This window comes from Prinia subflava, chromosome 7 (assembly GCF_021018805.1).
Source record: "Prinia subflava isolate CZ2003 ecotype Zambia chromosome 7, Cam_Psub_1.2, whole genome shotgun sequence".
NCBI classification, from domain to species: domain Eukaryota; kingdom Metazoa; phylum Chordata; class Aves; order Passeriformes; family Cisticolidae; genus Prinia; species Prinia subflava.
This window is the reverse complement of record NC_086253.1, coordinates 23714219-23858397: the sequence shown is the minus strand read 5'-3', so window position 1 is coordinate 23858397 and position 144179 is coordinate 23714219. Positions and strand designations below refer to the sequence as shown.

Here is a 144179-nt window from a genome sequence, read left to right as displayed (position 1 = left end):
TCAAGAAAACATTAATGTATCCTAAACATTTACAGGAGTTTACCACAATGTTTGTAGTCTGAAAAAGTTAAAACCACTGAGTTTTTCTTAATATTATTTTCTTTTCAGATAGCCAGGTTAGTACTTTGGCAGGTTTGACTTCACCATTAAGACAGGAGCATCCATATCTATTTGAAGCTAATTCTATATTCTGTTAGCTAAATGACAGGCAACTTTTCAGTAAGACCCATCTCAAAGGTATTGATGCAATTAAAAAGTATTGGAACTGGAAAGTACAGCATACCCTACCTATAAATCCAAGACCCCAAATTATCTGGCATAGAGAATCATGAAATAAAAATTGTATCTGAAGTCTATGTTCTTATTCAATGTATTAGTTCAAAACATTGTACTTTTCACAAGATTTCATGAAGTGCTGAATCGTTTTTGAGGCTTTATTTCACCCACAGCTTCTTTTATTTGAAGTAAAGGTGAGCACATTTGTGGGCCTGACATTGGTCTGAATTTAGGCTTCAGGCTCTGCCACTGTCTGTGTGAAAGGCAAGCGAGCAACTTTCTCATGTTAGCCTGAGAAATCTTAAAGAGGAATTCAAACAAACCTTGGGAAGTGAGAAACTATCTGCAGGTGGTGTTTTTCCAACATGTTTACTGGAAAGAAATATTTACAAAAGAGTGTAGACGCTGAATAACCAATCATGTTCTTTGTACCGAACTACTCTATAAAAGTAGAATTTAGAAGAATAAAGTTTGCTCTCATCTTTACCATCATGGAGAGTCATGTTGCTATTTCTGTGCCGTCCGAAAACCATAGCAACATCTGGTGACCCGACGTTTTCGAAGAAGTTCAGCGCAGCCAGGACTGATTCATGCAGCAAAGCTTGAAAATTCTACCTGCCTCCTCAGAGAGGTAAGCGAAATATCTCCACGTTTTTTCTAAAGAATGCTGGTCCTGCTGACCATGGAAAAAGATCAATCCTGCCAAAAGACAGCAGGCCGGACGGCACCCAGCACAGCTGGACTTTAATTTCTAGAAAAGACAGCCGGGCAGAGGTTCCAGAAAAACCTGGGGAACCTCTCTCCTGAGAGAGGACAGCTTGTGCCTTTCCTGACAAGAGCAGCTGGAATTCTTCGCTGCCGACAGCTTGCCCAGCGCTCCCCCGACCTCTTTCGGTTCTGTCTGGCCGAGATCAAAGCGAGCGTCTGTAAGCCTCTCCCGGCCGGCAGAGACGGCGCTTCCTTGGCTTTTCCTTCTCCTTTCTTCATACCACGGATGGCTGGCAGTGGTTCCTGCGCTATCATCCACTGCGACTAGTCTGTACCGTGACTTTAAAAGATGCTAGCCCGTCCAAGATACATCTGGTCAGATTCCGACCCGGAGTGTGACACAACGATCCTTTCCTCCTCGGCGTGGCCCAGCATCTGGCCTGCGGACGGGACCGGGATCGAAAACCTTTGATCCCTCTGTATCCTTCTGTGTGTTCAGGGCGAAAAGTTCACTTTACGAGTGTTTTATGCTTTTAACGTTACCTGTGCTTGTTTTTATGATTGCCTGTGTGAGTTTAGGGCTTGTCTTTCTTTGTGTCTCTGTGTTTTAACTTTGTTCTTTCCCTTGTGCGGGGTGGGGGGTGTGGTGAGACAGGCATGGCAGCACGGATGCGATCTCCCTGCCTTCTCTCTCTCTCGCTCGGGTTTTCTCCCGCCCTGCTCCAGGGCGCTGCAGCGGCTGCAAAATCTCTCTCTCTCTCGTTTTTCCGTACTCGGTTTTCCCCCCCTCCCCACAGGCGCGCGGGTCGGGCGGGCGCGCAGATCCCTTCCCCGCGCGGTGCCGCTGAGACGGGCGGCTTGGAGCAGCTTTGCCTCTTCGTCCCCCCCCCCCTTCCCCCCAGGGCAGTGAGGGGGGCCACCGGCTCTCCGCTTGAGACAGGCGGCGGCAGGGCGGCGGCGGGCTGAGCTCCGCCGAGCACCGCTCCGTTGTCCCCTCCCCGTTTTCCCCCCGGTGGAGGTTTTCTCCCGCCGTGTGCAGTGGCGATGAGAGCAGGGGCCAGCGGCCACTGCCCCGCCGGCACACACTTCATCGCTGTTTTCATTTCCTTCCCGCATGAATTTGCACAGCAAGTCGTCATAGGAACCGAGGAGCGGTCTCCTCGCTCCTTTTCCCCCTTCCCCCCGCCATGAGCGGCGGGGTTCGCTCCCCCACTCCTTCCCTGCGGGCCGAGCGGCTGACTGCGAATAGGGCACGAGGAACTTGCCGTTCCTCTAGACAGCGGATAATGCTGTAGGAGTTGCTTCGCTTGAATTTTTTTTTTTTTTACATAGAAATGGGGGCCACGTTTGTTTGGATTTCCCCCAGCTCTGCGGAGCGGCCCTGGGGCCATTGAGCCCCCAAAGCCCCACTTAGGGCAGGGCCAAATAGCTTCACCGCCTTTAAGGCAAGCAGAAGCTTTTTCTTTTACAGAGAAATGGGGGCCACATTTGTTTGGATTTCCCCCAGCTCCGCGGGGCGGCCCTGGGCCCTTGAGCCCCCAAAGCCCCACTCAGGGAGGGTCAAATAGCTTCGCCGCTTTTGAGGTGAGCAGAAGCTTTTCCTTTTAGAGGGACAGTTGATTTTGTTTGGGTTTTTCCCTCCCCCCCTCCCTCAAAACATTTCTTCTTCTCAAGGCGTCTCTGTGAACAGAATTGGAGCCTTAAATGCCTGTTCATAATAGAAGAAAAATGACAAGAAATACAAAAAACAAATAAGCAACCTTTGTTGCCTTTCGCAGATAACACAAGTATTATTAATAATTCTACAGTATAACCATCAGTTATGTTTTAAGTGTTATCTCAGTTTTTAAGATATTTGATGTGAATTCACAGATATGATAAAGTTATCACAGTTCTACAGCCGGCTGCTGCTACTGCTGCTTCTGCTTCTTCTTCTCATGTACTTTGCTATTTGTCTATAATTGCCTGTAAGACACGTGTCAGCCAAGAATTTTTCCTTGTTTTCTAGCTGTCTATGCTAGTTTTGCATTCATGATTTTCTAAATATTTTCAGATTTCCAGACAAGGTTATCTGAGTTTGTAAGAATGCCTCCTCTGTCCTGACGGTTTGGGATGCAGTTCCAATCCTGGTCACAGACCATCTCAGGAGCCTGCTGAGCTCAGAGCATCTCTACCCTGACAAATTTAGGAGGTGTCAATTACCATATTAGTTTCTTATTATAAGATTTTTAAGAAGTTTGTTTTTAAAATTGGTGTAAGGGATTCCTCTGCAGTTAGAGCTGGGCACTGGCCATGCCTTGGCTCTCTCTGGATGGGAATTGCCTATTTGCCCAGATGTTTTAGTAAAAATTACATATGAGTTATTTGACTCAACAATTTGACCTTTAAATATAATAGCTGAATTGATCTTTGAGGTGAACCTGGAATTCCTGCCCGGGAAGGATGAACAGGATCTCACTGGTAAAGAAGCACTTCAGCTTTTGCAGTTCCTGGGCTGATCTAAATTATTATCAAAAAGATAACAGGCAACAATGTAACATTTATGTTATGAACCTGAAGAAAGAGTAAATATGAAACCTGGATGTTGAATTTAGACAATGGAGCCTGACAAGTTTGTTAACTTAAGGAGAAGATGTGCCTGTGTTTTATCATTAGCAGGTTCAGCAGTCGTGGTACCCATCACCTTTGAGGAGTGAAAAGGGACATTGCATAGCCTTAGTGGCTGTCATATAGACTGCAAAGATGACCATGCGGTTGGAAGTTATGGAGACAACAGAAGTCCTGTGTCAGCAGCATGGTCCTGTTTTCATCGATCATCCTCGAGTCACTCCCTGCTCCAGGCTTCAAGAAGACATCCAGTGATGCTAAGGATCAACATCTTGTCTCAATGGACATTTTCTTTTCATGTGTTTTAATTTTATAGTAGATGTTGTTTCATTTAAGTTTCCTACATAGATGTAGTTGTATTTTAGGTAATATTTCACGTGCCTTCGGTGTATGTTTTGTAGTTATTAAGGGCTGCTATTTCACTTTGTGGTTTTTGCCTTTCTGGTCTTTGGGATCATGTAGATTTTTTTTGGAGTCAGATATCTTTTTATTGATATTTTTATTAATTTTATTATTCTTATTCTTTTTTTCTAGGTGACATCCTACAGATATCATGGGCCAATTGAGTGACCAGTGGTCCAGTCCTGCACATCCTGCAATGGGTCTTTGCCCTTTCAAACATCACATGCATTTTTGCATTTAAAAAAAAAAAAAAAAAAAAAAAAAAGGGTCAACTCAGGTTGTCCAAATAATTGGAAAATTAAATCAGTTTGCGGTTGCAGGTGTAATGCAAGGACCACTGTCCTTTGCTAAAAGGCAGGAAAAGCCCTTGTTATCTGAAAGGATGATTCCTAGAGTGATGGATCTTGACAAATTAGACTGCCATTTTTGAGCAGGCTAATGATGTTTTGTTTTTTTCTGTATTAGAATTAGTAAATAGCTAAGCTTGACGCTGGTGCATGGACATGGTTATGAAGGGTCAACACCAAATGCCACAGAACTTCCCTGACCATTTAAGTTGGTGCCCAATGAAAGTTCTGTTTAGTAATTGGTTGATTACTAATGGGACTTCTGGTGTCATGTTTGTCTTTTTTCTCTTGCAAGGGCCCTGCAGGAGAGGACACAGACACAGACGCCGCCCTCAGCAAAAACTAAAAGGGGGAGATGTGGGCCTGACATTGGTCTGAATTTAGGCTTCAGGCTCTGCCACTGTCTGTGTGAAAGGCAAGCGAGCAACTTTCTCATGTTAGCCTGAGAAATCTTAAAGAGGAATTCAAACAAACCTTGGGAAGTGAGAAACTATCTGCAGGTGGTGTTTTTCCAACATGTTTACTGGAAAGAAATATTTACAAAAGAGTGTAGACGCTGAATAACCAATCATGTTCTTTGTACCGAACTACTCTATAAAAGTAGAATTTAGAAGAATAAAGTTTGCTCTCATCTTTACCATCATGGAGAGTCATGTTGTTATTTCTGTGCCGTCCGAAAACCATAGCAACACACATTCGCCATCTGCATTTTCAGCCACTATAAAAACTATTCCAAGTACAGGAAAGTTTTTTCAACTAGTTCTAGTTCAAGCACCAGGGAGAGAGGAGAGCAGGAGGAAGCATGTCAAATGCATTCCACCCACAGGCATCCCACAAGAGACTCAGACCATCTCTTCTTCCTTTGTTGCTAGTTACTTCTTAAAATGACGAGCTTATGGAAAAACACAGAAACCACTTTTCCCTGGGCACCGTATTTGCAGTAGTGACCCTACAACTATTTCAAAAGCTTTGTGTATTCACCGGGTGGTTTAACCCCGGCCCGAAGCTCAGCCCCACGCAGCCTCTCACTCAGTCTCTTTGGTCGAGAGAATCGGAAGGGTAAAACCCCGGTACTAACCACTGTGAGGAAAACTAACTGTACCCCAGCCAAAACCAGCACAATTTATCAAAACAATGGAATGTCATGAAGGGAGAAAAAAAAAAAAAAAAAGGCAAATACCCTTTTCTGTACACGCTGCTGGTTTTTTCTGGCCGGTCTGTTGCCTGTGTTAATGCCTTCCATGGGGCAGCCCGCTGGAGCGGGGATCGCCCGCTCCTGGAGGTGCTCCCGGGGCCGGCAGGCGGGGCCGGGCGGGAGCGCCTCCGAACGGGGGCCGGGAGCGCCCTCTGCAGGCACTGCCGGAGACTGCGGGCCGTCCTAAACCTGAACCTGAACCTGAACCTGAACCTAAACCTGAACCTGAACCTGAACCTGAACCTAAACCTGAACCTAAACCTGAACCTAAGCCTGAACCTGAACCTGAACCTGAACCTGAACCTGAACCTGAACCTGAACCTGAACCTGAACCTAAACCTAAACCTGAACCTGAACCTGAACCTGAATCTGAACCTGAACCTGAACCTGAACCTAAACCTGAACCTAAACCTGAACCTAAACCTGAACCTAAGCCTGAACCTGAACCTGAACCTGAACCTGAACCTAAACCTGAACCTGAACCTGAACCTGAACCTGAACCTGAACCTGAACCTAAACCTGAACCTGAACCTAAACCTGAACCTAAACGTGAACCTAAACCTAAGCCTAAACCTGAACCTAAACGTGAACCTAAACCTGAACCTAAACCTAAGCCTGAACCTGAACCTGAACCTGAACCTGAACCTGAACCTGAACCTGAACCTGAACCTGAACCTGAACCTGAACCTAAACCTGAACCTAAGCCTGAACCTGAACCTGAACCTGAACCTGAACCTAAACCTGAACCTGAACCTGAACCTGAACCTGAATCTGAACCTAAACCTGAACCTGAACCTAAACCTGAACCTAAACGTGAACCTAAACCTAAGCCTAAACCTGAACCTAAACGTGAACCTAAACCTGAACCTAAACCTAAACCTGAACCTGAACCTAAACCTGAACCTGAACCTGAACCTAAACCTGAACCTGAACCTGAACCTGAACCTGAACCTGAACCTGAACCTGAACCTGAACCTAAACCTGAACCTGAACCCTAACCCGAACCTGAACCTGAACCTGAACCTGAACCTGAACCTGAATCTAAACCTAAACCTGAACCTGAACCTAAACCTGAACCTGAACCTGAACCTGAACCTAAACCTAAACCTAAGCCTAAACCTAAACCTAAACCTAAACCTGAACCTAAACCTGAACCTAAACCCTACCCTGCCCCTGCCCTGGGCACTCCTGGGCTCGTCTCCCCGTGTCCCGGGTGCCATCCTGAGCAGATGCTCACCTGCTCCCTCTCTGCCTGCGCTGCGCTGTCTTGGGCACCCTCACAGGTGACACTCCCGGGACTCAGGATGCCGTCCGGAGGGACCTGCACAAGCTCAACAAGCGGGCAGATGGGAACCTCAGGAGGTTCAAGGAAGCCAAATGCAAAGCCCCTCAGCTGGGTCGGGACAAGCCCAGTATCGGCACAGGCTGGGGGATGAATGGCTGCAGAGCAGCCCTGCCGAGAGCCACTTGGGAATGCTGGTGGATGAGAGGCTGGTGTGACCTGGCAAGGTGCTGTTACACATGGAGAAAAGGTTTTAGGGAGACCTTATTGCAGCCTTTCAGTACCTGAAGGGGGCTCACAAGCAAGATGGGGACAAACTTTTTAGCAGGGTCTATTGCAATAGGACAAGGGGTAATGGTTATAGCAGTTATACAAGTAGGATTTAAAAGAAACCTGGATTCTGCTTGCCAAAGACATTTTCCTGTGACGTCTCCAGTTCTCAGAGACATGAAACAACACAGTACCTTGGTACAAATGAATCTTGGACAGCTGTCTACATTATCAGTAACACTATGCACCAGACACCTCTTGAGGAAAACTGTGTGAAAGGGAAGGTGGTGGCATTGTGTCCATTTCTAACATTCCTATTTCTCTATCACTCTGAAGTGTAGGACACAGGACATGATTCTGTGTAAAGCAGGATCTCAAAACATGCCCAAAAATCAGAAGAACAACTGTCTGGCTACACATCCTGGCTTCAGATCCCTCAGAGTTTCCTTCAAAAGGCGTGAAGACATATCCTCTCACACATAGCAACCTTTCCCTTCTCGGCAATTCTGTCTCACTTTTGGCAAGCTTCAGTATGTCAGTCCCTCCAAGCCCATAGTTGTAATTTGGAAGGACTAATTTTTTTAATTAGACCAAAACACAAGTTTGAGCAAGGAACATGGCATTTCTTTTCATCACTGTAGCACTTCAGTGTTTTCAGTGGCTTGGTCATAACCTGGACCCCTCTGAACAAGCCACAGAGCAGTAGGCTGGCTCCTACTCTGGCTCATTGACCTTCCAGGGACACAGTTTTAAAAGAATCTAAGTTCACAAACCTTGGGGGTTCATTTGTAAACAAGCATATTTGATTTGAGTAGGAGGATATCTTCTAGGTTTGATCTTAGCAGTGTCTCAAACACATCTAGTAGCATTTCTAAATTGTTTCTCTAGGCAAGGTGAAGCCTGAGGAGACTGTCCTTATTCTTTGTAGTGCCAGGTTTCACATTTTACTTCATGCTAGTTGAACACCTAAAGACTCCATCCTTCTCATCATAAACAAGAAAGTCTTCCTAGAACAGACTGAAACAAAATAAAAATTCTTCCACTGAAGGGAATCTCCCTCAACTTACAAATCCAAACCCAAAAAGAATATAAAAACATATCCAAGCAACTTATCTTTTCAAGATAATCATAGTATTGAAAACACAATATACATTGCTCTGCATATATTTTGGGGAGAAAACAATATGTGCTAAATGTATTTTCTCCATCTTTAGATACAATCTTTTATTGTTGGAGACATGCCAGTCAGCTGGCATTCCCTGCTCACCATAATGGACTGAACATATCCCCAGAGTCATTCCTCTCAAGTTATACCCTGCATGTATTTATCCCTTTGTGCCCTTTCATCAGGTTTCACCAGACAGCTGCTAACAGGAGACCAGAAGGAAACACTGGCAAGTGTGTCAAAAAGTGGTCATAGCTATTTGACCATTCTGAGTCTGAATATAATAAGTATTGATTTTTTTTCCTCTTTCTTTTGTATTTGGTACCATTAGTTTAGCATTTTGTTACCATATAATTATTAGCAAAAACCCAGAATCAATATAAATACAGCCTTTCAGTTCCTTATTTTCTGAGTTATCTACACTCATTTGCACTTGGATTTGGATGCATTTTTGTTAAAAATGCTCTATTATCATTAAAAAACAAACAAAAAAAAAAAGCGGTGGGGGGGGGTGGAAGTCCAATCCTATGATTCCAGAAATTTCTGTTAAGTTCAGTAGGGGGGGTACTAAGCATTTACAGCGAAAATCAGACTTGTGCTTCAGGAGCTTCCTTCCCAGTCTGGAAATAACAAACTACTGAAACTACTGCCTATTCTATGGATTTGTACAAGATATATCCACACTGATGAGATTCTGATGCACTAGTCATTCAGGAGGTACTTAAAAAACAATTATTTCACAGCAGAAGGATCTTTGTTTAGAAACCTATGTAGAAATAAGTGAAAATTTTATGTGGTTTTTGTTGTCATGGTTGTCTCTGTCCAAATCACAAAACTTTTAGATAAGTTCCAGCAGCAGATACTGTGTTATCTCTGTCACATAGAAGCACAGAAAAGTCCTCGGGACACAGAAAAGATGGACCACTCCCTCTCAGAGAGAAATCATGGAAGATACCATGAACTTAAGTCACAAACTTCTTCACATTACTTTATTCAATTTTGTGTTTGCCTTGAAACACGGATGATCAAAAAGAGCCTTTGAGCTCTTGGTTTTCCCAAACTGATCCAAATTTGTCGTTTTGACAACATATGGTCTTATATACCATGAGCCTCCTAAAATCCACCCAGTACCCAGCTAGCCTAGTGCAACGTAGTCCTTGGGGAAGCTCTGACGAACCTCCAGTTCAGCACACACTGGCCTCTCTGTAAGGACAATGAATCACCAAAATCTGGTCACTTTTCTCCCTACAACTCAGAGATCTCCTGCCCACGAGTTTCTGAACCTGCCTACACCACACCATCAGAATTAGCACCTCGGTTCTGTCAGTAGTGGGGGTCCTGTACTGTTACATTCCCCTGGGGAAATGGTTTCTTCTCCCTCAGGGACCCCTGGAACTCCTGTCATGTAGTCTGACCCTTCCTTCCCCTTCTGACCCCATTGGCTGTGTGCCAGCTTGCCCCTCCCTCAGGAATCCTGAGAAAAGACCCCTGTCCCCCGGGATCGCTCTCTCTCCTGGGACACCAACCTGGAATAAAGATCGCTGCAGCAAAAAGGGTGAGAGCCTCTTTTGAATCCTTTTCCTGTCTCTCTTGATATAATCCTCCTAGGCCTGAGAAGGACTGAGCTAGCTTAGACCCTTGAGGGGAATAAGGAGGGTTATTTATCACTGTACCATGGTCAGAAAGTCCTTCACACCCACTGGCCTCACAGGACAGCCTTGCCGGGCTGGAGCTGCGGGTTTTACCTGAAGGGGGCTCTTGCCCCAGACCCCCCACTTCTCATGTTCCCTCTCCAACCACAGAGCTCAATAGCAAGCCCTCTGACTGCATTTCATGCTCTGTGGGACAGGAAATTCACAATGAGAAACAGTGGTCTCTGCTCTACTTTTTCAAGGAACTGGTGCAAATTGTTAGCAAAAGGAAAGACTCTGATGTGGAAGTAATAACCAACAGCCCCGAATGGATGAGCTGGTGGTCTGGCAGAAGGGGGCATCATATTTTGAGCTACCATTAAATGGCATTTGGATTCATCCTGTTGGTCAATATATTCCTGTCACCCTGGTTTTGAAGACTTTTTTAAGCCTTCTGTTATGTTCTTCATATTGGAGTCAGAAGTTTCACCTTATCACACTTTCTACTATAAACACTGGCCATGTTTTGCTAACTGTCTTTTATTGTTTACATATTTCTAGGTAGGAGGAGAAATGTGATTGACAGTTAGCTCGACCAACGTGGATTGAGAGGTGGAATTCCATCCTCCAATCCACGGGCACCATGGGAAATGTATAAAACTGGGTTTTGTAAATAAACTCGCTCTCTTTTCCTGCTTCGCTCACCAGCGTGTCCTCGTGTGGTTCTTCCCGTGTCCACTGTGACATCTGGTGACCCTGACGTGTGTGGTAGGACTGTCTGGGTGAGCTCTGTCGGGCCCTTCACTCTTTGCCTAGGCTCTGTGGCTCTGTAGTGCCTTTCACTCCTTCCCTAGGCTCTGTGGCTCTGTTTGGCGGGTTTACCCCCCTTTTCTGCTGCACAATGCCTTTCGATACGGTCTTGAAAGAGGACTCCATAGCTTTGGATGTCTGGAAGTCTATTGTGGAACGAAAGCACGTTCCTGTTTCCTGGGCAGAACTTCAGGGTTTGTTGGAATGGGCCCAGGGGCGTGGCTTCTTTAGCGATCCGGCGGACGCATTTTCTGGGGAGGTGTGGGGCAGTTTGGGGGAGTGCCTCATGGACCTTCTCTCTTCCCCCCCCCTCGTGCTGGAGGCAGCCAGGTTGTTGGTTGTGTGGCGAAAGATTGATCTCTTTTTCCGGGAAATGGATCCCGCTAGCTCGGAGATCTCGGCAGATTCTCTGAGCGACCCTCCCTCTCCGGTGGTAGGTGGGGGGCCGCAAAGGGACGCGGCCGCGGTGTCGGACGTGAGATCTCCGTCCGAGCTCGATCCCCTGTCTCCGAGGTCGGAGGATTCTTTTCCTCCCCCTCCGGCTGATGCGCTGGAAGATTTGTTCCTCTCCGATTCGGATTTCGAATTTTTGGGGAACAAGGGAAGCCTGAACCCGCCCCGGCCGTTCGAACAGCGAGAGGGCGGGGGCCCGCAGTCGTCACAGCCGGCCCCGCCCACTCATGCCCCACAGCGCCGGAGAGTGGGGATGGAAGAGCCTTCCATTCAGGCCTTCCCAGCACTGACGGGCGGGGAGGAGACCGCGGCGCGGGCCCCGCCCCTTGTAGAGCATGATTCTATTACCACGCTCTGCCCGAAATGCGGAACTTCCACGACGTATCCTCTGGATACGTCAAGGGTGGAGCCGCCCCCCGCGCAGCCCCACTTGAGCGCCGAGGGTGGCTCCTTGGGCGCCTCTGCGCCTGCGCCGCCTCTGCAGAGCGTGCAGGGGGCGGGCGCCGCTGGAGGCGGGGCCTGTACCGGCTCTTTGCCGGCCCCTGTCCTGTTGGGTGGGCAGTCCGTGCATTCCCTGTCGGGGGGGCTGCCGCCTGCTATTGGCCGGCGGAGCCTCGGTGAAACCTTACTCGGCGGGATCCCGGACCGAGCGGTGGCTGGCTCGGGCAAGGGCGGAGCGGCGCCGATCCCTGCTCCCTTCCTGGGTCCCCCCCCCCACTGCACCGGCCGCGCCTGCGGTGCTGAGCACGGCGCGTGGAGAGGGTGCAGTCCCGCGAACCGCGCCTGCGCCGTTGATCGCGGCGCGAGACGGGGACGCAGCCCCGCGGGCAGCGCCGGTGCCCGCCCCCCGTCCCCCCCCCGCGCTGAGTGCGCAGGCGCCCTTGACCACGGCGCACAGTGGAGCGAAAGCTCCGCCAGCCGCACCCGTCCCAGCACATTGTAATCTGCCTGCATGGGACTCGGGGGTTCTATCGGAACCTACACCTACTGAAGAGCCCTGTACCCGTGCTGCGGCGGACGCAGGCACCGCCGGGGCTGCGGAAGCGCCAGCGGGCCCGCCCCCGCAGCCTCCCACCGGCGCTGCGCCTGCGATGGGAGCAGGCGCTACAGTTTTTAATTTCAGCGCTGGTGGGGACGCAGCTGGGGTCCGGCCGGCCCTTCCCAGGGCCAAGAGACCCCGCGCTCTGGGATCCTCCACCTGGACACTCCCTCCTTGTAATGTCACAGTGCGGCCAAAGGACAAGCAGCGATTTTGGGGGAAAGTTAGAGTCAAGATGGAGGAAGTGGCGGACTGCATGTGTACACATCGTCCTCCGGAGTCTGAAAAGATTAGCTCTACTGCTGTTGTTTCTGACGCCGCTGGACCTCCGGTGTCTGGCATTCAGCTGGCCCCCAGCCAAGTGTCTGCCTCTGTCCCTGTGGACCCCACGGGACGGGAGGTGGCAGGTCCTGCCACCCTACCAGGAGGTCTCCAGGCTTTCCCTGTCATAACAGGTGTTACCCATAACACCCACCAGCCTTTGCATTGGAAAGCCTTGATGGAGCTTCGTGGTAAGGTGGGGAAATATGGCTTGGGGTCTAGTGAAGTAATGCAGATGCTCAGGTTTTTCAACGGTCATCTTTTAACACCTTATGACATCCGGAGTCTAGCTCGCGCTCTGTTTCCACCTGTCGAATATGAAATTTTCGAATCAAAATGGAGTCAGTTAGCAAACAGCACAGTGGAGCAAAATGCCACATTAGGCCCAACTGATGTCAGGCGCACGGTTGATACCGATAAGCTGCTGGGCATTGGAAATTATGCCGATGCCAATGGACAAGTTGGGTTTGCGCCCTTGGTGCTTGAGCAGTGCCAACAGGTAGGCATGGCAGCTCTGGTTCAGACCATAGCAATGGCTGCTCCAGAGGAACCGTTTGCCACAATTGTTCAAGGAGCTGATGAGCCATTCCTGCATTTTGCAGGAAGGCTGACTGCTGCAGTGGAAAAGCAGGTCGGTGATCCTGAGCATAGGAAGGTATTACTTAAGCACCTGGGCCGAGGCAACTGCAATACTGATTGCAGGAGGATCATCGACACACTTCCTGGTGATCCGTCCATCGCTCAGATGGCAGAGGCCTGTGCAAAGATAAGCACACGTAGCCGCAAGTTTGTTGCCTTGGCTGATGCTGTGCAGTCACCTGTGGCTATGGCTGTACAACCAGCCATGGCCCCTGTGATGCAGCCTGCTTGGATGGGCCCTCAGGGCAGGCTGCAACAGCAGGGCAGTCCCAAAACCAGGAAAAAACAGGGGAAGAAAGTGCAAAAAACCACGGCCCCCTTGTTTCTGTGCGCTCGATGTGGAAAACCAAATCACTATGCAAATAATTGCAGGGCGACGGTGCATGCTAATGGCCATCCCCTTCTGGTGTCGGGAAACACGAAACGCAGCGCGAAGCAGAGACGCGCTCAGACACAAGTGTCTCTGCCCCCACCCGAACCGATGGAGGTCTGCTTAGCAGGCTTGCAGCCAGCACCCGCGGCTCAGCGGGTGTTGACGTCTGCACAGCAGAATCTGTCCTCATAAATTCGGACAAGATACACAGGGTCCCCTTGGATGCCTTTGGTCCTTTGGGTGATGGCATGAGTGCTTTCCTCATGGGGAGGTCTAGTGCCATCATTCAGGGTATCATTGTGCACACAGGACTCATCGATGCCGACTTTTCAGGGCAGATTCACGCGATGGCCTCCACACCTACCCCCCCTCTGACTATCCCAAAAGGCACACGAATTGCTCAACTTGTTCCTTTTAAGTCTTCTGTTTCTAGGACGGAGGACCGGTCACGAGGTGACGGCGGCTTCGGCTCTACTGGGCCACCTCAAGTGCACTGGACTGTTGCCCTGACCAAAGACCGTCCTGAGATGGTGTGTACTGTGTCCATGGCTGGTGCAACGCCGCTAGAGATTCAACTTCGCGGCCTCCTGGACCCCGGGGCCGATGTTACGATTTTCTCCCTGGCGGCTTGGCCCCCTCAGTGGCCTTTGAGCCTGGTGCAGACACCTGTGACGGGCATAGGAGGAACGAAGCAGTGCTATGTGAGCCAGAATCCTGTGATCATCACCAACCCGGAGGGACAGACGGCCACGATTTGGCCTTATGTTACGGACACTGCTAAGAACCTCTGGGGGAGGGATGTCTTGGCCACGTGGGGGGTGCGACTCAGCACGGATTTTTAATGGGGGCCACTGTGATGAAGGGCGCAGAGTGTCCCACGCCTCCTTTACGGTGGCTAGTGGACAAACCCATCTGGGAGAATCAGTGGCCCCTCTCTCATGACAAGCTAGTCGCCCTTCGTGAACTTGTTCAGGAGCAGTTGGACCAGGGGCATCTAGAACCATCTACCAGTCCCTGGAACACTCCTGTGTTTTGTATCAAAAAGAAGTCTGGGAAATGGAGGTTGCTACAAGACCTCCGAAAAATCAATGCCGTGATGGAAGGCATGGGGACATTACAGGCGGGCATGCCGTCGCCTACCATGCTTCCCGCGGACTGGCCGGTCCTCATCGTGGATCTGAAGGATTGTTTTTTTACGATCCCTCTGCATCCCGATGACAGACCAAAATTTGCCTTCATGGTACCAACAATAAACAATGCTGAACCGGCACAGAGATATCAATGGAAATTTTTGCCTCAAGGAATGCGAAATTCCCCGGTACTATGCCAATGGTATGTGGCCCGTGCCTTATCTGGAGTCCGCAAGCAGTTTCCTGACGCTCACGTCTATCATTATATGGACGACATTTTGGTGGCTGCGCCCACCCAGGATGAGCTGCTGAGGATACAGCCTCAGTTGTTGAATGCTCTGCATTCACATGGACTGCAGGTGGCTCCAGAAAAGGTACAACAGCAACCTCCCTGGAAATATTTAGGTGTCAAAATTCTGGAACGGACTATCTGTCACCAGGAGGTGCAATTTGTGCAACCTGTGAAGACACTGAATGATGCTCAGAAGCTGGTAGGTGTCATCACTTGGTTACGTCCTTACTTAGGACTAACCACCGCACAACTGTCTCCCTTGTTTGAATTATTAAAAGGGGACACTGATTTAAAGTCACCTCGTCAATTGACCCCTGAGGCACAAAAAGTGCTGGAGGAGGTGCAACAAGCTGTTTCAGCCCGCCAGGTGTACCGTATTGAACCTTCCATTGATGTCACTGTGTTCATCACCACTCCTGATCTACATCCTACAGGTATCATTGGCCAATGGAACGATGATTGGACTGATCCTCTGCACGTCTTGGAATGGGTCTTCCTGCCTCATCAGCCGCACAAGACGGCAACTGCGTTGTTTGAATTGATTGCGCACTTGATAATCAAGTGTCGACAACGCTGCTTACAATTGATGGGTGCAGATCCCTCAAAGATCATACTCCCAGTTCAGAGGGAGGAATTTGATTGGAGCTATGCGAACAACGTTTCGCTACAAAGTGCTCTAGAGGGTTTTTCAGGGCAGATCACTTATCATCTGCCCAGCCACAAGCTATTGCAAGTGGCAAAAGATACTCGATTTTCATTACGACCCAAAAATAGCCAAGAGCCAGTGCAAGGACCCACCGTCTTCACTGACGGTTCAGGCAAAACAGGAAAAGCCATTGTTACCTGGAAGGATGGATCTGAATGGCAGATTTTGGAAGGCCATGAGGACGGGTCAGCCCAACTGGTTGAACTAAGGGCTGCCGTCATGGCATTCGAAAAATTCTCTCAGACACCCTTCAATCTGGTCACGGACTCAGCTTATGTGGCCGACATTGCACAGCGATTAGGGTATTCAGTTTTGAAGGAAGTCAGTAACCCTGCCTTGTTTCATCTGCTGAAGACCTTGTGGTGTGCAATTCAGTCCAGGGTTCATCCCTATTACGTTCTGCACGTTCGAAGTCACACAAATTTGCCAGGCTTCGTAGCGGAAGGTAATGCAAGGGCTGACAAGCTGGCTAACCCAGCATGGGTTGCTCCTCAGCCTGACACACTCGCACAGGCCAAGGCATCGCATGGGTTCTTCCACCAAAATGCGCATACGCTGCAGAAGCAGTTTCACCTGACGGCCACTGAGGCTCGTGACATTGTTGACTCTTGTGACGACTGTCATGCCCTTGGTGCGCCGTTGCTGGCAGGGGTTAACCCCAGGGGCCTTAAGGCCTTGGAGCTTTGGCAGACTGATGTCACCCAGGTCGCCGAGTTTGGCCGGCTCAAGTATGTGCATGTCACGGTGGACACATTCTCCTCTGCGATGTGGGCTTCGGCTCACACTGGAGAGAAAGCCCGCGATGTCATTGCCCACTGGAGGCAGGCCTTTGCTGTACTAGGCATACCTTCTGTCGTGAAAACTGACAATGGTCCTGCTTATGCCTCTCAACAGGTACGGCAGTTCCTACAGGCATGGGGTGTGACTCACAACTTTGGCATCCCTTATTCTCCAACAGGACAAGCAATTGTAGAGCGTGCTCATGGTACTCTCAAGCATGTCCTCCAGAAGCAAAAACGGGGAATGCAGGGTGAAACACCACACAGTCGCTTGGCCAAAGCATTGTACACCATCAATTACCTTACAGTTCCGCAGAACTCAAGTAACCCTGTGATTGTAAACCACCTCCTCTCGTTGCAGGCTTCAGAAGACACGCATCAGCCTCGAGCGAAGGTTCGGGTCCGGAATTTAGTTACCAAACAATGGGAAGGACCCTATGACCTGATCGTTATGGGGCGTGGGTATGCGTGCGTGTCCACAGATACTGGGGCACGCTGGGTACCTTCAAAGTGTGTCCGTCCTGACCTGAGACAGCAGAGGCAGAATCCGGCCGATAGGCGAGATGGAGGCCGTGACCAGACGGAAGGTCATCAAATGGATGAATCCTTGGGCGATGACTCGGACGCAGATGACGCGAGTGATCGCTCTGATGATTCCTCCATGGATAATCATTGAACTCTGTACAGTTTTTTCCATTGTAAAAATTGTTCATTTTTCTTTTTCTCCTTTTTCTTTTTTTAAAGATAAAAAGGGTGAGATGTCACCCTGGTTTTGAAGACTTTTTTAAGCCTTCTGTTATGTTCTTCATATTGGAGTCAGAAGTTTCACCTTATCACACTTTCTACTATAAACACTGGCCATGTTTTGCTAACTGTCTTTTATTGTTTACATATTTCTAGGTAGGAGGAGAAATGTGATTGACAGTTAGCTCGACCAACGTGGATTGAGAGGTGGAATTCCATCCTCCAATCCACGGGCACCATGGGAAATGTATAAAACTGGGTTTTGTAAATAAACTCGCTCTCTTTTCCTGCTTCGCTCACCAGCGTGTCCTCGTGTGGTTCTTCCCGTGTCCACTGTGACATATTCCCTCTGAATAATCAGGGGTTTTTAAAAATATATTCACTTTATTTAGTTACTGAACAGTTAGTGTCTGAATTTCCAACATCTGCAACAAATCTACCAAGCCTAACAAGTAATTACAAGTTTCCCAAAGCCCTGAAAACCTTGCCCCTCTGTCAGCAACAGCTGTTCCATTAGTTTAATAGTCTGCATAGTGCCCTCAAGATCCTCAAATTGCAGCTTTAAATTTCTGCCTTGGTAACATTGATGTATTCTGATAGCATTTTTGTCACCAACCCACTCTACTCCTTCTGAAGAGAAATATATGAAAATAGGAAACTCTGTTCTATGGTTCCAAGCAAATGGTACCAATGGTCCATGAGATGTGAAACATTCCCAGGAAATTTGCCCCTCCTGTGTACATCTGGAGGGGTGATTTACAATGTTGTCAGCATAAATTAATGAAAGCACTGTAACATCTGAGCATTATATAAAAGAAAGGTGGTAGCTTTCAAAAGCAATTACTCTTCAGACTGAAACAGTAGGAAGATACAGACCATTTAAAAATACTCTCTGGGTTTTTGATGCTCACTATTGCTAAACATTCCAAATCCCCGAAAGAGTTTATTATTCTTTTTTCATTATCTTTGAAATTATAAAAGTACATTAAAACCACTTAAAGAGTGCATTCAAGACAAATACAGAATGTGCTTAAAGCATTGTCAGAATATGTTTCAACTAGAAAAATTCCCCAACTCGATACTGAAATGTCTTGCAGGAAGATTTTCTATAATATTTTGCTTCAGTTAGTAAAACATTTTCAAAAAATTACAACATCTGTTGCAACATATTTGATGTAGATTAACTTGATTTCATCCTCAAGTTACTTAGTTCAGAAATTTTAAATCTAAAATAAAGATGTAACTATAATTCTTGCCAATCAGAACATTCAACTGTCTTTCTCCACAGGATTTTTTTTTCTGTGTCCTCCACAGAATGGAAATTCTACTAGAATTTCCCACAGAAGCAGGACTCTGTGCACAGCTCTCACTAAAAACACTTCTACTCTGTGGGAACTTGCTGTCCCTAGCTCCTTAGCATCACTTCTCTGCTCCCTTCAGCAGCAGTATTAATGAAGATGTGGTGTCTCAAAGATTGACAATTTGAAGTTACAGCAGCAATTTATCAAAAGGTTCCCAGGTTTCAGAGCTTCAGGACAGGGTTGGTTCCAAGGCTGGCTCCAGCCCTCCACACAGAGACACCTGAAAGAAGATATCTTTGGGTGCCAGCTCAGCTGAGTCCACCAGCTCAGCCGGGCATTGCCCGTGAGCAAAGGCAGGAGGGCTCCAGAGTCCATTCCAGCCGAGTCAGTGTGGATGGAGATGAGGAAGCTTTTAGATCAACCCTCAGGAAGCCTGTCAGAAGGGTGCTCTGCCTCTCCTCTGGATTAAGATCCACAAGCTCTTTCCCAAAACAGAATAGTGAAAATAAGGCTTTTCCATGTAATCAAATTTGCTGTGGGCCCATTCACCTCTCTCCACATGAGTGCTGTGAGGTAGAATCTGCCTATCTAAAGTGCTCGGAGAGGTGGGATCCATGGCTTGGCCAGAGGCAGAGCGAGGGTGGCCAGCCCCTGGGTCCTCCCCAGCCTCTGTCACCAAGTGGAGACCCTCCCTCTGTGAGACTGGTGCCACTCCTGCAAGACACCAAGCCAGGAGAAAGGGAGTCTAGGAAATGAACAGTCTTTAGACACTCACAGGTTGTTTTAACAAAACAAGGCTAAGAATCAAACAAGGTGACAAGGGAAATGCCAGGCCTAAGCAGGAGCCCCCTGGCATTTGCTCAGGGGAGGCTGCAGGATTGCTGCTCTCCTGCATGAATGTGCCAACATGTTTTGATCACCAGGTTACAATAAGCATCACCAGGTCTGTCCACTGGTGATCTCCTTCAGGGATGAGCTGCCTTGATGTACCTACAGCTCTGCAGCTCACCTATGCATAAAAACTGTGCTGTTTTAAGTCATTGTGGTTAAATCTGTATTTCTCTATTAATATATCAATTAAAAGCTGGCCTAGGTTTAAATTGACACTCTTCAAAAATAAAGCTCTGTAGTTGTCTTAAGAATGTAGTGTGTAAAAAGAAATTATGACAAAGGGCTGAGAATAAACAGGAACATATTCTACCACAGTACAGTGGTACAAACCCATGATGTACACAAATTCTGAAGACTGTTCAGTTCAAGTCTTAGTAATGAGATGAATGGAAAGGTAATATGATAAAACCATCTTCATTTACAGGCAATCATCATACACAGTTACCTGCACGATGACCCAAAACTTCATTCATAATGAACATCACGTAATAAATCATTGTTCTGACGTTCTCATACTGTCCTATAATTAATCTGTTTCTTGTAAGTGCAAATCCTGCAGGAACTGGGGAATTACTGCTGTTCCATTTTGGCAGTCATAACCTTCAGTAGCTCAGGCCTTTGGCATTGCACAACATTTCAGTGTTCACCCTCATACGTCTGATCTGTGTGAGCAGCTTCATGACTTCCTTTCTCCATTTTAAAAGCCTTCTTAATTGCCATCTATGCTCATTTACAACCAAGAGGCCCAGATCTAACAAAGAAAGTCTAATTAAATTGTGGTATTCAAAGCCAGAGGATGTTACTAAAGCCAAGCAAAAATGAGTTCAGAAGAGATTAGACACATTCATGGACAGTGGTTCTACTGCCACCTTCTAAACTTGGGTTCAGAGACAACCTCTAGCTTAGAAAGTCCTTCAGTGTCTAAAAGGAAGGCTCGTGCTACATGTGCACTGTTATTTGTGTTCCTTGGGCATCCACTTCTGGCACTTTCAGAGAGCAAATACTGGACCAAATGCAGGTGCTCTCTTCCCAGCCTGGTGTCTGTGATATCATTAATTTCCACAGCAGGATGGACACACTGTTCATGAGCCACCAGACAAGAAAGGTGCAGCTCCTCCTCCTTGAGCTGAAGAGAGACATGGTTCAAATTTGGAAGAGAGTTGCCTTAAACAGGACTTGAGGTGTCTGCAGTGCCCACTCTCAAAGCCCACAAGGCTGCACAGAGTTAGAACTCAACAAGTTTCTCTGCTTTGTTTCTCTACTCAAGGAAAATAGAGTGTGTGGCAGGAGCTGGAATTGCAAAACACACATCAGTGGAAGAAAATCCAACCAAACTACACATACAGACAGCACTGTGTGACCAATGCAGACTAGATCCCCAATTTACAGACTCCTGTGTAGATAACTGAAGATAACTGGTATCAAGAAAGGATCAGAGCTCCAGACACATGCAGGATCAGGGCCTAGAGGGGTTCCTGCCTCAGGACCAAGATACTCATCCTGGTGACACCTTGTCCCACTTCACCTGCTTGGAAAAAGTCCTACAGCACAACTGAGTCCCCCAGCACAGAGGAGATCCAGCCCAGCAATTTTTTTTTCTAGCCACCTATTTGTATTCTGACATCATTAATCATTGCTCTACAAAAATATCCTATCTTCTCAGGAATACATCACTGTGTGGCCATTTCACCTTTAACTTTTTCTACATTAGCAAAAGCTATGCATTTTAGGCTTAAAATCTTGGTATGTCATAAGCTCAGCCTTCCTATACAGAAAGTATGTCACCATATTTTGATCTCAAGTGTCTCTAGCTGCAACCCTAAACCCTTACTTATAGTAATGAATAATAATAATCAATATATACTGTATGCTTTCTTTCATATTTTCATGTATAAATTGCCCATATCCCTTAAGAATTGGTGTGGGAAAATGCATTCTGTAGCATTCTTAGTAACAAAATAGTTACAGCCTGTGCTACATACTAGAAATTCAGCGAGACACAGCAAGAAATCAATAAAAACACAAATTGCTCCATCAATACATACATTCATTTATACTCTTCAAGGTTATCTTTGCTATGCCAGCACAGAGACACATTTTCTCCATATATAGCCTTGCATATTAAACCAGGCAAGAGAGAAGGGAATGGAAACAAAAGCTATCAGTACAAATCTAATCTAGCTAGCGTGCACATTCACAGACTTTAGAGCTGGTTTTCCTCTCTGTTCAGGAAGCAGTCTGTAATCTGGGCACACCAGCAGACACTGACTCTCCATTCCCTGTAAAATTATCTTCTCCCAAGGCAGATATATTTAGTCATAGAAAATAACCCCAAATTCATCTTGTGTACATATCACTCTATCCACTAGTATAATATCCATGAACAGGATTTTTTTTGCATCAGTGAAACATGAATGTGTTATGACCAAAGAATTGATGGGTTAAATTCTGGTTGGTGGTCATCACTGTCAAAAGAGCACAGAGATCCCACCTCAGTGTCTTTCGGCCACTTCATGTACATGGACTTGAGCTGCAGCCCACTGCTCCAGGAGGACCACTCAATGCTGACATTCTTACTCACCTTCCCTTTCATGGATCATGATGGGGGTATTTTCAAGGCAGAACCAGGTCTGTTGTGCAGAAAAACACATTCTGCAACATTGGAGCTTAGGGACAGAAGAGGCTGTGTTCCTAGTAAGAAAGTGGAAAAACGCTAGGAAAGATGTGAGGTAGGATCTGTCTGAGGTCTCTGTTTAATAGAATCAAAACAAGCAGAGCAGTGACAGGGAAAGGCTTTTTTCCATGAGGTGTCTGATGCAGACTAGCTGCACTGGGAGATGCCTTTCTGCCTGTAGCAGTCAGTCATTGCAGAAAACAGCATTTCAAGAGAACACCCTAGTGAATACATGCACTGCTATTTTAGCATGTTATTAATACTGCACACCATAATACATTGCTTAGTTGCAGAATTCTAATTGCACCATTTATTATTTGTACTAACCAATCACAGCCTGACTTGCCATGCCTGTGTCATTGGTATTTGCCCATTCTGTCCAGTCCTGATGCAGTCTCTTGCCTTTATTTCTATTGTGTTTACTATTAAACACAATAATTCTGCAAGGTTAAGCTGAACATGCACTTCCTACTAGGAACTGACCATTAGATTGCTTATGTTGGATATCCATTATATTTGCAGGCAGATCATCATGGTGTTCCCAAGAAGGGAAAGTGTGCCTTGAAAAAGCACAGAAAGAGCTGCTTCCTTCATACCACCTTCCTGATGCTGAGTGTATGGACTTCTTATTCTTTTTACTCTTATCCACCACTACTGAGAACATCAAGGTGTAGATGTGAATTATTTTGATATATTCTGGGCATCTCAAACCTTAATGTAGGATGAGCCATGTGTTACTGCAGAGTATGTCATGGATTAATTCTTTTGTTTGTTTGTTGGCTATAACAACACCATGCAAGAAAGTAAGATGGAAGTCTTTATTCTTGCAAGGTATCTTGCTGCTCTGGAGACAACTGAATGCATCTCTTTGCCCATGCAACACTTAACATGACGCCATTCCTCTGTATGTGGGGTGCATTTTTATTACTCCTTACTTCAAGCACAGGTACAGGGAAACCTTTCTCTGAGCTTTCCCTGATGAAACCTCAGTGAATCATACAGGCTCTAGCAGAAGTCTGTACCAAAGAACCCAAACATTCATACGCCACAGGAGTTGCACAGCAGCACAACCTTAAAACTGCAGAAACTTTGTTGTTATTGGAAAAGTTAAGCAGAACAGTTAGCAAACTTGTTTGTTTCCCTCTCTGGAGGTGGCTGCAAGCAAGCTTTCTGAGTGTTTTCCCCTGCATGTGGTGTCTCAGCAATACAGGTGTCATGAGTTTTGCCTAGTCCGTGTTCAATATGGAAATGACAATCTTGCAATTTTTGTAATCATCTCACAATCTGTCTCTGGATTTCAGCATTTAGGCAGACAGGGGCATTGCAATGCCCTATGATTAGCTCTGATTGTGAAACTCCTTCCATAACCAAAATGATAAAAGTGATCAATCACCTTAACAATAGTTAATAGCTTTTATCCAAAGCCATAATAATCCTGTGCTGCAGTCTGACTATAGCAAGCTATTACCCTATGAGCCCAGCCTTGTGGCTGAAACAGCAGTGTTCTCTCTCATCTAACAGCCTGAAAGGACACCATATATCATGGTCCTACAGGCTTCTTTCCACCTTCCTCCATCCCTGCACGGTAACTCCTGCTTGTCTCTGACTCTCAGTCTCTCGGGTTCTTATCCCCGAGATTCGGTGGTAAAGTGTCTTTTGCCCTCTGAAACACCTCACGTCAGAAGCAGAGAAGAGTCAGGAGTCGCCATTTCAGGTTTTCCAAGGTTGTTTATTTTTTCTTATCTCACCGTTCTTTCTGTGCTCTGCCAAGGTTCCTGCTGTGGCAGAGAACTCGTGGTGACTCCCCCTGGTCAGGCGGTCTCAACCTTTTTGTACCATTCTTCCGGCCCAACCTTGGTCCATAACGTATTCTCTATTTACAATTAATTGCCAATACCTATCACTTATGCTAACCATGTCACCTCTACTCTAAACCAATCTCTTGTGTCCCAGCACTGCAGAAGATGGAGGGCAAGAACAAGAAGGAAGAAGAACAGGTCCATGCCCTGATTCCTCTATCTTGGCTCTTCAGCCTCCATTCTAAAAAACCCCCAAATTCTACTTTTTCACCCTGTGATAAACAAACTACTACTCATTTCACACTCTTGAGACTTGCAATTCCTCGTTGGCTCTGTGCCAAGGTTTCCAAACCCCCTGTACAGACTACAAACCCCCCTGTACAGATTCCAAACCTCCTGCTTGGGTCCCAGGCCCCTCTGCTGGGGTCCCAGACCCTCCAGGACAATGCAAAAGATGCCCTGGACTCCGACATCAATCAACATCATAAAATCTCAGTTAGCTCTCTGGGAGGCTCTTATAGGAAGTCTCCAGTCCCTGAAGCCAGTTCTTGCTGTCTGGCTGTCCAGACCTTACCATGTCATGTCAGTACCAGAGCATTTCTTTTCACAGCCATCCTTTTTCCTAGAAAAATGGAAAAATGTTGTGAATTTTTAGGCACCTTAGTGCTTGGCATTTGAATGCTAGCAAAGAGCAGGAAAATGAGCTTGTATCATGACAAGTGTGATCCTTCTGGTCTCCATGCCAGACCTGAAGGCCTACAGTGGGGCTTACACAATCTGTAGCATCTCTCTGAACGGTGGTGCAGGGATGCAGTTAATCTACCTTTTCCAGTTCAGCTACTGCCTCTCTCCAGAAGTAATCAATACCAAAGAGGTCATAACTTTAGGGACATTCTGAAGCGTAGAATAAGGACTTTAAAATAAAAAATTATAAAGCAGATATGTTGTATTTCCAGCTGGGACACACAGAGGATATCTCCTCCAAACCCTGTGTACCTGGCCAGAACAAGGTCCAGGTTTAAATACACATGGATCCCACAAACCCACACCTCCCAGGTTTAAATACACATGGATCCCACAAACCCACACCTGCCAGGTTTAAATATCATTGATCCCACAAACCCACACCTCCCCACCCGCCCATTCCCTGCCTTCTCTCTCTTCCTATTCTGATCAGCTGTGACACCTCCTGGTGGTGTGAGTTGGGCTCTTGGGAGGAAGGCTGACGTCTTCCTCAGGTTGATCTTCACTTCTGGGCAGGTGCAGTGGAGGTTTGGCTGTTTTTCAGGTCACTTTGCTCTTGCCAAAGACTAGGAGCTTGATTTTGCTGGGTTCAAGCCACAAAGTTCTGTTTTATCGATTTTTGACAAATACCTAGGTCCTGCTTTGCTGAGTTTCAACATTCTATATCTTACCTATATGACTTCTACCTAGTAACTCCCTAACAACCAACCTTGATAGATAATCTTCTGTGTTCTCAGTACAAGCTGTTTCTCTACTACAAAATCACAAAAAGCTGCTTCTGAAGTCTTGTATTTTTATATTTATAAACATCCTCCATATCAATTCCACTGATCTGTCTCTGCCTCTCTAGTTTGCCTCAAACCCATTTTTTCTAATTTCTAATTAAACCAAGTATATTGAATGTTAAAGGATTTTCACTTTTATAGGTTATGAGAGAAAAACTTCTGAGAAAGTCAAGATGAAATTTGTAAGACTGGTGGAATATGAACATGACAAGTTTTCATGCCAAATCAAAGTCAGCTGGGCATCACACAGGAGAGATCATAGAAAAGTTTGGGTTGGAAAGAACCTTTAAATGTCATCAAGTCCTATGACCTCTCCAATGGATGGTCATCACCATTTGCGTTTCAGGAAACAATCATGTCCCTTCTGCTGGACTCAGAAAACATCAGGATCTTCAGCATCCTGTAACTGAGTGTTTGTTATTGCCATCTGCATATGTACTGCCTGATACTTGCTGCTGCTTTTCACACCAGTCTGTTATAGGAGCACCCACAGCCTCCCAAATTTGAAGAGTAGCACAGCTTTGAAGTATTTTTTCATTAATTACCTTTTCACTAGATAAGTTATTAAATAGTGGACTGAAAGAGAAAAAAATCAACTCATCAGTACTGTAAGATAGGTGGTATCATAAAGAAGGTAGAGATAGGATGAAATACTTAAGAAAGTGGAGACAAATTAGTCAACCAAGACAGGGGAAAATCTGGGTGCAGGATGGTGAGGGTTTTGCTGAACTCTCCCCAGGAGCACGACTTGAATCTTGGGCACTTGTAATAATCTAGTACAGTTACAGTTCCTCAGGAAGGCACAATGTGGGGTGAGCAAACACATTTTCACAAAGGCCAGACAGCACTGGCACATCACAGTATTTTTGGCAAGGTCTGTGTTTCTCTCTCTGAGTAGCAGATTTCAGCTCCCACATCCTTATTTAATACATCAATAAATAACCAGAGGTTCTCTTTTCCCCTGCAATGACCAGAAGTTGCATTCACTCTTGAGGGACACTTCACTTATACTCTGTGATTCAGTAGCAATAATTTCACAAGTTGAGCTTTTGCCTTCTGGTTTAGGATGAGAGGAAAACTTGATTTGGAAGTGTTAGATGGAAGATAAAAGGTTTATTCAGATTTAGTCTGGAGTTTTTTCCTCCTTGTCCATCCTCTGAAAGATCCCTTCAAGTTCATATCAAATATATTTAGTACTTTTTTCACTGTAATAACCATAGTTTCTTTATTACATTGGAGTTTAAAGTCAAAAATAGATCCCCTCATCTTTGGCACATCTGCAGGTTCTTTTTTGTTAATTTATTGTTTGCTTATACATTTAGTTCACACACTCTCTTAGTAGAGATATGTTTCCCTCTGTAAGCTCCAACATTCTCAATTCTCCATTATCTGCATCTGTTATATCCATGAGAATATCTGTGTTTCTGGCTTCACACCAGCTTGTCTACCTGTGTCCAACTTATAATTCATAAAAGTTCTATTTGATTTCAAGATAATATTCCATTTATCTTCTGCAACAGTGTCCTTTGGTCAGAGGGAATTTTTCTGAGTAATGTTGTTGTCATCTTCTCTGTCCATGTTTTGTCCATGCACACTCTGCTGGCATATGCACTCTTGCAAAGTAACATAATCCATTTCAACTTTGCATTTCTTCCCAAATATCAGGCATTATCATTGCTGACATTGGTTTTCACTGTATATCTATACATTATTTTTTTGCTGACCAGGACTTTCTGTCACTCTCTTTTCCTCTAACATTCTGTACTTCCCTTAGCAGCCATACTGTCACCTCATGTAGACTCCAAAAGAAAAAATGCAGCTTCAGTTGCCACTTTCAGAAATATAATTTTTTGTCACAGATTAATTCTAACTTCTCAAACACTCCTGTGAGTGTTTTGCCCCAGATTCTTGTCATGATCTTGTCCCTTATTAAAGACTTTGGACCTCAGGTTGTTTGTCTTAAATGAGTCACAGACTACGTTTCTGTTTTGAGTCTTGGATTGCTAGATATAGATATAGATAGGTATACATACACATATGCTTGCATTTATAAACATATATGGACATACATATACCACATATGTTCATATATATCATGCAATGTTAGCAACATGTTTTTCTTCTGTGATATTTTTCATCTCTTCCCAGTCATATCTTCAAAAGAGAGTTTCATGAAAACCATTAATGAAATGAAAACATGACCTGATTCTGATCAAATTGTTGCCAAAACTGAAATTGTATTCTGATTATTTTCTCATTTGCCAGCACCCATATCTTGTCAATTGTGAAGTGAGTTTTAAACAGTCTTCAATCATCAACAAATTTTCAGAGACTTGTGATGCTCAATTCCCAGCCTTTTTCTCAGGATACTTTCTTAGCTGCTTCTTCCCCTCCTACCTTGTGTCATTCAATAGCCCTGCACAGCCAAAAAGTGTAAGACACCTGTTTTGTTCAGTACCCCAGATTACCTGAGGAGCAGCAGACACCATTCTTGCCTCACAGCTGCTCTGAAGTGGCTCCCACAAAAAGGTGAAGTTCCCTGCAGCTCCCATGGGGTTTGCCCCATGGAGCTTCTTGCTTGAGCTAAACAACTGTAATATGACATGAGACCTGGTGAGGCAGAATTGATTTTCTAAACCTCAGAGCCCAGAAGAACTGGACAAAGTGAGGAATTAGCAGCCACCCTTCTCCAAGGCCAAAGCATTGTTGGAGGAGGGTTAAAAAATATAATTTCTGGGTTGAGGTATGTGTGGGGGGAGGAAGGTAGAGAATGTACAACTGGAACATGATGCAGCTCAGCTCGGAACAAGCGTCAGCTTCGGCAAACAGCTCCATGCTATTGTAATGACCGAATCAAGTGTGACTGCAACTCAGGGGATAATTGAGAAGCATTGTTTTAACCAAATCAAGTGTAGATCAGGGTAGAAGCGTAGGTATGATTTAAGATAGTAACTAAGGAATAGGATAATCAGTATCTAGGGGTGGGGGTTAGTTAACATGTGTATAATTTAAACTATAAAAATCACGAATCGACTCTGTGTTCTTTGGACATCAGATTTGGGTGTATTATCACCCCTGTGTCCCGCGCGCTTGAATAAAGAACCGCATATGATCGCCTTCGTGTGGTTATATGTTTTCCTACGCTAACATTTTTGGCGACCCAGGACGGGACCTTGTCCAGCCAGGACCCCACGACCCGATCACGCTCCAGCCGGCACCGGGTGATTTCTCGGGGAGCCCATCGGAGCCGCGACCCTCGCCGCTCACAACGACCCCTGGTGAGAGGTAAGGTTCTTTATTCTCTGGTCTGGGGGCCTGCCATTAAGACGCAGCGAAAGCTATGCTTGGTTGGGCAAAAGGAATTCCTGGTGGTATTGCCTAGGCAGCCGTCCGTCAGACATCGCGAAAGCGTTGCAGGTTCGGCATCTGTGGTTTTTATGTATCTGTAATATGGAGAAACTAAAAGGGTTAAAAGAGGTTTTGGGCAGCAATAATGCCTCTATACCAAGTTCTTCTCCGTTGGGTTGTTTGTTGGCACATTGGAAAGAGGGGAACTTCGGTCAGGAATTACGAAAAGATAAGTTGATTGAATATTGTAATGTTCACTGGCCAAAATACGCTTTGCCTGAAAATCAGAGGTGGCCGAAAAACGGGTCTTTTGATGTGAAGGTTATTATGCAACTTAGATCGCTTTGTACACAAGATGGAAGGGTAGAACAATTACCATATATTGACTTATTTCTGTGCTTGCTTGAGAAACCGGTTTTGTGGCTTGACAAAATGAAAGCAATGAAGCTTGAGAATAATAAGTGTCTGGCTTGCGTCCAAAATAAGCATTGTATGGAACATGCAGTTTTAAGTGAAATTTTAGGGGAAAAAAGAGATGAACTGGAATCGGAATTATTGGTATCTCCCATGGCTCCCGGAACCACCACGGCCCCCTCAACACCAAGTTCTACCCCGCTCACCCTGACCCCACCTGATTCTCTTACACCCTCCTCGCTCGCGCCAGCACAATATGTTTCACCCCCACCTTTGTCTGCTGAAGGTAATTATCCTCCTCTGCCTGTGCCAGCCGCTCCTCCGCCTGCTGGGGTGCTTGCCCCTCCTCTGCCTGCCCAAGTGCCTGTCCCTCCTCCGCCTGCTCAGAGAACCCCCCCTTCTCCACATACACCTGCTCAAAGCTATCCTGCTCCCCTGCCCACACCCGCTGAAAGATTTATCCCCCCTCTAACACCAGCTCAAGGGTACCCTCCGCTCCCACTTACACCTCCTTCACCAGCTTCTGTCCCGTCTGCCCCCCTGTACCCCCCCCGCCAGATTCACCTGTCCAGGATGTGATTGTGAGGCGGAAGCAAAGGGGGAATGTGAAGAAGACAGATAGAATGGAAAGTAGTGACAGTGAAGCAAATGAACTAGACGCCCCAGTAGCTCACCGAACACGAGGAAAACTGGCCCTGGAGTGGCCTCAGGCAGGAAAGGGTATATTAAAATCAGGCAAACAAAAGAGGACGATTATTGCACCACTAAGGCAAGGGGTGGGAACTAATGGACCCGTCTTTGTAAAGGTACCCTTTTCACCTGCTGATTTAGTTATATGGAAACAATCAGCCGGAACGTATAGAGAAAACCCAGATAAGGTAGCTCGTGTGGTTAAGATGATAATGAAAACTCAGAACCCTGATTGGGAAGATATTCATGTCATATTAGACACTCTGATGGATGAGACAGAGAGAGATATGGTTCTTCGAGCAGCAAGAGAAAGAGCTAGAGAAGACATACGAAATGGTTTGGTGACAGGGACACTGGATTATAATTTTCCCACTGCAGACCCAGAGTGGGATGCTAATGACCCCTCTGGAGTGGATATGTTAAGGCTAAAGAGATATCAGGAGTGGATTTCAGTTGGTGTTCAACAGGCAATACCTAAGAGTATGAACTGGTCTAAGTTGTATGAAATTCGACCGGAAAAGAAAGAATCTCCCATTGCCTTTCTAGAAAGACTTAAGGAAGCAGCTAGAAGATATACTGATCTTCAAGTAGACAGTGAGCAAGGAAGAACTCAGCTTGCCTTTATTTTTCTGGGTCAGGCACAGGAAGATATTAGGAAAAAGCTACAGAAACTGGAAGGTGAAGAGTTAAGAAACTTGGATAAACTCCTAGAGGTTGCCTGGAAAGTTTATAATAACAGGGACAGAGAAATTGTCAAGAAACAGGGGCAAAGCCTTTTGGCAGTCTTACAGAGACAGGGGCGGGGACGTGCTAGAGGTGGTCATGGCGTTAATAGAGGTGGCTTTGGCAGAGGTTCTGGTCATGGTAGATTAGGTCTGAATCAGTGTGCATATTGTCGGATGGAGGGACACTGGAAAAGGGAGTGTCCAAACCGGTTTAGCCAGAATGGTCAGCCTCAGTTAGACAGTATGTTTAATCAAAGTAGTGAGCATCAGCTGGATGGTGTAGCCAGGGTCATGGTTTTACATGAGAGAGAGCCAGGATCAAGGGAGCCCATGGTGACTTTGCATTTAGAAGGAAAAGACGTAGATTTTCTCATTGACACGGGGGCCACACATTCTGTACTAAATTATCTTGAGGGGAAAATCGGGAACAAGTCAGAAGCAGTCATTGGAGCCACAGGGAAGGAGGAGGTACGGCCATTCTTGCGACCCCTAGAATTGAGCTTTGAAGATAAGATCTTGACCCATGAATTCTTATACATGCCAGACTGCCCAACTCCGCTCTTAGGGCGCGATCTACTGGCAGCACTGGAGGCAGTAATTACTTTTGAGAATGGTGAACTCGTAATGAAAATTCCGGAGTCTAAGACAGGAAAGATTTTGATGATAAAAGAAAAACCAATTTCTAATATTCCTAAAGAAGTAGAAGATGCAGTAATTCCCTCTGTCTGGGAAACAGATGTACCTGGAAAATCTAAATTGGCACAACCGGTACATGTAGAGTTAAAAGAAGGAGCAAAGGCTGTACGAATCAAACAATACCCTATAAAACCAGAAGCACGACAGGGAATAGCAAAGACCATTGATAAATTTTTAAAATATCGAATTCTAGAGGAATGTAAATCGGAATACAACACCCCGATTTTCCCAGTGAAGAAACCCAATGGTGAGTATAGACTTGTACAGGATTTAAGAGGTATAAATGAAATAACAAAAGACATTCATCCAGTGGTTGCCAATCCCTATACATTGTTAGCATCCGTAAAAGAGATATATAAATGGTTTACTGTAATTGACTTAAAAGATGCTTTCTTCTGTATACCCCTTGACCAAGAAAGTAGGAAACTATTTGCCTTTGAGTGGGAACACCCAGAAAGTGGAAGAAAAACTCAGCTCACCTGGACTCGATTACCGATGGGGTACAAGGGGTCCCCCACTCTCTTTGGAAGTCAACTGGCAAAAGAACTGGAAATCTGGACCAGAGAAGGGCAAGTACCAAGAGACCAATATTTATTACTCCAGTATGTAGATGACATTTTGATTGCAACAGAGGAAGAAATGACCTGCATAAAGGTAACCACTGAGATCTTAAATTCATTAGGAATGGGAGGGTATAAGGTATCCAGAGAAAAAGCACAAATTGCCCAACAGACTGTGATTTACCTGGGATGTGAAATCTCACAAGGGCAGAGAAAACTGGGTACTAATCGTATTCAAGCTATCTGTGCTATTCCAGAGCCCCAGAATCTACACGAGCTGCGGATCTTCCTCGGAATGACAGGGTGGTGTCGCCTGTGGATCATGGACTATGGACTGATTGCAAAACCCTTGTACGAGGCTCAGAAGACGCAGCCATTCACCTGGGGCAAACCACAGAAAGAGGCCTTCCAGAAGTTAAAGGAAGCACTGACAACTGCTCCTGCTTTGGGGTTACCTGATCTGTCTAAAGACTTTCAGCTGTACGTGCATGAAAGGCAGCGACTGGCACTGGGAGTCCTGACCCAATGACTGGGAAGCTGGAAAAGGCCGGTGGGTTACTTTTCCAAACAACTCGACAACGTGAGTGCCGGATGGCCTTCATGTCTGCGGGCAGTGGCAGCTACCGTGCTGCTGATACAGGAAGCCAGGAAGCTCACAATGGGAAGACACATAGATGTCTATGTGCCACACATGGTAACTACAGTCCTGGAACAAAAGGGGGGCCATTGGCTCTCTCCAAGCCGGATGATGAAGTTTCAGGTAACCCTGACCGAGCAGGATGACGTTGCACTAAAAACAACTAACCTCTTGAATCCAGCTCTATTTCTAGGTGCCACAGCTGAGGAAGGTCCATTAGAGCATGACTGTCTAGAAGTCATCGAGCACACTTATTCAGCAAGAACAGATCTGAAGGATGTCCCCCTGGAGCAACCAGAGTGGGAACTCTTTACAGATGGAAGCAGCTTCATGGAGAACGGAGCCAGATACGCGGGATATGCGGTAACTACAACTGATGTAGTAATAGAGGCAAAATCACTACCACCTAACACATCTGCACAAAGGGCAGAACTAATCGCATTAACCAGAGCACTCGAGCTGAGTGAAGGGAAGACAGTGAATATTTGGACTGACTCCAAATATGCCTTCGGAGTAGTGCATGTACACGGAGCTTTATGGAAAGAAAGAGGACTGCTGTCCTCCCAAGGGACAAATATTAAACATCAAGATGCAGTCCTACAATTGATAGATGCAGTACAAAAACCTGAACAAGTAGCAATCATGCACTGCAAGGCACATCAATCAGGCAACTCCAAAATTTGTGAAGGAAATCGAAAAGCAGATTGGGCAGCCCGTCAGGTAGCGCGAGAGGTGCAGAAAACAATGGCGTTGATACCATCAAGACTTAATATCTCTCAATTTAATTTGCCTCCGAAGCCAAACTATACAATCGAAGATGACAGACTAGCACAACTGCTGAAGGCACAGAAGAACGCAGAAGGGTGGTATGTAACCGCACAAGGGCAAATAGTGGTACCTCCTTTGGTAATGAGAGAAATTTTACAGGTAAAACATAATGAGTGTCACTGAGGTGCAGAGGCGTTGGTAAAGTGGTTAAGACAATACCTAATCTCAGTACGGATGCAAACAATGGCCAAGTCAGTAATGTCTAAATGTAAAATCTGTCTGAAAAACAATCCCGTAGCTAGACGACAGGCACAGTTAGGCAGAATTCGGATAGGAATAGAACCAGGAGACTATTGGCAAGTGGATTTTGCAGAACTGCCAAAAACTCGGGGATACAAATACCTGTTAGTAGGGGTTGACACGTTTTCTGGATGGCCAGAAGCCCTTCCCTGTCGCACAAACCAAGCAAAGGAAACAGTTAAGTGGTTATTACAGGAGATCATTCCCAGGTTTGGGGTGCCCCTAGGGATATCATCAGACAGAGGCCCACACTTCATAGCCACGGTGGTACAAGAGGTAAGCAAGTTATTGGGAATATCTTGGGACCTCCACACACCATGGAGACCCCAGTCAAGTGGGCAAGTAGAAAGAATGAACCAGACACTGAAGAGGCAGATCAGTAAAATATGCCAGGAAGCCAAACTGCAGTGGCCACAGGCTTTGCCGATCACATTGCTGAGGGTTCGGATAAAGCCTAGGAGTGGGATGTCAGTTAGTCCTTATGAAATATTGTATGGGAAACCATATGAATCTCCTAACCCCAATCCAAATGTTCATGTCACAGGGAAACAAGATGTGTATAATTATGTTCTGTCCCTCGGGAAAACTCTAGCTCGGCTTCGAAGTGTTCTCGTGTGGAACAGACCGCTGGCCCTGGAGAATCCAGTCCACAATATCGAACCAGGAGATGAGGTATACATCAAAACCTGGAACGAAGAACCACTAAAAGAGAAGTGGACTGGTCCCCATCAGGTACTGCTAACCACCTTTACAGCAGTCAAAGTGGCTGGAGTGGAACCCTGGATACACTACACGCGTGTGAAGAAGGTCCCTCGTGGAGTCCAATCGTGGGCTGTAGAAACTTTTGGACCAACAAAGCTGAGGCTGAAACGTCTGTAACTGTTCAAATGATATTGGTAACTGTGCTCATGCTCTTCCTGTGGTAATGTTAATTTCATGGATACTAATGTCACCAGTAGGGATTGCTGTTACTTTGGGATATGGGATACAGAAGGGTCAACTAACAACTCTTCATTCTAGAATGAAGAGAGAGATACAGGCAAAAACACAAGTAATAGAAATTTCTAATGAAATTCAGGCTGAGAATGTAATGATTGGATTGGTCAGAGACTTTGCCAAAATGCATAATACCAGCAGAATAATGGCCTGTCTGCCAATACCAAAGGCAGCAGGGGACCCAGTAAGCTGGGGAATAATAACGTCAAAATTACCTGAAATAGGAGGGAACAAAACAATTAACTGTAAACAAGTACCAGAGTCAAGGGTGGTGGTCAGAGAATACTGGAAGATAACAGAGAATTCCTATATGCAACCCATGAGAAAGTCAGAGTGCATTCTTAGTAATGGCAAATTGGGACAAATCATAGAGTGGTGGGTTAAGGACCAAGACCTTGCAAAATGGCAATGTTGGTTTCTACACTATCAAAAGATCAGGGACAACGCTACAGAAAGTGTTGTAGTGTAGAAATGTGAAGAGAAGGATTGGAAAGGACTGGAACCTTGGGACAGTGCATGGTCTGTGAGCATCCTCCAGAAATTCCAATATATGGAAAGCACACCCTGGTGCATTAAATGGAAAGGCTCTTAAAATGAGACAGATCCCACAGTGACAAATACTGATACTAGCAGTCAGAAAGAGGCAAATAAGGTAAGTTGGTGGGTATGTAAGAAAATTTATGATTGCACCTCTGATAATCTGGAAATGAAACAGTGGTCACCATTGGCAATAGCCTTACGAATTGGTTGTGCCTGCAGGAAAATTAAACACAAACAAGGCAAAATAGACTCTAAGATTATAGTAGGATGTAGCAGGAGTACAATTCGAAGTCCAGGACCATTTGTATGGGCAATGAGTGATGGCACATGGACAACACACTTGCCTATGGACGGGGAGGTAAGAGAAATCACCCTGGGCCTTCCCACTTTATGTCCAATTTGGAAGAAATCCCCATTTAACAGGAGCAGTGAAGCCTTGCAAATAAAAGCAAAGCGAGACGTCTCAGAAGACAAGAACCCAGATGACACTTGGAAGGAACCCTCTAGTGGAGTAAAGATTGGGTGGGCCCTAGAATCCTTGTTTGGTCCCATTGCAAATTATCGAAATAGAGAAATGCTATATAGACTCACAGGTCAGGTAGACAGATTAGCAAGAATCACACGAGAGGGATTTAGGGAACTCAATGTGCAATTACAGGCCACCACCAAAATGACCCTGCAAAATCGTTTGGCTTTAGATATGTTACTTTTGAAAGAACACGGAGTGTGTGGATATTTAAAGGGACAAATCGACCATTGCTGCATCCACATCCCAAATGTAACTGCAGATGTAGAACATGACATCAGTCAGTTAAAACAAATAGAGCATGAGGCACAAAAGGAACAAAAGGATTTAGCTACTAGCTGGTTGGGTAAAATCTTTGAAGGATTAGGATGGAATGTGAGTTCATGGATAAAGTCTATCCTTGAAAATCTGATAATTTTACTGATTATATTTTTAGTGATTTGGTTAGTTTACAGAATCCTGAAGAGAGAGATACTGAAAAAGGCATCTTGGAACAGGACCATAATGAAGGCATTGGCACGGAACCCAGCACCTTCAATCCGCAACAACATCCCGGACAAAGCCTATGACAACAGAGGATTTCAAGATGAACATCCAGTATGAACTCTGAAGCCTAATGGACTGTATTAAGTGAAAGCATTTACACTTAGTATATTAGAGTGAAAATACTTTCAAAGGGGGGAATGTTGGTGGAGGGTTAAAAAAATATAATTTCTGGGTTGAGGTATGTGTGGGGGGAGGAAGGTAGAGAATGTACAACTGGAACATGATGCAGCTCAGCTCGGAACAAGCGTCAGCTTCGGCAAACAGCTCCATGCTATTGTAATGACCGAATCAAGTGTGACTGCAACTCAGGGGATAATTGAGAAGCATTGTTTTAACCAAATCAAGTGTAGATCAGGGTAGAAGCGTAGGTATGATTTAAGATAGTAACTAAGGAATAGGATAATCAGTATCTAGGGGTGGGGGTTAGTTAACATGTGTATAATTTAAACTATAAAAATCACGAATCAACTCTGTGTTCTTTGGACATCAGATTTGGGTGTATTATCACCCCTGTGTCCCGCGCGCTTGAATAAAGAACCGCATATGATCGCCTTCGTGTGGTTATATGTTTTCCTACGCTAACAGCATGATTCCAGGGCCAACAAATGCCTAGTGACTAGTGACTTCAGACTAGTGAGCTCCTTCAGTGCTCAGGATTTTGGAAGATCACTATATCATGCACTGTGTAACTTTTCTGTTTCCTCAGATCATGTGAATTTGCAGTCATATCTGCCAGGAACATGAAATGACAGAGCAAATTTGGGTTTGGCTAGAAAAAGCAGGAACTTGTAGCTATGGCCCAGCCTGATCAGACCCAGTCCAGGTGCCAGGGAGTGTGTGGGGGACACCAACATTGCAAAGTGCTGATGATGAAGGGGTTTCCCCAAGGTTTCAGGCAGCCTGGGAGCAGGGATGAGGAGCCAAGGGCAGACCAGCTGCAGGCAGCAGGGAGCAGCCAAGGCCCAGACCCTCACTGAGGGCTGACAGCAAGGCGTAGGGCACCAGGCTTGGGTTCACAGCACATCCCTTCCTCACTTCAGTGTCAGCTTGCTTTCATCTGGGCTAACTTCCTCTCTTGACTGGCTGGCAAGACGAAATGATTGTGAAGGCCAGTGAAGCCCTGCTTATGTTTGTCCTGCTTTTATCCCAAATGCTGATTTAATGAATAGATCATAAAAGATTGCTCAAGCTTAGCCAAATGCTTTCAGAACCAAGTGATTCATGGAAATACTAGTCTTTCAATACACAGCCAAAACCATCAGAGAAGTCACTGTTTCCGAGCTAATTAGGGAAGACAATGGGCACATCTGGCCCCTGCATGAAGACTGCAGCCAAAGGAATTCCTCCAGTGAAAATTTAAGAGATGTAACAACACTGGAGGCATAAAGACAGTGGATAAGTTAGTGTTAGTGCAGGGAGTTATACACTAAGTAGTTTGTGAAAGACTCAGAAATACTTGAATACCAATCCTCAGAATACTTCAAATACTTGAATACCTCTCCTCCATAGAGATCTTGTCTTAAACAACCTTGACTATAAACCTGCTCTGGGCAAGAGCTGCTCTGATGTCTGTCTAGAACTTCCTAAAAGATGTGCCACAAGAGCTACTATAAGAATTCACTGTCTCCAGAGGATTTACCATTATTGCAGTGACCATAAAGGCTTTGAATTGGAATGGGATTGGAATGGATCTTAAGGATCATCTAGACCCAGCTGCCCCCCTTCCCTCCCTGCAATGGGCAGGGACACCTCCCACTTGACCAGGTTGCTCAAGGCCTTATCCAACCTGTCTGAGCACTGACAGGATTGGGGTATCCACAATCTCCCTGAGCAGCCTGCTTCCATGCTTCACCACTCTCACAGTAAAGAATTCCTTCCTAATAGCCAAGCAGAATTTCCTCTCTTTCAATTTTGACTCATTGCTCCTTATCCTATCACTATATTTCCTGATGAAAAGTTCCTCTCCAGTTTCCCTGTAGGTCCCTTTCAGATACTGGAAGGTTGTTATGAGGTCTCCACACAACCTTCTCTTCTCCAGGATGTACAGCCCCAACTTTCTCAGCCTGTCTTCATAGGGGAGGTGCTCCAGTCCTCTTATCAACTTTGTGGCCCCCTCTGGACTTGCTCCAATGGTTCCATGTCCTCCTTATGTTGGGGACACCAGAACTGTACCCAGAACTCCAAGTGGGGTCTCATAAGGCAGAGTAGAGGGATAGAATCACCTCCTTCCACCTGCTGGCCACGCTGCTTTTGGTGCAGTCCAGGATCCATGGGCTTTCTGACACTGCCAGCTCATTTTGAGTTGAGTTTTTCATCAACCATCACCCCCAAACCCTTCCCCACAGGGCTGCTCTCATCCTTCCACTTTTTTAAAAAAACGCTATTTTATCCCTCAATAAGAAAGGCCATGTGAGACAATGGGCCTTGAATGATTGTGCTGGGACTAATTCTTTTCCTCCCCTGTGTTTATTTTAAACATATCTGAGGTAATATGGGTTTTAGCCTGAGCAGATCTTATTTAATCAGACTTCTCAACAATGTCATTCATAATGATGACAGTCCAGTGGGAACCTGCAGCATCCCGAATTAAATCAAGTAGAATATAAATATAACCAAAGTATTCTCAAAGTAAATACAACTAACTAGTTTACAAATGGCAACTGGCTTTTGCTTTCTTAATTGGGGTGACATTTTCCAAGGCCATTTCTGGGTGAGTTTCATATCCTTTTATTTTCTTCCACTTTTCTCATTTGTGTAATATTACCAAGGCATATATGAAATACATTTCAAAGTACAGATATCAGCTCATTTACAGCTAATTATAATAGGCAAGTGGTGCAGTAAATGGAACACCCAATTTTCTCCCCTCTTTTTTTTTTTTTTCTTTTGGTTGAAGCTTTTGTGATGTTCTCCAGGTGACTCCCATGCATAATGTAACACTAGCAATGCTGTTTGCATAATAAGCTATTTTCTACCACAGAAGCAGAAACATTTTATCACTATAGAGAAGGCTTGGATTATGAATACATTTTCATATAAGTTGATTTATGTGAAAATTACCAATAAATGCATTCTAGCCATAAGTAAAATGTTTGTTCCTATTTTAAGGAGTAGTATTATTTGAAACTTACAGGAGAGGGAATGCACATTCCACCAAGGGGACCTACTTTATTAGTGTGATTCAAATGTCAGAGCTTGCAGTCACCTTCGGAGGTGTGGAGCTCCCTGAGTTTCCTCCAGTGAAGTCAAATGAGAGTGGAAAATGCTCAGCACTAGATAGAAGTATTCTGCATCTCACTACACTGAATTACAGGCTCTATGGCATTTAATGCAGTATAAACACTAAACCAAACCTGGCTCTAACCCATTGGCACTTTCCTCATAACAGTTGTTTGTTGCCCTCTTGTTTCAAAGGCAGCTATGTTTTAATATTTTGAGGTTTCTTTATTAGTCTTTATTTAAACATTTTTATTTAAGTTAGAGCAACACTGCCAGTAAGAGCAGCTCTGGAGCCTCATGCCCCTGCCAGTGCTCTAGGAACAGAAATGTGAAGGCTCAGTCCAGCCCAGCAGAGGCAGACAGGCAGCAGCACCTCCGTGTGCTCAGGTGGACCCTCAGCACTCTCACACCCACACTGCAGCAAGCAGAGCAGCAGCTTTACAAAAACCCCACAGGACCCTACACCCATTTCGAGAGCAGCACAGGATCACTGCTCTCCTGCTTGGTCACAGATGAAGTCTGACCTAGATGCATATAAAGCACCAGTCTCAAACTGACACCCTTGAGACTGAGCTGGTGCCCTTTGAAGGCAGCAAAATAGAGGCCTTTGGATGTGGCCATTTGCATTGGAGGGTATCCCAGAACCAATTAATTGCCATTGCAAGTGCGTTTTTGATGGGCTAGGGAAAGAGGCATTCCTCAGGAAGTGCTGGACTTGCTCCTACTCAGTGAGGAGCTGTTCCTGCAAAGCACAGCCTGGGAGCAAACCCTGGTCCTCCTGAGCCTGTGGAGGCCTCAGCACAGCAGTCTGGCATAGCAAGGTTATGTCTCAGCAGAGCAGATCAAGCCTCTACCTTTGAAATAATGAATAAACGTACACCTCAATTTTTCAAAGCTATACACTGCTCAGATCTCCAGCTACTGTAAATCAAGGTGGTTTTATTGACACCAGAGGAGTTCTGCTGGATTACATAAGCTGAATGCCTGACCCAATGCTGGCAATCAAGATTGTTTCTGCTTAGTAGATAATTCACAGAAGAAAATTTTGCATACAATATATCAATTGTTTTTAACTCTCCAAAATCAAAAGGCTAACTCTGTATTTGGAGGAGGGCTGACTACTGCAAATGAACAACATATAACATTTTTTGCCTGAAACATTACTCTGTAGTTGTAAACATTGCTAATATCATAATTTCCCTGTAGACTTTGTAAACTTCTGCAAAGCCACTCTTTGTAGAAATCCATTGATTTCACCTGCATTATACCAAATAGGTTGGTGTGAATTTTCTTCCAAATACATACCTATTTTTCTAAATGCCTTCCAGTTTTACTAATTAACTCCTCTCCCTTTCCCCTGCAGGTTTGCCTGTGAGGAAAAACACTGTTCAGCAAGCAGCCTTGAGCACTACACACCACTTCAGTTCAGCAGCTGAGAAAATGCTGTGACTCTTTAGCAGGTATCACTGAACCTCGGTGGGAGACTGGGCCCTCCACAGCAGGCTCACTGCCTGTGGTCCAGCCCTTGTTGATGGCAGGATGCACAGTGCATTGTCTTTGTTCCGGATCTGACAAGGCTTCTGCCCTGAGTTGCCTCCAGGCAATCCTGCATCATTTGTTCCCACACTCTGCTGCTGAGAAGTGTCTGTACCTACCTCTACTTCTCATTTACATTTGCTATTAGGGTCACATTATAGAGCTCAGCTCACTGTATTTCTCACCAGAGAGAAGAATGTTTTGAATAAAAAGGTAAATGAAACCCTTTTCCTAAGAGGAATATTCCCTGGACACACACAGATTTCCTACATGACCCAGGCAGCACTCCTGTGCCCTGAATTCTGCTGCTTAGGCGTCCAGCTGCACACCATTAGCCCAGAGGCAAAAGTCAGCCAGAGTCTGAAACTTTCAACCCCTCTCAAGTGAGGACTGCAAGTGACACATTTTGGCTCAGGATCTCTTTTTATGGATACCACAAATCCTTGCAAGCCTCTCTTGCGTGATGTCCCCTTTGTGCTGTGCCTGCCCTGTAGCCTTTTTAGTAGGTAACCCTCCCCTCACACCAAGGAGACTGGCTAACAGCTGTAAAGATGCCTTCACAAAGTTTCTTTGCCTATGAGATTCCTGTCTGTTCTCTGTGCTCTGACACTTGCTGCTGGCACTGGTGCTGTGGCAGCTCCACTGGCCCCAGCTGTGGGTCACTGAGCCAAAATCCCTGACATGATGAAGGAGAGGCCCAGGTTACCCTACTGTGGACATGCTCTGCTAAGCAGAAGGTACCACAAAGAAATCCTGGATACCTTCCCTCACTTATCACTGAATCTTGGGTTCCCAGCATGAGGAGCCTGGTTCAGCTCCCCTTGTCCTGCTCCTGTTTATAACAAAACTGATGCTAATTCACTAAGTAGCAATGGCCCCTATGTTTTCATATTTTCAATGTAAAAACATTTTAAACTTTATCTGTTTTGCTACCATTAAATACATTGGTTTCTCTTAAGATAGTAACTAGTGTAACTGCTAGAGCATGGATTCAAGAAATTAAACTAATTCATGTTCAGATGAGATGATGTGGAGACTAAAGGTGGAAAGCAAGCTACAGAATAGGGGTATTAGATCATACATTCTTAGTTACACATTTACTATATCTATAACAGCTCACTTTTCCATTTTAAACCCTACTAAGTGTAGACTATTTAAATGTACTGCTGTCGTAATAAAGAAAAGGTCAACTCAATGTCTGTCTTGGCCATTAATCAATCTTCCCCATACTTTCTAATTATCTTGATTGCCTGATTGAATGAAACATGGGACACTGATCATCTATATGTTCCTTGGTTATATCTGCTCTTGGCTTTTTTCCTTTTTTTTGAGACAAGAGAGAGGTTTTTTCATGTAATGACTATTTTTCAAAAAAAACCCCGCCAACTTCTTGCTCTGATAACCATCTCTTTTGCTGCCTTATCTCCCACCATTTTCTGTAGCAGTTTTTCAGGCTATTCCCTATAAAATGTTGAAGTGTCTTTAATCATCTCAGGCAACGATTTTGTGTTGGCTTTTTCCTCTCCTTTTCAGCAATCTGGGATTCCCAGCATTACTCTTTGTCTCTCTCTCTCTTTTTCTCTGTCTCTCTCCCCTCTCTGATTATGAATTGAAGTTTTTTGTTTTTAGAGAGAGCTTAATGCAATGCAATAACACACAAACACAGGAACGAATTACAGACATGAAAAGATCAGGGTTTTTTATAGTGATAATTCTCTTTTACTCCTGGGTGTCACACATCCATGAGGGACCCCAGAACTTCACCAAGAGCAGGCAGATAGCTTGTTACCAAGACACTGGGGACTGCACAGCACATCTCCATCCCCAGGTGACAGTGAGGGCCTTGTGGAAAGAGTGTGGCAGGGGACAGGCAGCAGGTCACATGCAGCCTGCAGAGATCTAGCCCAGGGACTGAAAATGCATGTGGCTAATGGCATTCAGAAAGGGACAACTGTGCTGCTCCCACATGAGCTCTGGGAAATAGTTTGGTCTCAGTTCAGCCACACAGGGTGACAGGAGACCTGCAAGGATGTAAGCCTCATCTTAATTTTTCTGTACTGAATTCACTGGGAGTTTGAGCGAATGTTTGAAGAATGCAAACAGGGATCCTTTGGAAGCATTTCTCACCCCTTTGATTATCTCTACAGCTTGACTGAATGCACCATACAACCCAGCTCCTTCAGACACCCATTAATGCCAGGCAAACAAAGCATATTCAACACATCACTGTCTTACTGTGAGATTTGGGTTTTCTCCTGTTCATAAATAGTTTGAGAACAAACGTATTCATTGTTTGAAATCTCTGGCCGGTAATTTGTGCAACTTACACAGAGCCTACAATTTTCTCAAGTAGCTTATGGTGAGCCCTGTCTTCCTTCAAAGCTGCATCAGCAGGCAGGCAGCCTCCACAAGCTTTCAGTGGCAGGCACCAGCAACCTCTCCAAACCTCTGCACGACTTGGCCCTTGCTAGAACCAGTGTGCACTGCAGGTGTGATGCTTAGGTGTTCCAGCCACATGCCAGGAGCCTGGATCAGGTTGAACTTCTCCATCATGATATAAAAATGGAACTGAAACATCGCTGGGCAAGTGTTTTCCTGTTTTTCCTGGTGTGAATGCTGTTACTGAAAGACAACTCAAATTCTTACCATCCCCATTCTTTACACACTGACACCCCCCCAAATCAGGGACATTTCCTCAGCAGCTCTGGGGAATGCAGAGGGCTGACACAGGGGGAACATCAGCCACTGCATTCCCCAGTGCAGCACCAGGACCCCCAAGGCTAGGTTGAGCCAGCTGGCATTTTTCCAAAGCAGATACCCCTGGGTTGCTGAAAGAGGTCAGCTGAGATTGCTGGAGGGTCACACTCCTTTCTCCTCCACTTGTCTGTGTTTTAATGGCAGACACAGCTCACAACGATGCCTGAGCAGTTCCTGCTGCCCAGCACATCCTAAGTCTTGGTGCTTCCCTGCTCTGCACGTTAACCACACAGCAGATGTGCATATCTCTGCCCTGAAGATCTAGAGAACCTGGAAATATGATTTTCTTTTTCTTCTTCCTTTCTTTTGGGAGCATTTTGTTGGAGCCAGCTGCTGATTTTACACATTGCAGAGGCACACTGGCAGCACTTGCAGTGTGGTAGATGCACCTTGGTAGATGTCACTCCTGGCAAATGGTGTTCTCTGCTAGAAATAAACAGTACAGCCAGGTTAGCACGGGTTAAGGGAGATTATTGTTGTATGACTGTCTTGTTTCCTAGCCTTTCAAAGACAACCCAGCAGTGATAAATGAAACAGTACCCCTAATGGAGAATTACTGGCTGAAAAATTACAAACTTTAGATTCAGTAATAGTACATTCAGGCAATATTTACATGACAAATAAGAAAAACCTCTGACAGAAGAATCTTTCATGTACTTGTCTGGTTTTATCACTCAGTTCACAGTTTTATCTTGCATTTAATCATATTGTCCTTCATGTGCCATCCAGTAACCAAAGTACTAAAATATCTTTAATCTCTCTGTATCTCATTACAGTGTGAGACAATGGTTTTGGAAAACTTTCTGTTAAGTATGATATATCTCAGCTGCATAAAGTATGTGCTCAAAATTCATATAGTACATGGAACAGCACTAAAAATTCTAGGACCATCTTAAAAGCAGAAGAACGGGATAAAATTATACAGAAAATACAGAGTGAAGGGTAGGTAAAGTGCTATTAATAGATCATAAAGACAAATGAAAAATATCAAATGCAATTTCATTTAATAAAGAATGCAGACCTACGTATCAGTAGGTCTGATGGCATAAGAGTTTCTTTGAAGGTTGTATCCTTCCATCTTCAGAGGAGGGCTCCATGACATCTGTTTAGGGCAAGTACAATTGAACAGAAATCACTTTGTTTGGTTTTTAATATCTAAATTTGTAGTCAGTATGACATATTTTCAGGCAGGAAGAACATGATACAATAAGTCAACAATATTTATAAAGATTGCTATTTACTCAAATAAATCCTTATCAGCTTTAGATCATAGATATTCAGCACTGCATAGCACTGGGTCCTTAATTGCTTGTGATTGTTGTCACACTGTTGTTAAAATTACTCATCATCTACCTGTATTTACTAGTGGAAATCCCTTTAGAGAAAGTAAATGTGAATAACATTGTTGGTGGTTGTTGTTGTTATTACCATGATTATTATTATTGCTCTTATTTTAGCCTCATCTTCATGGAGTTTTGCATTCTGAAGAGTATCAAGTGGCATTGTGGAAGTCAAAGTCTCTAGAATGACTGAATTTGGGATGCTGTATTATACTGCAAATAGCTGGCAATTTATTAATTACACATTCCATTTAATAAACCAGTTTCTGTGTATTTTAACATCTTTGCTTTTAAGTCTCTCTAAGACCCCTGTTGTTTCAATTACTTATCACTGTGGCCTGAGGTATCATTACTGTGCTGAGGATAATAAACAACTCCTCCTATTTCTGCTGCTGGAGCTGTGACTAACTTAGCATGATCAAGAAGCAGCATAGGATGGAGAGCTAAGTGCCATATGGCAGGTGGTTGATCCCAAATCATATTCTGCTCTGTCAGCCTTATTATGTGGTCCAGGGCAAACCTCTAAACCTCACTTTTTGGAAGAGCTGAGCACCATATGAGCCCACAGCATTTATTGACTACACAAGATCACATAGTAATTTTGAAATCATATATCCTCTGCTGTTTCTTTGCTGTAACAGGGCTGGGATCTGTTGTTAGGAATAGCAGAATTCTATTTAACACAGCGAATTTAGAAAGGCAACATTGAAAGTCTAAGCATCGGAGCCATTCCATTTCCATTCAAGCATGGAGCTGGATGTCAGTGCATGTTCTGATGGGGACCTTTAGCACTTAGGATCTGAGATGTTTGTCTTCTCACATGAAGTCACAATGCTTTACTGAGTATCAGTTTTGACAACTATCCCACAACCCTAATGTTCCTGTTAAAGTTTGGATACAGTTTCACCGGGTTCTTCCTGGGAATGTCATCTTAATATTCTCTCCATAACACATTTTTATATTCTCTTACCCAGTACCAACATTTGACCAATTTAAATCAGAATTTAGGTCATGTAACCTCTGCTAACTTGTTACAGCCAGGTTCATTCTGTTGATTTAAAGAGTCTTAGTTCACAAGAATTTTGTCAGCCCTGAAGAATGTTGTAGTTCAGAGTTATCTCATTTATGTCTGTGCATCATCTAACTTAAGGCAGTTTTAAGGGCAAAGAATTATGTCAACTTTGATTTGCTTACAATGCCTCAGAAGTTATATATTAAGAGCTTTCTCCTTTATGGAAGAGTAGAAAAAACACTCTCTAATCTCAAAGTTCATACAGAATCCTGCTGTTACCATTCTTGCAATCATGTTTTTCAGCTAATTTATTCCCATTAAGTCTACTGTTACAAAGATAAACTCCTTTGCAAATATTTAATGGCTTCTATGAGTCTGAAAAAAATAAATCCATAAGTTAGTGCCTCTAAATATCTTTTTTTTTCCCCCAGATATTCAAAAAAAGCAATCTCTGGTTGCTTTTTCCTGCAGGTGGCAGACTGTGAAGTCTCAGGCATTCCAACATCTTCTTTTTCAGGGTTTTTTTGGACAGACTAACTTGCAGACTTGCTGACTTAAAAGTGGATTTACCACCCAAAAAAGCCTTGACACTTCAATAAGAAGGTTCAAAACACGTCTCCAGTGCTCTTCTATCTGTGCCCAAGTATGGCCAAGTTTTGATCATATTGCCTGTACTCCATCTTCCACCAACAACTCTGAGAAGAGGCTGCCTTGCCCCATCACTGCTGGCTCGGGTGTGTAGACTCTTCAGAGTGCTGAGAAGTCACACAGCTGTGAAGGATTCCCTCTGCAGATGCCTTCAAACTTGCCCCACCCGTGGATTTGCCATCACAGCAACTCTTCTAGCCCAAATGCCTTTGTGTTGTATTCCTGTGATATTGTCATCTGCGAGGCAGATGCAAAATCCTGCACATGGCAAGGCACAAGTGTAATGGAACAGGGTAGGGGACAGGCACTGGAGACACATCTTGGAAAACAGAGCTGCCTCCAACCATGTCAGCCCTTCAGGACACCTGTCCTCCACAAATCTGGCTCTGGATGGAATAGCAGCCAGCAGAGATGAGTTTTTAATACCTCCAGGGTTATTTTGGAAAGAAATTCTCTTTACAAGATGGGAAGAGTCCGCAGAGAACTCATACAGGTCCCCATGGATGGACGGTGAGCAGAGCAAGGCTGCCATGCTCTCCAGAGACAGTAGCTGCTGGTAGCTGGGTCTCTTGCAGAGATAGAAAGATTGGTGGCTTCTTCTCTATCCATTAGTGGAATGCTCAGTCCCCAGTTTGAAAGAAAAAAAGAGAAATATTGTAATAAATTAAACAGAGAGACCAGGGTTGTTTACAATCTCTGCATTAAATATGTGCAATGGGGTCGAGACACCTTCCCCAGTGCTGAGGGTGTTGTGCAGTGATTTGTCCCAGTGCAGTGTTTATACAATGCCTGTATTTGATACCTCCACACATAACTGGCAAAACAACCCCCTCCCCAAATTAGTAATGACCTTTATTTCAGCATACAGGTAAGTAACAGGACAGCTGTATATGGTCAGCACTTTAGTTTATGTCCTTACTACGAGGTTGTAATTCCTCTCACACTTAATTTTCCCCTCTCTGCCTGAAAATCCTATTGTATGAGTCACTGTCGCATGGCAGATGTAAACATCAAGCTTGGTTTTCTCCACATACAGAAAGCTCCTACCTCAACAAAAACTGAACAGGTTTTTTTTATTATTTTGCCTCACCCAGATATAATCTTGAAGTGTTTCATAACAGAAAGTTACAGACATTTTACAAAATACAAAATTAAGAATTCAAGTCCTTTAAACTTGTCAATGTTTTTATCTGCAAAGGCATGGAAAACCTTAGACTTCAGAGGGTGTAAAAATCATCACTCACATATTTTGTAAAGTATCATTAGTTTCCTAAAAATAACATTTTTATGTGCTAAATCTTCTAATTCTAAATTATTTGTTGTTAATTATACATAATACCTTGCTATTTGTCAAGATTTTCTCAAAATCTAATTCCCAGAACTAATATTTTATGATCTTCAATTATGTAAAATACTGACTTCTAGACCCAACGAAGAGTGAAATAACAGACCTTAAACCTTCAGTGGAGCAACACTGTCATTTCAGACCTGTCAGGGAGTAAAGGAAGGACTGTTCTGCACTTTGGGAAAAGACCATTTCTTTTGTAACCCAGTGAGGTTTTAGCAACAATTGTTTAAAGAATCTCATTAGTGTAAGAAAAAAGCTCTTGGTAAAAATGAATCAGCAGTCACAGTGCAGGTGAAGAAGGCAGATAATATATGCAAGGTAAATGGAATAGACTGTGAATATGGCCGATCACATGGCTCTCATCTCCACCTGATTTCTGTCTGACATACACTCCTATGTCATAGGAAAACAGCCCCATTTCAGTTTTGTGCTCCCTGTGGGAACACCGCCTGTACCTGGAGAGTGTGTCAGCTCCTGTGAGCTCCCAGGACTGCTCACTATCACTGGCTGGCCCAAGGGCACTCCATCCCAGCCAGCAGAGGACTGAACAATCCAACAATCAGTACCTGTCACTAGAGTCAGGGAGAGAAGACTCTGAGGTGCAGATAGATATTCCTCAAAATGCTGAGAAACATCAAGGAGGATTCAGCTGTCCTACACTCAGTGCTTAAAACACCCATTTCTGCAGTTCTAAGGCAAGATCCTGCTTGAGTGTGGAGCAGTGAACAGGAATGGAGTCTTAAAGGGAGCGTCCTGCAGAAATTTTAGGCTGGGTTATTGCTGTGCACAGAAGCATCTCCAGTAAAGAGCAGCTCTGAGGATGGGGTTTGCAGCTAGTAAACCGACCAAGGAGACACATTCACCTCTCCTTTCCCTGTGGTAGGGATCCCAAATGTTGGATATTACTGTCATCATCGGCATCATTACTTTGTAGGGAAACACTGGTAACTGCTTTGAAAGCGTGGTTGGCAGTGGTTGTTTGGAGAAAGAACAGATGAAAAATTAGATGAGCCCTTCACAGGTAGATCCTCCCAGCCCCTAGTCACCAACAACTAATGACTTCTTTGCATGGGCAGTGTACCTCTAGCTCACCTGTAGCACTCAGCAACAGCTCTGTGGTCTATACTCTGATGTCTTTTGGATGCATTATAGTTTGGATCTTCTCAGAGTCTACAGTGGAGTCCACATGTGTGGCATGTAAAATAAGTGTTTTAAACTTGCTAGTTGAATGAATGTTCCCCAGCTTTTACAGCTGAATGAGTACTGAATCATTGTTCTTCATTCACCTTTCCTACACCACTCATTCTTTTGTAACCCCTTGTTACAACCCTTTCCAGGTATCCCTTCTCCAGACTGACAAGTCCATGTTTATTTGAAGTCTTTTTCGATGAAGGTGAAGCTGAAGCCTACCTAATGCACCTCACACTTTGCAAAATGAAAAAAATGTAGATATTATACTGTATAATCTGAGAAATAATATTTGATCATGTAATTAGACTGTATCATAGGCAAATGCTCTAGGGAACAGAGTTAATGTTGCATGTACAACCTTAATTTTATTTCCTGACTTTTAAATGCCGAACTAGGCAACTTCAACATTTTCTTAATGCAATTTTTGTATGGAATATTATATACGCTATTAGATATGCATGCATCTTGAAATCTGGAATACATTAGGCTGTAGCACACAGATTGTGGCACACACATCTGAGCACTAGTCTTGACTGGCACCAGCTAAAAATTACACAGGTCATTTCAGAGTGGTGGTTTCAATGTTTTTGAGTGGCACTGCCCTGTTGTTTATTTGGTATTTCTGTAAGTCTTACACAGCAGTGTTACAGAGAATTGAGAAGCCATTTTTTTAAATGGATTGATGATACTTTTTATAATCTCCATTTTACAAAGCTAGCCTTATTTGAATATTTAGGCTTCAGCACCTTAAAAGAAAAAGTGTGTCCTCAGAAGCTTTAAAAATTATGAAAATGTCAGAGAATACTATAAAAATGTAAAATAATTTTCTAAACAGAATGACACCATGGCTTTACTTCCTGATCTCTGCAGACCTCCCTGGATATGAAGACAGTACAATCGAAAGCGAAGAATTTCCCCTTTCAAGCAGTAAGTGTAAGAAGTCCTTTTCTAGCTACAAAGGGCTATAAGATGACTGACTTCAAGGCTGACTTGTAAAGGATTAGACACGGTCCTTTCTCCATCTTGTTCCACACTGTAATGTCAGGGTATCTCTGAAGTTATATGGCAATTTTAGAGGTTAGAAGAAAACCTTTGCAAAGACAGAGTACTGAAAAAACTGCAGGGTAGACACTTGGATAAACCTGAATATAGGAATGATTGATGTAGCTCATCTAAATAATTCAGTATTCAATCATCAAATGAAAAATAAAACACACCATACATGTATTGTCATGAATTTGTGACACAAAAGTGTATTGTTGGACACAGGGTTTCATTTCCCTGGTCAAAGACACCAAATAGGTGTCAGGATTGCCGAAGTTTAATATCATATGACAACAGCAAGATATCTACTGTCTTTGGAGGTTACTCTTGAAGAATGTCACCATGGACTGGATGGAATACACCACTAATAAATCACAGCAATGTTCTTCCAATAGACTAAGTGATTTTTGAAAAGGGCAAAAAAAATCAAATAACATATTCAGCTAACAGGATTTGATCAGCCGATCATCTAGTGAATATTAAAAGAGCTGATCTGATGAATAAATTATTCAGTGGGAGCAGGCAAAATTAACAAATTATGTATTTGCTGAACAACAGCTAAACCATTCAGCACATATATAATTAAATATTTATTCATGCATATTTATAAATAGTTCTTTCACTCTTTTTTTTCTTTGTTTGTTTCATCCAGGTGAATAAAACCTCTCAACTCTTTTTTTCTTTCTTTCTTCTGAAGAAAGTGGAAAGAGCCTGTCTTCAGAAAGCTTGATCTCAGGTCAGCATCTCATTGAAGCCATCTTCATTTGCATTTTTAATCTATGTAATTGAACATGTGAAATCTTAAATGTGTGTCAGGTTTCAACATTTAGTTTTCCAGTTTTCTGGAGGCAAGTGTGTCAGTCTGCAAGTCTGCATTTGTGAAGAAAGAAAGGCTATGTCTGTGACCATGCTTTGGTTAGATGTAGTGGGGCAGTGGATTTTCTTTCAAACCTGGACAGCTGTCTTTTTTTGATACTTGGGTTTTCCAGGAGCCACAGTACCTTGCTTTCATACATATGTATGGTTAGAAAACAAAAATTTCTTTGGAAATCATCGTCTACTCCTTCATTTATATAGTTGACCAGCGAGGATTTTTTCCCAGCAAAAGAAAATGACAGTAACCATAGTATTAAAAAATAGAAGTGGTTGAAGAAGTACAGAGGCAAAAAAGAAACAAAACCCCATCAGCTTTTTTTTTTTCCTAACAAGCTAAATTCTGCATAAGTGAAATGGTTGTTTGTAGAGGGATAGCAAGAAATACTTCCTTGAAGAGACACTCCTCTACCAGCAGGGAAGATTTTCATAAAATTTTAAATGTTAGTCCAGATTAAAAAAATGTAAATTATCTAAATTCTGATCTCATCCAGTCTACCTAAGGATGGCAGAACCACCATCAAACCCAGTAAATACCTTCAAGGACAGTGGCCAATATAAGACTTTCTCTATTTTAAATTAGAATTCAGAGATAGACCATTAGCCAAAATTAACTCTCACCTCTTTGTCTGTATCAAGGGGTAAGTTCTTCTGTAGTAGGTCACAAACTCACTGTCATATAGCAAAGAAACAAGAATATAATAATGAGGATCCTCAGGATATAAAGAGATTCTCATGACAGAGTAATCACAAAAGTATAGCTCAAGGTTTTCTCATGTTATTATCTGAGATGCCACACACATCTCATCATTTTTTTCCCCCAGATCCTTCACAATTAAAAGCATACATTTCTATAGAATGTCACTTATTTGAAGTGCTGTTCTGAGATCAGCTCTGGATGTCTTTTGGTAGCAACTCCTCTACCTTTGGATAGCCAGAGGTGGGTGATGCATCAGGTGAAATCCAGCCTCTGCAAATACAGCATCTGTGCATTTACTCTTGAGCAAATGTGGTTTCACCTATATTTTTTTCCCTAAGCAAACTTAGCTTTTGGTAGAAACATTCCCAAGCATAAAGACTTGCAGGGTGATGGAATTCCTTCTCACATGAAACTGCAGCAGTCTCCTGGCCGTACTTCCACAAAATTTTTCCTGTATGTGCTGTGGCCTTTTTCTCCCCATTTCTGTTAATGTGGCATTCAGTCCAGTTTGTGTTTCAAAGTTTTTGGAACCTCTCAGAACTGAGCCATTTTGTGGTGCATCAGTCAGTGTGCAATTGGTGTCTCAGGAAGCTCCAGGTTTTGCCCATCACTTTCTTCTTTTCTGGACCTCTAAGGAATTATTTTGCCCACAGCTCTTTAGGATCTCCCTCAGGATTACTAGTGCTGCTTCTATACGATTACTAATGTAGAGGAACTCCTTCATTTCAGTTCCATGAAGTGGTTGAACTCTGCATATAAGGATGCAGAGAAGCTGTTGTCATTACTTCATGTAAGTTTTAGGGCCTGCCTGAGATTGGGCTAGTGACAAAGGGAAATGCAGAGAAGAATTTGCACCTTTCTGCTCCTGGGCTTTCTTTAAAGCTGGGAAAGACATCTAATACAGGCTGAAGCCTTACTTCAGCAAAGAATCATGTGTCATTCCCATGCCTCCATCACTGTTGGTATCTTCAGGTACCTTTCAGGACCATGTTTCTTGTCAGATTAAGCTGAGTTGACTCTCTGCTCAGTAGATACCACAAGGCTGATCATGTATATCCTCTTGTGCTTAACCCAGAGCCAGGTTCCCCATCCAGATCAGTTTAAGGAAGATTCTGATTCCAGCTGTTTTCCTCTGTCCATCCCATCTGTGTGTTTCATTGTAACTGGTGTGCACAGCTTGCTTGACAAAATTTGACCGTACTTTTGAACAGCAGCCAAGCTCTGTGAGTACTGAGCCCAAGTGTAACACTTCAGCGCAAAATACCAGTGAAGTCTCTGCTTGGGGAAATCAACATTTTCTGCTCTGAGTTCCAGCTCAGGGTGACTTCTGACATGCAAGGATCACCTTTTTGCAAGCCTGGACAACAGAGACTGGAAAGTACCTGAAGGGCAGGACCCAGCAGGAGCAGCCAGAGGCGCTCAGGTTTAGTCAGGAACTGGGTCCCAGCTTGTGGAGCACCAGCTCTGCCTTTAGGTGCACAGCCAGCAGGCCTCTCAAGATGCTGGTCTAAAGTCCCAAGAGTGCAAAATGAGGGCTAAGAGTTGAAAAGAGCAGCTATGCAATACAGAGCAACTCTACGTTGTGTGGTGATGGCCAAGACCAAGAGAAAGCACCAAGCTTGGGCAAGGGCTAGGGCAAGAGCTAATGCTCCACAGAGGTGAAGCTATTCTAAAATGCTCCAACACAGACAGTGAAGATATTTTAGGGCAGATGGAAATTTGGACTATGTTATGGATTGGATTCATTTTATCTATGATGTATTTCTAAAAACTGTCAGCAACAAGTATCCTGTTTCTCCCTGCTTGAAACTACTTTATGCAAGCTATCTTTAATTAAAACAAGCTTTTTCATGTGTCCACAATTGATTCCTTAAAATATTAATAATTTTCCCAACATTGGGTATCAGAGCCATTACTTTTTCCTGTGTATCCTTTAACTATATTTAAATAATTCATTTATCCATTTTCCAGCCCTCGGGGAGACTTGGGGTTTCTTTTACACTATGTGATCCCATTTAAAACAGAGGATATTTCCTCCTCCTAAAGTTATAGGATATTTCCTATCTTTCCAGGCTTTACTTGGCATAAGAAACCATTTAGCAACCATTTTATTAAGACACAAATGTAGCATGGAAATATGTGTCTGCCTGTGTATAAATGCCCTTTCCACTGCTCATCAATCTTTCACTAATTAGAAAGACAAAAATATTTTAAAACCAATTAATGTCACCGAGAAACATTCTAGTAATTCTCAAAATACAATGTAACCATGATAGATACATTTCAATTATTCCAAAGCATGTTCGCAGACTACTGAGTAAGCATAAGGGGCTAAAAGCTGCACTGCTTGGCTGATGAATCTCTGACATAGGATGTGGATTAAGGTTTAAGTGAGACCAGCAGTTCACATTCTGTCTCAAAAAGCTCCTGAGTCACCTGATTATGGTGCAACCTTGACAAATATGCACAGGGTTGTCTCTCACAGTTTGAATCACCAAAGAGGCTAAAAACAGCACCGTGCACTGCATAATCTCTAACCTCAGGGGACAACAAAAACAGAGAATTGCTGTATCAATCTCATTTCCTTGTTAGGCTCATTATCATAAATGTGGGCCTTTGGTTTTGAATGCCACACTTCAATAAGATTTACCTATCAACAGCTGCTGAAATATTGAATTCCACAGTCATCTTTTCCTTTTGATGCTTTCTCTTTTGTTTCTTTATCCATAAACATGAGCAACTGAGCTAAGCTTAAATTAACTAGCCGGGGTTAAATGTTTAGGGCAGCAAATTATGGCTAGCCTGCTTGCAGAGTGGTTTAGATTACAGAGGAGAGTTGCCAATCTCAGCTCTCATCATGCACTCCAAATGTGCAGAGCAATATTGGCAGTTCATGGCCAAATCCTGCATGCTTTAGTTATCACAGGAGCACTGCTCACATGAATAAGTGGAGCAAGATTTAGCCCCTGCTCAGAAGATAGAGATGAATCACACTTTTATTCTTTGAGTACCTCACAGTACCTTCAACACAGACATGTTCAGTGATTGATAGCCTGTGTCTAGATTGGGTATTTTTCTATATACTGACAAATATTCTCTTTGCGATGATTTCTAGGAGCAGAGGAGTATATACTGCAGCAATGTTGGCTTTCTTATTTTTTCATTGTGCCCATTGTCTTTGTTTTGATTAGGTTTTTTTCTGAGGGTCAGTTACTTCCCATCATTTTTCTGCTTAGAGTGCTCTGCAATAATCCTGTTACAGATCTGCAGCCCTTAGTGTCAGTGAAACAGTGAAAACTTGAATCAGTAAACAGATAGGGAAAGACACAACATTCTCTTCAGGGTCAAATCCCAAGTCATGGCACAGTGTAAGTGAAATGAAGGTCTTTGGCTTTCTAAAAATCAGCTGAGGCTTTTTTTTTTTTTTTTAGTTGACCAAGGTAAATGCTATGTGTTAACTGTTTTCATCCAGTGTGCAGCCAAACTGGGTTTGGAATTCCGAGTTAAATGTTTGGTTAGTAATAATTTCATGACTACATGCTGAGACTACAAGGAGCAGCCATGGAAAAGGGCAGCTCAAAACTGCTCACAGCAGATATAGCAGCATCTTCCCATACTTGGAGAGCAACACTTCACCCAGCCTGCCTCTTTGCCAGTCCATGGCCACACTCCTCCACTCCAAAGGCATGTACCCCTCCTGCAAGAGTGGCTGCACACCTGTACAGAGCTCAGGAGCCAAATGGTGTTTCCTAAAAAAAGGGCATTCCACAAAGGAAAAGGTGGGACCACCAGGGTTAAACACTTTCATATCACAGGACTGACGTGGAGGATCCCATTGGATGAGGCACAAAACAGTCTTTTGGCCACAACACCAGAGTCCCTTATCTGAAACTCAGGGGAAAACATAAAAGAAAAGGTGGGGAGACATCAACAAAATTTTTAGGTATACATATCTAAAAGAATCATTGAGATCAAACTAGAGGAAAAGCCAAGCTTTCCTAAAAGCAACTGAACTGATATTTTGGTGGTGATGGGCACTGTCAAAGACCTCAGCAGAAAGAAATTCAGTGCATATTCCATTTTCCTCACAGATGAGGTCCTTACCTCATTTCAGTGGCTTTGAGCCCCACTAACTCCAAACCTGCTTCTCTGCTCCTATCCCTGGTGAGCCAGCATCTGCCCAGTGCTCTGCTTGGACCCTGGTACAGAGGGCAGCTTGGAGGACTGACCTGCCACCCCTGGTTTTCTCTGTCCGTACGAGGCTCATGTAAGGCAAGGATTGTTTCTTCCACAAGAAGCTCAGGGGTAGGCATCTACACCAAAGAGTAGTGAGCTCTATGAATGTAGCTGACACCTGAGAAAGTAATTTGGGGTTGTTTATTTGAATTCAACTTTTAAGAGCCTAATACTAACTTTAGACAATTTTAGTACTGACTTCCGATAGCTGCTGTGGCAGAGGCCAGTCAGAGTAGACAAGGTAGAGGACATATTTAATTTCTGAGTAGAAATGGTTTCTATCCCACATATTTCCAGCCTTTATTTTGCATAACAGTACATATTTTTTTTAAGCACTAGTGATCAGACTCAAGCAGGAAACAAAGAGACTTACGACTGATTTTGCTTAGGTAAAACAGCGATTTCTGTTACACTAGCCTTTACTTAGATGCTTTGGGCCGCTACAAGGAATCGATTTATTCTACTTGTCAAAAAAATCAAAAACAAACCCAGCCCAGCTCCTAGTACACCCTGCATGAAAATGCTTGTAGAACTTAACTCCACTTTTCTGCAGTAGATGGGCTGAAGACTGCAGGAGTTAATTACCATTAGCAGAGAAGGGTTGCATTTCATTACCAGAGAGCCCGACTGACTAAATAAAAAAAAAGCTGAAATGGGAGAGCGATGACCACAATAAGTGGGCAAAACTCAACGGAGGAATGACAGAGGAATGATTTCCCACTGCCGCCACTTAAATACAACTAAGGTGTTCTGCAATTGTACTTCCACAAGCCAGAGGGTTTATTGTAATCCTGATAAATTATAGCAAGGGAAGCAGGCGAGAAGTGGGACAGAAGAAGGGAAATGGTAATGCAAAATATAAAATTGCATTCAGAAAAGAATGGAGAGAGCAAGCGAGCCGTTTGTTATCGTTTATTTTTCTCCAACATATCATTCGGTTTCAACTGTCTCCCATCTCATCCAGATCTCCACCATTTCTCAGAAACGTCTCTCGATGGCATCTCATTCTCCTCCTGTCTTTCACCATCGCTTCATTATTTCTTAACTGTCCCTGAAAGGGCCCGGGCAGGCGACAGGGGAAACGTGAGCGGGGGACGCGGACCAGCCTGCGCCCCACGCGACCGCCGCATTTAAGCAGTTTGCAAAAAGCGGGCGGGGGGCGTTGCAAATAATGTTAAACGTGATTAATCTCCCGGATTCCTGGAAATCTGATATGCATGAGTTACAGCGAAACCTCTTCTATTTCGCCATGAAACGCTTTTGCATAATGAGAAAGAAAATGTCCTCTGTGCCCTAATCAACTCTGACAGGTCCTGAACTCCCAAATACTTTTATTTATGGCATTATTTATTTCACCCCTAATAAGCGGGGAGGCGGGCCGGCGACTCGCTCCGTGCGGGGAGAGGGAGAGCGGGAGGGAGGGCTGGCCGGCGGCCGGCGGGGCTGCGCGCCCGCCCGAGGGGACACAAAGTTTTCGCGGCGGCCGCCGCTGGCCGGGGCGGGGCGGTCTCGTAGCCCGCGGCCCCCTCGGGCCCGGCGGGGCCGGGCGGAGGCGGGGGCGCCCCGGGCCGCTCGCCCCCCGCCCCGCAGCTCACCTGGCCCGCGGGGGGGAGCCGGGGGCGGTGGCGGCCCCGCCAGCGCCCGCCTCCCCGCCCCGCTGCCATTAGCAGAGATTACCCCAAACACTCGCCGGTCGCCGCCCGTCTCCCTCCAGGCATTGGCGCGGCCGCCTGTCAATCAGGCCGGCGCCCCGCCGCGCCGGGGCTCCGCCGTGCCACAGAGACGAGCCGCGGCGGCGGCAGACACAGCCCCGGAGCGGGGCTGCGCCGCGGGTAGGCGGCGGAGCATGGAGGAGGAGATGCAGCCGGCGGAGGAGGGGCCCAGCACCCCCAAAATCTACAAGCAGCGGGGTCCCTACAGCGTCCTAAAGACCTTCCCCGGGAAGCGGGCGGCGCTGGCCAAGCGCTACGAGAGACCCACCATGGTGGAGGTGCCCCGCGGGCGCGGAGCGGGGCAGCCCTTCCCGCACGCCGCCGAGCCGCTGCCCTACGCGCCGCACGGCCCCTTCCCCAACGGGCCCGCCCACCCCGCCGCTGCCCCCGGCGCTGCCCAGGGCCACCCCCGCCCGCCGCCGCCGGCCCCGAGCTCCTCGGGCCGCTACGGCCCCTGCCCGGCGGCGGCGGGGGGCGGCGGCGCGGAGATGAGCGCAGGTACCGCAACTCCTCTCTCTCCTCCGCGCAACTTCGCGGGGCACTTTGCGGCGGGCGGGAGCGGGATGGGGGCTGCGGGCTCCCCCGCCCACAGGCGCTCCCCTCTCCGGGCGGCCGGCGAGGGGCGCGGGGTCCCGGGGCCGCCGGCGGGCGGGCGGCGCTGAAGTTCCCGCGGCGGGCGCGGCCCCGGCGGTGGGCAGGGGTCGCGGCGGCGGGGGCCGCGCCGGCAGCGTGCAGCACTTGGCGGGGCAGGCGGCCGCCGGCCGGTGCGCACCTGCGGGAGAGAACCGCTGCTGCTGCTGCCGGCGGGGCGGGGGCGGGCGGGGGGAGCCCCGCTCCGCTCAGCCCCGCTCCGCTCCGCCGGGGAGGGCGGCAGGCTGGGGCCGGCTACCGGAGGAGCTGCTGGTAATGGAGAGGCTGCTGATAGAGAGGTGGTGATTTCAACAGAAAGAAAATAGATCGGCTGCTTGCCTGCACCGTTTTCGTAAGATGCAGTGACAAACAGGAGATCGAATTATTTTTTTATTTTTTTTTCTTTAAAGGTGTAAGATACCGAGATGCTGAACGCATATCTTTCCTCTAGTGATGGCCTGGAGTTAAAAACCACGTAGATCTTGATATGCAACCTAAATTTGGCACCAGGAAATGGGAAATTGCATCTTTAAGCAGAGTACAATCAAAAATGAATTACAATAAATCCTATATAATTGCATAGGTCATTCTCTTTAATGAGATTTTATTAACCTGACTGTCAAGCTTTTGAGTCAGGCAGATATTTTATCTTCTTCAACTGATAAAAGTGTCAGCTATAAACCACCATATAAATATTCATAAATCTACACATCTGTGGCAGCCTATCAGCATCATTCTTTTGGACATTAAAAGCATTCTAATTACTTTCTGTCTAGCAGAGCTGAAATGCTGCCTCTTATAGTATGTGCTTGGCAGGCATGATTGCTTTTGTTTGCCATCACAAATAGCAGCATCCTATTTTATATACTGATGGTCCAGAATATATTCAGGGTTTGACTGAACAGGATGAATATTATGAAGCACCATCTGGTTTTGATAACATCGGGTATATTAACTCATCTGTTAATTTTTGACACATCATTGATTTATTTATTTAGAAAAATTGGATCCTGTTTTGGTATGTTGCTGTTTGCCTTTGTAACAAATATAATGACATTTCCTTACTAAACAGGGAGATATGCTAGTTAATAGGATATATGGCTATGTTTTAATGTCTGTTTTTGCTTAGAAGTAGCCTTGTACTAGATGAATTTAGCATGTCTTGTTACAAATAATTCAAGTACTTTACCAAAAAAGTTTAACACTTGAATAGATTAGCCAGAGAATTCACATTTTTGGGGCATAGTTCTGTGATCAGTGGCAGAAGGTCATCTTTCTTCATGAAATTGCTTCTTACATGAAATGCCCAAATGGTGGTATTTAAGTATTCTTTGTGGCCCACAATCAAAACAGTGATGATAAATGTGACACCTACATTTCTTTACAGAAGCAGATGACGCCATGGAAAACATTCAGCTGTCTGGTAGATGATATATGAGGCCACATTCACAGCAAAGCCCTCTGGGCTTTGATGAGCAGAAGTTTGGACTTTCCTTTTCCTGAGTCCATTGTGCTAACCAGGCACTAGAGCAGGCTTCAGAGCTTGTCTTTGATTTAGCTCTATGCCAAAGAGATAGTGAAGGAACTGCCACTCGTGCACCAAAGTTCTTTGAAGTCCCTGTCCCTTCAGCTGCACATTTAGGCTTTATTTTAGGTTCCTATATGGGTCCCAACTTACCCTTTGCTCAGGTTTAAGTGCCAAGAGAAACAGAACAGGGGAAAACGAACCAGACACTTGCTACAGTGTGTACAAGTGGTATTTTGCACAAGTTGTTACCAGAGGCTGGGAGTTGTTACCAGCAGTGGCCCATGAGGTTGGTGAGGGGACTGGAGCACCTCTCTGTGAAGAGAGGCTGAGAAAGTGGGGGCTGTTCAGATAAGATAAGGCTGCATGGGGACCTCATAGCAGCCTTCCAAAAGCTTAGGATATCCTTCCACAAGGAAGCTGTAGAGGGACTCTTCAAGAGGAACTGAAGCGACAGGACAAGGAGTAATGGGTTCAAACTGAAAGATGGGAAATTTAGATTAGATACGCAGAAAAAAAATTTTACTGTGAGGCTGATGAGGCACTGGAATAGGTTGCCCAGAGAAGCTGTGGATGCCTCATCCCTGTCAGTGTTTAAGGCCAGGCTGGATGGATCTTTGGGGAACCTGGTCTAGTGGAAGATATCTCTGCCCACAGCAGGGGTTTAGAACTAGATGAACTTTAGGGTCCCTTCCAACCCAAAACATTCTGTGATTCTGTAAAGCCATAGGCAAGGTTTAGATCTTCTGGGTATCTTAATCCCAGAGGCAGGGATGTTTTGCTGAGCTATGTGCCCATCCTTCCTGCTTGGTGATGGAGTAACACTGTGCACCTTGTTCTTGGGAGCTGTAGCATGAAGCTAGTTGGGACCACAGCACTGTATGTATGTGAAGAAGTCCCATTGTCCAGAGCCTCTAAATTCTCTTAATTAATGTGTGAGCCAATTTAATAGCACAGGCTGCCTCTGGGGAAGCAGAGTTGGGGTTTCACCCTGGAGAATGAGAGCATTTGCATGTTCTCCATGCCCAGTCGCCCTGTGCTTTGGCCAGCACCTGTGGGGGCTCTGGGCTCCCCACAGCAGCAAGGGGAACAGACCCAGGGCACCTCTTAGCCAGAGGTTCCTCTCAAGTGGTGGGTGTTGTAGGGAGGGACAGATCATCCCCTTAGTAGTGTCCAGCTGCATGTGCATTCTTCACAAGGCAGGCACCATCCATGATGTGTACAGTTTTCCCACTTAGTTCATCCTCAGCACCTGACAGGTGCTTACTTGAATAAGGGGTGGAGTGCTGTCGGGCAGTTTTGTAGGAACACTCACTTCCTAAATTCAGTTTCAGAGATACCCCTCTTTTTGCTATACCTTTTCACTTGTGCAGGCAACAGTGAGCAAATAGCTAGTAAAACACCACTCCTGGGATGCCTAACTCTGTGCCAGCAACTTAAACACTTAATGCAGTTGATTCTTAAACTTCAGGTATGACATTTCTGGCCCCTTGGGATTCACAGCTCCAAGTTTGCTTTTGAAAGTGGGCACCTCAAACACAGTCACGACTAAAGATGCTTTCATATTTTTGTAGCTTTTTCCAATGGTTAGAACTCTTTCCAAGAGTAGCCAGATTTTCCCCCAGTTGCTCTCTAAGAGACCACTCTCTCCTCCAGACTCCAGCAGAATTGTAGGAAGAGGGGCTAGGGAAAGGAGGAAAAGCAGGAATTCTCCACCCAGTGCCATGGTGAAGAAAAATCTAGCTCGAGATCCCATCATGCAGGGAAAGATCCTGTATGAGAAATGTGAAGCTGCACTGCAACACAATCCTTCTGTCTCCTCTAGAGGTTACTCTGGCTGCTGTTGCTGCTGTGAGCCACATAGATAAATTCATTCAAAGCGCCAGCAGATACCCATTTTCTTCTGTAAAACATCAATTCTCTAATTATCTATCCAGATTATTTTTCTGGTATGAAAACAGTGTGTATCTCTGTCTTTGGTAGTATGTGCATTGAACAGTACCATAATCCACCAAAGAAAGTCCTTTCCCTTATGAGGGATGATGTAGACCTTACAGTGAAGCTTACAATTTAGGGTGGGCTTTCATGGAAAGCAGAGGAAGAAGAGCAGGGCTGGTAACACCTGTTAGCAGTGCCAAAAAGTGGCATATTTAAAATGACCAGGTAATAAAGCACTGTTATGCCCAGACAGAAATGTAGTTTGCTCCATGAACAGCGACGGGGAAGGTCGGTGTTTTGACCTTACCTTAGAAATTGCGAGCCCTCATCTGGAAGTAGATCTCTCAGATGAGTACTGAAATGGCCAGACACTTGTAGTCTTAATGCACTGGAGTATCTCAATGATCTTCATGCAAAATGCCCTAGAAAACAATGCACAGTCATAGAAGGTGTCAGATGATCTCAATTTTGTGACCTAAGCACAGATATTTACAGCAGTGGTCATATCTAAAAATATAACGACAAAGTCTCTATGCCTGGATAAAGGCCAGTTTGAGGGGTACAAGGCTGCTGCCCCAGGATCTCAATTAGTAGAAATATTATACTAAACAAATCAAGAAATACAAATAATCAGGTGAGAGGGCTGAGTCACTGCAAGGTGAAGAGTGAGATGATTGAAATTGCTAAGGAACCTGAACGTCACAATCTTGCTGAAAATTAAATACCAATGAATACATTCCCTGCAGGGGAGAATGTATGGTATTCAGACCCACTCAATACTTGTAAAGATGACTTTTTAAACCAGCTGCCCAAGAATACAAAGGAAACTATGGAAGAGCCACAACCTGAATCTGGATTCACTGAGACCCAACACAATGCTTGTTAATAAAGCTGTCTGATCTAAGTATTGAAAAGATCCTTAGGTGGGGGAAAAGCTGAAGTTACACCTGCCAAATTTTCCAGACATCTTTTCTGATGCATTAGTGTAGTTATCAGATTCAGTTTCAGACATTCGCTCATACTAAGCCCTGTCTTCAGTCTGGCAGTTGAATAGCTAAGAACCTCCCCTAGTCCAGCATCAATGAGAAAAAGATGTAAAGATGAAATCTGGGAGTTGGTACCTGATCTACCATATGATAGTATCTTCTGGTTGCTTGTAGTCTCAAACAGTCTAGTTAGGAATACTTATGTTTTAAGCAATTTAATCCTTTTCCCTTAGTACTTTGTGGGTCTTATCCAGCAAGTCCAGCTCCAGGCAAATGTCTAGTTAAAGTCGATAGAAGTTCTGTAAGACTAAAGACTCTGGGGTCTGAGATATTAGAATTACATGGTTGGTGAGCAAGGTAATAAGGAAAAGGAATATCACAATAAGACTTTAATAAACTGCTTATACTGTTTTAGTCTAGTGCAGTGATTTCAATAGAATCCTACTTTCATAGAAAATACATACATTATATTAAATCAATTAAGAATCATAGATTGGTGTTTATTCAGTAGTATTCACATAAAAACAACTTTTTGTCATTTCTTAAGTGATTAGACATTGCACAGTGCTTGCATTTCTAATTATAGTCAGTCTGTAAAAGCTGAAATCCCAATTTCTACAATATATGCTAAATGGGCGACATTTGTTTTTATTTTTTCTCCATCATAAGAAATAACTGTAGTTATCATTCTCATTTAGGGTTGTTCAGACTGTGGGTATGTGCACCATTACTGGTGTAGGAGTCTCTTCAAAGCAAAACCTACTTCAGTACACAGACAGATTTCCAGAATATGTGCTGAGAGCATCCCTCACTATTGCTGCCCAGCAGTACCCAGAAAAAAAAGCATTTATGCATCTCTGGGTTAGCGTTTCAAACGAGCCCTGCTTTGTCATGGCTCACTTTTATGTCTTTGAGTATGGGTTGAAGTTAAGAAAAGAAACAGTAATTGCTGTTATTGTGTCTTTGTAGTAGATCTGATACTGAAGATTAAATCAATAATGTAATTTCTGTATAAAATTTCAGTTAAATTTTAAACCATTATCCCAGTGAATGTGCCTAATGCATTAAATTTTGAAACAAAACTAATAATTAATTTAATCTTTGCTGATGTTAATGTGTGTTTTGGTATTCTTCAAAACTAGTAATTTGAATGTCAGGTTACTTTTTGCTGTTTTTAGAATAAACCATAATATTAGAGTAATATCTCCTATAATAGTCTAATCTCTTTTCAGTTGTTTCATTCATATCTTGTCCCCATGCAACAAGGATATGCAAAGAATACGTAACTGTTTTCTGAGCAGGGACAATAATGATTAAAATACAAACAGTATAGATGACTTCAGGTCTGGAATCAGATTATAGGATTAAAATGAATGAAAAAACCACTCTGTAGTAGGATTGCAAAGTTACGGTCAATATCATCCTGTAATAATTTTAAAGGGGAAATGTGGAAAGAAATAAGGCAAAGAAAGCACATCTTAGGGTTGTTAGTGATGCTTGAATTTCCTGATTTCCTTTTGGTTTATCAGGTCTCAGCTGGAAAGCTGCCACATCACCAGGATTCTCTTCTTTTAATTCATATTATATCTGCTGTGGTTTTTTGCAGTTGCATAGATTGTGGGGGTTAAAGACAGCTGGCCTCAGGTTAGTGTGGAAGAGGAGGAGGAGAGGCAGTGGGTAATGCATGCTAGAGCACCTGGCACCTCACGGCACCCGCCTGCAAGGGGGCACGGTGCCCCTGCATTCCTGCCCCTTGGAGTTCATAGTGTGGGCAGAGAGCATCGGATCAATGCTTTGGATCACAGATGTGTTGGAGAAATCTGCCCTCATTAGTCTGAACTCGTCTGCAGGAGTGTGCTATGGCTCATAAACACAGGAGGCTGATGGCAAGGATGCTTGAAGTGGTCTTAGGGCCACCCCAGTCCCTCCCATGGAGTCCCTGGGCAATCCCTGCATGGCCCCAGGCAGCCTCATGACCCAGCACTGGGCTCTGGCTTGCTCTGCCCACCTCAGGTTCCTGTTTTTTCCAGTTAAGTCCTCAGGAGATCACATCCTTGGATTTTGTGCTGGGGAGGTTTCCTTGGCTGCATTCAAGACTGAAAGTATTTGTATGCTGCTTCAGCCCTGCCCTCTTTGCAGAGATCTGGAGGATGATACAAATGCAAATTAGTGTTGTTTCAAATATTCTCCAAGCCAGCTGTACTGACCTCAGTGTAAAGTAGATTTTCCACCAGTGTATCTTCTGGATCTTGAAGAAGTGCTGTGAAAAGTGCCACCAGTTAAAGGCCTGAATTCTAAATATTTCTGTTCTTTATGCATTATGAGGGTGACAAGGCTACTGATGAAGTTACAGTAAATGAAGTTCTGGGGTTCTTAGTCTCATGTATCTGTAGCAGGTTGCCTTTTCAAAAGTAAATGCGTTTGTCACTTGCTAAAAGTCAAGCCTGCCTGAGAAGTGCTCTCCAAATTTGGCAGCGCTTTAACCCATCAGTCTTTTTTTATTATGCAAAATGTTAGTTACATCTGTTTAGATACCTAGAGGAACTTGGCTTTGAATAAAGTAAAAAAAAAATATAGACACGATTTTGCAGGGGAGCTTAACAGGTTGTATCATAAATATCTTGGTCATTTTCTGTCTGGATCCGGGAAGTATATAGCAGCTTGAGCTATACATGTAGACACTGTAGAAATGAGCCATCCTACTCTGTAGGTTTAGCTTGTAGCTGCTATTGCTCCCTGAGACATGACACCTCCTGTCAGGAGAGGCAGAGCTGACTAAGTGCAGCACGGCCTCTCTATCCTACTTCCAGAGCTGAGCTGCTGTCTCCAGAAACTGCTGCACAACCCTGTGTAGAGTTTCCTGATTTTAGACAGAGCACCTTGAAGAACTCCATCTCCACTGTGCCACACTGGCCTGCCTGCAAACCTGTAGGATGCCTTTGCTTGATTTAACAAGAGGGGTTTGTGCTTATCACTCTGAGTAGCTCCTGGACATATCTGGAACCTAGCACAAAAGGAACAGAAGCAAAGTCCATACAAATGAGGGTCAGTTGTGTGGAGTGTCCTGTGCCCAATGTCAAAAAGTGCATCAAAGACAAAAATGAGAAAAAATAAAGCTTGGAAGCCTTGTTGGAGAGGAATTGCACATAGGACAAAGGTATGGTGCAAAGTCCTACAAATATGTACAGATTCATACAGCAGCTTGAAATAGGCTTTCAGAGCAGAACTTACTTGAACTCGTAGCAAATTGAATCTAATTTATGTTTTCTTCCCCATTTTCCTGACTTAATCCCTCTGAAAGAAGATGTCAGTAAGCAGTGTCTATCATCACAATGCATTTCTGATTAACAGCAAGGGCACAAGGGCACTCTCAAAATAGAAACAGAGTCAGGATTGTTTTAAATCACAGTGTTGCAGAAGTATTAAAGCAGAAGCCATCATTTTAATATGTTCAGAAATAAAGTGCATGCTACTGTAAACGGTTGTGTACATTCATCTAGCTGCTACTGCCTGGCATAACCTTTTGCATTAGTTTCCTGTGATTCATCTTTTCTTTTGTTGCAGAGAGTCGAATGATTCTGGATGCCTTTGCTCAACAATGCAGCCGGGTTCTAAGTCTCTTAAATTGTGGTGGAAAACTACTGGACAACAATCACTCTCAGTCCATGATTTCTTGTATAAAGCAGGAAAACCCAAATTATAGTGAAAGACAAGAGCAATGTCAGCTCGGGAAAATGGTCCATAGTCAGACGTCAGACATTTTAGATATAGAGATGCAGTATATGCAAAAGAAACAACAAACCTCAGCCTTTCTGAGAGTTTTTACTGATTCCCTTCAGAACTATTTGCTTCAAGGGAGCTTCCCTTCTCAGAACACCTCATCAATAAATGATTTTAGCCATTTGGCAGATGTGGATCCACTTTCAGCCTCTCCAGTACACACTTTAGGTGGATGGACATCTCCAGCAACATCGGAATCTCATGGTCACCCATCATCTTCTACACTTCCAGAGGAGGAAGAGGAGGAAGAGGAAGAAGGTTACTGCCCTCGGTGTCAAGAGCTGGAGCAGGAGGTAATTTCATTGCAACAAGAAAATGAAGAGCTTCGTAGAAAGCTGGAGAGTATTCCAGGTAAATAGTCTCCTGTCATGTAATGTTGCCATTCAGTGATAAAAATAGTGTGGGTAATAGTTTATTTCAAGTTCTAGTAATTTTTAAAGCTTGCAGGTGTAGTAATCAAACACTGGAATTTGTCTCTAGCCAAAATTCCTACAGCTGTGCCCAGTGGAAAATTGCCTGCAGATACTCATCTCCATGAATATTGAGTCCTACACTAGTAAGGTGTGTTCAGGTGGGGGTGTACTTGTAATCCCAGATTCCAAATATCATGTGGTTTGTCCTAGTAATTTCAAACATATGCTTTCATAACTCTTTATCTGTCTTGTTCTTTAAGTGACATTGCAGCTTATAAACCTAATTCCCTTTTGGGGCTCCTTTTTTTGATTACTTAAGAAAACTATTCAGTTACATCCATAGTTTTACCTGAAATGGTTTGGGCTTTTAACTTGAACAATTTCTCTTAAATTGTTGCTAGCTTAGTAAGAAGCATTAATATGTCTCCTCCCATTCATCTTCAAATAAATCTGGAAAAAAAAAAAAGCCTAACAACAACTTTTCCAGTTCAGCAATACCTAGAAGCCACTGGGAGAGAGAAGGAAATGAAATAGAAACTCCTGTGAAAAGCTTCTCTTGCTCTTTAAGCCTAGGACTTCTCACTGTTCAGGCGAGCCAAGATACTTGAAGCGTGCTATGGGATAAGAACAAAGTATCTTGGACCCCTGTTTTCTAAACTTGCAGCACAGGCAAAATACACCTCAAATTGTAATACAAAAGGCAAATTGGAATTTAGCAAAGAAAGAAGCATACAACATGCTTTTTGACATGTGTAAACTCTAGGGAACTGCACGTTTTTTACCTGAATTTGAAGTGCTTAGGGTAGGTCCATGAAAAGTTGATTAATTGATCCTGAATGGCAGAAGAGCATGTATAGTACAGCATGAGCTGCAAGAGAGAAAATACTTCAAAGATGCTAACTATGCAGAAAGGGAGAAGGCAATAACCAGCTACTGCCCCAACATTGCAAAATCTGAGCAAAATGCGAGCAGTAGTCTTCATAATTCTTCCCCCCAGCCATGAGTGATGTACTATGCATTATTTATATCACATCCTGGTTTTCTTTTGTGCATTGGTCCATGGGTATACTAGCAAATCCTGGAAGCAGTATTGTTCAGTGCAAAGAGGACCCAAAATTTGGAGTAACTCCCTCACCCCTCCCAAAAGTATAGAGGTATCACAACTCATGCACTCTCACTGGTTTCAGCAGGGGTTAGTACATCGACTGGTACTGCATGACAAAGGGAATTGTGTGTACTTCGGCTCCTGTTCAGTCCTACCCTCAGGTGTGTAAGACCAGAAGTGTAGGGTCTGTAATCTGACTGACAGCTTTCATTCAATCACCTGTACTGAACACAGTCATTTTTTTAACTTTGACTAGTGCATAAATTGTATTTGACCCAAGTAGCATCTCAGAAGGCCTTCAGAAGGTCTCTGATGAGCAGTGGCTGTATCTCTTACCTGACACTTGGTTCCAGTGCTTAATTACACTGGTGAAAATGCATGCTTTGTTCCCTGCCTGACTACCTAAAATCAGCTTTTAGCCATTGGTTTTTATGCTTTGCTCCACTGTGCTCTATAGGTCTTGGTACTTTTTCTGATTGAAAGTACTTACGGACTGAAATCTGACTTAATTTCCATTTTAAATAAATGAAGCAAACAGTACTGTTTGAAACTCCTCAAATTACTTGAGTCCTTCTTTGCAATTTTCTTTCTCCCCTTCTGCTAATTTCTTTAAAATCTGGGCACTGGAAATGCATGCAATATGTTCCTATGAGCCTGATCAAAGGTGAAGAGATTCTTCTCTTGAATCCATGGTTTCCCTGGTGGATTGTGCAGCTGAGCTTCTCATTCTGTGCACATTTCTTCCTAGAAGCACACACTTTGTATTTGTGTTCATGTACTGAGTGGGTCCAGATTGTTCTGACTGTCCCACTTGCCCACAGTTTGCTGATTTGTCAATTTCCATAGCATCCAGAATTTTTCTAATTGTTTTAAATTAACTTTGTGAACTGGTTAGAAATGTTGAATAGTGTTGAAGGTGTTGTTAGTCCTTGTTGGACCTTTCTAGAAACATGTCTATTAATGATGATTCCTGCAATGACAGATATTTGAGATGTCAGTAGCAGGTTCCTAATATATATATGGTCTAGTCTGCTGGTGTTGAGTGTTGCTACTTTTGCAGTCAACTAGCTCATGGTAGTAAGTTAAGTGTCCTTCAGGTGTCTAGGTATCTTATATTGCTCGGCCCAACTATTTGAAGCAAATCTATACAGTTATCAAAGAATAACAGGTTAGTCTGGCAGTCAGGTTAGCCTGGCAAGATGTACTTTCCATAAGACCATTTTCACTGGAATTAATTATATTCATATTCTCTAGTTTTTTGTCATTCGAATCCTGTTGTATTTTGCCTGTATTTTGCTAGGATTAATTCTGGGTTAAGCAGCAAGTATTTACCTGGGTCATCATACTTACCCTTCATCTCCCTTTAAAAGTGATAAACGTGCATGATCGTAGTCCTTTTACAGCCCCCAGGAGTCATGAAACTCCTTGTTAACAGTGTTAACAGGGAAGCAGACAAACATAAAAAATGTGCAAGGAGGTGGGACTTCATCTGGCACCATAAAATCATCGTCAGATACATCTGCTGCTTTCTGGTGACATATCCAAATAGATCTGAAGTGACCAATGTGTTTGCAAAAAAAAGAGCCGCAGAAGCTCACTCAGATTTTGCTACATGGTAGGACAGAGATCCTCAGGCAGTTACACAGCCACAACTGAGCAAAGTAAATCAAAAATCAGCTATAGGCAATGTCTAATTATTTTTGTCTCTAGTGTTCATTTTCCTCCTGTGAGTTTCCACTACCTAAAAAGCTGGCAGAAATTTTTCTGTGACTTGAAATGCCCAGCTCTGTATGTAAACAGGAGCTTGTTCTCTGAGCTCTTGTTTTTTTGGGTTTTTGCCCATCAAAATATTGCATGCCTCAGGAGGGAGACAGAAAGCCCTCTGCAGAGGTGTTGTCTGACACCATCTATCACATCAGTAATTTCAGAGCACAGATTTTCTTCCCTGCACGCTCATCCACCTCGTGCGGGCCGTCCGATGGGGATGGAGATGAGCGTGGTGGAGAGGCAACCACAGCGGCAGCTGGATGAGCGTGGAGGCTGCCATACTGTCCCCATCGAGCCACTGTAAGAGCAGGACGTTTTTCCATAGTGGTTTCTCTTCTCATCCTTGGGGGGCTGGTGCAGAGCTGCGGGGTGAGGCTGGCAGGGGACCCTGCAGGGTGGTGGCAGTGCGCACCCTGCCCTCCCTGCAGTCGCTGTGCTTCCCACTAGCAGCTCCACCAGCAGAATATAAATGCACCAACCCCTCCCTTCTGCTGTACCGTATGAATCATTTTATCCTTCTCCTGAAATACTTTGCATTTCTTTTTTTTACTTTCCATATGCAAAAGCCCTTTTAAAATCCATGAGAGTTTGCCATCTAAAAATAGTTGCCTCTATACATCTCTGCCTGTAGCTTTGCAAAGCAAGACTCACAAAGGGACTACCACAGAAAAGAGTGTTTTCTCAGCAGATGTAAAGGCAATGGCACTTTCTTCTTTTTTAACAAATATTGCAGAAGACATATCCTCCTGTAGCTTTTGGACACAGAAAATAAGATTTTTCAGTTTTGAAGACTCTGCCCTGTTGCTGTGGAAGCCCTTCAGTTCTGTAGGATCGTTTTGCCTGTAGCCTAGCATCACTCTTTGGCAGATCACCACTGGAGAGAAACGATTACATGGATAAAATACCCCATAGATTTTGGTTGCTGGATGGGTAGATTTTTTTGTCAAAAAAAATTTGATTTTACTGAAACAATACTTAAATTTGCGTGAAATTTTAATTGTTCCAGCTGCAGAATAAATGAAGAAGAATTCATATATCAGTGCTTGGGGTTTAAAGCAGTGCAACTTCTTTCAACTTGTCCACCATCCCAAATATTTTTTTTTCTTAGGGCAAAATATTAACTAAGCATTTTCAGTTTTCAATTCAACTGGACAAAAGAGAAACATTTTCATTCAGTGTGTTATCTGGTCTTCTTTTGAAAAATAATTAAAGTTTAGGTAATTTCTGGAAGGAGTTTGGCAAATTTATCATTGGCTCTTTAAGGTTTTGAGATCATAAAGAACAAAACAAAGTAATCCATCCACACAAGGAGAAAAGTGTCTCCTAGTTTCTTTCCTCTGTATAGAAATTACTGTGGCTGTGATACTTTCCCAGTAGTGAATTTAAAGAAATATTTGTGGAGCTGCATACAAGACATGGATTTTAATCATGAGGATATTAAACAGTTCTTCAGTATTATCATTATTCTCACACTTTTTTACCTGAAAGGGGGAAAATTTCCAGGTGATTAAAGACAAGGTTCATAATCATGAGTTAGGATTTGCCTCCTGGTGCTCCCAACTTTGCTGCGTGGTTTGGGATAAATCAGTCTGAAAGTAGTGAAAAAGTATAAATTAGTAAGTAAATGAAGCAGTGTGTGATAAATACAATGATTATTCTTACTTTGTTAGCCCAGCAGCAAAAAATACTCCAACAAATAGCAGAGGGATGGGGAAGAAAAACCCCCTCAAATGTTGAGTCCTGGTCACCTATAGAGACTGCATTCATGGTGGCTGGAAGTAGCCAAAGCAAAGTGGGATTTGCAGGTAGAGTTAATATCAACATAATTGAAAAAGTCAGACAAGTTTTCTATGCCCAAAGCTTGACTCTTCTTCCTGACTATTGGATGATCTAATAAAAGATATTACTTTTCCCTACAAATCCTGTCTCCTTTATACTTTCAGAGCCTCATGTTTCCAAAGAGCCTACCACAGCCACAGTAGAGATAAAGCAGCCATCAAGGGTTATGATGAACACTTTTTCATGTCCTTTTTTTTGTCCTTTTTCTTGATGTTCACATTTAACCACTTCTTTCGTTTCCCTTGATGTTCTGGATGTTTTGGTCTGATCCGTGGCCTCGTTCTGCTGTTCAGCTTCAAAGTGTGAAGTTACTGTGAGAAGAGAGAGCCTCGAGCATGGTCACCCAGTGTTTGGCACAAACCCTTTGAATCTGTAGCACGGCTTTGCTTGCTGCTGGGGGTGACAGCTTACTTTGCTAAACCAACCTGAGTACAAAAACTTGTTGAAATATGTAATTGCAGCAGACCATTGCTTTATCTGTTTTCTCTGCGCTTCTAGATACAAACCCACAAGAATTTGGGAGATCAGGTTTCTCAGCCCCCTTGGGAAACCGGAGCTAGTGGGATTTTTGTGAGGAGCTGCAGTTCAGCCTGTCAAGGATGAACTCCCTTGGCCTTTGCAAGTAAACATTTGGTTTTTAGCGACACAAACTGCTTTCCCTTCTCACAGGGGACTTCTTGGTTTCCCTGCTACTTAACAGCAGTAGAAATGTGTAGTAGAGGGGTTTACAGATGATGTCCCTTCCAAACAGAAGGCTTCACTGCTGAATGGAATCACAAGAAAGGCTCCTTCTAATGAGTAGAAGGAAAGAGAGAGCACAGACAAAAATAAAAGCCACAGGAGCATGTGGCAGCATCACTTAAATGAGATGCACAGCTGCCTTGTTTTATCTCTTTTAATCTCTTGTTTATGCAGAGGTGTACATCCCAGGGGCGTATGGGAGGGGAACATTCTTTTTTCTTGAAGAAATCTATTGCAAAAGAAAATTAGAAGTGCAATGGCTTTTCAGATGCAGATTTATAGAAATTAAATTATTTGCCTGGAAAACACAGCTGAGAGGCATTTTTAAAGATTTTTAAAGTAAATGGGATATTTCCTTCAATTTTTCTCCCTTCCCTGTTTTTGGCTGGCATGTAGGTCAGTTTAGAAAATCTTTACCACCCTCTTACATATAATGTCAATTCTTTTGAGTTCTGCTGTATCCTTTCACTACAAATGGGTGCTGGTTTTATTTTACCATCCAGTCACACATCTCCATAGTTGTAGGCTCTTGAGCACTGAGATCAGTTCCTCCACAGATCCTAACCCCCACCTCTCCTTGCCCCTTGCTGTTTTTCCAGCTCATCACACCCCAAACAACTTGCCTTCAAGGACCATCCATGCAGCTTTTGCTGGCTTTCAGCTGACTATTGAAATAAATGAACATATGAGCTAAAATAATCCAAGCTGTGCACACTTGTGCAGATCTCAGGCAGCAAAGGCATCTCCATTAATGTTATAAGAAATTCACACAGCCCTGTGGTTCGTCAGCACGTTCCCTATCATTTGTTACATCTTTTTGACAGCCGAGCATCAATTTAGAAATGCCCTGCAATGAACTCTGAGAGGAGCCTCGCTCAAGGTCAAGTGAAGGAGGACACAGAGCAGTGCTGAGCCAGTCTGAGCTAGCAGCTGCTGGCCTGAGCAGGGTGGGTGGAGGTGTACACCCTTCCCAATTCTCCTCCTCACTGGTGAGTCAGAGGTAAAGGGTCCTGAGTGCTAAGGGATTCATCTTCCAAGGAGCACCAGCAGGAATACTAGCCAGTGGCAGCTACAGAGCACAAACTCTTATTAATGAACAGAATAACCAGATTTTTCATTGTCTGCTTATGGGGCTGAGGCCACTGCAGAGAGACATGCAGCCAAGCTGGGGGTGAGCCATCCCTCCTCACTGGGACTGTCTGATGCTGCAGGAAAGGTTGGAGATACACTTTATTTACCTTGGAGATGTGCCTTATTTACAGCAAGCCCAAGCATCTCTTCACAGTGCTGTGCTTTGGCAGTATAAACAGCCCTGGAATGTGTTACACTGGAGGCTGCATTTTTGGGAGGATAAATGAGAGTTCTCATTCTGACAAATACCAATGTAAGTGATTGTGTCCCAGTAACATTTATAATGAGCAAAACCCAGGCTCAAACCAATAATAGAGATGCTCTTGGCTCTTCATAAAAGTCTGGAAACAATTATTAGAGGCAAAGGTTTAAAAAGAAAAAAGACTAGAGTTGGTGATAATTGGGAAACATTAAAAACATGTTATTGAAGCCCCCAAAAGACTATCTAGGAGGCAAAGTTTAATGTTGGTTACAAAACCAACCAGTTTAGAGGGAAAGTAAAAGAACAGTTAGAAACATAACAGATTAGAGGGGAAGTTAATGGTGATGCGTAAAAGCAGAAGTTCGGATCAGTGGCAAATTAATAATTAAAATTAAGTCTAGGGCATTGTCTAGAGAAGTTTCCTTTCTCTGGCAAAATAAAGGAAAAATATGACATCCTAGTAACAGTACTGAACCATTATGAGATGGAAATATATTTTATCAGTAATATGGAACTGCTCATTGAGTATTTCTATTCTGGTACTTGTGAAGGGTAACATAATGCAGTCACACCAGTATAATGACAATGGTAAACCAGTAGAAATATTTCCCATTTCCATTGTCACTCTGGGTATTATCTCATGTTCATCAGCAGCTTCATGTGGGACTGCAGCCTCAGCTGCCTGTCCCAGCTGCCTCCCGGTGCTGGGACAGCTGAAGAGCAGTAGCTGCTTGGGCACCCCAGCTTTTCATCCCTACGTGCACATCAACTTTTTACCAAAGGCACTAGGCAGCTGCTACCAAACCATCATGGTTTCAAAACCATGAGGTTTGGATAGCTCACTTCAGGAGCTAAACAAAACATGGAAAAGACAACTCTGACCATAATTTTTCTTTATGATTTGTAGTATTTTGGATGCTTCAGAAGACTGAAAGATGGAAATAGTATCTGGTTGAGTTTTTTTAAAGGATGTGAGGTGTCCTGGATGATGATGGTTTCATTAGCCTGATACGGAGCCCAGACAAACTAATTGCACAGCTGATGCCAACTTCAATTAATAAAGTGCTAAACCAGAATAATGGCATTAATACCAGGCAACATCTTGCTAAATTATGGTTTTGATGAGATGAAAAGTTTGGTTGATGAGTATTGTAGATATTCAGGGTGTCACATAACACTATTACAAAACATGATTTAAAAATACAACTATATTTGCATTTGGGAAATTTGGCAAAAGTGCCATGATGCAGTTGAATTTCTGGAGAGATTTTTCTGTTCACAGCCCATGTTTTTAATACTTTAATCCATGAGGGAAAGCATACAGTCATTGCTTACAGCTTGCAGGCAATGCAGAGGTAGCTGTGAGAGAGGAAGATGAGAGGCAGCAGACCTGGCTGATCTCTGTGTGTTGGGGCACAGAGAGCAGGGCTCTGCTTGCTTTCAGCCCCTGGGAAATGTGTCCTGAGAGAGGATTTTGGAAGACATGGTGATTTTCTGCCTGGGTGTTGATGCACAGCGTGGCCAAAAGACTCATGGCCTTCAGCTGTACAGACATGTAACTAGGTGTGGGGGTTCTGCTTTCAGCAGGAGCCCAGCACCTCTGAAAGGTCAGTGTTGGGCTTAGCAAAGAGAAGAGGAAGAAATTACTTTACTGCTAAGTATGTAACAAGTAACAGGCATTTTCCGTTTCTTTTCCAAAAATTTTGTAAACCCCAATTTGAAGGAAAACAACATGCAGACTTGAAATAATGTTTATGTTCTTGTGGTTAGAAGCTGCATAACTTGGAGATGACTACTTGAGTTCTACTGTGTTTTACCACTGATGCTGTCTGTTGCAAGGAGGATTTAGTCCAGGGAGTCACTGTGCTGTGGCAGCTCAGGCTGAGATCATAGCCTGGATTTCGTCACTGGCACAGTGCATGACCACCACAGTCACTGTTCAACTATTTATTAGAAATTAGGATTCTCTGCAGAGAAAGCTGTGGCAAGCTGTGCTGAATAAGCACTTGTTGCAACATACAGATGCCTAGAATAACAACAAAGTCTTAAAGTTGGATGGGTAACAGCAAATACCTGCCACCTCCTACATGTGTCCTGGTTAACATCTTAGCCAGACCAGCCTTCCCTGGCACTCCAGGTTCCCTGTAGACCCTCCTTCTCTTGCCCTTTTATTCTCTGCAGGCCAGGCTATTTTGCCATCTCCAGTGTCTGTTCTGAGATGCTGGCACTTTCAGAAAGTAAAGGCCATGGAAACTTCTACCCTATGGGCAGGAAAATTACTGCCTCCCCACAGGCTTTCTTGTAAATCATAAAAAGTGTTATCTCAATGATGTTGGTATCTCTCCCACTACTTACAGTAAGAACAAATCTCTGCTGATGATGAGCTGATAGTGGATACCTGCATAAGCATGCAGAATATCAGCTCTTGCGGCTATGATCTTGTTAACCCTGTAGAGACCACATCAAAGATAAACAAAATAAATAAACTAGCAGACCTAAATAATTATTCATCTTCCCAGCTGGGACCCCCAGGCTCTTACAAAGTTACATTTCCTGAAGGGTTTGGAGGGAAGAATTCTCAGCTAAGAAAATATCTGTAGAGCTGACAGCGAAACCAAAGCTTTGACTCTCCACCTTGTGCTGCCTGCTCTGTGGTTTCTTCAAGGCTTCAGTTAATATGGCAGCCCAAGAAGTCTGGATTTGCAAATAGCACCTGGTGTTTGAAAGGCTGAGGTTATTTGTACCAACAGCAAACTGTGTCATGGCTTTAAAGTCAGAAGCGATCAGCATCCTCCAGTCACTACAATGATAAAAAAATCATATGGTGTTGTACTCAAAACATTACTGCTTTTATGAAAATAGAAGTTTTTTGGCCAGCTTTTAGGACTTTCATGTTTCTCACTGGTCATGAGAAGGCATTTTATCAACCGCACAAAGTAGAGCTGTGCTTCACCTGCTGGGGACACAACAGGTTAAGTAATATCCTGTTGTCTGCTGCTTGAGCCCCATCCCCTTGAAATAACATAGGTAAACACATCCTTGGATAGCCTGCAGTGAGATTACTTACTGTGTGAAAAAACAGAAGCAGGAGTAAATACAATGATGGGTTGTCTTTATAGAGAAGTCAATGTGGGGTGCAATAACACAGGACTATTCATCATATCAGGCACTTTGCATGGCTTCTGTATGCAGACTGCTGGATGTAACTCCTCTTATCCCACAGTAAAGGGTCTGTTCTGCACAGAGTAATTCTGTTCTGCACCCTGGCTGCCTAGACAGGGCCATAGTAGTTGTGTGCCAAGGAAAGAGGGCAAAATACTCATAAATCCTACCTTCAGACATTCTCAGATATTTCAGTGCTTGCTTTCAGATTGCCAGCTTAAGATAAATCCCAAAACACCACATTTTTTCAGGTGTAAAGAAATAATAGGATGCCAAGAAATAGTAATAAAAAATGAATGCAAATATTTCTTCTGGGCTTTGAGCTGAAGCTATGATTAAATCTGAATACTTTACAAAAACAACCCATACAAGTTGTGAGTCATAAGGTACCTTAAAAACTATGCTTATTTAGTCTTGCACAAGTCAGTTGTGGCATTGGATTAATATTTGCTTAATTCTCCAATGGTGTTTCAGGCTCAGGAGAAAAGAGCTGTATTTCAAAAATACTCCAGAGTTAATCAGGGATGTGGCAGCATCTGCTTAAGAGAGACCCATAATTGAATCATCCCTAATTAACCTATCACCTCAACAGAAGGGAATGGGATGTTGGTACCACTACTGAAATGGATCAGAGTGATGGGAATGGAAAGGGGGAGGATGAGGGCAAAGAGAAATAAAGCAATTTGCCTAACACCTGGTTTTATAACAAATTTGGGAGGAGGGAGGGAGTAGAAATTAAAGTATACGAGTGATTGAATCTCTTTAGTATATTTAATCAGACTGTGGTTTGAAAACCATTTGAGCATATTTACATGTTAATCAATGCATTATTTAGGTCCAATAAATGTTTTCTCCTTTGTATGGTTTGGGATATTTACAGATTTTTTTCTTATTATCATTACTGCTGACCTAATTTGTATTTGTAGTAATTTCAAACGTGGGAAAAAAACCCTTGAAAACCAATGGACAGAAAATAAAACTCATTTCAGAGATCTCAGTATAGGGAATACAATACTTGTACATTTATTAATTGAAATATCTGCACAAATCAAAATGAGGAGTATTTCCTATGTGAAATAAATCTCACAGACATAGAAAACAGATCCTGAGGAACACCACTTGATTTAATATTGTTGTTCTATTTTGTGCTTTATAGCTAATATACAGTAATTGCAATTTGTTTCATGCAGTGCCCTGCCAGACGGTTTTAGATTATTTGAAGACTGTACTTCAGCATCACAACCAGCTCATGGTACCACAGCCAACAGACCATCCAACCGAGGTAGTGTACAGTGAAAACAAGCTGCATCTCTTTATGCCTGATAATTCATTACAAACATGGAGGCAAATAAATCAGTAGGTGTTTAGTAGTAAAAAATAGATTAAAAACTATCATTCTTAAGTACAGTAATCCCCTAAATGGAGGAAACACATCATTAGTATAATCTAGAATGACTTTACTGAGAGTGCTTGCCTTGCTTTGGGTAGTTTTTCTCTCCTCTTTCTTCAGAAACACCATGTTTGTGGGTACAATTTAGGCTAGGGCTAGCCTGGTGACAGCTGTATCTGGGTGCAGCAGTTCAAGGTGTGTATCACTTTGCTCCTCCATTCAGTTTTATCCTGTGCAAATTGATATGTACATATTAATATTTATCACTAGCTGTTATCATTCAAGTATATTCCGAGGATTAATTTTCCTGTTTTTTAATGCGCTTTTGCTTAACTAAAATTTTCAAAACTGAGGCTGTTCTGTAATGTCTCACAAGGAATAGCTTGTCATAGTGAGGTAGAATTTTTTATTCAATTAAACACATAGATATTAATCTTTTATTCATAAATTTCATCATGTACAAATACAGGCAGAGATTGTTTGTATTTTGGTTGTTCCTTCAGAGTCTGCTTATTCATTTCTGGGAGGTTTTATGTTTGTTTTCATTTAATGACTGCTGGACACACCAAACCACATCATATATTTACCAGGAATGTTTTGCCCAGAAGTGCTTCACTTTCCGAGGAAGCAATGAAAGTGTATCTGCAGCAGGAATCCAGTAATTGTTTAACAGAGTAACATAACACTATATCATGCCTTGGAGAAGAATGAGGAAAAATATCCTATGTTTCAGGGGGAACAAGAGAGAAGTGTTATAAAATTGAGGCTGAGGAGTTACACAAAATTTATTACCCTCTGCTCAGTTAATAGCAATGCGAGCGCTCATGAAATCTAGATGTTGGACCTTTCTGCACCCTATTTTCATCAGTGCTATATATATAAACACAGAATAGCTTCTAGGATAGCTTAGCCACACATGAGCATCTGTCCTTAAGGCACATGAACGAGGCTGGAGCCTTACCCTGTGCTGTTATGGGCTTGCATTGCATAAGCCAGGTCTGACAGGGCTTGAAAGCAAGGCAATACCTACAGTTACCTGCAGCTCATCAGTAAGAATGGTCATTGCTCCACTAAAGGGTTTTTTTAATAGGAAAAAAATAGGTTTCAGAAATCTAAGGTAGGATAACAACTTATTTGATATAAAAGGGATGTGAAGCTAGCTGCTGAAAAAAATTCAGTACCAGCATGAGGATCTCGTGGCCCTTTGTACTGATGTAGTGGAACAAGCCAAGGGAGTACTCATGTCAGCTCTCTCTGACACAGAGTGGTCACAATTACTTCAACATTAAGAGTATATTACCTCCAAAGAGCTTTCCATGCTGCCCCTCTGCTCTTCTTCCTTCCCCAGCTCCTTCACTGTGTTGGAAGAGGACAAGGATGGATTGTAATGTTCTTCCAGGGCAGGGCTCCTCAGACTTATTACTGGCTTCCCAGGGGTTCATGTACTGGGCAAAAACTAAAGCCTGTGTCCTGAATGGAGGGGCAGGAATTGACTCTGACCTGTTTCAGTGCCATGAGGAGATGATGAAGTGCAAAGAGAAAGCCCCAAATTATAACAGGGCTAGATTATAGGTGAAGGGTTTTTCTCTTAGGGGTTACAAGCTTGAATTTCCAGCCACAGGAAAGTGAGTGAAGTGTTGAGGTGTTTGGGGGGGGAGTGGCCCCTCAGACAGACAAAGCCCAACTCTTCCCTTAATTTTGGTTTCCTTTGCAGCGTTTTGGGTTTGTCCACAGCCATCTTAGCCAGCAGCTTGCAGCAAGGCAAACAAGTATCAGTCACACAGGCTGAGCTCCCAGTGATGCTAACTCCACTGAGAGGTGGTGTGACTCTGGATCATACAGATTATCTAAGGATAATCTCAGCACAGTCTTCACTAAATTCAATCTTCCGTATATTGATCAAACTTGCAAAAAAATTAAAAGCAAATACCTGAGGAAAAACTTCAAAGATGCTCTCAAGCTGTCTCCCAATATGCTATAATAAATATATGAAAGAAGGCAAGGGTAGTCCTTAAAACAGTTTTCAGATGTCAAAGGCCTGGAAATGAGAACTTTGCAGCAGTTGCCCTCAGCTGTGGCACGTGGCTGAGTGCCTCGCTGAGCATCAGACCTGTGCTTCTCTATCTTACTGCATGCTCCTGTGGAACCTGAGGGCTACACAAAGAGTTCACTGATTAAGCTTCTAGACATACGTGTTTTCATAAAGAGGTGCAGCTGTAATAGTGAATGAGTCTCTAGGAGGGTGTGGTTTGGGGTTTTATTGTGTACTTCAATTATTTCAAGTATGTTAACAGTACCATCTTACGTTAATTGGGTAATCCTGAACTATAGCATTTTATGGGCAACAAGAATTAAATACAATTTAGGTACAATTGACTTAAGAGGGCTTATAATGTGTGTGGATTACAGGAATCCCCATAATTAGTCCCACAGCATTCATTTAATGTTGGAATATTGAAGCACACAAATTATGAAGGTTAAAAGCAAAATTTCTTTCCAGTTGACACAGTGGCATTTCTTTAAAGCTATAATTTGAGTTAATACAGCATTCATTAATAATAATGAAGCTTTTAGTTTTCATAGTTCCTTTATTTATTTTCTTTACATTTTTCACAGTAACATAATTGCTGTCAAGTTCCAGGTATGTTCTATAGAAGTAATAAATTTATTATAAAAATAGACCAGAAGAGTCACCTCTGAAGGAAACTATCAGCTGTGATGAAGTGATCTATTTGATCACGCTCTTCAAAGACCCTTTTTATGCATTTTACCATATTAAGAAGAAACATCACACTTAAATAGTATGCCCAGTTGCTGATTCTTAACTCTTTTTAACCTGCTTGTGAAAGTGAAAATTATCAATAGCTTCACCTCTCAAAATGTATTTATTGTACCTCACCCAATCTGAGCTCTAGAAAATGGAAATGTAATTTTAGAAGTACTCATTCTCTGTGAGCAATTACGTGTTCACTTTGGGTTGCGTTTCACTGTCAGTATCCTGGATAGTTTAAAACATATCTTTCTTTTATTGCAACCGACATCTTCACTTATTTGCCTTGTAAGATAAGCAACAGAAATATTTCACTTTTTCAGGGAAGTAAGCAGTTGCTGCACAACTACCCTGTCTACATCACTAGTAAACAGTGGGATGAGGCTGTAAATTCTTCCAAGAAAGACGGACGACGGCTCCTTCGCTATCTCATCAGATTTGTTTTCACAACCGATGAGCTTAAGTACTCATGCGGCCTTGGAAAAAGGAAAAGGTCAGTGCAGTCAGGAGAGACAGGTCCTGAAAGACGTCCTCTGGATCCAGTTAAAGTAACATGTCTCAGAGGTACTGCATCTTTTCGCTCAGTGTCCACCATATGTGATCTCATTTCACCACATTGGCTCTGGCTCAGTAGAAGCATTTGGCTGACAGCTGCAGAACTAGAAGGGGTTCCACAGGCAGGTGACAAGCACCCAGAAACACTCCACTTTCTTCTCATACATACATACAAGTATGTATGTATGTATAATACATGTGTTTTGGGTGTTTTTGGTGGGAAAAAACAACCCTCCTATTTAAGAGAGGAGACAAATGCAAGGGCACATGACACTAATACACTTCAAAAAGCAATGAAGCAAACCCAGACAATGCTGATTAAATCTTTTATAATGAACTCAGGTCATTTGTTAACATGAATACACAACAAAACTAACCAAAGGAATAGTTACAGCCTGATGTCTAGTAAGGACATGATGCACAAGAACACAGTGCATCACTGGGGTTAGAAACTGAGTTTCAGAGCAGGTTTGAAGACATCTTCTAGGGTCAAGAACATCTGCAGACTAATTACCTCCACAGTGTACACAAGTGCATTGTCAAGAATTTAACTTATTTTTGGCATACTGATGCAACATTGCCTGAAAATATTAGGGAACAACTTTCCCCCGTGTTTAGCCTGGAAAGGGAGTGGAATTTTGCAAGCATTTCAGCATGTCAGAGGATATTGCACAGAAAGGGTAGAGATTGAAAAGAATGTTGTGCGCTTTGGTTTCCCAAAATTGTTTGAAAAGGCTGGTACCAAGCTTTGTAATAAAACATACAAACAAGACTTTTTAAAGCTGAAGTAAAAATATGCTTTTAGTATCAACATTTGCATTGTGTAAATACATATGCTTATTATTTCTTTAATTAACTCATAGTTAACTTTATAGTATTTTTTGAGCAGATCCATGAAATTTTGGTTGAATTAACCTCAAGGATGTTTTACTAATCAATGCAATGTAAAAGCTGTATTATGGTCAGGCAGTGATAAAAGTATCTTTAATCATTCAACTGGACTCAGAAGTGGCTACACACATTAGATATATGGGCCTCTTCCCATTTAGGGTAAAAGAATCCAACAAGGCTAAGTAGGTAAGACTTGTGGTTAGGTACATTGATGTAACCAGATAATGAACTCAGATTTTACATACAGACAAATTAGGCAAACAAGCTCTTTTTGTACTACAAAAGAATCTTTTGACTTGCTGTATGAGACTCTGCCAGAACTCCATCAGAGCTAAATTGAAGGGCAATTCCATCGCACACCATGCTAGAGAGAGATTCAGGGTCACAGGGGTTTCTCCTGGAAAATGAAGGCTGGATACAAGTACTTTAGAATTTACTAAGTTAAGTATCACCTAATAATGTACACACAAGCTCAGTGCTGATACCCTTTTCTTCCCCTTTCTCTCACCTGCCTCCCAAGACTAATAGTAAATTCACCTGTACATGGAATTTTGCATGTGGCCACTCTCTTTTCTGAGGTCCCACACAGAACGTGGGGAGCACTCTTTGGGAGAAAGAGAAAGGGTAGATTCTTTAATTTTCTGAAGCTTGAAGAGGAAGCCAAAGCATGCAGTATGTAATGACCAGCTAAGAAAGCAGAGCAGACAGATCTTCCTTTGGGCCTTTGTGCACAGGTGGGAACGTGGCAGCTTTCTCCAGTGCTGAGAGCTGGCCACTGCCTCCTGCTCATTTACAACCCAAGGTAACAAGTGTCTGGCTAATTCTCAAGCCAGCTAATTATGCCTTTCCACCATAGCAGGGAGTGCAAATTGGTTCTCTGTCTGCACCCAGAGTTTAAACATATATAAACATTTTTAATATATTCCTACAACCGACTGATTTCTGGAACCAGTTTTAAAACATCTTGGCATGCTTAAATTATAGCATTACTTCTTTACGTGGTAACCATTTCTCTGAGAAAAAGGCGAGTCTGTGGGGGCACATGTGAACATAACTAGGTAGGAATTACTGTTGCCTGTGTGGATTTCCAGGGAAATGAATTTGAAACAGAAATTGCTATCACTTTTGCAGACACACTGCTGGAGGAGCTATGCAAAAATCCCTTCCTAATTGTCCAACAGATGAGATACCTTGCAGGCACGGGAACTCGTGTAAAAGCACAGCATTCCCTGTCTGGAAATGTGGTGACAGTAATGAAGTTACCTTACACCACTTATTGTGCTGTTGGCTTGTCAACAGTAGAAAATAGAATTTAAAAATATCCTGGGACACAATGCTGCATGAGGGAATAACTAATGTTACAGAATAAATAAGCAGCTCACTTTCTATATGAGGTACAGTGTGTCTAATATCTCTAATAAGATGCCCTCACATTTAAAATCATATTTGGATGTTTCAAAGTTCAAATACACCTATTTGAGCTATGTTTAGCAGTTACAGCTCCATAATTGGCAGGGCACCTTCTGCAAATCTAGCATATAGCACGTCAAAGAATCTGAAAAATAGATTATAAAAAATGTAATCATCACATACAAATAGCTGTATGTGGCAGCAGCTATTTAAATAGCTAAAATACATGCAGTGCAATTCATTTTCTCCTGCATTGAAAACTATTGCAAGGGTCCCCAAATTAGCCTTCTGATGTCATTTAGCTATTTCTAAGGCCAAATTAGTCTCTGAAAAAATAGGTGTAAAATACAGGGAGATGAAAATAGCAGAACTTGAAAGTAAGATATCCCAGACAGACAGGAGCACCGAACTGAAATCACAGCAGTGACATTTTCCAGCAGGCTGGAGGCTCCTGCAGGTTGCAGGTGCTGAAGGAGCCAGCAGAGGGAGGTCAGAAAGATCCAGCAGCAATCACCTTGAGGTTGTAGCTACCAACAGGTTTCTAGTGAAATACGTCCTGGCTCACTTAAGCTTCCACGCGTATTGCACATGCTGAATCACAGCCTTCACTTCAAGTTAGCTCTTTGTATTTCCTCAAGAAGGGATTTTATATCCAGGTGTCATGAGTCACCTAGGTAGCTCAGGTATAACAACATACACTGCATGTGGAAAAACACACTTGTGCAGAAATAAAATAGGTCCAAGTGGCATTATCATGGCATCCCCCATAAGACTTTACTTCTGCTTAAGTAGAGCAGCAATACCTCCTTTCTTATTTCCCATGAGCTTTTGCCACCCGGGCAGTCCCAGCTGCTGCAAAGACAAGTTGCTTTTCATCCTTGCGTGTTTTCCCGCAGAGTTCATTAGGATGCACTGCACGTCCAACCCCGACTGGTGGATGCCGTCGGAGGAGCAGATCAACAAGGTGTTCAGCGACGCGGTGGGACACGCGCGCCAGGGCCGCGCCGTCGGCACCTTCCTGCACAACGGCGCCTCCTACTATGAGGGGACGGAGCACCCGGGCTCGCAGGACGACATCTTCAACAGGGGCATGCAGGATGGCTCTGGAGACTGATGGCAGCGAGCACCGCATCGTACAGCAGCAGCAACCACTTAACTTAGGGGAGACTGTTTGTCAAACATACTTAACCCTGCTGTCATTTAGGAGTCCAAAGCATGTTTGAACATTTTCAAATTTCAGCTTCCCCATCCTACCATATCCCAGTTAACAGAAAGAAATCCATTTCAAGACCTGCTTTATGGGACTTCTCAGTGCCTATTATTTCCAAACCTTTCATAGCACACTCAAAGGGAACGTGCAATTCATTTCATCCAGTTGTAGAAGAAAGGTCATTTAAAAACTATAAAAATGTCAAAAGAAACAGCAGCTACTATCTCTTCAGCCTATTGATAACATTCCCAGGCCTGGACTCAGAGCAGCTAGGTGCTATTTGCTTTCCCTGACTAGAAGATTTAACTGCAAGTCTGCACACTTACAACAAAAAAAAAAGAAGTGGTTTCCCATTTGTTAACAGAAAAGAACATAATTATGAATGCTACCTTAAAATACCACACAAGATAGAAAATCCAGGGACTTTCTTAGCCAACTCTGTCAGGAAATTAAGCTTCCCGAGTAAAACAGCAGTACTCATCAACAGCAGAATCCTTCAAAGGCCCAGAACAATAACAGGCACTTCTAACAGATAAAAATTGCATTGTATATCAGATAGACAGTATATTTATCTAGATTTCTGGAGGATTAGAGTTGATCATGACAGTTTTCATTAAAATAAGATTGCTAAAAACAAATTGCCATTTCAGAAGACAGATTTTCCTTTGTCTGCTCCTATTCCACAGCCATATTATGTAGCTTTAGAGGTTTTAAATTGCCTTTGCTTGTTTTCACTTTAATTTGTGTTTTACATCCATCCCTTGGAAGAGGCGAGGCAACGTGCTGGTTTTGCTCAGCATTGCATTCAGGGAGGGGTTGGGCAAGAAGAGCCTGGTTCAGTGTTCTGTAGTATGTAGACATGGGATCCAGACTGAGAGCTGTAAGAAAAGAGCTGTTGGAGCGGAATTCACAATTCACTCAACACTGGAAGCAGATATTAGCTTTAAAAACAAAAGTCAATCCACACAAAAAGTTCAATTTTAAATGTTTAGGAGTCCATTGTCCCTCTAAATTGATCCACTCCAGAAATACGCAATGCCAAAGAAATGGTGCCCTTTCCTTTCCACATCAGGGTGTTTCCATCTCCTTACCTTTATGTTCTCACTCAGGCCAGTGTTGGCATCCTCCACAGCCTGAACCAGCTCTTCCTGAGGCAACATTTCCCCACTGGCAGGTACAGGGAACTGTTTTTTGGAAAGAAAGCTCGCTTCACTTTTGACCATCCTTAGTGCTACCTCATCAGCATTGACTCTCCTGAGCACGTCTCTCCTATTCCCCAGCTTTCCTCACCGCCTTGTGCTCGCCACAAGCGTAGCTACTAATGGCTCCTTTTACCCTTCTCCTCCCCTTCCCCACCTTCTCCCCGTGCACTGGGCAAGGCAGGAGGCACCTGGACCCTTCCTCAGAGGCAGCCTCTCTGCATTCAGCTCACCCACCCAGGAGCTCCCTCCTGCCCTCTGCCTCCCCTTGCCCGTGGCTGTGCCTGGGCTCTCCTGGCCCTTGGGGCATCTCGGGCCACGGGCTCCTCATGCACTGCCACAGAGAGGACCTTGCTCAGTCCCTGTGTGCTGTAAGCCCTCAAACGTCCAATACCTCTTGGTTCACTTTGATTTTGGTGGTTTCTTTGAAAGGGGGTTGAAAGGTACTCATTGGCCCCAAAAATAATTAATTTATTTTCTGAAAGTCAACTAGCAGTTTAGTCACACGGGACCTCACTAGACCAAGGGGTTTAGAACAGCATTCCTTCATTACAGGCAGGAGGTGACTTTTCTGGAGTGGTCACACCACACGGTGGCCTCTGGAGGAGAAATTCAGTGTATAGAAATGTCACAGTACAGATATCCTATAGTAGCTTTTCGGTGTTGAACTTACACTTTTTTAAAAAGAACTATAATAGAAGATGTTACATTGCTCAGATGGTGTAAGTCTTGCTGGTCTATGTTTAATGTGGTGACACATGCCAGAACTATTTGGTAAAACATGTCAGAACATGTGAGTCAACATTATACTGTAAATTTGTCCACAGCGATATGTATCATGCTGTATTTTTGTAAACATTGTGATGGTTTCCTTTCAGATGCTTAATTGTATGATGTTTATGATATAAACACTTTTTAACAGTCACAGAACAGAATTACTGAACTGGACAGACCTTTCACTTAATAACTGAAAGACTTGCTGAAATAACTAGTAAGCCTAGCTTTATTGTTAGTGTAAAAAGCATAGCCAGCATCCTGAAACCACTCACAATCCTCTACTCTCATTGTGCAAAATAACCAAAAGTATCATTTCATCCTGAAAGCCACTTCAGCAGTAAAAGTGGCTTTGCAGGTTTGGACCTTTCTTTATGAAAAAAATTTTGTCCTCAATTGTTTATGTGCACTGGCCAGTGACATAAATCATGGTCACAGACAGGCATTAACAGACACCACCAGCTCATATTTTTGTTCATGTTTGCTTTTAAAATAACAGAGTATAAAAATTTTTGTCAGTTGTCTGTTTTTAATTGCCATCATGGCCACCTGACCCAGACATTTCATTTTAAAAATCCCAAACATCGCAAAACAACTTATTCTAGTTAATTTGTTCATTAGGTGTTATAAATTCATAGACGTTGAAACATCTAAATAGCTGCACTATGTTAGATATGGGACCTGAAATAATAGATAGCACATAAGCCTTTGCAGATATCCATATTTAGGCAGTGTGCTTTATAAGCCAGCACATCCCTTCCCAGCGACAGAAGGAAACTGCTATCTATCATGTCACTCCAGAAAGTCCCAGGAGGATGGAGATTCTTGTCTTATCCTTCCACATGCTTTAATCTTACTGTCATTTATGTATCTGCCTTCTCTCAAACTTTGTGTAGCAGCACCGCACGCCCATCTGTGCCAACATGCCTTCGCTATATTTTCTATGACAAATATTTGTGGAGAAACTGTGATTAAAAAAAAAAAAACATTAATCCTGATATTTTTATTGTTATGGTGTAGTTAATTCTATGAATACTTTCTTATGATGATTGTACTGTGTAGAGTAAGTACAGGTTAGGGATAGACCTTTATCAGATATTGTACAAAAGAAAAGTGCATAGTGTAATATAGACTAGTAAGGGTTTTGTGACAATTTCTATAGGATGTGTGAATTGTTTTCTATGTGGCAACACACATTTCTTTTAAAGAATATAAAATCTTAGAGAATTTTTTAAACAGTCGATATTTTTTAATTATAAAGACATTTGTTACCTACAGTTTACTATTTCAGGTGTTAATTCTAATTTGAATATTGGTTTTATTACTACATACCTCCAGTTCCATTTGTTCTGTTGCATAAAAATGCACAATAAAAGTTAGTCTCTGGTTAACCTGTCTCTTTCTTTCTCTAGAGGCAATCTTGTGTCAGTGTGACAGCCATGATACCTGGGTCTCACTATAAATGTATATTAAAAGTTTTAGATTTATATAAAGAGCTAGAGTATTTTCTTTTGCATTAAAAGCTTGTTTGGTATGAAGCAACAGAAAACACAGTGAAAGATTATGAAGAATTCAAGTATGAATATACTATAAATAATTTTCACCTCTATGTACAACCACACAGATTTATCTGCTGGTTAAATAGAAAGACTATTCAAAGGAAGTACCCATCTGCAATCTTAAAACCTGGATTTTCAAGCAGTGACGTTTAAATCCCCTTTTAATTCAGAATCCAGCCATGGCTGAATGTATCCTGTTCTCTTAAACACTTTAGAAAATCCTGGCTCCAGATAATTTGTAGAGGAATTACAGTGACAAACATTCACCCACAGTGACAAGCCACTGCTGCTGGGCTGTGAAGCCAGGGCCTGCCCACAGGCTGTGTCAGCCACTTGAAAAGGTTGCTAAATATGCCATTATAAAACAATGCCTTCGGGTGCCTGTAATGCTGCAAAATTATCTGGGGTTGGGCAAGTATTTTCTAGGTCAGGGGCTTCAGTCTACTGCTTTTTTTTTGGTGAAGATCACAATTAGTGAGAGCAGTTTACTAATCCCCCACCAAAATAATTTCAGGTAACTGAGAAATGAAGGTAGAAAACCTGTATTAATCCATCTGCAAAAAATTATTATTAGTAGATTCTCTTTGAAAAACTTTGGCTTCCCAGACTTTTGGGCAATGGCTGGAAACACCTGAGGGTAAATCCAGAGGCAGGAGGGAACAGGGATGGGCTGTGTGTAAACCAAACAGGGTGAAGGAGCAGTACAGACAGGAACCCAGCAGGGAAAGCTGGCAGGGAAGAACAGTACCTGAGTAGGGAAGCAGGGGCAGCAATTGGGTTGATGAAGCTCAAAAAGAAAGGTTAGGTCTAACAGCAGGGCGAATGCAAGGGGACAAGCGAGAGGTAGTGCCTGGGGCTGGGCAGGCAGAGAGAAGGGGTACAGAAGAGGCAGCTGGGATGGGGAAGAGGCAAGCCTGGGAAGTAACTGCAGTGGAACAGGCAGCACAGATGGGGAGTGTAATTCAATAATGCCATATTTTATCACTCTTCCACTAATCACCTGTTAAACATACTCGTAAGGCAATGTCCTGGAAGAGAACTTTAAGGCCCAAGTCAGACATTGAACCTCATGTGTATGAAGGTAGTTGTTACCTCATTTGCTTTGAAAAAGCTCATGTGCAAGCTTATATTATTAAAGTGTTTGTAATCTTACTTTAATAAAATTACTTATGTTGCAAAATCTTGTCCTGAAGAGTTCAGCTAGGCAGGGTTTTCTCTGTCTCCTTCCCTCAGCTGAGGCACTGACTGAAGCCAGTGGACCGCCACTAGCTCAGGCATCATGGACAATACAACGTGTACTGACTTGCAAAGTGAGTTTCTGTTTGGAAACACGCACTTAATCGCAAAAAGAACTCCATATCTCAAAATAACTCATCTTTCCCTACCTGACTCTTACTTATGCTCATCAGTACCCCAGTGCTTCAGCACAAGGTAAGTGTGAATACAGCTGCAGGCAACCATCACATAAATCTTAGTTACTGCTAGAGCAAAACACCACTGATGGGACCTGACCACTCCTTAAGGCCTATTTAAAACAGAGGCTCAGTCTTGGTTATTTCCTAGCAAGTTCATACATAAACAGCTCTCCAGGGATAAACCTTCCCTGCTGCACCAGGGAGCCCCTTGGTATACTTGGCAGATATCAGTATATGACCTTACCCTACAAATGCAAAAACCCTCCTCCACAGACCCTTCAACATCTGAAGTATAAAAGCAGCTTCTACTGCAAATGTATTAAATTAAGGGGGAAAAAAGCCACACCAGCAGATTAATTAGCTAAGTCGAGAGAAAAAAATATGACATGAACTTCTACAACAATGTTGGGAAAAAGCTAAGAAACCCTTTGTCATGGGTTAGCACTGGCCAGATGTTAGTGCACCCATGAATATATGTTTTTTCTCTAACAACTCCTGTGGGATGTGATCAGGAACAGAGCAGAGCAGGCGTAAATCTTGAAAACAAAAAAAAAACTCACCAAAACTTTATTAATTACATAAGAACAGGGACAGAAATACTCTTAAACACACACAGAGACAGAAATAAAAACTTCTTAGAACATTTCTTCTCCCAGTTTCTACTTCTCCACCCATCACTCTTCACAGACCAACCCCTGGGTTTTAGATCAAACAATCACCACTCAAAAACAAACTAATCTTCAATTCAGCAAGGGAGAGAGGAGTCTCTCTCGCACTACAGACTGTTCCTCAGAAAACACGGGTCCACCCCTTATGTGTTTCCATGTCACCTATAGCACTGCCCGGAGAAGTCTGCTAAGGTGACACTCTCTTTTTTCCTATGTCCAGCGCTCTCACCGCTGTCTCATAGGCCAAAACTACATACAGGGCTTTTTAAGGATGCTGCATGCCGAGCTCTCCCCTTTTCACCCAGGGGCCGGGGTTCCAGGAGCAGGTCTGCCCTGAGGGCAGAGGGCACCACCTCACCCTCCCCCTCTTTTCTCTGCTCGCTCCAATTCTTCAAGTGCCAGTCACTGTAGCAAAAGCAAGGGGCAGCTGCATCCACCCAAAAGTGCAGTTTATGTTTAAAAGAGACTCAAGTTCAGTCTATGGCTGACATTATGCAAGAGAAGTCTGGCTCAAAAAGCTACTCCTCTCATTCTTCTATCGAGTTCCTTCTAATCATGCTTTATCATCTCGGTCCCAGGCCGCTTCCCTCTCTCCGAAACCACTAGTCATGAGAATCAATGTCTAAGAAAAGTTTCTTTCTGCCAAGCAAGGGTTAACAGTTTTTTCTCGGCAGGGTGCTGCAGGCGGAGGCACTCCCAGGCTCGGCAACCCCCCACGTGGCTGAGCACTTTCTCTCGGAGTTTGGGGGGAGGAGGGGGGTGAGCACACACAGAAGGCACTTCTACAGTTTTCCACCCCTCCATCCTGGACGGGGGCAGCTCAGTTCCAGTCCTGTCCCCTCTTTTCTTCCCCCCCCCCCCCCCCGGGGGGGGGGCTCCGGCTTACCTGAGCCGACCACGTGTTTCCCCTCCCCCACCCAGCCTCGTGGCCAGGCAGGGGAAGGAGACTGGAGACGTCTCTCTGCTGAAAACCCGGATCCGAAAAGAAGGCCGAGCCCCTCAGACTCCTGCTTTTAACTCTTTGTGTCCTCAGAGGCGTGTCCAAACCTCTGAGTGACCAACCCAGGTGCCAGCAGAAAAGCTGATCACTGATTGGACTGCCCACATCCCCCTGGAGGAATTCACCTCCCCCCCCCAACCACGACACCCTTTTGTCCTTAAAAACACTTTAAACTTCCTCACTCATCTGACAGATGTAATTACCTCAACCTAGGTTGTCTTTGTAGGACAATGGAAAGAAATAGGTTTGCTAATGACTCAAAGTAGTTTCTCATTAGAAAAGTTAATATTAAATTTAGTTCCCATTTAGGAACAGAGTCAATAGTACAACAGAAAAAGTCTAATTAAATCTTTTTAAAATGCCTGGTAGCAATGTGATTGAAAAGCTGAAATTCTTCTTCCAAAACTATGTGAGAACCTCAAAGAGCCAAAACCTGAACTACTGATTGAACTGATGGAAAGAACTGATGATCCAAAGAAGCAAAGCAGCAAATTCCAACACAGTCTCTTGACAAATGGAATGTCAAGGAAACACCTGGGGTATCTCTCCCATCCACAGCATCAGGAAGACTGTTCCAAGGCTGAGACATTTCCATGAAAAAGGTTGACACTGGCACATTCATAAACACACCAAATGCTAGCCAGAGTACCACTGCACATCTCCCTCAATGATCCAGAAGTGTCCACTTACCTACTCAGCAGATGGAGCACCTGGAACATAGATTTTGGAATTAGTCTTCTCCACCTAAACCCCTTGTTTTGAACCACGTGGAAACTGAGGTTCTACAGTGAAAGTCAGAACCAATGAAATCAGTGCAAAGCATAAAAGGCAAGGAGCAGAATAGGTTCAAGCCACAGTCTTACTGGAAAGTCTTTCTTGCATCAAGGTTTCCAAGTTGTCCAAATTTATTAAAATCTTCTTCCACAGTATTTAATTTTTATTTTTGTTGAGATGCTGAGAAAGTTGTCTTTCATGAGAAACATCAGTTAGGTACAAATCTGCAGCCAAGACACCTACATACAATTACAACATGCAGAGACAAAGATTCATATATGAATGCATTTTTATGTGCATCAATTTCAAGATGGATTTTCTTTGACTGCCTCAGAGAAAAATAAAACCCCCACATTTAAACCCTAAATTTAATGTTTTGTGTATCCAGAGTAGCCTGATTTAATGTGAATTGAAAGTAGGTAAACTGCTGTTCAATCAGGATTTGGGGTAAAAAAAAGGCTTCTCTAAAACACTGAATATCAGTTTACACTACAGCAATGAATAACATTTAAGTCACCTCAAATGTCAGAAAGGGAATTTAGAAAATATCTTTACTAAGCCCCAATTCAGCATCAGAACTGAAGTCTAAATTTAAGAAAAAAATTAAAATCACAAAGAGCTTGGGTAAATCAATATACGTAATTTACTGGGAGCTGAGCTGGCACAACTTCTGTGAAAGCAGAAATTATGTCCCTTTTCCTATGGTTTTTCAAAAAAAATTAATTCAAATGCCAAAGGAAGGTTTACTTTTCATGATCTTTTAATAAGTCCCTCATAAAATATTTGCAAAGACAGACGAAACTCATTTTTGAACAGGACTTTTAAGATCACCTTCAACCAGCTAACTGTAAGGTCCTACTTGAACCCATTACTCCCCATTTAACACAATTATTTTGGAATGGCCTTTGAATAAATGCCACAGACAGCAAAAAAAAATGGATTTGATGACTCCAGGTTACATTACATGAAAAGACAGAGCACTCTCCCTCTTTTGAAGAGGCTTAGACCACTTGCTTGGTTATTCCAACAGCCCAAAGACAGCCCAGTATTTGAACTTTGTCAAATAGACAAGAGATGAGGCCCTCAAGGCTGTCACTTCCCTGCTCAGGTGGATCTTATGCCATCTGGTTCATTAGAGAAAAAAAAAAAGACAAAAACAAAAGACAACAAAACTATAGGAAGGCAACAAACTTCTCTTGAGAAAGGGAGTCTCTTAAGCCTCTTAACTTAATGTCAATAAGGACATACAGTGCATAGCCAAAATCCTTCCTGCAATATGTTGCTTGACCACTTTATTTCTGGTATCTGATAGCATACAGACAAAAATTCCAGTTTTTCAAAGTTTCTCCACTTCATCAGCCAGATTTCTGACATTTTTGACTCTTCTTTCCAACCATATAAAAAATTTTTGCCCAGTTAGAAGCAGTTCTCCCCATAACTAGATAAATAAGCAGTTTTATTGGTATTAGTGATAAAAAGTGGCACTTAAGTGTACCAGCCAGTACATTAAATCCGTTCTAAGCTGACTAATTTCAAGCTTTTTCTTAAGAGGCTTGGACAGCTTTGCTGGGATTGTGAAACTATGGTTACTATGCAAGCCTAACACATAAATCCAACCTCTTCATGGAATTCTTCATGCTCTTGACTATACACAGACATGCGACCCCGCTGTAGCACTATTTTTCTTCATGTCATGCTTACATTTGGATGAGGACAGGTAGTCCAAACTGGAGACAGTGCCAGCAGGGCCTCTGAGCCAGGCAGAAAGAGCTTTGTCAGCACTGGGGAAGTGTGAAAAAGGCATATTGTGTGTGTGGCTCTACGCAGATATTTACTATATGTAATATGCTAGGTAGAAAAGTTATGCAATATTAACATTTTAAATAATATAGTAAATGTAGTTTTTAACATTGAATCTAAGTAAGAATTGTGTGTAAGGTATTGTCCTTAGCTCAAGAGCAAAGAGAAGATAACCCAGAGGTTTCTACACAGAGAGAACAATTACAACAAGCCAGACTAAAACCCCCTCTTGGATGTTTCAGAGGGAAAGATGCATATCTCCTTGAAACCACCCTGGCCAATCCAGACCATGCATATCTCCTTGAATCCACAAAGCTACCTGGTTAAGCCAGACTCCAGGACGCTAGGGGTTTTGCAAAAGGCTCGTGGCAAACGGGCTTTTCTTAGATAAAGTATGCATATTCATTAAAGTTGGTCCTCAAAAATAGAGAGGCTTCTCTCTAACGGGGCCCTTCTCCTTCACAGCCTTTGTCTGGGAGGGAGGGGGGACGTAGTCCCGGGCTACCTTTCTTTGCTCTTATTGCCTCATTATTTGTCCTGTCTCTGAAAACTTTTTAAACTTTTATTATTGTATTATATTTTTTATAACCAATTTTTATTCTTTATTAAATTTTCATAAATTTCAAGAAGCGAGTTATTGGCATTTATCACAGGAAGGAACCGCCCTCTTTGGGAAGAAAGGCAGAGCTGCCAGTGAGATTCAGAGGACAAATGCAGAGCTTGGCCAGCCTGGGCAGGTTGCTCCCTCACCAAGCTCATGCTGTTGAACAGTGTGTGCCAGCATCACAAGATTGAATAACTAGTACAAATAGATGGATAGAAGCTTTGCTTTGCATCCATAAAATAGTTATATGCAATTTGAATTCAGAAACATAGCGAATCATCAGCTGCCTAAAGCCAGTGTTGTTGCTTACTTTTCCAATACATATAAAAATTGCTTAAACTAACAGAACACAACCCTTACTGGCTATGTAATATTTTACTGAGTAATTACAACTTCCAGACATGATACAGAATGTACTGAATTCAAGTATAATTACAAAACAAAGAACATATGCAGGTAAGTATTCCAATGTCTACACCTCACAAATCAAAATGACTTCCCCATATTAATACGGAGTAACCAAGACAGAATGGAAAAGCCAATACACCAAAATGCACGGCACGAGGTGGGGAGGGGGCTGGTGAATCAATTAAAAGGCTGCATGGAAAAAGATTTTGAGACTGCTCTTTGAAAGTTCTACCTTTGAGTGAGGAGTGAAAAATCCTCACTATTGTTCAACCAAATGTTCACTGTTCAAATTTAATACCATCTTGGCAATAGGCAAAATGCTTTCCAAACGCTTTAGGCTTTTTTTGAACACTTCTCACACAGTTCTTCAGCAGACTTATTTTGAAGAGAAACTTACAAAATCCCTTTTATATTATATCATTTATACATCATTGCTTTTTATTTTCTTCTGACTTCAGATTTGAAGCAGCTGATTACAACCTCTAAAGTTTTAAACACAGTCTAAATTTAGATTACAAAAACCAAACTTATGCTAGATTATGGACCTGTATTCCACTATTTGAACAGGCACCTCCTCCCCAGAACAGAACTATGAATGCTGGCTATACAAAAATTTGACTGGGCTTGCTGTTAGAGTAACACTTATAAAAAGTAACCATGACCTTTTAATTGGTGGCTTTGATTTACATTTGAAAAAATGTCCACAAGCACCCTACGTAATACAGAGTATTTTCTGCCTATCTATTTTAATGTGCTATAGTGCCTGTGGTATTTAAAAAACATACATCCTTTTCACATTACATTTTGAATGTTTTATCTCCTTTTCAGAATGTGATTTAAGTAGAAATCTTGCTTATCCACAGACACCTAGGCAAATTGAAAAATACAAATGAATGTATTCATCAATGACTACAGTCCACTGCAAGAATTCTGTAGACCTTAGAACAGAGCACTTATTTTTCCATATCACATTCAGTATGGTGCTTCAGTCATCTTCTGTCTAAAAGAATCAATTAATTTTCTCTTTAATTCACTCCAGCTCTCACTTACACAAATAACATTACTCACCCCCCGCTTACCAAACACATACCTCACCAACAAAAACTGAGATTACATCACCCTTAGTAGCTTTCAGTGGACAAATAGGTTTGCACCTGCAAAGCTGAACAACCATATCAGGACATTGTTAGACAGAGGCTCTGATTTTCATTACAGGAAAAAAATTATGAGTGTTTGCTGGGGGAATTACCCAACTATCAGAATATTGGTAAAAGAAAGAAAACCTCATCCTACCTAGTTACCATTCGAATAAAATATAATTTCTGACTGTTCTTTACTTCTCCAATCATTATTTCTTATTTCTGAACAAGTTTTTTAGATGATTTTCATCCTTTCTTATTTCCAAGTGCTCAACTTCTCGAGTCTTTTCCGTCCTTGTATTCTTTTCTTTGTATCATATACTTTTCGTTTCTTTGGCTTCAGCAAAGCCTCACTGACTGTAGTTTCTATAGACCCTACATCCACTTAGAGCTTCCATTTTATCTTCCTCAAAGGACATGCATTTCAAAAATTGAAATATTGTGCTTTAGAGCCTGGAATCCTATTTCTTTTTTCTATGTAATATAGTCTACTTTTGATCTTAATGACTTGTGTCTCACTAACAAGAAAGGAAAAATTACTTAAGCTACGCAAACCCCTTATAAAAAAAATCTTTTTGGTACATCTCAACTTCTGATTTACATTATGCAGGTAAACTGCAAGAGAGGTGTTAGTGGTACTCTCTATACAGAACCAACAATAAGAAGAGAAGCAGCACAATACTTAAGCTAGAAGGAGAAAAGCACACTGTCATTTTATATCCACTTCTGTAAGCCTTGAGGTATGCACAGAAGGGCAGGTTCTGTACAGGAGTCAATATTCGTCAGTTGTGCCACCATGCCAAAATGCCTCAAGAACACAGGACCATAAAAGGAAACACTTTGTTTTCAAATCTTAAACAATATAATGCTCTGGTTTCCTCTATAAGGAAAACATCTAAGTCAAGTTTAGAAAAAGGATTCGTTTATCGACAATTTTCAAAAATTGCCACATTTTGAATAGACTAGGGCATAAAAACTGTTTGCATGAAGACTGTATTTGATGTACTCATCACTATTAGAGGTACTTCTATAATGTCTATTTTTTGTTACAGAAAAAAAATCAGGTAAAATTATAAATAGAGGACACAAGACTGCAATCAATGTATAACCTAGACGAAACATACCTAAAAACATTCCTGTACTCTCTTTTATCAAAGAGAGGGCAGAAGAAATCTCTCAAAAACTGAGTACAACTGAAAAAGCTGCACGTGACAGAACCAGAAAACTTGGTTTTGGCTGACATGGTTTGTAGCTTTCAAAACAGTAATCACTATTCACAATTATTAATGAACGAGAAGTACAGTGCAAAATTCACAGATCAAGAGAAGAATTTAGCCCTGCTTTTAAAAACATAAGATGTTCATAATGGCTTCTTCCTCTAAAAGTGAGAGTCACTTTAAAAAACGTAATAAAATCTGTGTGGGAATTCAAGGAAGGAAAGAAAATAGCTCAAAAAGCCTTCAGTTCAAGGATGAGTGTCTTGGTTTAAAGACAGATATCTGCTAGGAAGGGGCAGGACCTCTCTAGAGATGGAGAATTCAAATCTCTTCCCTCCAAATTATTTTAATTAAAAGGAAAATTAAAGGAGCTTTCAGGCAGAGTTATGGGGGTAGGAATAACAGTTCTTTACTAATATATATATGACAAAACGACAAACAAACAACAACTACAGCATCAATAATAAACAGAACCAAGAACTTTGAGGGCTTTCTTTTACAAAAGCCCAGAGCAGTTTGATCTGGATGCCCCTGCAGGACTCCGAGAGGCCGAACTGGAAGGAAGGAAAAGCCCTGGGCTGGTGGATCAGATGAGGAGTTCTGCGCTGGCAGCTGGAGCAGCAGGGGTGTCCCGGCAGGGCTGGGCAGTGCAGGGCTACAGAGTAGCAGGAGGGTCTCAAAGGTTTGAAGAAGCAGCGGCGGTGGGGGGGAGAGGCTGGAGAAAACGAGTTCAGGAGTCTCGGGTACACGAACAGATGACGATAGATTTCTCAGGACGAGGCAGAGGCAGAGTGCAGCCTGACCGTCTTCCTCGGCGCTGAGAGCAAGAGTGCCTCCCCCTCTCCCAGATCTGTCTTTTTTGCTTTCCCCAAGGCTCATCATCTCTCCCCTCTGAAGGACACTCCCAGGGACTCAAAAACAATAGGTGTAGCTTCGTGCTGCCATATCTCTTAAGCACTCTTTTTGTTCTGACTAAGTAGTCATTAAGGCTTCTTGGAAACTTATGGGAAAAAATTCTGTGAGAAGAAAAAAAACTAAATCTAACCCCCAACATCATCCACCCCGAATTTTTTTCCATACCAACCTATTACATTGAATTTAAACCTTTAAAATATATATATATATATACACATGCATGACCTAAATTATATACATCTATACATACAGATATGGGTACAGACACATGATGTGGGTAGTTCATCTTAAAACAAGGTCTCTTTGAGGTATGCATCGGGTCTCTCCATCCCTTTGCATCACCCACCAGGTGCATCCTAGTCTCTGAGCGAAGACAACCCCACGGACGGGATTGTCTTTGCTGGAGGCAGAATTAATCTAAACAGTTTTTCTTAGCATACTTCTCATGTGTACTACTGGAACCTTATCTCTATCTGTTGTTCTCAGGGGCTCAGATTGGGCAGGGCCTGCTCGGTTGGTGGAACCTCGAGTGTTCACTAACCATGTGGCCTTTGCTAAATTAATCTCCCAGTTTTTGAAAGTCTCCCCACCCAATGCCTTCAAGGTGGTTTTAAGCAGGCCATTGCACCGTTCAACTTTTCCGGCTGCTGGTGCGTGATAAGGAATATGGTACACTCACTCAACGCCATGTTCTCTAGCCCAGGCTGCTATAAGGCTGTTTTTGAAATGGGTCCCATTGTCTGACTCGATTCTCTCAGGGGTGCTATGTCTCTACAGGACTTGCTTTTTTAGGCCTAAGATGGTGTTCCTGGCAGTAGCGTGAGGCACAGGGTAGGTTTCCAGCTATCCAGTGGTGGCTTCTACTATGGTCAGCACGTAGCGCTTGCCTTGGCGGGTTTGGGGAAGGGTGATGTAGTCAATCTGCCAGGCTTCTCCATACTTGTATTTGGACCACTGCCCGCCATACCATAGGGGCTTCACTCGCTTAGCCTGCTTGATTGCAGCACATGTCTCACAGTCATGGATAACCTGAGAAATGCTGTCTATGGTTAGATCTACCCTTCGGTCTCGTGCCCACTTATAGGTGGCATCTCTGCCTTGATGACTTGAGGCGTCGTGGGCCTATCGAGCTAGGAACAACTCTCCCTTGTGTTCCCAATCTAGGTCTATCTTTGACACTTCTATCTTGGCGGCTTGATCTACTTGCTCGTTGTTTCGGTGCTCTTCATTAGCCTGACTCTTGGGGACGTGGGCATCTACATGGCGGACTTTTACAGGTAGCTTGACTACCCGAGCAGCAATGTCTTTCTACTCATCAGCAGCCCAGATTGGTTTTTTCCCACGCTGCCAGTTGGTTTTTTTTACCTTTCTAGCCAACCCTACAGAGCATTGGCTACTATCTATGAATCAGTGTAGAGGTAGAGCTTTGGCCACTTCTCTCTTTTAGCAATGTCCAGGGCCAACTGAACAGCCTTGAGTTCTGCAAGTTGACTTGATCTACTTTCTCCTTCAGTGGCTTGTGCAACTTGTCGTGTGGGGCTCCATACAGCTGCTTTCTACTTGCGGTTCATCTCTACGATGCGACAGGAACCATTAGTGAAAAGAGCGTAGCACGTTTCTTCTGCTGGCAGCTGATTATACGGTGGAGCTTCTTCGGCACGTGTCACTTGCTCTTGTTCTTCTCCATCTGTGAGATCAAAGTTTTCACTTTCTGGCCAGTTTGTGATTATCTCTAAAATCTCAGGGCGATTTGGGTTTCCGATACGGGCGCGCTGAGTGATGAGGGCAGTCCATTTGCTCCATGTGGCATCGGTGGCATGGTGGGTAGAGGGAACCTTTCCTTTGAACATCTACCCCAGCACAGGTAGTCGGGGTGCCAGGAGGAGTTGGGCTTCTGTGCCAATCACTTCTGAGGCAGCCTGGACTCCTTCATAGGCAGCCAAGATTTCTTTCTCTGTTGGGGTGTAGTTGGCTTCAGACCCTCTGTAGCTCTGACTCTAGAATCTCAGTGGTCGACCCCGAGTCTCACCAGGCACCTTCTGCCAAAGGCTCTAGGACAGGCTATGGTTCCCGGCTGCAGAGTAGAGCACGTTCTTCACTTCTGGTCTTGTCTTGACTGGGCTAAGGGCCACTGCATGAGCGATCTCTTGCTTGATCTGGGCAAAGGCTTGTTGCTGTTCAGGGCCCCAGTGGAAATCGTTCTTCTTGCGGGTTACCTGGTAGAGAGGGCTCACAATCTGGCTGTACTCAGGAATGTGCATTCTCCAAAAGCCTATGGCGCCTAGGAAAGCTTGCGTTTCCTTCTTGCTGGTCGGTGGAGACATCGCAGTGATCTTGTTGATGACCTCAATGGGAATCTGACGCCGCCCATCTTCCCACTTTACTCCCAGGAACTGGATCTCCTTGGCAGGTCCCTTGACTTTGCTCTTTTTGATGGCAAAACCAGCTTCTAGGAGAATCTGGATGATCTTCTCTCCTTTCTCAAACACTTCCCTTGCTGTGTTCTCCTACACAATGATGTCATCAATGTACTGTAGGTGTTCTGGAGCTTCACCCTTTTCTAGTGCAGCCTGGATCAGTCCATGGCAGATGGTGGGACTGTGCTTCCACCCCTGGGGCAGTCGGTTCCAGGTGTACTGCACGCCCCTCCAGGTGAAAGCAAACTGAGGCCTACATTCTGCAGCCAGAGGAATGGAGAAAAACGCATTAGCAATGTCGATTGTGGCGTACCACTTCGCTGCTTTGGACTCCAGCTCGTACTGGAGTTCCAGCATGTCCGGCACAGCGGCGCTCAGCGGTGGAGTCACTTCATTCAAGCCACGATAGTCCACAGTCAGTCTCCATTCTCCGTCAGACTTGCGCACAGGCCAAATGGGGCTGTTGAAGGGTGAGTGGGTTTTACTGACCACCCCTTGGCTCTCCAGCTCTCGGATCATCTTGTGAATGGGGATCACAGCATCTCGATTCGTCTGATACTGCCGGCGATGCACTGTCGAGGTGGCAACAGGTACTCGTTGCTCTTCTACTTTCAGGAGTCTTACTGCAGATGGGTTCTCTGATAATCCAGGCAAGGTGTTTAATTTCTTAATGCCCTCTGCCTCTACAGCAGCTATTCTAAAAGCCCATCTGAACCCCTTAGGGTCTTTGTAATAGCCATTCCTGAGATAGTCTATGCCCAGAATACACGGAGCCTTTGGGCCAGTCACAACCGGATGTTTCTGCCACTCTTTCCTGGTCAGGCTCACTTCGGCTTTTAACTGAGTCAATTCTTGTGATCCCCCTGTCACCCCGGCAATGGAAATAGGTTCTGTTCCCTCATGTTTTGACGGCATTAGGGTACACTGAGAACCGGTGTCAACCAAAGATTTATATTTCTGTGGCTCTGATGTGCCAGGCCATAGAACCCACACAGTCCAAAAGACTCGGTTTTCTCGTGCCTCTTCTTGGCTAGAGGCAGGGCTCTTCTAGCACCGGTTACTACTCTCTTCTTGTGTATACATAGTAGAGGTTCCTTTAAGGGGGTCTGACAGAGCATCTTCATTTTTGTAATACCTGACAGCCTGGTCATGGGAGGCTGAGGCTACTTTCATTCTAGTGGAACCCCCCCGGTTAGTGTTTCCCTCTTTGAGCTCACGCACCCGTGCTGCTAGGGCAGAAGTGGGTTTCCCATCTCACCTTCCCATGTCTTCCCCATGGTCACGCAGGAAGGACCACAGGTCAGCTCTTGGGATGTACTCTCTCTCTCTAGCTGAAGGACGTTGGGTTCTGACTCTGGGGCTTGTGGCTCGCACCGGTGCCACATGGGAACTGTTCCTCCTCATCTCCTCCCTCACCTCCCTTATCTCCTCTTGGAGTTCTTTAACCACGGCAGAGACCTGAGTCTGTATTGGGCCACTGATCATACTGTCAAAATTTCTAAGCTTGCTGGCTACAGAACCTGCAGTCACTCGGCTGGTATCAGCATTAATCATTGACATGAATGTTTTATATTCAGATGGCCCTTTAGTTGCTAGATTCTACAACATTTGCCCTGTGCACCTGACGTTGTCGGGGTCATTGTTATGCTGTCCATCCCTCCCAAAAACCACCTCCAGTATTGCCACTTCTCTCAGCTGTTGGATCCCTTCCTCAACAGTCTTCCAGCGCATGCTAAGGTGGTGCTCCTGCATTCTGTCTCTGTGGACAAACCTCTCCCTTACACTCATTAAAAGCCGGTCCCAGAGGTGAAGGGGTCCTTGCTCTTTTACAAATACCTGATTCACACCTGAGTCTTGGGTCAAGGGTCCCATATTCTTTGCCTCACCACCATCCAGTTGCACACCTCTACCCATAAGGTCTCAGACCCTAAGTAACCAGGCTGTATAAGGCTCACGTCCCCGTCGTGCAACATCTTTTTGCAGAGTACGGAGATTTTCATATGACAGGGACTCGGTGATGATCTCAACTTCTGGCTCTCCTGTGGGTTGTGAGGGCCTTCCTTTTTTATCTTTATCACTTGGGTGCTCTGATTTCACCTTATATTTCTTCCTTTCCACAGGGGCAACTGCTGCTGGCTGTGACTGCCCCTGTGGTTCAGCTGGAACCTGGACAGTTGTAACGTCAGTGGGTTCCACTGCTGCACCTTCAGACTCTTCCTCTTCAGGGCAGGGGGAGGGTTTGCCAGCAGCTGGGGCTAATGAGGCCACCACTAGGGAAGTGTGCTCCTTCAGCATCTTGCCCATCTCCTTCACTAGAACTCCCACCCAATCTGGGTGGTTCATTCCTGAGGTGGGCTTTATGTCAGGGTCAGGTGGTGGGGCAGCATCTTTAGTCTGTGGGGCAGTGTCAGGCTCCATGGCAGCACCCTCAGTCTCTAGGGCAGTATCTTTATTCTCTGGGGTAGGTATCAGGGTGGTTATCCAGGCCAATCTCCCCTTATCTCGGAATATTAAATAGAATAGGCCTGTGAGCAATACTAGCCATTGTATGATATCATTAGCATTCAGAGAAGATTTAAACCCTTCAAAAACTGGTGGAATAGACCCAAAGAGCTGAGTAAAGGGTTGGGAAAAAATTTCCCCTGGTGTCATTTCCTCACAATAGGTACTATTGTTAAAGTAACTCCACAAACAAACACTTAGAGTGTGATAGCCATGTATCCATGTGCCTGCCTTCCAGAGGAAGTTAAAAATCCATGAATTCCTCACCTTATTAACCCATAGTGCAAACTGGATAACAGCCACAGTAGCCTTAGTTATAGGGCCCATGTTTAAATAAGGGCCTGCAAATGGGAGAAACACAGCCACAACCACATGCCACCCAAACCAAGGTAAGCTAGACCACATGATGCTATTTAGGGAGGTTTCTATACCCAGTGCACAAGGTCACTTAAGAACTGTTATTCCTTTTCCTCTCAATGCCCTCAAGCCCCACGTTGGGCGCCAATAATCTGTCTTGGTTTAAAGACAGATATCTGCTAGGAAGGGGCAGGACCTCTCTAGAGATGGAGAATTCAAATCTCTTCCCTCCAAATTATTTTAATTAAAAGGAAAATTAAAGGAGCTTTCAGGCAGAGTTATGGGGGTAGGAATAACAGTTCTTTACTAATATATATATGACAAAACGACAAACAAACAACAACTACAGCATCAATAATAAACAGAACCAAGAACTTTGAGGGCTTTCTTTTACAAAAGCCCAGAGCAGTTTGATCTGGATGCCCCTGCAGGACTCCGAGAGGCCGAACTGGAAGGAAGGAAAAGCCCTGGGCTGGTGGATCAGATGAGGAGTTCTGCGCTGGCAGCTGGAGCAGCAGGGGTGTCCCGGCAGGGCTGGGCAGTGCAGGGCTACAGAGTAGCAGGAGGGTCTCAAAGGTTTGAAGAAGCAGCGGCGGTGGGGGGGAGAGGCTGGAGAAAACGAGTTCAGGAGTCTCGGGTACACGAACAGATGATGATAGATTTCTCAGGACGAGGCAGAGGCAGAGTGCAGCCTGACCGTCTTCCTCGGCGCTGAGAGCAAGAGTGCCTCCCCCTCTCCCAGATCTGTCTTTTTTGCTTTCCCCAAGGCTCATCATCTCTCCCCTCTGAAGGACACTCCTAGGGACTCAAAAACAATAGGTGTAGCTTCGTGCTGCCATATCTCTTAAGCACTCTTTTTGTTCTGACTAAGTAGTCATTAAGGCTTCTTGGAAACTTATGGGAAAAAATTCTGTGAGAAGAAAAAAAACTAAATCTAACCCCCAACAATGAGTCACAAGGAAAAAAGGATGCAAATGTGTCCTTAAAAAATGTGTTCCCCCCACTACTTCTGGACCAGAACACAAACCACCAAACAGCCCCTGTAATCCACTGGGGTATTTACTATTACCATTGTATCCTTAACAAATGCTTTAAAAGTGGAGGGGGAAAGCACATCAAATGCTGAATTCCAGTGTATAATGGAGACAATTTAGACTTGAAGTTCATTGCTGGGGGAAAGATAATCACTTCAAAATTTTATCTTTAACAGATAAATATTCTACAGAAAAAGGTATTATTAATATCCAGCCAACTTGGACTTAAAACACATTAAGGTCATTCAGTATACTGGAACGCTAAGACAAGTTTTTCAAACACTGCAAGTTTACAGAATTATGAGTCACTGCACAGCATGTAAGAAATCTTCCACAAAGCAGAGAGGGCAGCCATACTTTGAACACAGTTTGAAAAAAATAGAACCTGCAAGGCCAGTCTACAGAAATAAATTATTTTAAAACACCACACCTTAATTGAAAAAATCCTAGAATATAACTTTATTGTTAGGTAAATCCTCACTTCTTTTCCTTAAAATCAGTAAAAAAGAAGACTCTGTAATTGCATGTGAGATAAAGAAAAATTCACTCCTCCACATATGTACAGTTCTTTAATCTGAAGACTCTTATCATGTAAATGTAAATGCATTAACTAATTATTTTCCCCAAAAACATTAAAACAAAAGTAAACTATGTAGTGGACCCACATTACCTCAAGGTTTTGACTGTAAAGACAGCTAAAGAAAAAAAGCAGTAGAAATGTCATATCTGTTAAAAATAATTTGCAAATTGTAACATATAAATTAAAATGTAACAGCTTGGAATTACTACTCCTTTCCAACCTGGCAGGCTCAATTAATCAGTACTTCCTCCAACTGTATGACATGTAAACTTACAAGGTACTGCCAAAACCAGTCTGCCTGCCTTTCTGTAGTACATCACCATCCAGGTCCCTTTAAAAAACAGAACTGGGTCCTCAGACTGGTCAACAGTAATGTACCCAAACACACTCAAGTCCTGGCATCTTGAATTTAACATATTGTGATGGTATAATCAGTAAAGTACCTGGGAGACAAGGAACTCAACTCTATCTTAGAATATAAACAAAAGGTGTGGATGGGTATTTTTCTGACTCAAGGAAACTAAGATCAGAATTTAGCTTAATTATGTCTCCAGTGAATAAAAAAACCATTTTTATAGGCTTTTGGAGCAGATGTCCTGTAAGAATATAAGCTCATACCTCCTCTTGAAAATTATACAGGAACACTTTGCTATTAAAATAACATTTACTGACCTTGCAGGGAAAGTTCTGCCCTGCAAAGTGCACACTGACACTATTCATTCACCAGTAACTCCAGCATGCAAACCACTTGGATAACATTGGCTGTCTTCTCTAACCTCTGCAGGAAGAACATTTTCCCAGTTTTACTCCTCTTCAGGTTTTTGATTTCTGAAATAACTGGTTTATTAATGTGTTTATTCATATTCAGAATCCATATAAATATTCTAGGGAGAAGAAAACATGTTATGTGTTACCAGATTCCAGTGCTCTTCATGAATAAGACTAATACCAGGAGAGTGAATACTGAGATGAGATGAATTTTACATAGAAGGGCGAGGAGAAAGGTAAATTATTTATAATGTGCTAAAATATGCCTTATTTATTTGATATGGGAGACTTCCAAATTACCTTTAAACAGCATTTTAAATCATCAGGCTTAAATATACTAATTAGTTTTACAATAGGAGCAAAACCAGATAAAGTAAGCCTTCCTTTGAATTAGCTATAATAAGGTAATATGCTATAAAGAAGCCACCAGTGAATAGGGATTATGGGAAAGGGTACCAAGGAGATCCTTTCACCCACAATTACTGTACATGAAGCCCCATCTATAACTTCACTCTGGAATGTTTTCCTGCTGAAAATGACCAGCATGCAAAGTGCTTTGCAGTTGTCAAAAAGGCATGTTATTTTAAATTCTCACTGTTCACTGGTAAGTGACACCTAGTATGAAAAAAATATTCTAAAATGCTTTTAGTCAGATCTGGACATATTGATCTCCACACTTATTTGCTGCAATGCTTATAATCTAATCTCACATTGATTTTTGAAGACTTGTGTTTCATATTAACATTTCTTCTTTCAGCAATTCAGCCATTACTCAGCAACTGAGTTACTAGGATGGTCTTATTACTACCTGTCACCCAAAAGCAAATATTATTTTACACTAAAGTGCATAAAGAATTTTCCTCAGTGCTATTTAAATATGGTTATTTCATTTACATTTCAGCTTGCATGTTCAGTACTCATGGCCTTATTAATAAAGGCTGGGTCTCAAAGAATCTGGTACAACTTGAGTACCTACAGCAGAAAGCCTTGAGACAACTGTACACAGTTCTAGAATTTCACATTTCAAAGTTATAAACTAATCACTTATCTCTGGATTGTTGAGGATCACTGATAGAATTGCTCTACTTTCCCAAACAAGCAAGGTCAAGTTATCAAAAAATTCAGAGTAAGTGGTCTTGAATTCAGGTAATACCTAAGGGCAAATAAATTAAAAATACAATGTATTCATTTGTTTAATTATAAATAGATAATTTTTTACTATTATATATTCCAGCTACATCTCTCGCATCTTCTAGCAAAGACCATATCTGGCAATAGAGTCTATTAAAATATAAAAAGCCAAAAATGCCAGGTAACTTTTAATAAGCACTACCATAAATATCTCCCAGATTACATCTGAAGATGATAACAAATAAGAAAATAAGTATCAAAGTAGGGAAAAAAAAACAAACAAAATTTAAAGAGCGGAAGTGCACTGAAATTTGTACGCGGTAATTTTTCACAGTAATTTAACGTACTCTGGCTAAACCCATACAGCTGGCTCCTCTAAGGTGAAAAGCCTTGTTTTCCTGAAGTGCAGTTGTAATCATAATGGTGGCAAAAAGCAGGTTTCCAGGTCATGGTACTTGAGATAAGGCGAGTGCCCGTTTGAAACAATCTTATAGAAAAGCAAAACTGTGAAACAATCACACAGTTGAAATATTACAATTTAAGGTTGGCAGGTTCCACTGGAACAAACTCTTCCTAGCTAGTCTTAATATCTCCCAAGAACCTTTAATGATATCTTGAAAGAAACTAAAGAAGTGCAAACAGACTGCAAAGGGACACAAATGGAAAAACTATGTGTGTTGTATAGTTTCAGGCAGCTGTATTTGCCTAACTAAACCTCAAGTTTGAAGTTCTGGATCACAGTAAATACACTTGGACAGACTCTCCTGTGGAATTTAACTCAAGTAGCTTTTTGAAACTGATTTTGCCATGGAAATTTTTGTCTGCAAGTCCAGCGCTCTTCCAGAAACAGAAGCAGTGCTAAGAGTCCAGGAAGCCTACGGCAAGGGAAGCGAGGTGTGGTGCTGAGGTCACTGCAATCTCAGAAGCTTTTCAGCCCTTTATGTGACTTCTTTCCACAAGGGTGGCAACCTGAAGATTTCTCCTGTTCAAGTCTACAGTATCTCCAAATCCACATGACGAACGTCAGGATTTCGTTGCTGAAATAAAATTTAAAAACAATGTATTGAAGATATTCAAATATATTTCTGCACATGTAATGCGTTTACAAGCATTGTGGTTTTGGTATGAGGTTGTCAACTGGGTAACAAATCCCCTTTTGGTCTAACACAGGAATATTTTAGAATGAGGAAGAATTCCAATAAACATTGCCCATATTATAAGGCATTTATGGAAGGCTAAATCATCTTTTTATTTGAAAAATACTTTTCAACATCATAGATAAATTAGTTCTTATCTTTATGAAGTATGGAGGAGCTCTCAATTTTAACAAGGCAGAGTCTTATATAAAACTGTTCTGATACACATATATACACATCTCACTTTCTTAGTTTTGACAGATACTTTCCTGAATAATGGGTATGATTGCTAAAATAATTTGTTCTATGCCACTGAAGCTATTAATAAAGATTCAGAACACTGTTTCTGTTAAGAAATATGCATTTTCTGATATTACAGAAATATGTTATCACCATTACATGAGTTGTACAATCCATGAGAAAGCCATGATTCCAAAGACATCCAGCATGTGAACCTGCCTAGTACATTTAGTAAACCATAATCAGTACCAACACAATTGCTATATATAAATGCCTATACCAAAAAGCAGCATCCATGTTTATAAATAATTTAGGCATGATCCTGCTCCTCAAAAACCATGCATGAAGAACTGATTCAGATGGTGCAATTCAAATCAAAAATAATATTTTGATGCTTAAGCAGGACAACCCTAAGGATAGAAACTTAAACTAGAATCTTTATGAAACATAACAAGCAAGGACAAACATGCTCTTGAGTAGTGTCTCATGGCCAGAAGAGACAATCATGGCAGGACTGCATTTATCTGGCAATCAGTATACTTGGACTTCTGAATTCATGCCAGGAAGGTAAGACTGACAGCCCCAATATACTTACAAAATTAAAAATGGGAACTACCCTTTCTTGCATCAGCCAGAGGATATTTAAATTGCAGAATGAAAAAAAAAAAAGTAAGACAGCTGAGAGGCGTTTGTAAAGTAAAATAAACACTGTATGGCTTCAACAAGAGTGAAAGATGTTGAGTAGCAGTCCCATCATCCAGAAATATTTGATACAATTCTAAGAACCAGTTAAAAAAAAAAAAAGAAAATTTACTTTTTTACAGCCAAAATAGAATTCAACACCCTATAAACAGTCTGACATTCTGAGAATACAGTAAAAAAGACACCTTCAGGTCTACTGAATGAAAATTTATTCTATGTTGGTATAACATGGAACAAAAGATGCAGCAAATAGATCAGTGGTTAAGTAAGGATTTGCTGATGACCAGGACTAAGATAATAATACTGTAGTACCATAGCAAGAAAATCTGCATTTGTAATATCAATTTCTTTCCCTCTCTCATATTTACAAAAGAAATCCCAGAAATTAGATGTAGTGATATGGTTTAAAATATATCACAGAATAAGCACTCATTAGTAAGCAGTTAAATTTACCTTCAGGTCCTTCTCAAGTCTGTCTACTTCAGCACCCAGCATGTCAATGATATTCTCACCATGCTTAAGCATAAAGGCTTCCAATTCTTCAAGGGTTTTCACTTGCTGAATTTCCTAGGAAGAAATTAAATTTAAGAGATTGAGATGAGGAAAAGAAAATAAAGGAATAACACTCCAGAAGGTCTTGACATATTTCAAGAGGGAAGGAAAAAAAAAACCTAAAGAAAACACTTCAGCTTTTGCTATTTACTCTCAAAACGTCATCTGTTCTTGTGTCTCAAAGACACAGAAGAGTAGCATTTGTTCAAAGAAAACAGCTGGCTCTGTCATTATCACCTGCATTTGATACAAAACCTCCTTCTATCTTTTAATTGACTTCCTCCTTAACTTTCCAGATAAGTTTAGAGAATTTCATTCATTCATTTTCTAGAAGTTTCTGAGGTATTCCTCACAGCAAGGTAGAGCAGGGTACCCCCTGTATTCTTTCTCCACTTTCTACATTCTTGCTATTTCATTACACTGCCTACTCTGGGCATCAAGTAACCAACTCATCTGAAAATCCACAAGGATTATGACAAATGCTGCTGTAAATATGACTCTTCTATAATATCAGAAACTTGAAGACAGCTGAAAGGAACCCAGACTAAGAGACCCACAGCACATGAAACTGAAGGAATGAGATTAAGGATGTTAAACTCTGCCCTCCAAAAAACCACAGACATCAGCAGCACAAAGCAGGTACTACAGTATTGCCACAGAATTATACAATGGTTTGGGTCAGAAAGGTCTTTAAAAATCATCTAGTTGTTCCCCCACTGCCATGGGCAGGGACACTTTCTGCCACACCAGGTCACTAAGAGCCCCAGACAGGCTGTCCTTAAACACCTCAAGGGATGGGGCATCCACAACTTCTCCAAGCAACTTGTTCCACTGTCTCACCACCCTGGCCATCACAGAAAAAAATTTTTTCTTATATCTACTTTATGTCTATCACCTTTCAGTTTAAAGCCATGAGCTTTTCTTAGAGCTCTCACACCAAGCTGTCTGGAAGCCATTTGTCCTGTAGTTTATCTCAGCTGCAGGATGTTTAGGATAAATAGGTTATTGTAAACAGAAACAAACTATGAAACAGCTAATTCTACTCGTACAAACAAGTACATGACAGCAACTTCTTTCCCCTTCTCAGTACTCTAAAACTGAAGAGGAATAATGTAACTGAGCAAGCTTAAAACATATCTCAACCACAATAACCCATGACTACAATCACAGCAAGTCTAACAAGAAAAAAACCAAGGTAATCTAAATGACAGCATTTCAACAGATATTTCACAACTGTAGAAAGAGTAACATTGACAGCAGTGCTAGTTGAATGAGCTGCTTATTTGAAAAAATATAGGTCAAAAGGCAAGCACTGTCTGCCTTTGACTTCAGATGGCTGAAGCCTACTGAAAGGAGCTATCCTCCAATGACAGTTTTATAGCTGACATGAGGTGACTACATGAAACAACAATGACCTGTCTAAGACACAGCTGCCAACCTAGAATCAATCAGGAAGATCTTTCCCAACAATATGTGAAGTATTGGAAGAAGTAAAGGTAGTATGCAATTCCCAAAGGGAATAGCAGGTAAAGAATAAAAGCTAACAAAGCCTTTAAAAGAAGAGTAGTGTACTAAAAACTGCAACAGCAAACAACTGTCAATATAAAATCAGGCAAACTTGCAGAGTCTCAGTGGCACAAAGCTGAGAGCAATCTTCCTCTCAAAAATGTATTAAATTGAAATCTAGTAGATTAATAGATCAGATATTGCACTATACATACACATACATAATTTTTTTTTTTACATTAACTTGGGATATTGACTAATGATCTGAAAAAACTGCAATGTGAAATTTAAAAGTAAACATAACTTGTAAGTCATGTGACATCCATATTTCATTTTGAAAGCATAGAAATTTTGTACACAAACAAATGTACATAAGCAAGGTTCCAGTGAAAACAAAAACACCGTCATGTAAAAACATTTTGCTCACTTAAAACTCTCCTTTTAATTCACATAAATAATTATTTTCTTCATATTTCATAGTTCTGCCATACAGAATACAGCAGAGAACTGTTCTGTATTTCTATACTGAAAAGAGGGCTTAAGAAGAGCTACTCTAAACTATACTGAAATCAGAGACTGGCATTTACTAAAGCATGGTTAATTTTTAAACATTATCAAAATGCTAAATCAATGCTATCATGTTTATAGGTCCAAACAGCTGGACCTATAAACCCCAACAATGCACCAACACCCAGGGCAAACAGCTCTGCCAAAACAAATCCCTATTTGCAGGAGACAAGCTTCTAGTTTTAACTGCAATTAAATCTTAACTGTAATTCAATAAAAATATTGGAAGAACTATGTTCTCATCTTTTTTTTTTTTTTTTTTACAAATCTGTGTTTTCTAACAAAACAATCACAGAATCATAGAATACTCTGAGTTGGAAGGGACACACAAGGGTTATTGACTGCAACACTTATAGGAACCTTGGCATTATTAGCACCTGGCCCTGACCACCTGAGCCAATCTGAAGGGTAATGAGTTAAAAAAAAAGCTTGCCTTCCTCCTTCTCAGGCCAAAAGTAGCTCTTTTCCAGCAGCACATAATACAGTTATCTATAAGTACTTTTAAAACACTAACATAAAGTAACCTGCAACCACTCTTCAAATGAAGAAGTGAAGTGTATCTCATCTGTTCTCAAGTCTTGGGTTTAGAGGTACTTGAAGTTGGAAAGTATCAAATATTGGGGGTTACAAAAGCAATTTTTTACGCATACTTGTAGCAGCTGTTCAATGTCTTGTTTTTCCAGGTAAGACCGAGTAACAACACGTCCATCAAAGTCTACTTCTGCCTTGAATCTCACTTTGCTCATTCCCATGTCTGTGGCTTTAACATCATGAATTGCTCTGAAATACATACATTTTTGAAGAAAATGTGAAACAACATAGAACAAACCACTAGCTAGTTTGACTTCTCATGTTAACAGTACTGTCACTGCAAAATGATCCTGTAATTTTAAAAGGTCAGTCTTTGCCAAAATATCCTCATTTTGCCCACCCACACTTCCATTAAATACTGATTTATGTTTAACTGGTTATATCACTTCCACAGGTTTCTGCAACACCAACACATCTATAATTCACTGCAATAAAAGACAGACAACTAGAAGCATCCCAGATTTAGAACTATGCTAACAGTACATTAAAAAAATATTCCACAATTAAAAATGTGAGAACTTCCCCATTCTGTGTTAAAGGTTTATGTCCAACTTATTTTCTACTGCAGAGAAGTTTTTGTGCATATACATGACACTATTTATCAGTCCTTTAAGTACCCTCAATTCTGAGGAAAAGAACAATAACTAGTCATTAATTTATTAAAGGACACATTGCAACTATAGAAGTATCCTTTCCTAAAGTTGGTAAGGGCATGATCTTTAGGAGAACTTTCAAAAACACATTTGCCATAAGAAAAAGTTATGGATATTGCATTTAGAACTAATTTTTGATCCTTCAGAACTATTAATCACAGCTTATCAAGACACACCTGCTTGTAAATGCTGAAAATGTGTATTTATTTAAAGGCTCCTAATGAATACTAGAACATGAAAGCTCTATTGTTTATATTTTGGGCCTTTGAAAAACTCTGGGTTTCTGTAGCAGAGTTTTGTTCCAGCTTGTTGGACAAATTCTAATATGTGAATATAGGTAGTAAACAGCAAGCTCTTAATTTTTGTGGGATAAGAAGCAAACTCAGGACCAAGGCATACTGTGATGAACTTCAAAAGTGAAATAAATACAAAATAAAATACTTGATTTTTTTCCTAAATATATTATCAAGAACTCAGTTTATCTTCAAAGCCAAGAAAATTTAAAATTGCCACTGCAGAGTAAGTTTCCACATTTTTCCATCGAGGTCAGAAAAAGTGAGTTGAGGCTAAAATATGGGACAGGAATCGCAAAAGGTTCACTTTTTTAAATTCTTGCTGCTGACATTTTCAAAGTAAAACAAGTATAAAATATTTCAAAGACTTTTAGTTTTATTAACAGAAAAATGTATTCTTGACTATTTGGTAAATTCTAATGCAAAAATTTAGATTCAGCAATGCCTCTCACTTGATGGAAAGTACTAAATTTTACCTCTGTTTATTTTGCTAAATTGTGCAATTTCACAGAATCTGTAAATTTAGCATGCCCTTTGTGTCAAGCAAATTTACTCTTCCCAACTAGAAATGCTTTTTTGCATCTGTATGTCTTTAGATCAGAAATAACTTCACAGGCAGTGCAGGCAGAAAGCAGAAGGCATGTATGTTGGAAAGAGCCTGCTAGAATGAACAGCCAAAAAAGAACAGAAGACAGAAACTTTAAGATGAACAATCACAGGAAATTTTTACAGAATACTTCTTGTAACACTCAGGGAGAGGTAAGCAGATTAAAAAAAAAAAGAAATAGAACATGAACTAAATATAGAGACACCAAAAAATACATCTTAGTTAATATTTAAGCAGATTTAAAAAACTATCAGCATACTGGTAGCAATAAAGACTTCCCAGGTCCATTCCAATTCACACAACTACTCTGTGGGAAGTTATCAAATCAAAACAGTATTAACTGGAGTAAACTAGATGACATCAAACTACCTCATCCCAAAGAGGGTATTTAAGATAACAGATGTGGTCAATAAAGAGAATTTGGAGCCACATGATTCAAAAATGTTGAAGACACATCAAGTGCCTATCAGAACTAAGCAAGAAGATAAGTGATATTTGAGCTTCTCATTAAGCAGTAGCCTGATAAAATTCAATGAAATTATGCATATTCTATAAATGTGAAGGAAAACAGTCTACCTTAGCACACATCATCTGCCCAGGAAAGATAAGACTTATATTCAAGAGTTAGAAGAACTTAGAATAACTATGAAGGAAAATTATTTTTTCATCTTGCAATACTGATGAGAATTAAAAACAAACCAGATTAACAACACTATGCCAAAAATTAAGAACAGTAAATAAGTCTATCCATTTATGTGAGGACAACTTTGTGTGACAATTGAAGGAAAAATAGTTAGAAAGGTGGGGAGAATTCTATATTAAGAACACTAATTCCAGTCATTAAGATTTTAGGGAATGTAGGTCTTGTCAAACAATCCTGTTATAAAAAATATTAAAGTAACAAGATTTAGTTGAAAAAAATATCCCCACCACAGAGACTTATTTTAGTAGGACAGCAGTTGGTATTATCTGATAATCAAATACTTCATAATTAGCAGTGGATTATGTTCAGGCAAGCCACTGCTGGAATAGTAACTTAAGTGGTGGTGCTAACGGGTTGAGGGAGTAAATATCAGAGCCCCTGGATCCTTTGTCAATTTAGATATAAAATCTAAAATTTCTAATGAATATGAAATGATTCCCTAATATATCTCCTTCTGATTTAGCAAAACACATCTGAAAATAAACATTGCAAACCATGCCTGAAAGAACAAAGGAGTAATACTCTGGGAGCAGCAACTACAAAAAGCATTGCATTGAGAACTAAAATCCTGAAAGGTTGAAATAAAAAAAGCAAATATTAGTCACAGCTTTAGAAGCAGGCCAGTAATCAGGAGTTTTTTTCTTTTACATTTGGTGTCAGAAGGACATGTAAGAGTACAACACTCTACTATACAGCTCCATTTTAGAGAATGTGAGAATTTGAATGTTCAAGAAAATGCTGACACTCCTAGAAGTCCAAAGCTTATGTGATGAAAATACACAGGTAGCCCTTTGAAGAAACACTTAATGTTAAAAGGCTTCCTCATTTCAACTGCTATATTTTTTTCTTTATTCCAGCCTTTTGTTTGTTTGTTTTCAGCTTTTTCCCCAAATTATACCTAGTAACAAGCAAGGGTACTAGAAGTTTGTGGAGAACTGAGATTAAGACCAGGTGTCTTATTAGAAGATGTACATTAACCAAGCTAGGGATAGCAGGCTTGTTGTAAGAACTTGGTCAAAGACAGACTGGGCACTGAAAGAAATCCAAGCTGGTAACGAAATGGATCAAAGAGAGATAACTGAAGACAAAGTGCATACAGAGGGTATGATAAGCACTTAAACATGTTTCAGCTTCTAACCTCAAAAAAAGAAAAACATGCAGTTTCTCACAAGTCTTTATGTCTTTTATTATTCATGGGGTTTTTTTTTTTAATTAAGGTACTTGTTTTAAAAAAATGTCCATAGCAAGAAGAACATGAACTAAGTCTGCTCTGTTGAGAAGTTTCAGCCACCCATAAAATGGAATACAATATAAAATGGTACTTGGCCTAGGAGAAATTTTATTATTTCACCCTGAGACAAGCAAAAGCCACCTGTGCACTTTGGAAAAAAGAACTATAGAAGTCATGTGAACTCACCTACTCTAACACAGCACTGCCGACACATCCTTTACCATTCAGACTAATCCAGGGACACCACAAAGAGTTTACTGACATGTGAAAATTCTAACAGATTTCTATTCCAAACAGGATTCTTGTTTAGTTTCTGGAATGAAGGGCATGTCATCCAGACCTCTTGCTTGAACTGTGACGATGTAGCACTTAGTTTCTTTCAAGTATTGGTTTTAACTAATGGGCTTGGGGTTTTTCCCTCCACAGCTCAAAATTTACTACAAATAAAGAAAGCACCACAATATTTCAGCTGATTTACACAGAAATATATTCCTAAATAAGGATTTAAAAGAAAACAAAAAGAAGTTTGCTTCTAAATCAAGGTAAATAGGGTAAACCTAAAATAGCTCATTGAAAAGCATTTAAGCAAGATTTTAGAATTACAATGAGCTGTAAGTTTGCTACAAATTGCAGACTTGCTAAGAAGGAGAAACTAGCAATGAGTTAATTTTATAAGCATGTAACATGAAGAATCCATTGCATCATAATGTGACTGCAGCATGTCCTGCCAACTGCTACAGAATTCCATACACTGAATATTAACAGTAACAGAATTTAAATATTTAAATGCTAATAAACTATTCAAGCAACATAACACTATCATTTAAGTGCTTGTATTTCATGAATTTGAAAACAGTTTTAAGTTTGTGATGGTTTTCTCATTAGGTCATTGTCAATTCCTGTAATTAATGTGACTGTTAGAATGCTGGTTTATATGTTGTACACCCAAAGGTACAAGTATTCTTTTAATGAAAGTTTTAGCACAGAATTAGAAGTTAGCAATAACAAAGATTTTAGAATCCCAATGCAGAAGACTACACACTAAAAATAATCTTTGGCCAGATTTCTCTCCTTAAATGTTATTTTCTTGCTCTTTGTTGTTTACAGTGGAGACTGAGCTGTAAAGATTCTTACCTCACTACAGGATCACTCTCTAGTAACTCGGTGAGCCGCTGCAGTTGTTCAGGTTCAATGGATCGTCCCAGCAGGGCTTCAGTGTTAGTGTAGATTAGAAATGCTGACACAGTTCCTAACAAAGTTCCAACACCTAGAGACCCCACACTGTCATAATATGGGTTTCCTAAACAAGATAGATCAAATCAGTTTCACAGAGTATTTCTAAAACATAGCAGAGAATTCCAATTTCACACTGAAAAGAGTACACTGTTTTGAGGGATTTTCTGGGTTTTGCTTTATGGTGAGATTTTTTTGGTTTGTGGTTTGCTGGGTTTTTTTTAGTTGGTAATTTATTTGACTTCTTTTTTCTTAATTCAGTGGAAATTTTTTCCTACTGAGGAACATGGTGAATCTGCAACAAAACAATTTATTATAAAACAAAGCCGTAAGTCCCCCCGTCCCTTGACCACTCCTGTTTCCTGCAGGACTAATAAATTAATAAGCTCTTGTCTGTATGTGTTCCTGTATTAGTAAACATAAATTTATACACAAAGTTACATACACTGAAACATAGGTAGCAGCACAAAATCTAGTGTTCTTTTATCAGTAACTCAAACATTTGGAAGTATTAACCATTTCTGGAATACAGTACCTATTAATAAGTTTCAAACATTTATTCATGTTCAGACCTACAGAAATACTACTGTTTTTAAGCTGCTGAAGGAAACTAGAAATGAAATTTGAAAATTACTTCTGTATAAAAAAATGAACCTTGCAATTAAGTCACTAGAAGCCACAAGACACAAAATTCCATTATTTATTCTCTTAAAAAACTCAGTACTTAAAAAGGGACGAATAAGTAATCATCTTTAGAAAACTTAACTATGCAGCAAAGGCATACTTTGAACTACTTGGCATACAGATCACCTTACCTTTAGTAAAAAATAACTTAGTTTGCATGACAAAATAGCTCAAAAATCTGCTTACAGAGTACAAGTACCAAAAGTGAAGAGCAGTGACATAATTAAGTCAACCAATATAAACTAAATGCTCTATGTCCATATCACGCATGGGAAGAAATCCACATTCTGCCTGCCTCTTGCAGCATTTTACCTGTTAAAGAAGTCAGCCCCATACAGGTAGCAGCTACAGCCACGCTCAGAACTGCTGCAGCGTCCTCCAGTAACACCACATTGGTACTGGGATCACGACTCTGCACAACTGCACATACAACAAAAAAAGGTTACATTGCTTTGAAAGCTTAGCTTTACAACGTTATGCATAGTACTTAAACAACAGCAATTTAAAAGAGCAATTTATGCAATTATATAGATGTAAACTGAATTTTTGCATATGCTCACACTTCCAAAAGCATTTATACATACACAGAACATGCCCAATTATGGAAGCTTCTCAAAAATGGTAGAAAAATTAAAAGGGGCATATATCCTGAAAAATACATGCACTTTGCCAAGTATTTAAGTAGCAGTCAAAACAGTTTTCATCTAATTTGTAAAATGTTATTTGTTAGAATAGAAAACAGATCAATAAAAGGAAAAGGGAAAGCAGAAAATTGTTTCTATCGTAATGCAAATACTAGTGAACAGATTGTGTTTTAAATAACCACATACCTTACTGCTATAATGATACATACCATATTGATAAAATGAAAGACCCTTGGCTCGAGCACTCCTCCGAATTTCATTTATAGCAACAAGCAGGGTGGCTGAAACAACAAAGTTGTTGCTGAAAACTTCTAGAGGAAAAAGGACTTGTTTCCATTTTGAAAAGAGGGAGATTTTCCTTATAATAGCACAGCAACAGATCACCAAAAAAGCTCTGATTACTGGTACTTTGAATATAGTTGCTTTCTTTTCTACAAGAGTGTCTCCCATACAAATCAGAACAGTTATATTCATTGATAGTTTAATACCAAGTCAGTCCATGTCACTTTCCAAATTACATGCTCTTCAACTTATTACATAGACATATACTAAAAAGAAAAGTTTTCACATGTTTCCTTTTGTTTGTTTACAAGCATTTGCAACAGAGCTCAAAACTTCACAAAAACATGTGTAAGTAAGGATAAATTATTACTGTAATTACTGACATTGCAGTCTTAAGAGATTACAAATACTTTAACAGAAACTTGAAACTGCATACCTCCTTCAGATACCAATGACCCTGCTAAAATGCAGTATGCCTGTATGGGAAAAAAAAAGATATGATACTATATTATATTATATGCATATTTCTACAGATCTCTTCACCACAGGCTATCCAAATGTAGCATTCCAGAACCACATTACCCACTGTGCCATGTAATTGTCCTACACAGAAGGAACCAATAATAACTAAATCATGCAATATATTCCAACATAGGAAAGGAGGACCTCTTGGAGGGGAAGATATGAAAGGAAGATGCAGGGTTTGGAGCTGCATTTTGCTGCAAGACCAACTATAGTTTAAAGATTTTTTTTTCTTAAAACACACTTTAATTAAGAACGGTTTGAGTTAATTGTGCTGGAATTCAAACCCACTCAGGAAGTGATTTTCAGATTATGCCACTATTTTTTATCAAGTCACTGGTGTTAAACACAACACCAAACAAGATTAGCTTACCCAAAGAAGAGATTCTACAGGATGAGGGTGGATTAAACCCATGATCCCATGATACCAAGAAAGTCCTGCACCCATCATGAAAATGCCTACTCCACTAATCAGCGAGGCAATATAGCGCATATTTGTGAAACCATACCTAGAAAAAGGAAAGAAAACTATTTTAGGAATATAAGATTCTACATCTCTACAAACATATCTCAAAGTTTGCCATTAATTTGTACATGTCTTAAATGATCATCATGTGACTTGGCATCTATTTAAGACAAAGCTGCTAAACCCCATCTATTCCAAGGGGGAAAAACCCTATGTGAAAAAGGATATCTAATACATGCAAGGACATCAAATAAAAATATTTTTCTGACTAGGATCTATTACGTGGAAGAGGCAGAAGAGCCCAGAATAACTTCAAGAAATAGTGTCGATTAAAATTAAACATAGCAGAAGTGTACCACAAAGAAAAAACAAAAAACTAAAGCAACACATGCACCAAGCCACTGAAACTATGACTCCTGGAGCTTGAAAGAAAATTGTTATTTTATCTGTTATAAAAACAGAAACAATACGTTTCAGAAATGACACAAAACAGCAAATTAAAAAGAACAAGGTGATACACAAACAAGAACTGATCTTACTCCTATATATAGTTACCAAAATCTTTATTTACTCAAAAAGCTTACGGATGACTAGGGTCAGGTGTCCTTGCAGACTGACTGATGCCCAAAGCTAGCAAGGCCTAGTTAAGAGAAGAGGTTAAAAAACAAAATTAGAAACACTCCATATCAACTGAACTTGAAAGGTAAAGGCAGATGTAATTTGTTGCATATATGCTTTGCTACTGGTATCTTATTAGAGCTGGAACATAATCCTCAAAATTTGTCATCTACCACTCCCAAAAAATTGTTAGTTATACCTACACATATAATATATACGCAATTATATGGTGTGTATATATAATTACTGTTAATTATGATTTTAGAATTGCAACTGAAAATGAACATTACATGCAATCAGAAGTGTTGTTGCTGTGCTTCAGCGTGAAGGAATGAAGTTGCTCAGGGAACAAAGCTATTTAAATAAATCCCTCTTGAAGAGAAATTATACTGAGACTGTGGTGTAGTATGGTAATGACAACATTTAAAGCAGTAACTTCACATTGCAACTTTTCAGCATATTTTGAAGGAAGAAATAACCTCTTGCTATCTAAATTGCCTAACTAGGCAATTAAGTATGTTGATGCAGTAAGTCATAGATCTAGACCTGATGTATTAAGTTGTTGATGCAGTAAGTCATAGATCTAGACCTGATGTATTAAGTTGTTGATGCAGTAAGTCATAGATCTAGACCTGAATTTTGCAAAGCATGCATTTTGTTTAAGACTATGGATAATGAAACACAGTAACAAGTATTAAAATACAGATACTTTAGTCAGCAGCAAGGTTTCTCCTGTGTTTTTCCCAAAACTACAGACTCAATTACTTGAAAAAACAAAACAAATTTCATTTCAGTGGAACATTGAACTTTGATATTTAAAAAACAGAATAGCTCTTCAATGTATATAATACCACTATCAAACTTGGTTCACCTATACATTGACACATCTGGCCAAGTGAAAAATCACACACTTTAAGGCTGGTCCCCCCATAAATTTAAGTACTATTGGCTGAATTAGGAGCAACCCTGTCTTCACTTTACATCTGGAACAGCTGAAAGGTTGTGTGAAACCATCAAACAAAATGTGAGTTGTCAACTCAGTCTTTCTGGACGGAGAAGCATACTGGAGCCAACTCAAGCAAAAACTGACAAAACTGTTAACAGACTTTTCAAGATATTCAGTCTGCTCTAAGGTTCCACAGATTCCTCAAATTTGAAGGAGCATTTTATAAGTTACAAGCTACCCAAGGACCCCACTTGCTTGAGCTGCAGGAGCCTTTCCTGTAACCCAGAGCCTTTCCTGTAACCCTTTCTTTAAGGGTTGATTTTTTTCCCCCCAAAGCCTTGCAATATCACTTCAAAGTCTCCTAACATATGCTTCAAGCCCACTACAGAAAAGAGGGGAAAAAACAACATTAATTTTATCCCTTCACATTAATATTACAGGTCCAATTCTGAGCCAGCCACTCCACTTCTCAAAGTAAACGTGCCACGTATGTGGCTACTTTGCTGTGAGACTGATATGTAATCTAGGAATAGAAAAAGAAAACAAGATGCTCAAATTCTCATCATTATTCTACCTAGAGATGAATAAGTAACGAAGTCTGTCACTGTATTACAATAACTGACAGGAAAAGCATTTCAAGTTAACATTTAACCAAAATATTAACCAAAATCATTTTAGTTTCAAGTACCACTCATGATCCCTGAAATAGCTATACAGTTCTTACTGCAACTCTCCTCTTTCAACTTATTTCTAAAAAAATTCAAAATCTACATTCTGACTTCTCATTTTTACACTACTAGAAATTAAGAAGCATCCTATTTTTTTTTATTCAAATGCACTAGAACTACTTTAAGTATCTATTTGTATTCCCAGTTTTATTACAAGTACTAATTTGAGCAGAATGGAAAAAAATACTTACCTGGTTACAAGTGTCTGCTAAAGAATGTATGGCTTCTGAAAACATACTTGCAGAACCTGTGTAAACCCAGGCGAGTAGCTTAAAGAAAAAATTCAACCCATTTCTGAAAACAAAGAGAAGAAATAACAGAATATTTGATGTTTAATATTTTCAGCAAAATCAGAAGTGCTGTACAAACATGCACTATCTGCCAGAAAGGGGTAAACTCAAATACCAGTTTAATAATTAGAGAGCTGTGCAGACATATAATTCATGGAGATTTTCTGCATGGTTACTGTGAAAGAAGTCCATTCAGCTGAACTTGATAAAGATATAGAGTTTATTTTTCAGAAATCATTAACTTCTAAGCAGTCCTAGATAAGTTATACTTCCTGAAAACTACCATCACACTCACTACTCAGAACAACTAATTTTCTACAGTGGGAGAATACAATTCTTAATAACTTCCTTTACTATTTTGTCAATCCTTTGCCTCCTACACATCCTCTCTTAATAAATACTATAGTGCAAAGGTTCCCTACTTCAACCTAGTCTGAGCCATTCTCAGTAGGATACCAATGTGAGACAACAGACAAGAAGACAAGGCTATCACTAGATTACACTGCAAAAATTATCCATGGAACTTCTCCATGAAGATTTTCAGTGTGAATTGTGAAGACATTTTTACAGCTACAGGTTTACTGGAGTAAACATTGTCTTATGTTGCACAAAGGTAACTATTAACACCAAAGTCCAGATCTACATTTTCACTTCAAACATTATCAGAATCAGTAGGTTAACTACTACAAACATACTGCACAGAAAATCAGACTAGATAGTTATAATATCCACTTCTATCCTTTTTAACATAACTTTGATTTATTGCCAATTTTTTAAGTATCTAAATAAATTGTTATAACAAACTATTAACAACATCTTCTAGTGACATATTTTAACATGTGCCAGAAATTATATTCAAGTTAGTGGAAGCAAACCCAGCAGATTCTGAGATGGCAGCTAATATGCTCTGATTTGGTTGGAAACAAAGTTACATTTTACATCAGTGGCCACCATTTCAGAAAGTATTTCCTCTATAATACTGGACTGAACTGACTACTTTAGCTACTCTATTTCTATCTGCATGGACCTGAAAGTAGGAAATCTTAACAGAAAACAAGCCAAACACAGAGTGTTCCAGTGCAGGCAGTCTATACCCTCACACACAGATCCACAGAACAACTCTGCTTTTGACTGAACCACATTTCATCCTCACGGGGGAAGCTTGAAGTTTGTTAAAAGTCCACCAAATAATTCTAACTAGAAAAGTTAAGACAGATTGTTCCTTCTTGACATAAAGCCAAAAGCCATCAAAAAGGCCACAAAGAATGGAGCACTGACAGTGGCCTTGACTTAAATCTCTGAAAAGCCATCAGATATGTGAGTTCCAAGAGTAGCTTGAACTTCTGAAACAGCTCCACAAAAGGATGACTGAGCACCGTAATTGTCTCTACAAACTTCTCCTGGCCCAGCTGCCAGGCACTGTATAAAAATCCCCAATAATCAAAAGGTATTTATGAAAGGAATGCAATGTTTACAGCAATGCTCTACTCGCAAAGCAGGAGGAAAGGTCTGCTTTCTCTGTAGGAGTTTAGGAAACAGAAGGAGGTGGAAATGACCACAACACCCACAGTCTTTTTCCATTAGAAACATCCATGCTAAAAATTCTTACATGTTTTAAACTTAGAAGGCTCTGAACAGTTAGTAGTAAAATACTCAGTAAAGAAGGAAATTTTCAGTCAAATGAGTTGTATTTTTCTTCCCCAAATAAAAGAATATAGTTCTGCAGAAGCTCAAAGAGTTCCTTCCTGCTTCAAACATTTTGTTTCCTGGGCCAAAACAAGTATTTTCCCCTTTCTATTATGCTCAATTATATCAAATGTCTTAAAAAATAAATAGCTTTTATAAAACAAAATGTACTTAAAAACTGCAAGGTTTCATGGCAAGTAAGTTTTAGTCTTCATTTCCTGAGAGAAACTTAACACAGTTCCTCCTATTTCATGCCAGATAGTGTCTGTGATCATTTACTTTATCAGGATCATTAACTTGTTTCACTCAAACTAGTAAAACATGTGAAAGGTAAAAAACTCCAAAACCATCCCCTTTTCAATTAGAAAAGAAATAACAGTATAAAGAGAAGTGAAATATTTTCTCTTGGTTATATGGAAGATTCTTTAAAATGTATTAAAAGCTTCCTCTCAAGAAGGAGCAAGAAAAAAGGACAACTTTAAACACCTGCTTCTTCAGGTCCTTCAAAATTTTAGTTTTTGCTTTAAGAAACTGTATAGTCTGAGCAACTCCAAAAAAATGCTCTTCTCTCATGAGAGATATATTCAATACCTGACCTCTGGGTATTGATCAATATATTCACATAAACCCTCTCCTATCAAAAATAAGCAGATAAATCTATTACTTTTAGTTACAGACACAGGTATCTTTATCTTAAATACACACACTGTTCCTACTTCCTGGATAATATAAATAAATTGCTTTTTACTTACATAAACTTTTTTTTTTTTACTTACATAAACATAACTTTTTTTTTTACTTACATGCAAATAGCTACCATTACCACCTTCCCTGGTCCCTTGAAAAACATAGCTGCTGTACTGGAGCGTGGCTACATAAAGAAATAACAGATTATTTAATAACTATATCTCGATCTCATGAGACACCTACCATACAAATCATTAAATAAAAAACTTTACTATGTATTGCAGAAGTTCTTGAAGGCAACTAATTTACTACTGTATGTTCAGCCAAACTGCAGTTGGGTCTTACATATTTCTACAAATGGTTGTCTATTAAAAGATAAACATTCAGTGAAGTCTCCAGCAGAGGCCACTGCAGCCATAAGGCCCAGAGCCCACTAAGGAATCGTTCTATACACCCAAGCACCTGGATCTAGGGTGTGTGCCTGCATAAGGAAAAGGAAGGGCCAGCAATGCACAGACAAAAGCATTCATCTTCTGGGGTCTTTTTTCTTAAAGGAACTTTAAGAAAAGGTTTAGGTGAGAAATTAGGTGGTTTTAAATTAACAATCTATTCACTACACATAGTAATAGGTTATACTTGAAATCGTGAGTACAGCTGCAATTCTGATAAGAAGGCAACTGAAAAAAAACCCTCTTACTGATGGATTACACTGTCACAGTAGGAACCCACTCAAGCTGTCATCATAACATTTACTACTGAATAACAATCAAATATAGATCTGGTATATTACAGTGCAAAAAAATCTTCTAGTAATATTCAGTTACACAAATTTTCCTTCAAAAAGTGTCATAACACATTTCATGACACCTTTTGAGCCAAACACTTGAAAATATCCTTACCTTAGTATTCCCAAAGAACTCCTTGTACTCCCACAACAGCCTTTGGTTTCTAAACAGATCTGCAGTACAAAATTCACATCATGAATATGAACTAGTAACCAGTAGTTTCAGGAACTGAAGTTTATGTTTTTATGCAGCAGCCAATTTCTAACAAGAGTTGGATGAGCTATCTGTGAAAAAAATCCTCTCTTGATGTTGTTAATCAGAAACACTTGTTATACACTCATGCAAGATGCCAAATACAATCTGTTATGATACTGTACATTGCTACCATTTCTACCAATGAATGATAATGCACAGAGGGAAAATCTCAAAATACACTTCTGCAAATTCAGGCATTTTATTTATAGCCAAAAATTATTCTTTTGGTCAATAAAAATTTCGAGGCTCCTGACTGCATTTACAGATACCTTAACAAGTGTCTGCATTTCTAGCCTTTTTTGACAGAAGGGGGTTCAAGTGGCACAACTGTTTCAAAAAAAATGACCTCTCATTTTAAGGTACACAACTGGACTAAGTATCTTGAAGGAGTATTGCTCTTCTGTGATTTTACCTGACTAGACAGATCCAAATACATTACAAATACTGATTTGGCTGTACATGTTATTGATAATACCAGCAAAGATAACAAAAATAATATTACACACACACAAAAAAAAAAAGGGGGCACTTTTTGGGGGTACTTCTCCCCTTCTGAAATACAAAGGCAATCTGAATTCTTTTCAGAGGAAAATATTATTGAGTAGCAGCATGTGTCTTGGGTTGCAATGCACAATGTAACCAAAAGTATGTATTCTATTACAATCTGTTGAAACCAGCTGGAGAAGTGTTTTTTTCTCTTCTACAACCCATTCCTTTGACTCGGGGGCAGCGGGAAGGGGCGGGTGCCTTCTGTCAATGGGCCAGCTGTTAAAACCAGGTGGGGCAGTGCTCTTCATCTCTTCCACAACCTATCCTCCCTCCAGGGGATATCTTCTGTTAATGGGCCATTAAGGCTCACCACATGACTGATAAGATAACATCATCCCATTGTGAGATGCTCCACACAAGGGGAGGAGCCAAGCATTCCTACTTGGATATAATCTGAGACTCAGAACACCAGAACAGCCTGTTTCTCCACTGGATTCCCAGAGGAAGACCAGATCCATTTCACCGTCAATGCACCCTCAGAAGAAAACTACACCCTTCTACAGGATCATCTCTTCTCCAACAGAACCACCTCTGTCAATCCAGGAGGACTTAATTGGACTGCAACCAACACCCTGACCAACACGGTGTCAGGTTTTATTCTGACTCTGTCAGTGTTTTCTTTTTGTTTGTTTGTTTGCTTTTTTGTACTACATTTTTTTTTATTTTTAATATTCCTAGTAAAGAACTGTCATTCCTATTCTCATATCTTGCCTGAAAGCCCCTAATTGCAAAATTACAATAATTTGGAGGGAGGGGGTTTACATTCTCCATTCCAAGGGAAGCTCTGGCTTTCCCTGGCAGACACCTGTTCTTTCAAACCAATATAGCATGGTATAAAGATTTGGATCAGTTTTAACTCTTTTCAAAATTCTCAATTAGAAAAAATGCAAAAGCATTGAAAATGTGAATTGTCATCTACAAATTGAAAGTCCTCCCCCAAGGAGTATGACTATAGATCTCCACTGAATGTATGTTCTTGCTGTATCACAAAGATGATAAATTGCAAGATACTAACAGACTTTATCTGCATAGACAGTAATATTTTACTCTAAAGTTATGCCATAAAACCTAGCCAGCATTTGCTAGTTCCAAATTTACATGTTTTCAATAAAGTAACACTATCTTGTGGATTCTAACAATCATACTTTGTTGCTACATTTCAAGGTACTTGAAAACTCTATACTCACTTTCTCTGTACTTGATCTCTGCCTCTTTACGTCGCTTTCTTTCTCTGGCAAGAGCCTCTGGACTACCCCAAACTTCAAGAGACCTGCATGAAACAAAAGTAACTTAATGCTTCTATACATGCAACTTTTTTCTCAAGCATAAAACAGTAAGGTCCAATTTTATCTGTACAATATAAATATAATGATCAGGATATAAAATGTGCCCAGATAGAAAATGGAAAATATTATTGCCCTTTCACATTGCAAACTTGACTTTTAAACTCTTACATCATCCTTTTTAAATGTTCTTACTTTGCCTCTACATCCGATCTCAGGTACACCGTGAAAGTCTCAGTGTCATCATGGGGACTTCGTCGTTTAATTTTTCTCAGCTGGTCTAAATCACTAAGGAAAGTGGACAAAGAGTTTAATGTGAGAAAAGAAGCATATTGTTGTAATTTGACTTTTATGTCTGGGTGATGATCCAAAATTTTGATATTATTAATTTGTTGTACAAAAATAAATGAAGTTGTCTACTTCAACCAGAACAGACTGACAACATGAAGCAAGTGATCTCTGACAGGCTATTGAAAACCACTAGTTTTCACATCCAGAAGTCTAAACATTAAATAATAAAATATCCAATGAATGATTGGTATGTCACTGATAACGTCTACATACACTAAACAAGAGGCTTTATGAATTAGCCTCCCTAAATGGAAATCAGAAGTCATGTGACAACAAAATTTAAGAAATTTAATCCCAAAATTTACACTCCCAGCACAAGCTGCAAAACGCTGAAGATAACAAAGCTACTTGGGGAAACTGGTAAAATTTCCTGTGCTGAGCTACACATTAGGACATCTACACCGTTATGTAGAAACAGGAGAAACAGAGGTGTCTCCTCCAGCTAGATTTATGGTCTCATAAGTACAAATAAACTACTTTAAGAAGCAAGTACTAAAACATGAAAATTAAGTGCAAGTTCCTAGTCTACTGTAAAAATAAGCAAGAACTAACTTCAGCCACTTAAAATTAAGTGCACCACAAAAGCATTTAGTAAAAGTTCTTGTGCAAAATACTCTACAATCACAATTATTTCTCATGCACATATGAACAAATATTCAGAATTTAAATCTCAACTCAAACCCATCATACCTGGATTTAAGACAAAACTCATTTATTGCTCTGACTCCAGTGATGAAGTTATTCTGTGTGTATTTTGGTCCATACTCTCTTTTTTTAAGGACTGCTTTCACTTAAAAAAAAAAAATAGATACACCAGTTAAGACACTCATAGAAGACTACAGTAGAAACTTCAAAGAGTAATTCTATCTAGTGTCATATTGTGATATCTCCTAGTGGAAATCTGAAAAACAATGCTTGTCAGTGGTACCAAAAATTGACAGTGAAGAGAAAGGTATCTTTCTCATTGTGGAAATGAGTCAGAGTAGAATCATTTACCACCAAAAATGCTACTTACTAAGCTGTAGTTCAGGGTTCTCAAACCTAACTGCCACAGCCAACTACTTCTCCAACTTTTGATGTCAGAGATGGTGCTTGGCTACATCAAATAGCATCCCTTGGTCTAACAACTGAAATAGCAACAGCTTGCTCCATTTCTATTGTTTCCAATAATCAAGTCCACTTTCTGCACTTTTGACCTTTGCAGAGCATACAGAGAAATGAGACAGATTGTATACATAACTTTTCCCTACTATTACATTCACAATTAGCACAATTAACATTGGGCATTTATAACAATTAAAAACATATGTTCTTTATTTATAATGCTTTTTATGTCTGGAAGATGTAGTCTTATCACATTTTCATGCACAAGGAAAAGACTACCAGACATATTCTAAAAAATTATAAATGGAATTTTAAATTTATGCTATTATTTCCTGCTTGTCTGTATGTACATAACTTCATCTTATTCTCAAATGTAAATCACTGTACACTAACATACATTAAAAACATGCTTATTGGAAGACTAGTTACATTCAGAAGGATATAATGCAACTAATACTGTAATGTGATTAACATTACAGAATACAACTTGAAACAAAAAGCTCAGATTCTACTGGTGAGAAGACTTTACAGCACATATGAACTTCTTGCAAATCACTCAACTGATATGATTTCTACAGCTGGTCTAGAACCACTCCCTAAGTCACAGGATATTTACAGAAAGATACTGCTTTTAAAGACTTTGAGAAAAAATTTCCCAGAGTTCTGCACTGTCTTATTTCTGGTCTTGAAGCTTAATAGCAAAATATATTGCTTGACTCTCCATGATGCACTAAAATTACAGGTATCAATATTTATCATAATAATCTGATTTCTCTCATCCACTTTGAACTTGAACACTTTTTAGTTTTTTAATTTTTTTATTCCCTGAATAATTACATTCATCCCACAAAGCTCCTGAGTAAAGGCAATGAAAAAAACTTTATATATTTCCTAAAAACAGTACACCATTTACTAAGGTTAGAACAGGCTGATAATTTTTAATCAAGAACACTTCCCATATTTAAAAAAAAAATTAACTCAAATTGTATTAGCCTCACTAAAACACAATTAATGGATTTATCAAACACTTACTAATTCACCTTTCAGAAATAAAGGTAAATTTCACTAAAATAAATCATATATGGTATACTGTATATATTGTACTGTAATTGTATATTGCACAGTATCTCAGCAATCCTACCCCTAGTTCAAGTAAAATATAAATGTATAAAACTGTAGTAAATGTGGAGGAAAAAAAACCTATTTGGTATTTCCAAGAGAAAAACAAGCTCAAAAAAAGTCACATAAATAAACACTTTTAAAAGCACATTTTTTTAACATTAGTGAGCCTTTAAAAATATTACTGTATTAGTAATACTTAGTAATACTTGGATTGGTAAGTTTCTAAGTCAGAGCAGCATTTTAAGTTTAGAATTCCACTAAGAAAATCCTTAACATAAACATTTCTCTTTGCACATCTTTAATTAAGGCAGGGAAAACTGTTGCTAAAAAATTTATCTATTTTCACAATTATTTCACAGAGATTTCTCCTATCTACCTTGCATATTCTCCCTACACACATATACTAAGAGACAATAAATCTAAAGAAACTGACATCCCCCTGAACCACTGGGGATGAAAACTTAGAGAAAAGCAGATTTAGCCTGGGAAGAAGTAAAGGGTTAGAGGAAGGTTTTCAGAGTTCATTTTTATTTTTCAGTACTCTAGTCTGATTTGACTGGCAGTAAAATAACCGATTTCCCTCAAGTCAAATCTGTTTTGCCCATGACAGTAAAAAGTGAGTGATCTCTCCCTGTCCTTAACTCAACTCAAAGCCTTTCATTACATTTTCTCTACCCTATCCAACTAAGGAGGGGAGTGACACCTTGGGTGGGCATCTGGTGACCAGCAAGCGTGAAGCCCACCACATCACTACACACAAACAGGAATTTTAAAGAACTCAGATTAGGCAGTTCGTGTCGTCAAAATATATTTAGAAGCAACACTGATTAGATTAACTCAGTAATAAGAAAGAACAGATGAAGACTTAGAGCAAGGAATGGGAAAGATCAAGTATTCAGCTTAGCCACATTAAGTCAGAGAGGGAACGGACATGCCTAAAAACACGCAAGGAGGACAGACTGCAACAACACACGAAAAAAACAAATCGGTCTTTTCATGGTGAACTCTGTAGATTAAATGAAAATTACAAACAAACACTGAAGAGTGAGTAATTAGAAGGAATATTATGTTTGATTTTTTAGGAGTCATTTTCAAACAAACAGTACCAGACAAAGCTGGCACACAAGTGTGTTTTAAAATGCTATTCACATAACTTGCTTACACAATTGAAGAGGAGCCACAGTTTCTTTACACCTTTTTTTTTTTTTTTTTACTACTAGCAAACAGCAGTAAAGTTCCAATAGACTAAGTATTTCTTTACCTTTTACTTCTTTTACTTGGATTGGCTGTTTAGGTGAAGACTGCTTTTGGCCTGCATTGGCTGTGTCTTGTCCTGTAAAATAAAATTCAAGTTCACTGGAAATATGGAAGCACCTTCTTTTCTTTTTAGTAAAGAGTTTGACTGATATAACATCAGAATATATCTTAATCTTGCATTGCACCCTGACAATTAGAAAAGGTATTTGTCAGATTTCCAACATTTAAAGCTCACAAACAAAAGTAAATATTTAATATCAATAAACTCCTAGCAGCTTGCAAAAGAACACCAATTTGCAACATATTTCAGAAAGCACCCCAAATTAAAAAAAATATATTTTAACAGTGCACTTGTGGTTTGGGGCAAGTTTTATGCAAAACTTTAGGTTAGTAAACATAAGTAGTTTTATATGGCTTATGGCTGCTATGTATCAAAGTGTTTCAGAGCTTCCAAGCTGGGATTCAATTTCAAGGGATCAAAGCTTTTTCATTTACAAAAAGTTAGCCCCCTAAAATACAGATTATTTAAACTAAAATCCACAACTCATATGGAACAAGCTGGAGCTGGAACGAAACCAAAGACTTTTAGCTGGTTTTGAAACTTGAGGATATGATTCTACTAGAAAAACCAACAAAATATAATTTACAATAGTGAAATAAATCTTAATATTTGGAAAACTATAAATTACAATAATTTTAGTGAGATTTCTACTTAGAAACCAGAAATACTACTTGACAATTCAAACAAATATTGCATCCTCATACATCTCAACATAGCTTTCAGAACAAAAAACCTTATGGTTCTAACATATCAAACCAACTCCACATGGATATGCCAACATATCCACTCTTTTGTGCCCCATCACTCTATAACATTGGAGGTTTACCACACATTCATAATCACTCACAAAATTAAAACTTACCTTATTGAAAGTGATATATATTAAAAAAAAATGAAAACTTTTTTTAGTAGTTTAGCATTAAGTAATGAGGTACTCCTAGCCTAACATGCTACTTAAATTACTTAAAGATCAGATTCTCTTGAAGCTTGGACCACATAACTATGTTTCAATAAGGCAATGAGTTAGTGCCCTAAAAGCAACTGAGAACTACAGCTAATAACAATTCAAGGATAGTTTCTTGGAAAAACAACACTTAAAAATGTATGAAGTTGATCTTACTACACAGCAAATAAGGTTGTACCATAACTAACTAGCATTCCTTAAACAGTCACCCATTTCACTTGAAAATAAAAGAAACAAAATCCCTTTGATGTTCCTTTCTTTTCTTACCTGGTTTAAAATATCAAGCAGCTGATCTATCAATATTCATGATAAAAAACTTCCACTAAGAGTGCTTTGCAAAAACTAAGTAGCAGCTTCTTTTCAAAAAACATGCACAACCATTTATATTATCAAAAGAAATATCACAAACATTATTTAACAAATAATTGGGTCAGAAGACCTCAGGGACAGTGAAAAGACATAAAAATACTAAGATTATATCCATGCACAGAGATCTACGTACATCAAGTAACCTTCCGAAGTTTACTACCTCAGCTTAGAGTCAGAACAAAATCACAGTGCATCACTGAGGAAAAAGGATACAGAACACTTCCATTCACAATCACTGTTTTTCAGACAAGTAGAGGTTGCTACGGTAGAACTTTCAGGACTGAACAATGTTTAAGAGTCACTTTTGTACTTCCAAACATCAGAATGTAATCCTCTTAGCTGGCTACAGTTACTAGCTCTTAAAGACTGTTGTGAGCCCCAGGAATTTAAAAGTTACTAAAGAAGGAACAAATATCTGCTATCCTGAGGAGGAAAAGAAAATTTTCATTTGAAGACCGCTCCATTGTAAACAAAAGCACAAAGAAAGAGAGCTTTCATTTTGAAAAGCATCTGTTATCTCTTAAGCACAGTCTTCCGAGCCTGTATCTGTGCAGTCCCACAGTTAACAAGCACCAAAAATAGAGGATGCTACGATAGGAGCAAGGACAAGATAGTTCTGAATTTCACAAGCACCCAACAAGCACAAGACTGACAACTGAACAGCAGGGAGGGTCAGGTTATGCACACGATATCAAATGTTTCATGTGAATGCTGCAGTTCTAACAACTGTCAGATTAGAAAGCTCCAGCAGATCAAACAGCTCAACCTTCTTTACCAGTCATTTATAGCCTGGCCTTGAGATGCCACAATGCTCAACAGTGGCACTCATTCAATCTTTATCATTAATTCCTTTGATACAGCACACCAGAAATACTACCAAAAACATTCAAATAACCAAGCAAAGTGGTGAAAGATGAGTAATATATTCCATTTCTTATCCCTTAAATTACTTAATCCCTTTCAACATCCACATTTTTTCCATCACTTTAAATTTGATTACTCTAAACTTAAATCCTTAGATTACCAGAATGACAAAGAAATAAATTTCAGCATTCCTCCCTGCTTATGCATTTGAATTCCCTATACAGATGGCCCACAATCAAAAATACTAAGAATTCTGCAATCGTAGTATCATCCAATTGAAAAAAACCCCAAAACATTACCAGTAAATATATTCAGCTTTTACATTTTTATAAATACTCTTCATTGTAGCTTAGTACTACCTGTTTCAGCTTTAGGCAGGGTTTCTCCACGGGCTGATCCATTTGTACATTCTGATCCAGGATCTTTCTTCTGACCATTGGAGGTATAAACTCTCACTTGACTCATCAACTGCACAGGCAGGCGATTACATGGTAGAATGTAAGACAGGCTCACACTTTTCATTGAAACTTGCCATCCTAACAAGGAGAAGAAAAAAAAAAGCTGTTTCAGGCAGCCATTTGGGAAGGAAAAAGAAGGGAAAGAGGTCCTGCTCTGGCAGCATAAGTTATGGAAAGTTAGCCTGCAAGTATTGACCTGTGCTTATTTAATCCATGTTTATGAATTAAAAAATGAGAGTACATAGCATGCTTTGACTACCTCCCTTCAAACATCCACTTTTAAATTTCATTCTAACATTAGGAGGATTTTCCCACATTCCAGTATGCATTTTTTGCAGAGACCCCTGGATGATCTTAAGGGTTAAAAAAAAAAAAACCAAACCCAAAGCTACTTCACAAGATTGGCTTTCTGATACATTAAACTTCATTCTAGCCATACTGCCTCAAAGTCTTTAAAAACCATATATTGATAAAAGAACAAATATAGACCGCTACAAAACTATTAGCCAGTGTTGCCATTTCATTTCACTCTGTACAAATCACAGCTTACCAACAAAGAAAAACTGAACTTTGTGCAAATTATACAGCTGCTACAGAAATCATGTAGAAAAGTACACAGCATCATACAAAACTTTTTATAGGGAAGAGGCTTAAATTTTGCAGCATTCACAACAGACAAATTACAAGATAAATATGTAAAAAGTCCATTAAGAAACCACCCTAGGTAGGTAATCGTCCATTTCAAAACATTAGCCAAAAGCAGGGTTGCTAATACAGGCCAACCTGTATTAGCAATCAGTTTCATTTAGGGATCACACCACTTTTGTAGAGAGTAAATAACACCTCCAACCATAAATGCAGCAGGGAAACTAGCTGCTTTGGAAAGCACTCACTAAAAAAATAAATACTTTTTTTAAAACAGTTAGGAGGTGACAGTAAATAAAGTCATCCGAAGTATGACCACTTAACTATGAATAGCGCAACTCTCACCAAAAAAAGATCATATTTTACAGAACTGTCCATTCTGTAAGTCTCAACAGCTTTCTTTTTTTTTTTTTTTAGTCTTCAGCACACCTGCATGTCTACACGCACCAGCCTGAATCTTACTGAAGGAAAAATTTCCCCCAAAAAGGACAGGTCTTACTGACAGCTGTCGCAATGTGACCAAAGCCCTTAATACTGAACTCAACGCAGTGCACTGAACTTACTGATTACCAATTTATAAAACGCTACAATAAATACGTGGCACAAGATGAGCAGCGTTGTTTCCTAAGCTTCGGTGAAACTGGACCAATTGAAAAGGGGAAACTTAATCAGCACATTTAGAGGGCATTTTTCCTACTAATTCATGCACACGCTAAAGAAAACCAGCATTTGCTGCAATTTAACCGTGACTACACGAAAAGGGGCAAAACTGCTCATAATTCAAACTCCCTGAAATCTGTGGACTAAAGGAAAAGCCAGGGTTCTCTCCTCGGACCAACACAAACCCTGAAAAAGCTACATTTTATGTAATTACTGCAAACTTCGGCCCCGGCACGGGCCGACGCGCCTGCTTTACATCAGACGGGGCTGGCCCAGGGCGGCCGAGGACACCGGCCCCGCACTGCGCTCGCCAAACACCCGCACGTTTTCCTTCTTTCCACAGCCGGCCCTCGGAAACAGCCGGCGCTCCTCGCTGCAGGGAGGGACCCCGGCTGCCACCGCCGCCTGCGAGCGCCGGCACTCGCCGCGCCCCAGGCAGACGCGGAACTCCGTCACAGCTCCCTCCGAGCCCCGGCCGGCGCGGTGCGGCGGCCCGGGCCCCGCAGGACTCACCGTGGCAGGCGCGGGGCCGCGGCGCCGCCTGGCACCGCAGGTACAGGCGGTAGAGGCCGCGGCAGCCCCGCCGCTGGGCGGCCAGGGCCGGCATCATGGCGGCGGCCGCCGGGCAGCGGCCGGCGGACAGGCGGCGATTCGCATCGGCGGAGGCCGGCGCGGCTGCGGCGGAGCCCCGCTGGCCCCGGGCGGCGGCGGCGGCCGGAGGCCGGTGGTGGGCGGCGCCGCGGCACCCGGATGTGCGGGGGCACCGCGGGGCCGCCGCTGACTCACCCGGCCCCGCCCGCCGCGCCTGCGCCGGGCCCGAGGCGGCCCCGGGAAGCGGCCCGGCCCCGGCTGCCGCACCTCGGGAGCAGCGCCTGCTCTGTTACTGTGCCTGCTGCAGGGGTAACACGTACGGGTACGTGCAACAAACGAACGCGCCGTAAATTTCTTAGCACAGGGCAAAACACATTAATGATTTTTTAATAGGGTCACAGAAATAATTAGGTTGAAAAGACCTCCGAGATCATCGAGTTTAAGCTATGACCGAGTACCACCTTGTCGAATAGACCATGTGTGATAAATGCCAATAACTCACTTTTTGAAATTTATGAAAATTTAATAAAGAATAAAAATTGGTTACAAAAATTAATACAATAATAAAAGTTTAAAAAAAGTTTTCAGAGACAGGACAAATAATGAGGCAAATAAGAGCAAAGTAGGTAGCCCGGGTCTACCGTCCCCCCTCCTTCCCAGACAAAGGCTGAGAAGGAGAAGGGCACTCTTTGGGAGGAATGTCCCCTTTTTGAAGACCAAAATTTCACGATTGTGCAATCTTTATCTTAAGACAGACCCGTTTGCCCAGAGTCCCTCTTCTAATCTTTGGCGTCCAGGTGTCTGGCTCGATCAGGTGGCCCTTGTGGATTCAGTCTGGTTTGACCAGGTGGCTTCTGTGGATGCAGGGAGATATGCCTCTTGTCTTCTGAAAGTCCTAAGGGGGGGGTTCTCTTCTTCTTGTTGTAACTGTTATCTCTGTTGAGAAACACCTCTGGGCCTCTCCCTTTTTTTTTTTCCTTCTTGAGCTAAAGAAAATATCTTACACACAATTCTTTTATTACTAAAACTTAATGCTAAAAATTACATTTACTATATTATTCAAATGTCAATACAGCATAACTTTTCTACCTAGCATTATTGTATATAGTAAATATCTGCATAGAGCCACACACACAACAAGCCTTTTTCACAATCCCCCCTCTTTCTTTTTATAATAAAATTGGCTCGAGCGGATATTTACTGCTCTCTTGCATCTCTTCTATGTTCATTTTCTTCATAAATCAGTCTAGCTTCCTGGAGGGGGTCTTCTACTCTGTTTTGTTTCTTTAATACTATAATCTTTTGTACCGTTTTTGTTGTATCCATCTTTTAATCCAAGGTTACTAATTGCATACCTTGAACTACACTAGTAATTAATCTGATAAAACAAGGGATCAAACAAGGGGGAAATATTCATAAACTGATCCCCTTCAGGTCTAGGCAAAAAAGAAAAATTCCTGACTGTATGATTCTTAGAATACAGCTCTCTTTCCACTGAGAGGGAAGTTTTGGATATGCCCTTTTCCTACATATCTAGAACAAACCGTCTGGAGCTTTCCCATAGTCTAATTTTTGCTTATCCATATTCTCCCAAAATTTAGAAATCTCTGGGATGCTAACATAAGGATTTTTTTCTGTATCATTACATTGAAAAAACCTGATTTTATTATTATTTTCACAATTTCCGTTTTTTTTCTTTTTTCTGGGTCCAGTACATGGTAGGTTCTTCTGGGATCCACCATACAGAGGTTCTATTACTAACCTTGTATCTTTTACAAGGGGTTTTTCCTACTTCATGAAGGAACTTTTTTCCTTCACACCAAAGACATTCCTCCCCTATGACCACTGAACTTAAAATCCATCCCCCTGGCCGATTTTCTCCCCTTATACTTGTTTGGTTCCACTTAAGGAGCTCGATTGGGCCTAAGCTGCTGCCTTTCCATGGCCATTCTTCTGACATCAAAGCCCCTCCACAGACCCAACAATTGGTTACGTTAAGTTCCTTACTTATTCTTTCTCCCAATTCCACAAACAGATTTTTACCCATCCGTGAAATATCTATTTCTTTCTCTAATTGTTGTTCCAATTTCTTATACAAACCGTCAAGTGAAATTGGTACAGGTTTAGGTGGTGGTGTTGGCCTAATTTTTTTATCTATCAATTGTTCTTTTACCAAATTCTTTGCTTTACTCCCAGTAATGTGGGTGAAACACATCCATTTGTCCCCTTTTGCACATTCACTTCCCCTTAAATTTTCTGCAATCCAATACTTTTCCAATTGTACATGCAGTTTCCTAATCTGGAAGGGTTATAACAGTGACTGTTGATATGAGTGTGAGAAATAAAGAAGGAGCCTCGGTGTCTTTTCCATATACAGTTTTTGGTAACACCTGTAGCATGGCCTGGTCAGCATCCCAAAAGGGAAGAGCCAGAAAATGAGTGACAGAACCAGGAGAGGTCCAGTATGGCTTATACTCCCACCTCCCATGCCTATGGGGTTGCAGCCCACAGCAGGTGTATGTGATCTTCTCGGTGGCGATTATAGAGGCCAATCTGGTCTTGCCCTCTCCTCTATTGTCACTTTCTCTTGGCTAATTTCCAGGCAAATCGTTTCTGACACTCTTTAATGGTGGTCTCCCACTTTTCCTCAGCCACCTCTCATTCAACAGGCACTAATAATTCCCATCCACACAACAAAGTTATTATTTTAGTTGTTTCAAATTCTTCTTGGATAGGGGGCTCAGGTGACACTCTACGCTTCATGCAACGAGAGCGTCGTTTGTGTGAACTACAGTACTAATTTTTCCCACAGCTCAAACATTTACATTTACACCAACCAGCATGTCCAGTATTTGGGTGAATCAAACAGGGTATTTTGGCTTGGCAATGTATGAGGTTGTCATTCCCCCTCCTCTTTATATAAATCACAGGCTAAGGCAAAAACACAGGGGTTTTCTGTCCGAAACAATCCCGATCCTCCTGTCTGTGGTGGAAGTATTCTTCCCTAGGGAGGGTACCGGAGGTGTCTCAAAGTTTTCCCAGGTGGTATTTGAAACCACTGGTGCAAACTCGGTCTAGCTTCCCAGTCTGGTGTGATCCTGTGTATGTTTCCTGGATCATGCGGATCTCCCCAGTTCATCACCTCTCATTCCCGTTTTAGGGTTAATTTCGTATCACCCGGTTCCGATGATATTGTCCACTCCTTAGGCTTCCTACAGGTCCTTTGATTCTGCTGGCGTGGATCCACCCTCGTTCCTTGGTCTGGATCGCAGCCTCGGTTCTGAAAAGGACTTTCTCATTTTGGAGTTAGAGATATTAATCACAACAATTTTGATATGGTGCAATTTATAATTCCTTTGAATTATATTTTGACACAACATAATCTATCTGTGTGTGCACCATATAGCTGACAGAAATGGCAGCACATTAAATTGATCATAGGTTTTAACAAAATCTTGGAATACAAGCTGCACAATGCTAAAATGTTGTTATAAGTATTACACCTAAATTTTATATTATAACTAAATTCTAAATGATAACAATAAAATGGTCCTGTCTTTGTCTGAAAGACAGGTGTCTGCCAGGGAAAGCTGGAGCCACCCTTGGAATGAAGAATTCAAACTCTCTCCCTCTGAATTATTGTAATTTTGAAAGTTAGGGAGCTCTCAGGTGAAGATATGGGACTATAATAATAGTTCCTTTCTGGTGTGTATACACAGGTTAACAAACAACACCAACCCCAACATTATTGACAAACAGAAGCAGAACTCAGGAACACTTCCCCAAGGACACCCTGGGGCTTCTGGGATTTCCCTCTTGGGGACAAAGATATTCATTCTCTTCCCGGACTCCAATGCCCAGAGGGGGCCAAGGTCAGGGGGGTCCTGGTGCAGCTGCCTCACAGCTTCTGCTAGGGTTTTCTTACAGAGCCAGAGCTGCTGGGCCTGGGGTCCCCAAAGCTTTGAATTAATTGTTGTAACACTTTTGGCATAAAATGTGTTCCTTTGCCCAAGTCTTTCTTATTAACCATTCTATATCTTGGACTAATAATTTTTTTTTTCCGAAAGGGTTTTACTTACCACATTAGCAGTAGCCTTGGCAGTGGGAACTGCCTCCACCCAATGAATTAAATGGTCTGTTATTACTAATATATATTTTCATCGTTGAACTTGAGGAAGTTCTGTAAAATCTACCTGGATACTTTGAAATGGTCTAAGGGCTAATTCCCGACCTCCCCGGGTGGTTTTCCTCATTACTTTCTTATTTATCCTTTGACAAGTTATACATTTTTCAGTTATCTTCTCTGCTATCCTATAAATCCTAATGTATTCATAGTTTCCTAGGAAATAATCACACAAAGCTTGGGTACCTCAGTGAGTTTTCTGATGCATGTCTTCTAATATTTTTCTAGTAAGTACTTTATTAAGTAATTGCCTTCTATCAAGAAGTTTCCATTTCTTTGATTCATCTGGTTCACCTCCTATCTCTTTCAATTCTTTTCCTCTGTTTCACTAAATTTTGGAATTTCCAACATCTCCTCATTGGTAGTTAATACCAACATTACTTTTTCCACTCCATTCTCTGCTGCATCCTTTGCTTCCTGATCTGCCAAATTATTTCCCCTTACTTCTGGAGTTACTCCCTTTTGGTGACCTCTAATATGTACTACAGTTATCTCTTCAGGTAATTTTAATGCTTCTAGGACTTCTAAAATGAGCCCCTCATGTACTAATCCTTTTCCTCTTGAATTCAGCAAACCTCTTTCTTCCCAAATTTTTCCAAAGGTATGTACCACTCCAAAGCAATACATGCTGTCAGTGTAAATTGTACCCCTTTTACGTGCTAAGTGTTCCAGTGCCCTTTTTAGAGCATATAATTCACAGGTTTGAGCTGACCAGTTTGAAGGTAATTTCCCTTTTTCAATAGTTTGCATGTTCTTCCCATCAATTACTGCATATCCTAACATTCTTTTCCCTTGTAGGCATCTGGAGGATCCATTCACATAAATTATTTCTCCTTCTAGAAGGGCCTGGTCCTCAAGGTCTTCTCGAATCTTTGTCTGGTATTGGATAATTTCTAGACAATCATGTATTAAGTTATCTGTTGGTTCCCTATATAAAAATTGAGCTGGGTTCAGGCTTTTATTTACTTCTAATGTCAAATCATCACTGTCTATCAAGATCGCCTCATATTTTAGCATCCGAGAGCCTGTCAACCATTTTTCAGCCTTTTGGTTTAACACATTTCAAACTGCATGAGGCGTGCACACAATTAGTTTACTTCCCTTAAATCTTGTACCAGCCTGTAACTTCCATCAAACTTTTTTACTGGAGGAATGGGGGTATTATGAGGAGACATACGGGGTTCTAGTGTACCATCCCTTATCAGTCCTTCTATTACCAGCTTCAAACCTTCCCGTCCTTCTAATGAGATAGGATACTGACGCACCCGTATGGGACAATCTTCTCTTTCAATTGTAACTTGTATGGGATCAATATTCAATCCTCCCCTATTTCCTTCAGCAGTCCATACCTCCTTCTTAATTTTCTTTTTATCCTCCTGTTCTAATTTCAATATTTTAGCTGTCATCTTCCCATTTTCTGGTATAACTCCTATTCCTAATTTTATTTGGAAGTCTCGTCCCAATAAATTACTCCTTGTTCCTGGGACTAACAAAACATCTCTTATCTAAATTCTGGTATCTCTCTATATCACCGCATCCCTGATGACAGGCAAAACTCTTTTCTTGCTCCCACCACTCTACTGCATCTTTACTTACACCATGCCTTCCTGAAATATCTACCAAACAAATTCTTCTTGCTATTGTACCTTCCACAAATTCCAACTCTTCCTCCTGTCTGCATCTTCCAAAATATTTTCTACACATCTAATTTTATAACATAGACTAAGCAAATAATCCAGTGAACACTAATACTTCCCTTTCTTCACTCCTCCTCCTTCCACATCTATTCATCAGCTGTAGAAGAGACACTTAAAAAGCACTAAACACTGATTTCACATGGCCAAGCTCTCTCTCATCAAGTGAAAAACGCTTGAAAAATGTTAGCACATCAAGCAGCAGCCATTTATTTAAAAAGCACAGCTTCAGACACTGTCTCCTTTCCTCTCAAAGAAACCACAAGTCCTTCCTAAAATATCCCAGAACACGTGTGCACACTGTCTGAGTTTACAGGCTACCGATTTGAGAGAAACTGAAGGCCAACGCATGAGAAACACTGAAAAAATCTTTAAAACTTCTATGACCCGAGTCACTCCGTCATAAGGAAAAGGGCAGCTGCAGTGGGCGCTGATAAGCGAGCTGGAGGAGGGGCGGGCAGGGAGCTGCGCGTCCCACGCGCGGCTCGGCGCCGCCGCCTCCACCGGGCAGCCCCGCTGCCCTGGCCCAGCCGTGCAGGAATGCGGCGGCCGCCCCTCTCCGCCACCGCCACCGGGGACGAGAGCCTCGCTCGTCCTCCTACTCCCGGCAGGAGAGGCGCTCGGCCCACCGTCCCTTTCTGCCCACTCCCTTTCTTCCTGAGAAGATCTGCATTGACTGCCGTTTCCAAGGGAACGGCTTCCCCAACAGGAAGTGGGAAGCCCTGGAGGACTGACCACTGACCCCTGGTCCTCCAAGGACGGGGCATGGGCGGGGTCTGCCACCGGAACTCCCGAAGGGGAAGCAATCTCCGGTCTCCTCCATGCGGTCTCGTTCCCGCATGGCCCACGCTGGCGGCCCCAGCCGCCTCCGGCAGTCGCCCAGCACCTGGAGCTGGAATCACTACTGAGGCAGCTAGGGACCGGACCAGCCCGCCACACGCCGACAGCGGAGGAACCGCCGCCGGGAAGGGGGGAAGGGGGGGGAGGGGGGGCCAGCTGCCCCGCCGCCGCCGCCGCGAACGGGAGGGGGTGAGGGGGGACCTGCCGCCGCCGCTGGGAGGAAGGGTGAAGGAACCAGCCGCCCCCACCCCCGCTCTGCAAGCGGAGGGGGACTCGCCACCACGGCTGGGGAGGGGAGGGAAACCGGCCGCCCTGCCGCTGCCGCTGCTGCTGGGGGGCTTTTCCAGGGTCGGCTAAGCCACCACGCGGTCACCCCCTACGTGGCTCATGGCGACTGTACTCGCCGATTCCAACAAAAGCAAGGCAGTGGCGGCAACGCTCAGCGCTGCTAAGAGAAATTAACAAACAGATACTGGGAATGAGGCCGAAAAAGCCATTGCGGGAAAACAGCGAGAGGGACCGGGGTGGGGGCCGGGTACCGTCGCTGTAGAGAAGCGGCAGCCGGTCCTGAAGCGGCGGGCGGAGGGACCGGGGGGGTGCCGGTCCCGACTGAGCCGCCGCTGCGAACAGCGAGGGGGGGGCAGGGCGAAACCGGCTGGGCTGCCGCTGCGAACAGCGGACTCTTGCCTGGGATGGAAACTGGGGTAGAAATAAGCGACAAGCCAGAATCTGGGGCAAGCACAGGGACTGAGACAGGCACCAACACCGGAGCCAGCAATGCAACTCCCAAGGGACGATCTTAGGGTGGTATCTCTGTCGATGGTCTCTCCCCACTGGACTTCTATCCCTTTTCTTTCAAAATTTTCTCTTTTCTACCCATCCCTGTCTCTGTTTACCTTCCCTTTTCCCCCACAAAAACTACTTTTCTCCTTTCTCCCACACTATTTCTTAATACAATTTACCTTCTCTGAGGAACTATAATAAAGCTTAAAATAAAATAAAAATCTACACTTTCTATACTTTCATTCGTCCACATTCACACTATTTTCCACTTAATCTCACACACAACAAAACAATCACAACAACAAGGTACCTTTTACTTTCCACACACTTTTACACTCTTTAAGAGTACCTGGCCAGAAAATG

The 144179-nt window shown here is 41.9% G+C and overlaps 2 protein-coding genes across 4 annotated transcripts; one reads left to right on the top strand and one right to left on the bottom strand.

Moving 5' to 3' along the window:
* The first annotated feature begins 57773 nt into the window (after positions 1-57773).
* Positions 57774-88567, top strand: BEND4 (BEN domain containing 4). Of its 3 annotated transcripts, none has more exons than XM_063401848.1 (5): positions 57774-58223; positions 66369-66935; positions 78135-78226; positions 81428-81668; positions 84857-88567. In XM_063401848.1, the coding sequence occupies exons 1-5, from the start codon at positions 57860-57862 to the stop codon at positions 85072-85074; spliced, it is 1482 nt and encodes a 493-aa protein (XP_063257918.1). In that variant the 5' UTR covers positions 57774-57859; the 3' UTR covers positions 85075-88567. The 3 variants fall into 3 exon arrangements, with proteins under 3 accessions (XP_063257918.1, XP_063257921.1, XP_063257920.1); XM_063401851.1 differs by having other exon boundaries at positions 81428-81597; positions 84857-84984; XM_063401850.1 differs by lacking the exon at positions 81428-81668 and having other exon boundaries at positions 84857-88565.
* Positions 88568-105387: 16820 nt separating this feature from the next.
* SLC30A9 (solute carrier family 30 member 9) lies at positions 105388-136492 on the bottom strand. Its single transcript, XM_063401847.1, has 18 exons — positions 136239-136492; positions 134322-134498; positions 131709-131780; positions 128912-129011; positions 128066-128158; positions 127775-127857; positions 125898-125956; positions 125115-125182; positions 122527-122629; positions 120628-120683; positions 119951-120086; positions 119492-119531; positions 118983-119054; positions 118442-118549; positions 117347-117512; positions 112785-112914; positions 109963-110076; positions 105388-108468 (listed from the first exon to the last, which is right to left on the bottom strand). The coding sequence occupies exons 1-18, from the start codon at positions 136333-136335 to the stop codon at positions 108424-108426; spliced, it is 1719 nt and encodes a 572-aa protein (XP_063257917.1). The 5' UTR covers positions 136336-136492; the 3' UTR covers positions 105388-108423.
* Positions 136493-144179: the final 7687 nt, after the last annotated feature.

Bases quoted from the DNA above. Each gene is read 5' to 3' on its own strand.
- BEND4 (XM_063401848.1), top strand. From the start codon at position 57,860: ATGGAGGAGGAGATGCAGCCGGCGGAGGAGGGGCCCAGCACCCCCAAA. The intron at 58,224-66,368 runs GTACCGCAACTC...CTTTTGTTGCAG, and splicing joins CGGCGCGGAGATGAGCGCAG to AGAGTCGAATGATTCTGGAT. The intron at 81,669-84,856 runs GTACTGCATCTT...GTTTTCCCGCAG, and splicing joins TAAAGTAACATGTCTCAGAG to AGTTCATTAGGATGCACTGC.
- SLC30A9 (XM_063401847.1), bottom strand. From the start codon at position 136,335: ATGATGCCGGCCCTGGCCGCCCAGCGGCGGGGCTGCCGCGGCCTCTAC. The intron at 112,915-117,346 runs GTAAGAATCTTT...TATGTATTTCAG, and splicing joins GAGAGTGATCCTGTAGTGAG to AGCAATTCATGATGTTAAAG. The intron at 108,469-109,962 runs GTAAATTTAACT...ATTTTATTTCAG, and splicing joins GACTTGAGAAGGACCTGAAG to CAACGAAATCCTGACGTTCG.